This window comes from Thermobia domestica, chromosome 1 (assembly GCF_964235325.1).
Source record: "Thermobia domestica chromosome 1, izTheDome1.hap1.1, whole genome shotgun sequence".
NCBI lineage: Eukaryota > Metazoa > Arthropoda > Insecta > Zygentoma > Lepismatidae > Thermobia > Thermobia domestica.
In genome coordinates, this window is record NC_137454.1 from 244,429,250 (window position 1) to 244,573,428 (window position 144,179).

At 34.7% G+C, this 144,179-nt stretch overlaps 1 protein-coding gene across 1 annotated transcript; it reads left to right on the forward strand.

Annotated features, from left to right (window-relative positions):
- The first annotated feature begins 329 nt into the window (after positions 1-329).
- LOC145694940 (5-phosphohydroxy-L-lysine phospho-lyase) lies at positions 330-97,712 on the forward strand. Its single transcript, XM_081771727.1, has 11 exons — positions 330-711; positions 27,258-27,376; positions 56,312-56,546; positions 61,302-61,395; positions 68,646-68,854; positions 73,895-74,022; positions 79,006-79,103; positions 82,971-83,215; positions 87,233-87,380; positions 90,092-90,202; positions 94,169-97,712. The coding sequence occupies exons 1-11, from the start codon at positions 650-652 to the stop codon at positions 94,199-94,201; spliced, it is 1,482 nt and encodes a 493-aa protein (XP_081627853.1). The 5' UTR covers positions 330-649; the 3' UTR covers positions 94,202-97,712.
- Positions 97,713-144,179: the final 46,467 nt, after the last annotated feature.

The following is a 144,179-nucleotide window of genomic DNA, read 5'->3' on the forward strand; positions in this document are numbered from 1 at the left end:
TCCATCCCAATCGAACCTGAGACTCATGCATAAAAATGTGTAGCACGCGTGCTTACACATTACTAATTACATGATTAGTTCATGTACGTAATACAATGTAAGGGCTTTCAGATTGAATTATAGTTCGTAACATATGTATCATTTTTAGATTTTGTTTTCCTTTTCTTTTTTAGAAAAAAGAAACCATTATTAAATTAAATCCAAATTCTGATTAGGAGATACAGTAGTTAATTCCACTGACCAATAATTATGTTCACGTGGTGATAAGGAATAAGAGCGCAAGTCACGTGAGGTAATTTCATTGCCCCTCTACGTCCCTTGTCCTGCAACCCAAGATATGTAGGAGCTCGCCAAACGACATCGATCGAAAAACAACGCGAAGCTAGGCACTGAACCAGCTGGGAGGCGAAAAAAGCACTTTTCACTTGTATTGAGTCAGTCAGTCAGCAGAGTAGAGTCTAGCTGGACTGTGTGCTATTCCTGTGCGGGTCGCAGAACGTTTGTAGAAGAAACTACGTGTGTTTATGTGTGTGTGTATGTTTGACAGCTGTGCTTTTTTTTACGCATTTCGTTCGTCAATAGTTCATTGTACTCTACTGCATCTATTTTGTTCAAGTTCTGTATCTAAATCAACAACAACAACAACAACATGGACTCTCTGGAACGCATAAGCAAAAACGAGACAATTAGGCTTCGAAAACGACATATTGGGTAAGTCGTGGTTTTTAATCATGTTAGTAATGTTTCAGTTCCAAAATAATAATATTGTAAGAAATTATTCATATAATGTATTTACATAGAATGCTGTAAGTTTAGCTCAGCTTCCGAAGTTCAATATATCCTACTGAGTAAAACATAGTGTCATTACACACTGACATTTTAAATAACAAATGTTGACTCCATTTAATATAATACTAAATTTAATGAAGATATACTATTATAATCCATCTATCCTAGGAAGGTCCAAAACAGGCCTGTCTCCATGGGAGGGCACGGGGGTCCGAATACCCCCTTAAATTTTCACGGTAGGAATATGGTTGGCCCGCACCCCCTCACTTCTACTTGGTCCCCTGCATTTTTGGGGGCTTGCTACGGGACTGGTTCAGAATTAGGAAAATGGCAATGTTTCAGTAGAGCCGTACTCACTGAGGATAATTAAGGGTAGACTATTGTTGCTCATTGGCTGTTCTGTCTATTATTTGATCAGCGGTTTTAATAACAGAAGAATGTAAGCAAGAATAGCTACTCTAATGCTTTCGTAATATTTTCCGTTGTACAAGCTGTGCTTTTAACAGACTAAGATCTAACTAAAACTACTATCTCAGCAAAACAATACGTTTATTGTAAAAAAAAAAAAAAATAAATAAATAAAAAAATAAAAGTATATATGTATCTCAGATTATTGTGAAAATAGTTTAAATAATTGTATGTCACTATTAACTATCAGGGTGCGAAATCATAACAGTCGAGACAGGGGTGAAAAAGAAAAAGCACTGGAGTATTTCGACATAGTCTACATTTCGAATATTTCGACATTTGAACACCGTCCAAAATTATTGAATTATGTAAGATTAGGGACACCACTAATTAGACTTGCCAGATTTCTGAAGCTCCAAACCTGGACATTGTTAATGCCAATGTTTTATCAAAAATTCTCATGAGTAATTCTCATTGATGCACAATGAAAATTCATAGGCACGTTTTTCTAAATTCTAATATAAGATTTATTCTTACACATAACTTAGAATTCAAACAAATTTACACTACATAAATATTAGTATACATAAAGATAGTATTTTGATTTGTAGTACGGTACCAAATAATAATAATAATAGTAATAATGCAGACATCATTCTAAAGTGTTTTAGTCTCAAAATTCGGTGTTCTAATTTCTCAAGAAATTCAATTTCTCTCAAGGCTTGTTTCTGTTGAAATTATATATATATATATATATATATATATATATATATATATATATATATATATATATATATATATATATATATATATATATATATATACACTCTTTTCACTTGATTGAACCTTTCTCAAAAAGCCCGTATATTGTTTATTTTATCAAAAAAATCACTGAAGTCATTGCAAAGTTCACGTGGTAGAGCATTAGTCCTGTCACTGTTGACTTTTCCATTAAGCTCCTTTATGGAAAAAGCGCTAGAAGTTGGTAATAATTTTGCGACTAGAAATTAAATTTCTCCGTCTGACCGGGACGTCTGGCAATCCTACCACTACCCACTAGTTCATACATTAACTACAAATGAAATAGGCCTACATGTTAATTATATAACGTATGAATGATGAACTTTAATCAATTTGCTAACTTCTGATAATAATGTCAGTTTATTCATCTCCTAGTGGGGCAGGGCTGGCTATAGATTTTACGGGCCTCCTCTGTTGCCAAACTCCGTTTTCATGAAAGTAGCCAAGTAACAATTCAAAATTCTCTAAATTTCTGTATTGTCAATAGACTAAAGGTGTTTCACTAAATCCACTTTATTTGAAATCGAATTTTATTTAATCTAATCTGTACGAAACTTACGATTATTTTCTCGCTGTTGAGAATTCCAAATTCGAAAAGTTTTAATTGAATGAAGAAAACTTAAAAAGAAGAATTTTTTCACTAATCTCTCAAGTACCGGGCCCATTAAATTTCATGGGGTTGCCCTCCCTTATAATCACCCCTACTGGAGGGAATTTTCTTCCGAAAGTGAGAGGAGTTACCTTTCAACTCGTCCAAGATTTCGCATCCTCAAGGTGCAGCAAAATCTGTCATAGATCTACTATGTTACATAAAATACCGTACATATTTCTTGTTGGAAACAGAGTTTATGATGATGGTAGTTAAATTTACGAAGCTGGCCTTCTATTTGAACAGTACGTTCATAAATCATGTTCATGTCGCATTAGTTTGTCATATGGACAGTACTAAAGCAAGTGGTCAAACAAATCCCAGCATGAATTGCTTGCTTGTTGTCAAATGCAAGAACTAATTTCTCGAACAAAAGTGAATACCTGTTCCCTAGTTATTACAGTTTTGTTATGAAAACTAGTCTTACCGTTGTCACAAAGAAATTCCGTATCATTGAAGGTGGAAACAAATTTTGTTTTCTTTTTTCTACCTTTTAACAGATGTAGAAGGAAAGTGAAGATAAAAGAGCCAGTTGCACTGGAATTGCAAAACTGATATATTGAGAGATTGAAACTCGATATTGAATTCTATATAAAGGATTACAATCTTTCCTCTGCGGGTGTGTTTGCTTTTTCTTTCACTAACATATATTATTTTTTATATAATAATAATAATAAAAAGACAGACACAATGAGATTGCATTAGTAGTGTTTAGTCCTTTGAATGCGAATGCCCTTTTCCTCCCATTCGTTGTTCATGATGGGGTAACATACTTGAAATCATGGCTTTTAAGAATTTGTTCTTTCTGGAGAACGGGGAGGGGGAAGCGGCAAATGTCATTGCACGGGGCGGCAAATTGTCTAGGGCCATCGCTGACTGGACGAGTATGTCTGTCTCATGACCCCACTCAATCAATAGGAAAATACTTGTTTCAAGGATTGTGTGTGTATGGTGTTTCAGCAGTTACTACACTTATTTTTCTTCAGTGTGTTTGTTCTTTAGATATGGTACAGGTCGGAAGCCAATTTTTTAAAGATAGAACCTATAGTGGCTCGTGTATAATTTCCCGAACTGCTTGACTTAGTTCATGGTTTTCAAATTAGAAGTCCTAAATTGGTTTGTCGCACTTTCAGTATTTTATAGCTCTAAGAAGAAGAGCTTTGCGACCCATGCAACTTTACTTTTGCTTTTATTTCACATTCCCTGCGCTGAGTATCTTTCGGGCTCGCATTTTCCCCCCAACATTCGGTATATGTAATATCTGGAAGACCAAATTTTGGTCTGTGATCATTTAAAACTTTTATATAAATTGGCTAGGTTCATCATTAAAAAAATGTTTCTTCTAAATCAATTATTTACCAAAATCGCCCCCAAATTAGTTTTATGAGAATAGAGGCCTCGATAAATACTTGTTGGATTTCAAATCAGTAGGTTCGTCTTATTTCTTAAAATGTTTAGTTACCTCCCCCTAAAAAAGTTTTTAAATACCACCCTGTAATGATTTTCCAAAAATGAGATCTAATTAAAGATATACCCTACCATTTCATGCAAATATGTACCACCTCCTGGTCTGCAATGAAACGTCTGAGTGTTCAGCCTTACCTCTAAACGGAGGTAAACCACAATATTCGTATCCTTTCGTTGTTCAAAAAAGTGATTGGTTAGTGATGTGTCACTTCCACTCTTGCACAGGGAAGAAGCATATTATACACTTAGATTTCAATAATCCTTGTCATGCGACGCACTTGCAGCAGAAAAAGTAGAAAATGAAGAGAAATGTTTGTTTAATGTTCACCATAATGACCTTTAGGCAAAGGAAGAAGGATGATTAAGGCAAGTTAATATTATTATTATTATTAATAATAATAATAATAATTAGTCCCAGGATCTGCTGGACAAGATATAATATTTAATATTCCAGATCGTAGCTAAATAGCTTTCTCGTGTTGAGAATTAAATTCCATGAAAATTGAATTTATTTTCAAGGTATCTAGTAATTCAAGCATTCTTAATTTTGTCTCGAGAAGTTGAGACTTATCATCTATATATAAACTATTTCTAAATTAACTTTCACCAAATTTCATGAATATTGTAAGAGCAATTTATATGACAAAATTTACAACCAAGAATTGCTCGCTGTGAAGTATAGGATCTACTTTGTTGGTTTCTACAAGAATTAACTCCTTTATAAAAAGTTTTTTTTTTTTTAAAAAAAAGAACTAACTACTGAAAGAAAGAAAAGAAAAGAATCTTTGCGGGTTTCTAAGTTTAAAAATGATTTCTTTATTTTTCATGCATAAAATATTATCTACTTGGCATTACATCCATAGAAAGGCTAAAGAGGACCAGACAGCTTTTAATTAGATCAAACCTGTAACGAGCAGGAAGGGCTGTGCGGGGGGAGGGGGGGGGCAGAATTTTACAAAAAATTACAAGTTGAGACTACAAAATCTTATTTCTTGTCTCGTGGACAACACTATCCACCGAACAGTTTTCTGAAGAAAGCCTGGTGTGGCGTAAAATATTGGGACAAAGGCACCTTCTACGATCGGACAGACAGTAAATTTACTAAACTGGCCTTCTATTCAGTGGCGGATCTAGCGGGCGATCACCCCCCCCCCCAGAAGAGGAAAGTTTTTAAATATATATAAATAATACCCATCCCAGAGTTTGGAGCTCTTAAAAGTAGCTATAAGTAGCAGTATTACAACGCACCCCCCCAGAAGTCCGTCCTGGATCCTCCCCTGCTTCTATTTGAATACTACAGTCATAAATAATGTTTAGGTCGCATTAGTTTAAGGTCACATGGACAGTGCTAAAGCAAATGATTAATCAAATCCCAGCATGAATTGCTTAATTGATGTCAAATACAAGAACTCAATTCTGGAACAGTAGACAACACCTGTTATTTAGTTATCACAGTTTTGATATAGAAACTATATTGTCTTGTATTTGTCACAAAGAAGTTCCTTATCATTGAAGGTGAAAACAAGTTTTAAAAAATAATAGAAGTAAAATCAAGAAATAAAGATAAAAGAATTAGTTGCACTGCAATTGCAAACTGATATATTGAGATTGAAGGTCGATATTGAATTCTATAAACATGATTACCGTTTTTTCTCCTGCGTTTGTGTTTCTTTATTTATCACCAACGTAATAAATTTTATTTAAAGAAAAAAGACGAGATTGTATTTGTAGTGTTTAAGCCTTTCTGAGTGCGAGTGCACATCCACTCAGAAAGGGATCCCATTCCCTTCGTTGTTCATGATGGGGTAGCATACTTAAAATAGTGGGTTTTAAGATTTGTTCTTTTTGGAGAAAGGGTGGGGTGGCAAACTGCCTGGGGCCGGCCCTGCATGCCTGTAGTCAAGGAGTTTAATTTATGTTCTTACATTCGTTAGAAAATGTTTCAGTGTTATGGATGTGAACAATTCATATTAATAGATACGCGATATGTAACAAATTACTACAAAGATACAATTTGCTTCGGGTAACTGCTCTTGGCCGTGTTCACATCGCTATACAATTGTACGTACAAGTATGAGGCAGTAACACAAATCTTATATATAAAAGAGAACGTACAAATCCTTTGTTCCCTCATCACGCTAATACGGCTGAACCAATTTCTTTCATTTTTGGGGGGTTATTAGGATTTGGACCCTAGATGGTTTTTATCATATCACTTTAATTTTTAATTACCAGTGTCTTGAGATAATTGACCATTCAAGTGTCCATAACGTACAAATCCTTTGTTAGTTCATCATAGGTAAAAATAAACGTATTTATATGCAACCCGCATGACCGTGTCACTCGGCGGGTTAACATAAATGACAGGCGATATAATGTTAACATTTACTGATATCACTTGAAAGCGAAAAAGTAAAAATTATCTAAGTAACAAAGTTTATTGCGTTCCGGGGTGACCGCAGCGAAGCGGGGTGAACGCTGCTAGTTAAAAATAAAGTAGAATAACGATGACTCTTACATAGCAATATGAATTACATTTGTTTAATCTTATCGTAGGCCATCGGAATACCCACGATTATCACCACTCTTTCGATGACGTCATGAATAATAATTAATGGAGTAATAAAAGGCTTTGTTGTTGTCGTAGATGATTTAACCTTTCATTTTTCCTAACAGATGATAAGAGCTTGAATAATGACTTGAGCCAACGAAGCGTGTTGATCAGTCATTTAAGTACTAACTCAAGATGAGATGCTTTGATGATAATCAGTTGACAGTTGTTTGTAAATTTTGTGTAACGCTGTGGAAGTAAACAGTTTGAGTTTGCTGTGCGAGACATTGCCTGGCCTTATAGTTCTCAAATAGTAATAATAGTAATAATAATAAATTGCTATTCAAATATTTTAATTTCCATTCTAATATTTGAAGAGATCAGGAGAAGCATGTGTTATGATTCTTTTTTTATTATTTAACTTTTAGATCAGCGTTTCCCAGCCTTTTTAAACTTGCGGCACACTACAGGTGTTACTTGGATTCTTGCGGCACACTTATAGATATTATTATTTGTAAATATAAAACGCAGTGGTATATTTTCTGTGATTATTGATCTTCTCACAGAGAAGAAAGCTCTATCACTGGTTTTTCTCCGTTGTAAATCATTATGCTTATTTTTCATTCTAATTTAACAATAGAAAAAAATTGCAATGAAATATTGGACTTAGGTGTCTAAAAATACTCTTTTTTAAAAAACTGTATACAACCTTTTACTAAGAAGGAAGAACACTAAATAACGAACAAACAAACAAATCTCTTTTACTTTTAAAACACAAATGTAGGTAATTTGTCGAAAGGATTGAATGAGATTTTAAATTTTCAAGTTACGAAATAGTCTGCAACAATAAAGAAGCAATAATGGTCATAACAATGATAACAAATACTTTTTTCAACATTAGAAATGTACAGAACAGTAACCCGGTATGAAACTTAAAATTGTAGATTCATAGTAGAGGTTCATAGTAATGTGAAACACAAATACACATTCGTTCCCTACCTTTTGCAATTTGATTGCTATAAAATTAATAATTTTGTTTCGATTCCTCGCGGCACACCAACGGCCCATTCACGGCACACCAGTGTGCCGCGCCACACCGGTTGGGAAACGCTGTTTTAGATAATGGCATTGTAGCAAACTATAGATTTAAGATTGGAACTACTTGAAGCACCTTTCATAATACAAAGAAAATTGAAGAAAGAAGGAAAAGCAACACAAAGAAAGAGCATGAAACTACTTTTAAAAATTGTCCTTCCTTAAAAAGCTGAGAAATGTGATTTTAACCATTGTTTTCTTCTTTCTTAATTTTCACTGTAAAAATATTTTGCATCTAGAGATACGCAGCTTTAAAGAGTTGTTGTCGACCCACTGGCGGCTCCGGGAGGTCACATAGGCAATAAGAAACTCGCTTTCCCTCTCCTCACCGCAAGCTCCTCCAAGCTTTGGGAGCCTCTAGTTATTTTTCACTTTCAAGGCATTCCAATATTTTGCTCAACATAAAGAATACAAGTTACGAGGTGTGGTAATTAAATAACGAGACTGCGCATCTCCTGTCGCGCAGGATCGTGGTGGGGAGGTAGCTAATGATGTGTTGTTGATCTTGAACCTTCATGAGCAGCCACTGTTTATTTCATGATTCTGAAAGCTTTTCTTTTCTTTGCAGGCTTGCATAAAGAACAGTGTTTTGTAGTAGTGCCGGAATCATGATGAACAGTAAAGTTGAGCAGCGCATTAACATCAAATTTCTGGTGAAATTAAACAAAACACCGAAGGAATGTTGTGCAATGTTAAAAGAGGTGTATGGTGATAATGCTATGTCACATAGGCGAGTTTTCGAATAACACAAACGATTTTAAGAAGGTAGGGAGGAGGTTGAAGATGATGAACGACCCCGCCACCCTTTGAGTTCAAAAACGGACGAAAATGTTCAAAAAATTAAAGAACTTGTCCGAAAGACAGACGTCTGAGCATTCGGATGATCGCAGACTGACGAACATTAACAAAGAGAGGGTAAGACAAATTTTGCATGACAATTTAAACATGACTAAAGTTTGTGCAAAAATTGACTCGAGAAACCTCTCTCAGGAACAAAAGCACACTCGAAAGATCATTTGCTGTGACGTCATAGAACGACTCAAAGCAGAACCAGACTTGCTAACACGTGTCATCACATGTGATGAAACATGGATTTTCCAGTATGACCCCGAAACTAAGCGTCAATCCATGCACAGGAAGACTCCCACATCGCCAAGAATGAAAAAGGCATAAATGAGCAAGTTCAAAGTGAAGGCAATGCTCGTCGTTTTTTTCGATATCAGGGATATCATCATGACTGAATGGGTGCCTCAGGGTCAAACTGTGAACCAGACCTGCTACAAAGAAGTCCTAATCAAGCTGAGGGAAAGAATAAGGAAGAAGAGACCTGATTTGTGGAAGAACGATGCATGGATCCTCCACCAAGACAATGTGCCTGCCCATAATGCCCTTTCTGTGAAGCAGTTTTTAGCAGCCAAGCGCATTCCTGTGCTCGACTATCCTCATCAGTATTCTCCCCAGACCTGGCTCCCTGTGACTTTTATCAATTCCCAAAAGTGAAAAGTGCATTGAAGGGAACATATTTTCAGTCTGTGGAAGAGGTGAAACGAAAAACGGCAGAGTTGTTGTACAGTGTGACATCTGATGACCTACAGCATTGCTTTGAACAATGGAAGGCACATATGCAGCGGTGTATAGATAGTGGAGGGAAATATATTGGAGAGGATAACAGTCAATTGTAACTTTGTTTGCAATACATCACATTTATGATACCAGTCTCCTTATTTAATTACCACACTTCGTATTCAAGAAATGAAAAACTATTCATGTTGTGAACATTGCTCAATCTATTTCTTGAATTTTAATTTCTTAGTTGACTTTGGAAAAGTCACTCAGTTACATACCCATTAACATACGAAGAGTATGATTTGAAATTGATACAAACCTACGTACTCGTAAGTAATGGTAAAAAAGTTAATTAGCTTCATTTCTCATATATTTATTAACTTGCAATATAGGGACATGGTAATGCTTGGATGATACATTGAAATTTAAATATGTATTCAATTTCAATCATTTCTAAAGCAAATAGATAATTTATTCGACCATTCATTTTCAGCACCTACTATTTACGTAGGATCTGAACTACAGTGCTCTTACCGACAATTGAACTTCGGGATTCCTGCTGAAGACGCCTTTGCTAACCACATATCTACAAGGAACACCAAAATATGCATGCAATTCTGCAAGTCTACTCCGGACCGAATTTATCTAAACCTCCTTCAGTAGTCCCCGTCTTAAACATACGTTGCATGACAATTGACCCAAATCCTTGATAATTCTAGCCTTTAAAATAGTAAACACAATAGAAATTCATGTTTATGCAGCGTATTTCTGTGTAAAATTTGAAATTTTATTTTTCGAAATTTTCCTATTTTCTATTTATTGGTATTTTATAGTTACTTATTTCAATTACAAACATTGCATCTACATATTTGTCAGTGGCTTCCCATAGGCATTTTCACAGTCACATTGCAGATTAAATAAGTTTAAAATATACTTCAAGAATATTAATTCGTTTCTTAAATGTTCAAAACAGTTACACACTTACACTATATGTTAAATTCCGAAATCCTAAAGTGAATTAAGAAAGTATAATTTTCTTCGTAATAATAATTTATGTATGTGGGTCGTAAAGCAAACACAATCTTTAATCGAAAACCTATTGCGGAACATTCATTCGCCCTTGAGACAACATGACTCATTTTTTCTCCCGCGAGAAGCAGAACAAAAATACCTCCTTCGAATCTCTCCCTCGTTGCATGCAGTGACCCACAGATCTTAGACTGAGCCTCCGACCTACTCTCCTACCGTCAGTCTGGAGCAAGGAGGCAGGAAAATAAAAGAAATAATAATAATAATAATAAAACTGTCATGAAAATGGCATGATTACGTTGTACGTAAGGCCAGATATTTAAAGGGTTAATCTGTGACAGCAGCGTGCGCTAGAAAGAACCAAGCCAGAACACATGAACAGCAATTAACGTCAAGCCTTGTGACTTGCACTGTATTGCCATGTCTCTCATGTAGTGATCGAAGTGAGACAGTATGCAGTGGTATGTCATACCGCCTCTGGTTTTTCGGTTATCAAGACATACTGTTACTGGAGAATAGATGCTAAATATCTTTAATAAATCCACTTTTATACACAGTAATATGACGAATAGCTTTACAAGTAAAAATATTTTATTTCTTATGTAGAAATAATTTCTAAGTTGACAACATCCACATTTTTGTTATCTTTCTCCTACATTTTGTTTTTAAATTGAGATGTCTTCAAAGGAGTTAATCTAGTTTATATTTTGATGTGCCATATTTAATTGTTTCTTTCGTATGTATGTGTGTGTGTTTCCTTGTCTTAATGCACATAAATGTGTTTTGAGAATGAGCTGATTTAGGGGCGATTCTTCCGGGGATTTGGTGTATCCCTAAGTCAAGTGAGGGGTCCGAACTTTCCCACAAAATTGTTAATATAAAAATTAGGTTTTGAGCATTTTCATGTATAATTCTCTATAATACAACCTAAGGGGATATCTTGATTTTTTTCCCAGAAAGTTGTTGCCGAGGGATCAAAGCCTCTTCATTCCTCCCCTTCCCCCGTAACCGAAGAGAAGCTCTCCAGTGATTTTCAGTCATTATGTAAATAGATATGCAATCCTTTAGGCAACATATCCTCACTGTATTTCAACATTTAGATAGCCGGTATGTCGAGTTAAAATCGTAATAAAACATACCGCTTCTGCTTTTTTTTATCCACTTCGAACACTGCTCTCATGTACATAAATCAAAATCGCAATATAGCTAAAATTTTTACGAGTTTTTTTCCCCACTTGTATACAGGAATAGATGTTTGTAATTTTTTCTTTAAATCGTATTAGTTGGGAAGGCATGCGACTTTGTGACTTCGTCATATAGCCATCCTTATGTCAACCAGATGAACAGATCTAAGTGATGCGTGATGATCGTGGTGGTTGTAGACGTATATGGAAAGTGTTATGGTTTCTTAAGCTTCTGTTATGGAAACTTAACCATTGCGTTCTATCAGTAGTTGACCTCGTAATTCTCTTTAAACCCTTATTGGAATCCTAAATGCTGAAATATCGTTACTGCCTTTACACGTAGAATAGACGTAGCAGAGATAGACTTAAAAATTCTAAGTTGAAATTGCAATTATCCACTAAAATACAAAGAGATGCGATTTATGCATAACCATAGTTTTTAGTTTGTTACTGAAAAATCTTTTATTGGTTAGGCGGAGAGTGACCAGCAAAACAGCATTTGGTTTACAGTTTCCTTGATGTTTCGGCTTGATCATTTTAACAGCATCTGAGAACGCAAACATGTATTCTTCTCAGCTCCTTTTTGCACCTAGACGTGTTTCACAGGAATTGCATTGTTCTTTCTCAGTTTATTATACTAAAGTTATGATACTTCAGAGAAAACATAAAAATATTCCTGCCTCTAGAAATACATTATCTTATATATAAAAGAGAACGTACAAATCCTTTGTTCCCTCATCACGCTAATACGGCTGAACCAATTTCTTTCATTTTTGGGGGGTTATTAGGATTTGGACCCTAGATGGTTTTTATCATATCACTTTAATTTTCAATTACCAGTGTCTTGAGATAATTGACCATTCAAGTGTCCATAACGTACAAATCCTTTGTTAGTTCATCATAGGTAAAAATAAACGTATTTATATGCAACCCGCATGACCGTGTCACTCGGCGGGTTAACATAAATGACAGGCGATATAATGTTAACATTTACTGCAATGTACTATGGTTTTTATCATATCACTTGAAAGCGAAAAAGTAAAAATTTTCTAAGTAACAAAGTTTATTGCGTTCCGGGGTGACCGCAGCGAAGCGGGGTGAACGCTGCTAGTTTTATATAAAGAAAAGAAACTAAGTATTGAAATTTCATACAACACATAAAATATGTTAATTGGGCTATTGGAAACGTTAAATGACGCTCTTTATTGCTTAAAAATTTTTAATGCACATTATTGTATAGAGAATACTGCTTGATTTAATTCATTATTCTTTGAAGATACATTGTATTTATGTGCTTTTAACTCCCCAGTTATAAACCATTAAAAGTCTTTCTACTTTTTAGACATAATACTGTCCTTGTGGAACTTTACACACATTAGGACTTTCCTTCCACGACCAGCATAAGCACACTCCAATAACATACGAAGTTGCATGAAACCTTTCTCGTAATCGATGTGAAAATGTATTCAACTTACGCAGCCCGGTGATGAAGTCGCATTTTTAAAGCTCTTCGCCAGTGGCGAATCTATCCTAGCCCCCTCAGTTTTTTGAGTGTCAACAATAATTGAAACTACGATATAATTATCATAGTCTGGGTTCTGGCTAGCCTCCAGTTTTTACCTTCTATATCCGCCACTGCTCTTCGCTAAGCCCCCCCCCCCACCTGTTCAAATTTTAGTGGATAACTTAATGAAGAATGTCAAGTAGCAAGTGCAAGAATGTAACAAGTAAACAAGATAGTACTAGGGTAGGCCAGAATTATCTTACCCCTAGCATGTTAGAAATTAACTAGAGATTTGAAATTTAGAACACAGACACGTCCCTTTCTATATTTTCACTTTGCATTGCCTTATATTTCTTACATCTATGGATCAGTCCGTTAATACAATCTGCATTAAAATCTGCGATGTTAGAGGCAAACCAGGCTCCACCGCATTAATAACCACCTCATCATGAGCAAAACGTCTTTTCCGATAAGGTTTCTTCGTATACGGGAAGGGGGTGCGGTGGCTCAGTGGTAGAGCGTTCAGCTCCGGTGCTTGGGGTCCCTGGTTCGATCCCAGCTCGCGCCGTGTGTACTTTGTGGTGGACAAACACCGTGCTTGTGGATTTTCTCGGGGTTCTCCCGTTTCCTCCCACTTTTTTCATTCCACCATTTCACTCATCTCTCATCATCACCGTCTCCTTTAGTCTAACCGGCATAACCGTGAGACGTAAAACTTAAGGATTTCATTTCATTTTCGTATACGGGAAGAGGAAGTAATCGGACGTACCCAAATTCTCTGAGTATGGTGGGTGGGGCAGAGAAGTATAGCCATATTGGCTCACAAAAATGATATATCGTCCGGTAGCAGCAACACACTTTTCGAGAACAAAACTCACCTTTTTGCTTTGACAGCATTCCGTTTATTTCTGCAACAGGTTCCCGTCATATGCTCATGTGATTGTAACCTCTCTTTATAAGTAATCAATCAATATCACATCTTTATGGTCCCAAGACACGGGCATAATCTTGCTGAATGAGTATTGCACTTTAGTCCTTTCGGAGAAGGGAATCAAAGTATGTTTACAAGTGTTACTCACTTCTGTGGTTTCACTGTCAAATACATACACCCAACATTCATTCGTAGTCACTAATCTTACCAAAGCATTCTTGTCATAGATGCAGAAGGCATATATGAAGATTTTAAGACAAATTGCATTCAAATTTTGCCGAATATTGTATATTCTTAAATACAATAAGGGGGCCCACATGAGCTTTGGGGAGCCCGGGCCCTTTCAACCCCCAGGATCGGCGCCAATGAGTATAGGTCCAAAATGCTTTGTAGAACCAATATTGCACATTTCACGTGTTGCTATTTTTTGAAACTGCGTCAACAATCGAGAAATCTACTTTACCACTTTGCTCATACGCAGAATGTCACGTAATATGGTATGAATGGGCCCCCTACGAATGTTCACTTCCCTAGCTAAACAATTTAATAGTCACACATCTATCTTCAAGCACTAGCTACTCAACTTTTGTCGCCACGCATGGGTTCATAGCCGTTGAAGAACGACCTTCTCTTGGGTCAATCTGGCACATTTGAATTCAGTTTTCTAGCATTTCACTGGGTCATAAGATGGGCATTTTTAACCATACATAGTTTTCATCTCTTCAGTGTCATTTGTGCCGATCTCCCTTACATGGAGGAACCTCGATATTCGATTTTGTTCAATATGCTGCTGTCACCTAGTTTGCTGGCTGTAATATCAAATCAACAGGGCGTAAAAGTAGTGAGATGTCAATGTACATATTTTTACTTTACAAACAGTGGTGTCATTCACATCATTTAACAACCGGTTCTGTGATTAATTAACTTAGTATTAATATTATTACTATATTGCACTTTTAAAGTGCGATTTCATTCCCATCCGAAGATGGGCGGGCCGCAGAAGGTAACGCCTTCTCTGGGGCCATGAGTATTCATTTATTGGTAGTATCATTGGAAGATGAGTATCAGGATTTATTTATTTATTGATATATTTATCTGGTTAGGCATACAGAAGAAGCTGACCTGAGCATGGTATGTAATGTATATGATGAAATGAAGTGCAGGTAACAGAACATGATGCTAGTTGGGACGATGGTGTTAATCTTCTGCTCTAGGAATATTCAGAGCGGGTATAGGCATCTGGAGCCCTGTTAAAAAATAAAGGAGTGCATACTATATTATCATTATTATCTATCTATTAAAATGCTACAATAGCATTAAAAGCGCCCGACCTCCAACCTGTAAATTTGGCTTTCAAATCTTTCATTTACGGTTATGTGTGATTTCACGTTTAACAGAGACAAACGTAACATTTTGAGTATGTGTACTTTAAATAAATTAGTTTAATACATCTTTTTCATAAAGCTTATGCTTTAAAATTATTGTTCAGAGCCTTTGTATTTTGATAAGCCTTCTGTAAAACCAATGCACGTGAATTGTGCTTCCATCTTCTGAGTTCTTTTAAACTATACGTTTGTGGACGTTTATATGTTTGTGGTCAATCCTTTTGACAATGAGATCTCGGAAACTACAGGCTCTAGAAAGATGACATTTTCACTGATCGATTGGAAATTTTGCGTAGATTGTCCGTTCTAATTGAATGTTTAAAAAAAACACATGGCCATTATTTCTTTATTACAGTTTAAGCGTACACTGGAAGCGTTGAAATTAAAAAAAAAAAATCTAAAGCATATCCTATGCATTATACATTCCAACACCACAATGTTGTATATAGGGGTTGCATATGTCTCAGGCGTTTGTTTCATGGCCAAATAATGAAAAAGGAAGGATAACCATTTTTCCAGTGTAAGAAGAATCTTTATTTTTGTAGTGTTGTGCCCAATGAACACCATATATAACTACCATTATAATTAATTGTGTATGTAATGTATTTGCTTATTACGTACTGCATGCAAAAAGAAAGAAAACACTGGTAATGAATGACTTAGAAACTCCAACCGGAAGTAGGCTCAAATCTTGCAAATGGTGCGAGATGTTGAGAAAAAAATAAACGATAAAATCTTCCTTTTATGATACGCCTTACCGATTTTTTTTTAATCAAGATGTCTTTTGCTGGTGTCTGTACAGGGACATGTACAGATGTTGTGAGGAATGAGAAGGATATTTATGATCATATGCGAATGATGCGCTGTGTAGAGAGCGCAGGTTCAGCTAGTTTATTTAAATAATCCTAGCAATAGTGACTAGAATTCATTCATATAACATCTGTAAATTGATCTTTTGTACTGATTAAAAAATACTGCTAGAGAATTATTGTTGTTATTTATAAGTACTGAATCGAGGGATGAAGAGACATTTTTAACAACCGGTGCAAACTGGCTGAATAGCACCACTGATTACAAGCCCATCTTTTATTACAATGAGGGTAAGAACTTTCTGGCCTCTCTACTTACAGTATGCTATTAAATAAACTAATAAATGTTTCCAAATCTTTTCTAATATATTAGAAATTTGAATGCGTAGTTTATAACCTCATAGTAGTTGGGCTTCCAAATTAATACACTGTTTGAAAGGTCTTGAAAAAAAAAATATTGGTTCATGCTGTAGTAATTTGCAGATTCTATCTGGCTCAGGTTTTAAATCTAAAAGTGAATGTGAGTTTGTGTGTTACCTCATCACACAATAACTACGGAAGCAATTAAGATGAAGCTTGGCGTACTTATCAAACCTTAGGCCTCCCAAGAATCTTATGATATTACATTGATAATCTTCGATTTTCGGAGGTGAGGAAGGATGAACATGGGTGGCATGTAAAATTAATTTAAAACGAGAGAGGTTTGTTTCCAATAAATAGTTTTCGGGGTCGCTGAGATGAACAGTGACACTCCAGATGCTGCTCAAATCCAAATTCATACCCCATCAGATGGGGGTGGGAAGGGATGCTATGTAAAAATAGTTGAAAATCAGAGATAGTCTCCAATCTATAGTTTCCAGTATTGCTGAGGTGCATAGTAACACTTCCGATACCTTTTAAGTGTAACTTCAGCCCCATCAGCATAGCGGTGATAAGGTTCAGAATTGGGAGTGGAGTGACGTTATACTTTTATTGCAATGCGTATCTTATTTAAAGGGAGCTTTTTTTTAATTTTAAGTTTGTAATTCTGAATGTTAAATGCATTATTCTTAATATTATATGTTCATTACTGCGTCAGCTATTTCAGCGCATTATTCTATTTCAGGAGCGTCATTTCAGATTTTGCTTGGGGTGGGGGGTCAAAACCTCTTGATATAAGTACAATTTCGCGTTTTTCACTCATTTACTACTACTCTATTGATAAAATCTATATAAATCTCAAACTCAGGGGAGGGCAAATGCCCCTCCCTGCCCCCACCTAAATGACGCCCCTGTTCTATTTACTCAGGGAAGGCGGTGCTTCGACAACTTCCATGAACGATACGCCCCTGCTAGACTGGTACACAAAGAATATACTGGAAGAAAGTCATTTGTCGACGTATACTTTATGTGTTGACGTAAATCATTAATTGGCGTCCGCAGATTGATCTGTGTGCAGCTGTCTGTTTACTGTGTAGAGCGCATTGAAGATAAATATTTCGACCTAGAGGTTAAATACTGATTGAAAAAATGAAATGAAATCTTTCAGTTTTACGTCCCACGTTATGCTAAAGGAGACTGTTAGGCTAAACGAGACGGTGATTATGAGAAATGAATGAAATGGTGGAATGAAGAAAGTGGAAGGAAACGGGAGAACCCCGAGAAAACCCACGCACACGGTATTCGCCCACCACAAAGTTCACTTGGCGAGTGAGTGAGTGAGTTAGAGTGTGTGTGTGTAAAGATTGAGCCGAAGCACTTAATCATACACTGTCAGTCAATCTCCGGATGCACAACTACAAACAATTATTCGACTAATTATTGTGTCCAAATATGGGATTTTAAAAATTTTAATAACATTAATTCCAATTTCCTGGATATACTACACACTATCAAGGGCTATACTCAGTCACTGGTGATGCATGGCCAGCATTAGGTATGATCATTTTGCAACAGGAGCTTGCTCGGGCTTCGGTAGGCTCAGGCTCACTATCCTCAATGGGGTTTGCGCATAATAATCTTAATAAGGCTCATATTACCTCACATTAGCACTCTCTGGAGTTCGGACTCGTTATCCTCAATGAGCCTCTGGCCTATTTTCCTCACAGGGCTCGCTAAGGGCTCGAGTACTCTATCCTAAATGGAGTTCGCAATCGTTTGTTTTTGGACTCACTAACTCGATTGGGACTCTCACAGAGATATCTTGTGGCTGTATAGTTAAAAGTACGGTCTTTGAAAGGATACCCAGTGGGAGCTCATGTGGTTCGGAGATTCCACGTTAAATTGCAAGTCTACATCTAATATTGCCTCGTTATTGAAAGAGACGCTAAAATCTAATCCAACAAACCCATTGCGTCTTACGTTTACTTGGACTCAGGCTGGCTAGCTATACGCTTTATAGTTCTTGCGTTCACACATACTCGCGCTGTGACTTCGAGAACAGAGCTCGCAAATTTGGGTACCTGTCGACTTCCAACGGATTTTTGGTTGTCTAGAATAGAGTTGGCTATTCTTAATTCAGATGGTTTCTTAGTTGCCTCATAATTGTTGATGAATATCGAAAAAAAAAAATGCGTTCTTACCATGAATCGAATCCTGGACAACGCTGCGGGCTAATGTTTCTATTACATGAAAGAACCTTCGTTACATCAAACAAAGAACATGATAAGATGTTGTGGTGATAACATCCGTAGGGAATAGAATTCCGGTGAGAGAACATGTTGGGTTTGCGTTGCACTTCAAACTAGGCCTATGTCGCATCTAGTTTTAGCAATGCTTCCTATTGGTCTAGTGGCCATAGCGTATGCACGCTTTTAATTCACTTGGTCCTAGGTTTGATTCGCGGTGGGAGAGCATTAAACGCGTTATTCTGGTTTGGATTACACCTTGAACTGAAGTCCACGTCTCATATAGCCTAGCTGCTAAAGAGATGCTCAGCTTCAACAACCAACCAACCATTGTATATCTTAGTATGGAAAAGAGATGTTAAATTATTTGTAATCGCGGTAATATAGTACAAAACGAGGGAAAATAAAATAGAGGGTATCATTACAATAGACCTATCAAATAAACTAATTACAACACTGGTTTAGAACAATTTGTATTTTCCTTTTCTTCCATGGAAATACAAATTCATGGAAGAAAAGAAAAATATTGTAACCATACTAAAAGGAAGTTTCCTACGTTGAGATGATGTTATTGGGGACCGTACTGGACAGATTATGTACAGCAGGGCAACGTGGTGTTCTGCTTAGAGAAACCCGTTACTTTTAATGCATTATTGTTAATGGCTTGACCTGATTATTTAAAGCATTATGCTTAATATTCTGCATTATTCTTAAATCATTATTGTATGATTTGTTTTAGTGTATTATTCTGTTTACACAGGGGAAAGCAGTGCTTCCGTAGCTTTCAGGGTCACTACGCCCCTGATAATACACAGGAGTTATTAAAGTTGAGCGTCCTTATGACGTGCGCCTCCAGTTGAAGATGGAATCTAAAGTACCATGGTCAGTCGTCCTTATTGTGACGGGGACACATGGTCACAATGCTGACGTTCCCATTAGTCAACCAATCAACCACATTACCGTAATTGATTCAAGTTTTAATGCTCTGCCATAGGGAATCGAACCCAGAACTCCGCGCACCAAAAGTGCACGCACTAGCCAGTAGACCAACGAGGAAGGCTACATACACATAATGAGTATACGCGACAAGATTAAAATAGAAAATATTTTTGAAAAAGCATGGTCTGAAACAAACAGTTTTAATGCAAAGCGAGATCCTTGCATTAGCAGTTGGTTGGTACACAAGGTCATTAGTGTTAATTAAGCGCGAGGATAGTCTTAGAACTTACGTGTAGTCGGGTGTTACATGTTTATCAGAACATACATGAATGACGTCATTACGTTTCTTTAAATTGTATAAGTTATAGAGAGCATATCCAAAGAGAGGAAAAAGAAAACAAGTAATATTCATGAACTAGACGCTATAATTATGTAACAAAAGGAATAAACAAAAAAAATATCCTTAAGTACTTTTGAACAATTTAACATTCAGCAATTAGAATTCACATTATATATATACATTTCGCCGATAAACATAATTTTACAACTGTCACGTATTGCATTTAAGGTGCAGTTGCTTGTAATGTAAGATTAGAATAATTATGCAAAAGGAAACAAATAAAACGAAAGTACTATATAAAATTGTTTTTGAAGTACAGGTAGGTTTTCTTTTTTGGTGAGGTAAAAGGACTATTTAACGATCTGCAATTACAGAAGAAAAAGAAGTGAGAAACACGCTATTTAAGTCTGTGATCTGACGCACTTATAATTTTCTTCTTCTTTGCCATGAAATATATATATATATTAGAGAAAGTGAATATAACAGGTTTTCACATTTTAAATTAGAAATTTTTACAAATCACCTGTCTGGTTAGCTTGATTTCTGCTTATAATGACTTTTCTTTTTTCTTTTCTTTTCCTTTTTTTTAGTTCAAGTAAGTCAAAAGTTTAATGTAACAAGGTTATTGCCTTGCTTCAAAATATATTTTTGCATCATTCTTACCCGATTTTTTTTTTAAAAAAAAAGGGGATTCTAAGAATATTAGCTTTGGTTTATAGAGCATTTTTTTTCAACCGGCAAAAATACAGTATGATAGATTCAACCTGCGAATATTATAAATTTTTTAATTCACAATTCATCAATTTTACGTAAAAATGAATGTTCAAAGCAAATATTCAAAAGCACCTTTGTCTCTTCTGCTTTCAACTAACCTAATTATTTCTCGTACATGACTTCATTACATGACTTCATCTTGTACGTAATAGGCAACGTGCGAATGAAATGTTGCCTTCGTGTGCATCATTTCTAAAAGCCAGAAAAATGAAAATTACAATATCTAGTTAACCCTCGTAGCACCAAGGGGGAGAGGGTTCACATGCACCCCAGCTTCAATTTTTTATGCACTTTTCCCGTATTTTAGTGCATAAATTTATACAATACAAGCGCCTAAATACAATAAAAAATAGGCTAAAATATGTTAAATCCATTTATTTGTTAATTTCAAGCGTGATTATAAAGCATAAGCACAGTGTTACATAAGTATTAAACTATTTCCATATGGGATGTACCTGCACCCCTCCTTGGTGCTTACTTAGATGGTAGTTAGTGGGAGAGATATCGGGAACATAGGGTGGGTGAGGGAAGGTTTCATACTTCAACTCACAGAGAACCTGCAAGAGTGTTTTGTGTGACAGAATTGTTGGATCAAAAGATCCAATATATTTTAAACAGAAATTTTCTTGTATGCCTTATATCTGGAGAACTACATACAGTATAGCCAAATCCAAACTATCACTTAACTCAGTATGATGTGGTTATACCATAGAAAATACGAAAACTCGATTTAGGGACAATTAAAAATGTCCAAAAACTAATCCAAAAACTAATTATTAATTAATGGCCAAGATCGCAGTCTTTTGATGCATTTTTTTATTATTCCTGAAATTCTTGTTGGCTATTGCGGGATACTTGAGGATAACTTTATAGTACATTTCAAGGGGTTCAGTACTGTAACGATCTGCATTGATGGTCTCACCTCTCCTGAGAAAGACACGATTGGTCACTCCTACCACAGACTACTATATTAGTAACACATTCTCTGGGTGGAGAAGTGACTTAACAAACTTTCTTCGACGTTGATCACGATCCAACTACGTGTAGTCCTGACACAAAACACAAAAAATCAAGTGGGTAGCGCGTGGGTTTTCGGTACACGTGGAACCGGGTTCGATTCCCGGTGGGAGATCGCATAAGGTTTATTTTCAAAATCATTCACTTCCATTAATTCAAAACTTAACCTGTATTCCGAATCAAATTTCCCCATATAACAATAAAGATTCCATCAATTCATTTCCTTGGGGGCCGCGGTGGCTCAGTGGTAGAGCGTTCACTTCTGCTGCTTGGGGTCCCGGGTTCGATCCCAGCCCCCGCCAAGTGAACTTTGTAGTGGACAAACACCGTGTGCGTTGGTTTTCTCGGGGTTCTCCCGTTTCCGCCCACTTCCCTCATTCCATCATTTACTCATCATCACCGTCTCCTTTAGCTTAACCGGCATAACCGTGGGACGTAAAACTCAAAGATTTCATTTCATTTCATTTTTCAATTCATTTCCATACCCTAAAACTATTAATATAAAATTCATTAAGGTAATGAAATCTTTGAGTTTAACGTTCTACAATTATGACCTTTAGACTAAGGGAGACGATGATAAAACCAAGTGAGTGATGATTGAAGAATTGGTGGAATGAGAAAGTAGGAGGAAACAGGAGTACCCTGAGGAAGCGTATGGACACCATGTTGTCTACCTGAGGCTTACTTGGCCGGGGATCGAACCAGGAACTCCACAGAGGTAAGCATTCTACCGTTGAGCCACCGTGCCCTTATCATTAAGGTAATATTTTATGCAGAACATACGTAATTTTCCTTACCATAATAATGATAAATACAATGCCGTAACATAAATTATGGCAATGAAACACAGTGAAAAGTGCAATGTGATTTTTGGCCATTCTTGGGCCGCCTTTGGTGCACGAGGTTTGATTCCCGGTGGGAGAATGAGCCTAGAAATTGAAACGAATTATGGTGGTTCGGGTTCCGCTTTAAACTGTAGGTTCACGTCTCATAGATAAATAGCCTAAGTGCTGAACATAAACTTAAACTCCAACCAACCATTCTCCATCTTTTGTTGTTGTTATTATTGTTATTATTATTATTATTATTATTATTATTATTATTATTATTATTATTATTATTATTATTATTATTATTTACAAAACGATGTATAGAGCACTAGCAGCGTTCACCCCGCTTCGCTGCGGTCACCCCGGAACGCAATAAACTTTGTTACTTAGATAATTTTTACTTTTTCGCTTTCAAGTGATATCAGTAAATGTTAACATTATATCGCCTGTCATTTATGTTAACCCGCCGAGTGACACGGTCATGCGGGTTGCATATAAATACGTTTATTTTTACCTATGATGAACTAACAAAGGATTTGTACGTTATGGACACTTGAATGGTCAATTATCTCAAGACACTGGTAATTAAAAATTAAAGTGATATGATAAAAACCATCTAGGGTCCAAATCCTAATAACCCCCCAAAAATGAAAGAAATTGGTTCAGCCGTATTAGCGTGATGAGGGAACAAAGGATTTGTACGTTCTCTTTTATATATAAGATTGTTGCGACTGAAGGTGTTGGCATGCACTAATGAAAAAAAGGAGGGAAAAAGATTATACACGCACGCTTTAATATAAAGCAGTTTATTTTTTGAGGAAAAAGCTTTTGCATATGTTCACTGACGAAATTAAACATTTTGACACACGCACATACATATTAATATGCTTCTTTAGTATAAGATAATATGCACTTGTATTTTCAGAGAATACAGTAGATATCAGCTAATTCAGAATCACCGGTTAATAAAATCAGCTGCATTGTCCAATAGCTTTGCAAATCGAATCCATTATATTTTTCTTTCTCAACTTAAAAATATTCGTAAGAGGGAGAGAAAGGACACTTTTAGGTCATAGTCATGATATTTTCTTTGTTTTAGTGCTCTTTTGAGTATATATATATATATATATATATATATATATATATATATAAGTGATTTTAAAATCTTTATATATATTAATTATACCGGTACTTAGAGTTGTCCACGAGAGAAGAAGAGAAATAAGGTTTTTTTCGTCTGGTCTTGTAAGTTTTGTAGAAGTTTTTCTAAAATTTCATTTAGAAATTGTCACAATATTTTCGCGTCACAAGAAATTAAAGAAAGGTGTGATATAACACTGAAATCAAATTTATTATTGGACTATACTATTGTGTATTATCTTTAAACATTGATAAATGCTCATCATTATGCTCCTACAATCACTTTACCTGTTTATAGTACTTATACTCTGATTTATGTACTTTAAAGCAGTGTTTGAGTTCTAAGATTTGAGTGAACTAGTAGCTATTGCCCGTGCGACTTATGAAATTTCGAGTCTCGCCTTCAATTTTAAATCATGCTTCTCATCTCATTTTCGAAATGACAATCGATATCAGTACCGTGTCGTGGGAGAGAAGGGGAGGAAAGAGCGGGGCGACGGTCCCGGGCGCCGAAGTAAGGGGGTGCAAAATTCGGAAGGAAAAAAGAAAAGATATACATAAAATGAAAGAAAAAAATAATAAAGTGCTCAAAATTAAGGAAAAGCAGAGTTTATTTTTGAAAATTTTCTTGCGTTTCCCGCCAACCATGGTCTGTCGATCTCACTCGTAGAGGTATGTACGGGAGCGCCGTCGTATACTCTCGCCCCGGGCGCTGATTTTCCACGTCACGACACTGATCGATACGAGATAATACATTTTTCGTCTCATGTACAACACTAATTAATATGTTTTATTAAATCGTGTAAAACCAGATTTGAATTCGATTGTAGTCCTCTGCGAGTCATCTGAAAATTATTACAGAAGCAGAAGAGATTTGTGTACCCGTTATAGATATTCTGTATATCTATTAAATATACGAATAGAACATAGCCACAGTTCAGTTAACTTATTTGCGTTCTTACGAAATTGAGCAACAATAACCTTGAAGATGTTTTATTTATTGAATTACAAACGCAAACGTTTCATGAGCGTGTCTGCTATGCGTTTATCTTTGGAGAGAAAGCAAAGCTATAAGAAGTCAACCATAGTAACCTTAATTATGAAATGAAATGACCCGAGGTCTTTAAGCTTTCGAAATAAGTTCATATCGGGTAAAGTGTTACATGTTAAGTAATAGAGCAATATTCACTGTCCAGTGCATCTGCACTATGCCAACAATTTCTGTAAAGATAAAAACGTTGATAGGCATACGACCAAACTCTTCCAATGTAAATTGATTTCGAAAGAATTTCCTTCAAGTATCTCAGCTGACGATATATATATATTTTTTCTTACGGTTATTCAACGCTGAGCTTATGCAGAATATCACAAACAAGCTTTCTTCCAGTAAAAAATGTCCGGAGGGTATCAAAATGTGAGAGGGACAGTAAAAGAACGTACTTTGTACAAGAGTGTCATATGATGGAAATTTAATTTATTTTAGCTCGGGGAGGGGGAGGTTGGACGACTTGGGGGTCAAAGCTCTTTGCAAGTATGCCTGAAAGAAACTAGTCGCAAAAAATCATTTGCTACTCCTCCTTCCCCCAGCAATCGAACGATTAATACGATTTTGTTTGTGCATCGTCCCAGAGTTGAGTCCTGGAAGAATGAGATCTTCATTAGTCTGCAGTCCAGAACTGTTCTCTATTAAACTACTAATGCATGAAGCGTAATATATGTTGCAAATTAATTCATTTGAACTAACGTTCTTTGTCAGCAGTGAGGTCGTATAGGACGAGACTTACAGTTCAAAGTGTGATCTGAACCACTGTAGTGCGTTCGATGCTCTAACCGGAAATCGAACCTGGGATCTCATGGAACAGACATACGCGTGTCAGTTCATGTCAATTCTGATTACCCTTCTCCCCTTCCATATACTTAATGAACAAAAAAAAAATATATCTATGTCCATTGCTTTCCATTCTTCACATCAAATTCATTTTGCCGAAATCTAGAAACTTTTTCTCGCTTTTGCTTTCCTCTTCATCATCCACATTATGGGATCTATACTTAATTCTCATACAAGCTCTCAGCATATTCTTTTCAGTTGCCTAAAACTTCGTTCTGCTCGTTGATTATTTTTTTCTATTCTATTTTCTGTTACCGTCGTTGTATTCAGTTTCATACGAATTTCTGCTAATTTCATTTTCTGAATTTCCGCTTCCCTGTTATTTCTCACTCATCTGTTCTCAAATTTTTTCATTGTAGAATTCTGCATTTTCTCTGTTTATCTCTATTCAGATTCCACTATTTAATTTCCGATATATCTTTTTTTCATGTGTTGGTATTATCTTTTATACAGTCTTTTTATTTTCTTCAACATCTCCTGTAAACCCTTTCTAACCTGTGTTCGTAGTACCCAATTACTACTTGTGCGTCCTGATGTAGGAAGAGTTTAATGAGCACCCTTCGACCGTTAACATGTGCGTCTGTCCTTCCCGCGTTCGGATATTTCGAATGTTCGGAATAAAATCGATTTTTTTAGTTTGGGGTTCACCCAGCCTTCGTAGAATGGATACCTGAGAAAACCTCCGAGGTAAAGGCACCAGAGCGTGGTGCCGTCTAGATATGTGGGGCCTTACATCAATCCAACCAGCTCTTGGGGGTTCCAATTGCCTATTCTTCTTACATCTACTGCTTTTTAAAATATTTTTGTCTTTTTAAAAAGTCGGTTAATTCCCGAAAAAACGTCTCATAATAATCTTCTTCCCTTAATTCTTAAGTCCAATTTTGTAATTTTGCCCTAGTTTCAATCGGTGGTGCCCATCCCCCCAAACCACCCCAAAACGTACTGGTAGCCTGTGGCTCCTTTCTTAATCAGAATCAGTTTATATCTGCCTACGTCTTCCACTACAATTTTGTTCTTTTAATCAAAACAAATGTATCATTGGCTATGACAGTTATTTTACAATGTTATTTGTACTAAGTTCTCCTTCACAGCGTTCGTAAAAATATCATTATGATATAATTAAATTTCAATTATGTAATTTTCAATGAAAGGTTAAGTATCTCCTAAAAGATCTCATGTGCGCAACCTGTGCTCTAAAACTCGCTTGTGAGCACCCCTCTATTAAGTTGTAGTTTGACAATTTAATTTAAGCGTAGATCATGTTTTCTACTTACTTCTATTTACTGCAATATTTTCTAAACTGTAGCAAAGTATGAAACGATTTTAACTCACAGCGTATTTTATTATCTTCTAGATTTGTGATGGTTTCTTTTGTGAAAATGCGAGATACATTGCAAGCTTTTGGTCTTATATTTAAATATAAATATATACCATATATTACAAACAGAAATTTTGTAAGGCAGGAAATTTAGCTGAAGGTGCTGATTGTCAAATATTTTATATGTATTGTACATGAATTTCTGACTCAACATGTATATTTTTATTTCCTTTTTAGGGGATCCTGCAAGCTGTTTTTTAGAGACAACCCTTTAAAGATAGTTCGTGCTGAAGGCCAATACATGTACGATGAGAAAGGCGAACAATATTTAGATTGCATCAATAATGTGGCGCATGGTAAATTTATATTTCAGTTTTATACATTTTTTAGAATAGTAGTTTTGCAGATCTAGCAATCTTCTATTTGAACAATCTACATCCAATGTCACTTATTTGGTCTGTCTTGGTTATAAAGCATGTTGCCAATTTCTTACTTCGTGGGTAGATTGTAGCTGTTTTGGAAATACAAGAGCAACATGTTTGAAATATTGTATTTACGGTATTCTCGATATGATTTCCTCGTTATATATTTATATAAATACAGGAACACCTTGAGTAACGCAGTAAATTGAAAAAATGAAATGAAATCTTTCAGTTTTACGTCCCGTGGTTATGCCGGCTAGGCTAAAGGAGACGGTGATGATGATAAATGAATGAAATGGTGGAATGAAGAAAGTGGGAGGATACGGGAGAACCCAGAGGAAACCCACGCACACGGTGTTTGTATACCACAAAGTTCACTTGGCGCGAGCTGGGATCGAACCAGGGACCCCAAGCAACAGAGGTGAACGCTCTACCACTGATCCACCGCGGCCGCAGTAAATTGATTCCAAGGTTGTTCTTGAAGGTCTAGTGACAAGGGGTTTAATTCAATTTGTTCATTACAAAAAAAAGAAGAAGAAGAAGAATAAAGAAAGAAAAGAAAGAAAGAAAGAAAAAAAGAAAAATAAGAGGGTTTAAAAATATGTTAATTTGCATAAATTAGATAATATTGAAAATCCTTTTTTAAACATAAAAATGTAAAAAAAAATCTTCAATAGTAAATGAAATCTTTGAGTTTTACGTCCCATGTTTATGCCTTATGGGCTAAAGTATACATTACATGATTAATGAAAGTGAATGGTTATGAAATGAATTGGTGGATAAATAAATGTGGGAGGAAAGGGGAAAAATCCTGACGAAATCTACTTATGCGATGTTGTCTACCACAAACTCACATATCAAAGAATTGAACCAGACCCTTTGCACCAGATGTGTACGCTTTAGCACTCAGCCATTATGCTCCCTATTCAAATATACTTAATATAGTTATACTACTAGCTAATATACGACCTCGGATTGTACTGTTTCCATCTGTACTGGTGAACGTGCTATGTACTACTTTTATTTGGTATTGATTTATGGTTTTTAAAATTTGAGTTTTCAAACCAACTGTCAATTCGTAGATGTGTGTAATAATAAAAATCCGATGATTGTTATATGTAAGATATTCCTATTTAGAATTTGCAATGGTTGTGTATGCATGCATGTATCCATTTAATCCAAATCCGGGGTTGTAAACGCTCACTTTTGAAACGAGCTTAGCTCAGCTCAAACTCAGAGTGCAAAAAACGAGTTGCTCCAACCTCAACTTTTTAAAAGGAATACGCTCAGTTTTTTTTTTTTTTTTTGAGCTGACGTTCAACTCCACGTTCAACAAAAGAAAATATGCTCTGATCATTTAATAACAAAATATTTACAATGATGTAAATTGAGAACAGTCCGGATTGCAATTGGAAATAATGGGGTAAAATATATTACTTTACAAAGAAAAAAATAATATCACAGGAGCTCATTTATACAACCAGCAAATCTGTAATTACAGTAATAAGATACAGTAAGAATGACCTCCATATGTGCCTCCATAAGAGAAGCGCTCTATACATCTTATGTACCCTACACTTCCTAAGTACTTGTCTGAAGTATTGTAAAGCTGTGCGAATTCGATGCCTTTACATTATGCCACTTCTTGGTTGCCTTTACTCCTTCAGCCCTTGCACCTCCCTATGTATTATCAAACAACTATTTTTGTCCAACATGTCTAGCGAAATGGCAGTCTGCTAATAGAATAAATGTATTTAAAGCTTGAAGAGATTTATTTGACCAAAAACAAACAATATTTTGCAGTTATATTTTGTATTCTGGGCAATTAATTTGTACGAAAGGATTAAATCTATCTACATTATGCAAGTTTCAAGTACCATAATAAATGCTTTAAAAATCGGTCAATCTATATTGTTATTTGGTATCAATGAAGATTGCTTCACCATTTTTAATTTTAAAAAAATTTTTGAAATGCTATTACCATATACATTCGCGTATATATACTTAAAGTTTTATTCCCAGTCAGTTTGTGAGTGAGGGTTATTTTTGTTGAGCACTGCGTGCCAATAAGTAACTTTGCAGACGTTAGCCTAAACTTATATATCTTAGGACTGGGCTATTCAAAAACATTGCAACGAACACCATTTTCTTCAGCACTTCTTTAATTTTGACTCTCAGCATGAGAATCCTATTAGGTGAAAATTACTAGCTAAATTTAGTATTGAAATTTAACAAATTCTGCTATTTAGATCGAAAGTTTGTAATGAAGAGGTGAAATATCAAAGTTGATTTTTATTTCATGTGGCACTATAGTTACTATAACTAAAGTACACTGATAAAATTTTTCATACAATTTTTATGATTATTTCATTTGAAATTTTGTAATTTTTGCAATGTTTGAAGAAATTTCAACTATGATATTTGGCTTCGAACGAAGCTGTGAATTTTCAAAAGTTCTACGGAAAATATTTTTATGCTACACTCAGCCATTTGTTTCTGAACTAAATACTTAGCCAACTTGAACCATAGAACATATTGTTTAAATTTATTATTTCTATTTTAGTGTTGTATGAGTTTACAACATTCAAATAAAAGAATTTAATTTTGAAAATTAAATAAAATTGATCATCAACACCGAAATATATAAAGTATTAAAAGAAATAAAAATATTAATAGAGCATTGGAAAATATGAAACTGATTATTAGAATTGAATTAAGAATAAGTATAGTAGGTCTCTGCACTCTCATTATGAACTTTTCGGATGGAAGTGGCAGCCAAGAATAGATTTTTTTTCAACATCGAAACAGATTTTGAACTAGAAACGTTTGCCTATTTTCTATTACCTATTGTATTACGTATTTTTGTCCCACAAGAAAAAAATTATTACTCATATCGACCTTAAAACTCCAAAAATACAGCCTATTAGTTAAAAAAAAGTAATAAAGTAATGATATGATTACATAATCAGTGTTAATTTACGCAAATTGATCCAGTGTGTTAAGTTAAAATAAAATTTTAATAACCTACATTCATCGGCTTGTAAAACGACCAGTAAGCAAATGCATTACAAATCAGAAAAAACACTTAAAAAGTAAAAGATATGATACCGCACTAAACGTTCTCGCTCAAATTTCTTAAACTAAATCAATTTATGCTGTAATTATTACGGAGATATTGACTTATGAAACACGAACAAAATTACAAGACGTTTTCGGAAAACTTCGTTAGAAGAAAATTCACTCCTGGAATGTTTCGAGATAGTATTTATGCCATTTATTAGAATTATTATTGAAATATTTGTTTATGAACTACCAACAAAATTGCACGAGTCGTATTTGAAGAAATATCTGACAAATCGCCAAGAGTAAAGTACTTCTTTGAATATTTTCATGACAAGCGATTTATGCATTTTTATAGGGCTATTAATTTATTTGTGAAATATGAACAAAATCGCCTGATTCATTTTGAGAAAGTCAGTCTGGAAATACTCCCAAGAGTATTCTTTGTGGATTTTTTTTAAAATATAGTTATGCCATATTGTCAGGTTATTAGTGAATCATTGGGGGAATCCAATACAAAATCTCAATCTCCAACAAATCTTGATGTTTTTTCTTTTTCCAAACCAAACACAATACTAGAAAAACTATCTTTTAAACTAAATCTTTAAATTAGAGTATAAAATGTCCTAATTGGAATAAGATTCTTAAGCAGAAACAAGCTCTTCTCGCTCGTCGAGCCGCTAGAATACGTGTTTTGGTGCACGACGGCCGGGTTTAATTCTCGGTAAGAGAACACTGAACTCAGGTTCAGATCGCACTTTAAACTGTAATGAGTTTGGTGCTAAAAAAATCAATCAGAAATGAAATTCTTGTACTTTGTGTCGGCCTGTACCGTAGTGATCTTTACATTGGTATTATAGACTAAAATGAATACAAAAGGGATTTAATTTAAGATTAGAAACAGCGCTGTTTCCTTATATACTGTTTCCTTCTATATTATTATTATTATTATTATTATTATTATTATTATTATTTTGGTAACCTATTCACCTTCCTTTTTCCTCCCTGTATTCCACTACAGTATATTTTTGCGATAGAGAGTTGGTGTTTTCTTATTTTAAATGATCTGGTATTATGGTTAGTCTTTTGTCAATGTCATGTGATTGCTATACTTAAATTTGATTGGTTGTTTATCCTTCCGATGAAGGAGCTTTGAAATTAAGTGATTGGGCCCGTCACTTGTTCTCTTCGCTAGGTATGTGTTACACCATATGTAATATTGTGTACAGTATATTTTATTTTGTGAATTTAAAATTATTCTGGGTTTTTCCGTGAGTATATATATATATATATATAAAAAAACATGTAGATAGAAAATTGATAAATATTCTAATTGAACCATCAGTTCAAATATTGGTATTGAATTTCTATAATATAAATATGTGTATTTCAAATATGGTTTATGCTGAATATGTCTTGTGATAAGGCAGGAGCCATCTTGGACTTTTTACTTCATGCAACATGTGCCTGATAAATTTTTCAGTAATTATAAATTTCTTGTGGTTTTTGCATGAATCGAAATTGTTTAAATCTACTAGTAGTTGAAAATATTTTTCAAAATCGGACAAACTTTTACGAACTTTACAAATTCGTTGTTAGATTCAACATTACGTTTATATTTTTTTTTTAAATAATAATAAAATTTGTTAATGTTATCTGAAATTTTTGTGTTGTTTATCAAGTAGAGTTATGTTCCTGCAACCTTTGAAGACGTATTATTATTTGTTGAACTTTAGCATACCATTCTCTTTCAGTAGCTTACATTTTTACGTGCGTTAAGCGGCGTTGTAAACCACATACCTGGCCCGGGAAACTCTTCTCGGAGGGGCTACTTGTTTGAGTAGAGGGAAGGGAACGTAAAACTTTCTTTCCTGATTTTCAAAGATTTAGTTTTTCTGGGAAGGGACGGTAATGGCAACATTACCCACCTTGGCTGTTACAAAAGAAGAGAACAAGTCATTTATATTTTTTTAGGGTATGCTTTAAAAGTTTAAAGTCAGTTATAGTCTTCATTGGTACTATAAAGCAGGCGGGATTGAACCCAATTCTTGGCACATGTTAGTCAATATCCTTACTTACTTGTTTATATTCATCATGGCTTTTGGTGGTGATAGTTCCTTTTTTATGGATGAGATACCGCTTTTTAAGGAAAATGAAAATGTAGAACACGTAGAACAAAGAAAGGTCGAATCAATATTTTTGAAAGAAATTGCTACAATGAATCCAATTGACCAAAGACAGGTCGTAGAAACGTTATCAGAAGGAGAAGCAAAATCACTGCTCTATAGATTCCTTGCTAATAAAACAGCTGACCCACAGTCGTCTGTTGACCTTGATAAGCAGGAGGTAGTTATAGCACCTGTGAGTAATACAAACACGATGCCTGTTGTACCAAGTGTTCATTCACCTTTTGCTGGCTCGCTAGTTGATAAGAATGTGCAAGGTCAGGAATGTAACTTAACTTCTTCTTCGAATGCTTGTTTTTCAAAACTAGAACAGAATTCCGCAGCTTTGGTACTTCGATCTTTCTTTGATAATTTACCAAGTTGTGACGGATCTAACCCTATAGTATTATATGAATTTGTTAAACAAATAGACGAGTTTTATAATGTAGACCGTTTTCCTTTCCCGGCATTACTGTATTCTTTAAGAGGAAAAGTATCAGGTCCTTTAAAAAATGTATTACTGGAATTGCCTAGTCAGCTTCGTACCTGGGAGCTCACGCGAGATTATATTTTTCATAATTTATTATCGGAATGTGCTATACAATCCATAGTTGTTGAATATATGTATAAACCCCAAGGTCAGGCGGAGAACTTGAAAGACTTTGTTAAACGTTTAGTCACAGTGGACCGTTTGCTTAAATTAAATTGTGGTGATGAGAGATTAATAAGTTTCATTACCAGTGGCGTTCTGCCTCGAATTAAAGGGAGGTTATTTTATAATCAGAAACCTAAAACTATGAGTGAATTACACCGACTGGTTAACGATTACACCTTTCATGAACTCTATTCTAAACAATTTGAGTTTAAGGTGCGCTCTCAAGTAGGGTTGCCAGTTGTGAATAAAAACTTTACAAATAAACAAAAACAAAAAACTGTTGCGTGCTTTCTCTGTGGCGGTCCGCATTTAAAACGGAACTGTAGTTTAAATAAAAATTCGTCCTCAGCTATGTCGTTTGTTGGAAATAATGAAAAGAAAGTGTGCTCTGTAGAAGATAGTGGGGGCGTTGCCTTGGTGAACCTTAAAGTTGGGGATTTTTCAGTCGTCTCTGCCTTAGATTGTGGGTGCACGGCTAATTTAATTAGTTTGGACCTTTTTAATAAAGTTAAGAACTTAGATGAAGTCCGTGTTAATTATAAAGACTGTTTTCGTGGAAAAACTATTAACAGAGAAGCATTAGTGTTACGTCCTTCAGTGTTGCTATTCTTGGTTATAGATGGATATAAGTTTCAGTGCAAGTTTTATGTGATGAAAAATCTTGAATATCCAATTCTTTTGGGACTCGATTGTTTTCGTCGAGAGGGATTATGTATTGACTTTGATAAAAACACGTTATATTGGACCAAGTCAAAAATAGAAGTTCCCTTAGTAAAATCTTCTCCCCCCTCCCCTCTTACTTATAACAAAAAGAAGTCTGTTGCTGGTTTTTATCCTTCCAGGGAGGGGAGTGTGAGCGAAGCTGCCGCCAAACTTTTCTTGGGAGATTCTTCGCCTCATTCCCGTAGGCCCTGGACTTGTAAGAGAAATTTGTTTGGGGTCCCAGAGAGGACTCTTGTTTGGAGCAAATAAAGCGAGCTTTTGAAGAACAGATTATTTTGTCCATCCCCAATTTAAATAAAAGATTTTATTTGCATGTAGATTCTACGTTGAGATCTCAAGCCGCAATTTTGTCTCAGAAAACGGACGAGGGCTTGTTGAAACCAGTTTGGTTTTTCAGTAAGACTTTAAAACCCGCTGATTTTAATAGAACAATATATCAATTGGAATTACTTGCCATATATAATGCGGTGATGCGCTTTCGTTCATTCTTGAGTAACGAATTTACTATATTTACGGACAATAATGCTCTCGTACACATGTTACGTAATCCGAAGAATTTAGGTCGTTATGGAAATATAGTACAGAATTTATTTGAATTTAAATTCAAAATTGTGCACATTTCGAGCGCGAAGAATTTTCAAGTGGACTTTTTGACGCGGATTTATGAAATCAATCCCACGGATGTAGATGTTGATCCTTGTTCCATTAATTCCGCGGAGAATTGTATGTTTAGTCTATGGAGTTTACCATTGTCACATACAGATATTGTACAACATCAACGAACAGAAGCTGATACTAAAGATATTTATCGGGAGGTGGTTGAACATGGTGGGGAATACCAAGATTATAAGATTGTGAAAGATATCTTGTATCAACATACTAAGGCGAAATATTCACCTTATAAGGTTTTGGTTCCCCGTTTACTTGTCCCTATGTTATTAAGTTATTATCATTCGATGTTACCCAATGGGGCTCACCTTGGGATTTTGAAGAGTTACAAGAAACTTTCCAAGTATTTTACTTGGAAGAACATGTACGACGAAGTTCGAGAGTATGTGAGACGGTGCCATGAGTGCCAACTCTCGAAGGCTCGAAATTATCTTCCTCAAGGGCAGTTGATCTCAGAATATTGTTCTGAGGTGAATGGCCATAACTACGTAGATTTGGCTGGGCCTCTCCCGTGTAGTTATGGATACCGGTACATTCTACTTTGTCTCGATAATGCGTCTCGATTCCTTCATTTAGTTCCTTTACGTAATGCAACGAGCAAGCTTGTTATCAAAGCCCCGAATGATATTTTTTGTCGTTTCGGATTTTGTCGTTCTCTTACGAGCGATAAAGGTCCGTGTTTTTCTTCCGTAGAATTCAAGAATTTCCTTTTTGGAAATGGAATAAAACATATTAGGAGCTCTCCTTACTTTCCTGGTGGAAATGCAGTTGAGAAATACGTGAGATTAGTAAAAACTAGCCTGAAATCCTATTTGAATGGAAAACAGGAGAAATGGGCATATTTTATAAACCAACTGCAGTTTTCTCTAAATACTGCTGAACATTCAGAGTTGAAATTTTCTCCATTTAGATTGTTTCTTGGGAGAGATCCTATTGATACCTTGATGGTTAAGTGGAAAATTTCCTCTGAAGATATTGATGGCCCTAATAATGCCACTATATGGGAGCAAGCTTTAGAAAACATGCACAAAGCTTGGGAAGAGAGACGAAGGATATATAATAAGCGTACTGTTCCTGTCACCTTTGCTGTCGGTGATCGTGTTTTGATCAAATCACAGCAAAAGTCATTCCTACAGGATAAGGTTACAAAATCATTAGCCTTTAATTGGTGGGGTCCTGTTACTGTGATTGCTAAACCTACGGCAAATACATTAAAATGCAAAACAAACGGTAATAAAATAGTCGTGACGCATACTACTTTAGCTAAGCTCTACAGAGAGCCCAGAAATTTGTGTGGTGGAACTATGTAAGGTAAATTGTTGTTTCTTGAATTGTATATTTATTGTTCATGTTCATCATCATTCATTCGCTACTAACCCTTTTCATCATCATTTCATCTCATGCTCATTACGATATTGTATTGTACATATGTGTTTTGGTTTAAAATGAAAAATATTCTGAAGAATTTTTTTTTTTTTGGAGGGGGATGTTGTACCGTAGTGATCTTTACATTGGTATTATAGACTAAAATGAATACAAAAGGGATTTAATTTAAGATTAGAAACAGCGCTGTTTCCTTATATACTGTTTCCTTCTATATTATTATTATTATTATTATTATTATTATTATTATTTTGGTAACCTATTCACCTTCCTTTTTCCTCCCTGTATTCCACTACAGTATATTTTTGCGATAGAGAGTTGGTGTTTTCTTATTTTAAATGATCTGGTATTATGGTTAGTCTTTTGTCAATGTCATGTGATTGCTATACTTAAATTTGATTGGTTGTTTATCCTTCCGATGAAGGAGCTTTGAAATTAAGTGATTGGGCCCGTCACTTGTTCTCTTCGCTAGGTATGTGTTACACCATATGTAATATTGTGTACAGTATATTTTATTTTGTGAATTTAAAATTATTCTGGGTTTTTCCGTGAGTATATATATATATATATATAAAAAAACATGTAGATAGAAAATTGATAAATATTCTAATTGAACCATCAGTTCAAATATTGGTATTGAATTTCTATAATATAAATATGTGTATTTCAAATATGGTTTATGCTGAATATGTCTTGTGATAAGGCAGGAGCCATCTTGGACTTTTTACTTCATGCAACATGTGCCTGATAAATTTTTCAGTAATTATAAATTTCTTGTGGTTTTTGCATGAATCGAAATTGTTTAAATCTACTAGTAGTTGAAAATATTTTTCAAAATCGGACAAACTTTTACGAACTTTACAAATTCGTTGTTAGATTCAACATTACGTTTATATTTTTTTTTTAAATAATAATAAAATTTGTTAATGTTATCTGAAATTTTTGTGTTGTTTATCAAGTAGAGTTATGTTCCTGCAACCTTTGAAGACGTATTATTATTTGTTGAACTTTAGCATACCATTCTCTTTCAGTAGCTTACATTTTTACGTGCGTTAAGCGGCGTTGTAAACCACATACCTGGCCCGGGAAACTCTTCTCGGAGGGGCTACTTGTTTGAGTAGAGGGAAGGGAACGTAAAACTTTCTTTCCTGATTTTCAAAGATTTAGTTTTTCTGGGAAGGGACGGTAATGGCAACATTACCCACCTTGGCTGTTACAGGCCATAATAATAATAATAATAATAATAATAATAATAATAATAATAATAATAATAATAATAATAATAATAATAATAATAATAATAATAATTCACTTTTGTAAAATATAACCTCAATCTGTCCTTGTTATTACGATGTAAACTAATTAACGCAAAGATTCTGAAGTTAGATGGTGAGTTCAAAGAATAATACCAAAATATGATGAAACATAAAATAAAATTCAAAGAATTTACTATAAAAGAAGAAAAAGAAGAAATTGCTATAAAAGAACATGTTCGAAGCCCAAGCACATCTATGTTAGTTATTTCTATACAAAGTCTAGAAATTTAACATAACATAAAATACTTCCAAAATCGTATACAAGTCAGCCCCAAATAGAAGGAAGGCTTATTTTATTAAAAATCAAATTTTTAAAAAAGCAATAAACACGGACCAAAAGAAATAGCAGATATGGATTAAAAAAAACATATTGATGTGATATTGTCTTCAGCTGTGCTGAGTGTTCTTTTTTCTTCATTTGATACCCTGTAACAATATTGACATTTGACCCTGTAACAATATTGTACAGTATTTCTGCTGTATTTTCATTCTGTGTATTTCCAAGAATTATCCAGAGAATTATCTTGATTTATATGACTTTTCTTTGATATTTCCTCGTCTACTTTCCTTGTACACTTCACTTATTCCTCTTGTTACATAATGGCCACTTGACATATGATACAAATAGGAATTTCCCTATCTCAATACAAGTGAAATTTGTGCTTCATTTTTCCTTTAAGGACAATGGGTTGGCTTATTTGATATATTGTTTATAATATTCTTCCAACTACTTCTATTTGTAACATTGTTTTTTTTCATTCTTGTTCCTGGTTAGTAATGCGGAAAGTTGCAGTCGTTACAGTACATAATTCCAATGTTTATACAAAAGTTATTGTGTTTGAAGAATTTAATCTGCATGTACTTTTCTATTGAGGACATCTCATCTTACGCTAATGCTTTGTCAATAGCTCTTTCTTCATAAGCCATAATATTTTTATGATGTTTACTATTATGTAATGTTGTTTCTTTGCCTTTTAGGTAATCAACTATTATGCTTGCTGTAATAGTGCTTGTTTCGGTAATAGAGTAGTTAACTTAAATTTACAACAGTATGCTACGTAATAGGATTTCAAATATTGTAAAGTAACTATTTACTAACATTTATCGAAACGCAAATTTATCAATATGGAGAACAGACTATTAGTTTTGTTTTCAAGTTAGTATCAAATTAACGAATCTATACATTCGTGACAGAGCTATTATTTCTGAAAAAGGATCCTAATCTCGGATAATGTTTATGCTTATGTTCTTAAACGTGCGCCATTTACTTTACTGGTAATGGACTGTCTTCTAACAATGGAAACTTCCAATACTTGTTTTTAGTTTTTATTGTACCTTACTAATCGCTGGTTTTCAACTAACACTTAAAATAAACCACAAAGTACATATAATAACTTCACTGTGTTCATTGCACTTAAATAACAAACTTAACTTTACAATTCTGGAAGAAATGTTCGTGCCTCGTGCCTTATGCACCTTCTCTCTTCAACACTTTCCATCTTGAATAACAAATGAAATCTAAATTTCGTAAAAACAGTGTTTCCAGCTCTTAAAACAATATTACTACATAATATAAGACTTAACATGCCGCCCGCCAAAAAAGGGCTAATGACCTTTTTTTAAAAACAAAGAAAAGAAAACAAACTTTACATAACAACAAATAAAATAGACTAAAACAGGAAATAAATATACTTTAACATGAATGACATTGCGATTCATCATTATTTGGTAAAACACAAAGTCCTCTAATTGAGCGTTTATATAAACCATTGGAAGTTTTAACAGTAGCCACTCGAACCAAACCGTCAGGTCCAGAATGCACTTCAATGATAACTCCCAATTTCCACGATAGAGGAGGTAGCTTATCTTCTTTGAGAACCACCAATTGACCTGGCTGTATGTTGGCACAGCTTCTCTTCCACTTATTTCTTCCTTGTAGTTGTGACAAATATTCAATATACCATCTTCTCCAAAACTGTTGAAATTGTTGTTGGATCCTTTGCCATCTTTGAATTGAACTAATCTTCTCCTGATGTAAGTCACGTTCTGGTAGTGCTGTCAATGGTTGACCAATAAGAAAATGACCAGGAGTTAATGCTACTGGATCATTAGGATCATTGGATAATGCTACAAGAGGTCTCGAATTTAAACAAGCTTCTATTTGTGTGATTAATGTTGTTAATTCTTCAAACGTGAGATATGACATTCCCATGACTCTCCTTAAGTGGTATTTAAAGGACTTAACTGCAGCCTCCCAAAGACCACCGAAGTTGGGCGAATATGGCGGAATAAAATGCCATTGGATTCCTTCAGTAGTTGCAAAATTCTTAATCCTTTCTTGATGGTCAGCTGTATGCAACAACTTTGCGACTTCTTGAAGTTCCTTGTTGGCACCAATGAACGTAGTTCCATTGTCGCTATAGATATGCTTGCATTTACCTCGACGAGATATGAACCTTCTCAAAGCAGCTAAAAATGCCTGACTAGTAAGATCACTCACAACTTCGAGATGGATAGCCTTTGTTGCTAAACACACAAACACTGCAATGTAGCACTTCACCTTTGTTTTTGACCTTCTGGTACCAGTTTTAATGTAAATAGGACCGGCAAAGTCAATTCCAGAATTTGTGAAAGCTCTTGTTAGTTCTACTCTATGTTTTGGTAGTTGTCCCATTAATTGTTCTGGTCCAGACGCCTTTAATCTTTGACATGTAATACACCTTCTAATAACTTTCTTGATGGCATTTTTACCATTAGGTATCCAATACCTTTGCCTTAGTGATGCTAGCATTAACTGACATCCAGAATGTAGCAATCGCCTGTGTTCATGTTCTATAATTAGACTTGTTAGGTGATGATCTGGTGGTAGAATAATTTGATGTTTAACATCAAATTCAAGTTCAAACATCTTTAATCTTCCACCAACTCTTAGTAATTGTTGATCACATATGAAAGGATTGAGAGACAAGAGTTTGCTCTTATTGCTAACTCTTCCACTTTCTTTAAGATCAGCCATTTCCTTAGCATAAACTGAACTTTGAACTTCTCGTATTAGTCTGATTAAAACTTCTTCAATTTCTTCCAAAGTAAGAGCGTCTACATTTCTTCTTGATGTTTCTACTTTAGCATTCTTGGAAAACCGCATGCAATAAGCCAAGACTGTCTGAAGTTTGTTCAAAGTAGAGAATCTTTCGATCATACTATTATCTTGAGTTGTCACTAAGTAACTTGATTTTAATTTCTTCTGTTCAGGAATCTCTCTGAGTGGGACAGGCTCCGTTTTAGGCCAATCAAGTGAAGAACACTGTAACCATTGAGGACCGTTCCACCACAAATTATTATGTATTAACTTGTCAGGACTTGTTCCCCTTGATATAATATCTGCAGGATTTTCACTTGAAGCGACGTGTCTCCATTCTCCTTCCACTTCTTGTACCTCAGCAACTCGATTGCCAACAAATGTTTTCCATCTATTTGGAATTGCTCTTAACCATGCTAAGACCACCATAGAATCTGTCCACATATATACCTGGGATATTCGTTGTTTTAATGCCTTAGTTACCTTCTTGACAAGTTTTGATGACAACACTGCTGCACATAACTCTAAGCGAGGCAGGGAAATCTTCTTTATGGGCGCCACTTTGGACTTAGCACATAATAGCTTCGAAGTAACTTGACCATCCTTGTTGACGGATCTTAAATACACACATGTCCCATAAGCCTTTTCTGAAGCGTCTGAGAAAGCGTGAACTTGAATGTCTATCAAGGTACCTGACTGAAGAACCATTCTGTCTACACTGATATCTGATAATGAAGGAATAAATTCAAGTACTGTCTTGCATCTTTGCTGTAGTTCTTTAGGAAGTGTTTCATCCCACTCCAATCCTGCTTGCCACAGATCTTGAAGAATTATCTTACATACGATTGTTATTGGACTAACAATTCCCAACGGATCAAAGATTGAAGCAATAATACCCAACATCTTGCGTTTTGTTAAATTATTATTCGACCTTTGATTTAAAGTGAATCCATTCATCACTTGAAGTTGATCAGTTGCTGGATGCCAAAGTAATCCTAATGTTTTGACTTGACCCTTATCGTCTAAGCGTAATGGAAGTTGTGTTTCTCTCAATTCTTCAGAGATGGATTCTAATAATTCAGTACTGTTGGAACACCACTTTCTTAGCAAAAAACCACCCTTTTGTAGCATTTGTATTAATTCGTCCTTTATCTTTAAAGCTTCCTCCACACTTTCAGCCCCTGAAATACAATCGTCAATATAGAAGTCATTCTTGAGAATTTGAGCTGCCTTCGGATATTCACAAGCTTCTTCTGCACTTAATTGCTGGAGACACCGAGTAGCAAGGAAAGGCGCTGAGGCTGTTCCGTATGTAACAGTCTTTAATTCATATACCTTAATGGGTTCTTCTTCTGATCTTCTCCACAAGATCTTCTGGAATTTACAGTCACGCTCATCAATCAAAATCGGTCGATACATCTTCTCTATATCTGCAGTAAAAGCTATAGGGTAGGTGCGAAATCTTAATATAATTGACTGCAAATCGTCTTGCACAGTTGGACCAACTTTGAGAACATCGTTCAGTGAAATGCCACTAGTTGAGCATGCGGATGCATCAAATACTACTCTAGTCTTCGTAGTAGTACTAGCTTCCTTAATAACTGGATGATGAGGCAAGTAATATCCTTGAGTAATATTAGAGTTGCCTTCCACTTCCTTCATATGTTCCAAAGCTTCATACTCTTCAAGGAATGCTACATAATCTGTGCGTAACTTGGGGCATCTATTTAACCTTTTTTCTAATTGTTGTAAACGCTGAACAGCTGTCTTATAAGAATCACCTAACTGGATCACTTCTTGTTTGGATGGCAGTCTCACTATAAAGAGTCCTGTTGAATGTCTTCTAGTGTTTGCGATAAAATGTTCTTCGCACTCCTTTTCTTCTTTGGATAGAGGAGTTTCTTGAATATCTTCTATTTTCCAAAACTTCTGCAGCTGATGGCTTAAATCATCGTTGTTGTGCAAAAAGAATGTTCGATGTTCTGGCGTGAAGTTGTTGTGCTTTGGCATCTGATATTGTCCTGAAACTATCCATCCTAACTCTGTATTTTGGAGAACTGGAAACGCTCCTGGACGCACCTGTTGTCCTGCTTTGAGTAGACTAAAGAAAATTCCAGCACCTTACAACAAATCAATCTTACCAGACTTGTTGAAATTAGGATCCGCTAACTGTAAATTCGGTGGAAAGTTCCATTCTTTAATGTCAATATCAGCATCAGGTAAATTTCCCGCTATTTTGGGCAATACAAAACACTCAACATCTACACTAAAATCACTTACAGCAGAGAATACTTGTAACTTACTTCCGTATTTAACGTTGCAACTTACATTATTAATACCTTGTACAGGAACATTGATAGGAAATTTCTTTAATTTTAACCTTTGAATGAGAGATTCTGTTGCAAAATGAGATTGGGAACAACTATCAAGCAAAGCCCTAACCATATGTAATTTACCATTGCAATCTTTAACTTGAACAACTGCAGTTGAAAGTAAAACACGCACATTACTTTTAGGCTTCACAGAGCAATAAGTACTAGTATTAACAACTTCCTGTCCTTGAGACATTGACTTTTCCCCTACAGGTTCCGTAACAGAATCATTTTCAACACTTGCAGCATGATTAGGCTTTGATTTCTTAAAATCACTATGCAATAACGTGTGATGCTTGAGATTACATATTTTGCATGCATTTAGCGAACAATCTTTCGCTACATGGTTGACAACTTTCAAGCAATTAAAACAAAGCTTGTTCTGTTTCGCAAAACTTAATCTTTTAGATACACTTAATTTCTGAAACTCATTACACTTGTGCAACGCATGACTTTGTTGACAGAACGAACACAAAACATTAGTACTTACATAAGATTGTCTAGCATTTTTTACATCCTTAACAACATTGGATTTACTGAAATGCGACTTTGATTGCGTAGATTTTACCAATTCTAAGGCCTGGCATTTATTTTCTAAAAAGACATGAAGTTCTTCTAAACTAGCAAACTGTTCCCTATTTGTTTGATTTTCGAAGTCTTTACGTGTTTGTTCATCTAGCTTTTCCAAAACTAGGTGCGATAACAATATATCCTCCAAAGGATTATCTAACTGTAACGCCTTAAGTGCATTTACGTTACTTATAGTTTGATTTAATAATGTCCTTAAGTCCGCCACTGAATCTTTACTGACAGTTGGTAATGAAAACAATGCCTTTACATGAGCAGTTGCTATTAGCTTTGGATTATTATACCTTTTGCATATCATTTCCCAAGCAAGTTTGAAATTTTCACCTGTCACTGGTATATTCTCAACTAATTTGCTTGCTTCACCTGATAATGAGGACAACAAATAATGAAATCTTTGAATATCATCTAAACTCTGATTGTTTACAACCAAACTACTGAAAGTATCATGAAAATGTCTGAAATCTGTAACTTGACCTTTAAATGTTGGTAGCTTTATGACTGGTAATTTTAGACACCCTGTATTAGCGGTTGAATCACCTGACGAACTTGTATTGCTACTACTAGCCTTCTCAGCTGTTTCAACAATTGACGTCATTTTTGCAAGAGTATCGTAGTAAGTAGCTTCAAACAACTCTCTATCTTGTGTATATTCATTGTTTTCGTCCTTTAATTCAAGCTGTTTTTGCACTTCATCATATTCTTTGAATATATTAGGTAAACGTGCACACCTAACTTTAATTTGCATTACATCACCGTCTGCTCCAAATTGTTCAACAAATGTTTTCATTCTTGTAAGGGATGCTTTAGCTAGGCCTCTTGCCTTTATAAGAGAATTTGTATTTGAATCCATTGCTTGTGATATATCTACCTGAAGTCCTTATAACAACAGACCTTTACACAAGTAAAAGAAACAAAAAAATATACTTAGCTACGTGACTGCTACATTGCGCCTTTGTTTTTCTTCAGATTGCAATGCACAGCTGAATGCGTAGGCGCGTACGTGATAAGTCCACTAGGTCAATTTTGCTTCTGATTCGTAACACTCACTGTCTTTACACACACATAGTCAATATGAATGTTTAAATGATTCACTTATTATTTTTCTTGGCACAACACTTCCTCCATTCGGCACTGGAGGACCAAAAAAACTGTTTATGCTTATGTTCTTAAACGTGCGCCATTTACTTTACTGGTAATGGACTGTCTTCTAACAATGGAAACTTCCAATACTTGTTTTTAGTTTTTATTGTACCTTACTAATCGCTGGTTTTCAACTAACACTTAAAATAAACCACAAAGTACATATAATAACTTCACTGTGTTCATTGCACTTAAATAACAAACTTAACTTTACAATTCTGGAAGAAATGTTCGTGCCTCGTGCCTTATGCACCTTCTCTCTTCAACACTTTCCATCTTGAATAACAAATGAAATCTAAATTTCGTAAAAACAGTGTTTCCAGCTCTTAAAACAATATTACTACATAATATAAGACTTAACAGATAACATTATGTGAATTTGGACTATGTTGAATGCGTAAATTTCCTCAAAATACGTATTTTCAAATCTTTCATTTATTTTTTGCCAATCACAGAACAATAGAATTAGAATTTTATAAATCTCTATTTCTGTTAAAAGCAATAAGACCTTAAAAACATTAAATAATAATAATAATAATAATAATAATAATAATAATAATAATAATAATAATAATAATAATTAGAATTAGAATTAGAATTAGAATTAGAATTCAAAAAATTTTCTTTGAAGAGCCAGTTCTGAAAACCAGGCTCCATAACCATACAAATCCACTTTGATACATAGGCTTACATGTTTTCTTCTTAAATTACAGCTATAGGTGTGAAAAGTACAAGCTTATCTCATTATACAGGCTATTCCTCAAAGATAACATAAGTTGAAGGCAATATAAGTGAAGTTTTACAAAGCAGTAGGGTATGTGTTTTATGTCCATATACATACCTTGTAGTTTTAACACTGAAATACCAAAATGCCCACTTTCCTTGATAGATCAAAATCCTCTAATGATGGGATGCTTATGTTAAGTATGAAAGTAAATTGGAAACTTCTAAAGATTATAACAGGTTTATTACAATTTGCTTTTAATCCCTCCAAGCATATCAAAATCAGAACTACTACTGGCAGTATTACGACAGAGAGAAAACGAAAGTCTCGATTACAGATACACTGCTAATTAGTGCGGCAATTACTCTAGAATCTGGATTTTCCTATGTAATGTGAACCACAAAGTGTAAGTGATGGGGAATTCGAACATTAAAGAAAGTGCACCCTTTGTTCTTTTCCTTTTATGTGTTGAGTTTTCAGTTTTTGTTTGTTTGTTTGTTTGTTTTACAGTGGAAAGTTTATATGCCAAGTTTCATTTTACTAGCTTCAGATATTTACGATATACACTACTCTTTTAAAAAAAATCTTACCGCACCCTTTTTACGATACGTATTTAGAAAAAAATCTTTCTTATATCCTGCTTTCGTAAGAAAACGATTTTTTAAAATTAAAATTTAACAACTTTACTTGTAGTAGTATGCCCAGAAAGTCACTTATCTTAACTAAATAAACAGTTAAACTCATTGACTTTCATGAACAGTTTCTGATTTCTTTTGACTTGATTATTCGTATATTTCCCACAAGCTGTAGTTTTAAATTTACACACTGTCAAGACCCAGGTTTCAAAAAGGTAACCAACTGTAAATATAATAATAATAATATATGTGTTTATGTACGTGTGTAATATGTATATATTTATTGTCTTATTGAAGCTTTCGTAATTTGGAAATATACCTTTGGTTTGCTTTTAATATGTTAAAAAGCCTACTTTCCTAGAAAAGTTTGCAGGCTACACCCCTAAATGACTATGTGTTGGTTTATTCAAACGTATTGTATTGCATATTACATTAGTAATTTAGCGTTATTTGTTGATTTTTTCTGGCTTATACATATCAACTCTATCAAAACACACTCTGCAATATAGTAACTGTATGTATTCTTAATATATATAATCGGTATTTAGTGTTCACTTATGAAATATCTAGTGGGCTTTTGTCCTACTCTTAATAAAATACAATCCATAGAGTATATATATTACAATTCTGAATGCTTGCTTGGCTTCAAAAAAGTCTGGTACAATATGCTTTTTAAATTTTTTTTTAGGGATTTGTCATGGGATTCTCGTATCTCCATTAAAAAAAAACGATACGGTATTTCTTAATCAATTATATAATTAATTCTTAGAATGAAATAGATTATATCGTGTAATTCATGTATAACTGCAGAACAGATCATGATAATAATAATTTTAGTAGTACAAATATAGCTGTTACCGTTGGAATTAGCTACGTACGTGACATTATTGTCAACTAGTTACTGCATCGTGTGGTGGTGGCGAATTTCAGAACTAAATCAGGTGAATGAAAAAGTCACAAGTCCTAAACGGCATAAGACCTAAACGGCACAACACCTAAAAATCATTTCGCGGCACTAGTCCTAACGGCACAAGACCTAAAATTTAGTTCCAGTGCCTATATTTTTAGGTCTTGTGCCCATTGATGAAAATTTTCCGGAAAATTTTCTGACATAAAAACATACTCCACTTATTCCTACATCGTTGTTTAGCCGTGATGTGAGGTGGAAAATTTTCTTCTATATTTTTCCGGAAAATTTTCCGTACTAAACAAATTGTTAAAAAGTGTAAGATAGTTTAAAGAATCTGAAATGTTCATGGCTCAGACAAGTTTCAGTACTATGTATAATAGGAACAAGTGAACACAATTTTTCATGAATCGAAATATTTTCTGTCTTCTATGGAAAAATGGGAAAACTTCTTATGAGTCGAAAAACTTTCATCATTGTGAAGCAAAAAGAGAAACAACTTTTTGTGAATCGGAAAGTTTTATTGCTCTGTAGAAACAAGTGGAAGGAATTTTCATGGATCGGAAAATTTTCATTGCGATGTAGAAACAAGTGGAAAAACTTTCATAAGCCGGGCAGTTTTGGATATTATGTTTAGTGATGTTAGGAGGAAAATTTTCCACTATGTTTAACTGCACATTGAGATTTAAAATTCAATTCCTGTAGAGGAAAATTAGACAGCAACAAATTATAATTTTCCAATTAGCTTTCGGGAACCAGAAAATTTTCTAATATTTCAAGTTGGGAAGTAAAAATTTACATAGTGTTTCTCTCTCTCTCTCTCTTTCTGTGTGTGTTTGTTTGTTTGTTTGTTTGTTTGTTTGTTTGTTTGTTTGTGAGAAGTGCAGGGAACATACATCGAGTTCGTAGAGAACAAATATCCCATTCCAATATTTAAAATTTAACAAGAAATCGAAAACAAAGCTTTGTGAATTTATCAATTATTTGAAAAACAGAAAACTCCACTATTTCTTCACGTATAGGCCTGCATAAGAGTTCCTTATGAAGATTATTTTTGTAGCAGAAAATAAGAAAAAATGCTTTGATTTTATTGTGTTTAACACTCATAAATCATAATTTCAATATTGGAATTTTATATAATCAACATCTTAGAGCAGATATTTGTATTGTAAAACTACCATTATTATGTATAAAAATGTATTGGAAATAATGACGATTCGATAGAACAAGTACATACATATATAAAAAAGAATTTTTTTTAATTTTGTAAATTAAAATGAAATTACTTGTTGCTTTTAGAACGCAGCGCTAATAATGCACCTTTTTACGTTTCTTTTATTATTTTATTGGAAGAACAACTGCACAAATCAGCTTCCTTATTAGTTATATTTCACTTTCTCTTCTGAATGAATATATGAATAAATAAATGTTTATTTCCAGAAAATGGTCAGTATTTGTTTTCATGAGTTGCTTAAACTCGAATTTTGGATAGTCAAAAATGTAAAGTAGGCACTTTATATTATCTCTACTTATTTATAAATGTTGCAGTAAGTAAATCTAGAAAAGTAGTAAAGCTATGAGAAAACTTCGTCTTACGTGTATTAAACTGACGAAATATAATTTTGTGAGATCAAAGATGGATTCTGAGGGAAGAACGCATTGAAGTTTTTGAAACATTTTTGAAGAAATGAAGAATCGTTAAATTTTCACTTCATGAAATTTTTAAAGACAATATTTATTACCAATAAATTTTACGGCTAACCAACGATGTACGAATAAGTGAAGTATGTTTTTATGAATCGAAAATTCATCACTTTTAATAAATTTAAATTTTAAATAATAGAATGGGATATTTGTACTCTACGAACTCGATGTATGTTCTCGGCGCTTTACACACACACACACACACACACACACACACACACACACACACACACACACACACACACACACACACACACACACACACACACACACATACACACACACACACACACACACACATATATATATATATATATATATATATATATATATATATATATATATATATATATATATATAAACAGATGGTGATCAGAAAAATGGAAACACCTGTAGTTGGCAACACGTCAGATGTATGGGTTGGCAGTGGTGTCGTGGCGCCCGCAACGCCGAATCGCTGGTGGTGTGGTGGTGGTGTGTTAGGTCGGTCTCCATACTACGTCAGGTTCAGTGGAACAGCAGTGTCCAGTGGCGTCAGCAGACGTAGGTAGTGTAAAATGGGAGACCTCTAAGACTTTCAAAGAGGGCAAATTGTTGGTGCGCGGTTATGTGGAATGTGTGTGACGGCAGTGGCTACTGTGTTGGGTGTGTCGCGTGGGACAGTGTCGAAGGTGATGACAGCCTACACAACACACGGGAAAACCACATCGGGGAAGCGGAACAGTGGGCGGAAGAAAATCATGAGTGATATGTCACGCCGGGTATTAAAGAGCATTGTCACGCAGAACCGTCGTGCCACTGCGGAGCAAGTGACGGACCTCCCCCACCCTGTTTCGACAATCACAGTCAGCCGCAAATTACATGACATGAACTTACGGGGTCGTGTTGCACGGGCCAAACCGCTCACCAGGGACCATAACACTTTCGCACGCCGCAAATGGTGCCGCGACCATGCAACTTGGACCGTTGAGGACTGGAAACGTGTGATATGGTCGGATGATTCATCCTTCACCCTATTCCCAACCACGGGCCGTGTTTATGTGTGGAGAACGCCCAAAGAAGCTTATGATCTGCAGTGTCTCCGCCCAACTGTGAAACATGACGGCGGCTCGGTGATGCTGTGGGTCCTGTGGTCACACACTTAGCGGACGAATCACTGCCAACGATTATATCGCAAATTTAGGAGACCACTTGCATCCTATGGTCCGGATATTGTTCCCAGACAATGACGCTATCTTCCAGGATGATAATGCACCCATTCACACAGCTGGCGTTGTTGCAGCGTGGTTTGAGGAACATCGGGATGAAGTTCAAAACCTCCCCTGGCCCGCCCAATCCCTAGATCTCAACATAATTGAACATATGTGGTCCGTCTTGGAAACACGACTCCGGCGACGATTTCCACCTTCATCCTCTCTCAAAGAACTGGACGATGCCCTGCATGAGGAATGGTGTAAAATTCCACTTGCTACCATTCACAACCTCTATGCCTCCATCCCACGTCACATCAAGGCTGTTCTGAAGGTGAAAGGTGGCCCGATACCATATCAATCTGGTAAGTTGCAATTTCGTTCAGGTGTTTCCATTTTTCTGATCACCATCTGTATATACAGAGAGTTGGATTGAGTTGATTTTGAGTTTAACGTCCCTTTCAGCAGCGAGGCTATATGAGACGGGACCAACTGATTAACGTGGAATCCGAACTACATGAGCTTCCGCCTGGAATCGAAGCAAGTCTCCCATGGCAAAGGTGCATATGCTAACCGCTTAGCAACGAAGGAGTTTGTAGAGGGAGAGAGAGAGAAACACTATGTAAATTTTTACTTCCCAACTTGAAATATTAGAATTTTCCGGTTCCCGAAAGCTAATTGGAAAATTATAATTTGTTGCTAACTAACTTTCCGCTACAGAAATTCAATTTTGTAGCTCAATGTGCAGTTAAATATAGTGGAAAATTTTCCACCTAACATCACTATATATAATATCCAAAATTATCTGGCTTATAAAAAGTTTTTTCCACTTATTTCTACATCGTAATGAAAATTTTCCGATCTATGAATATTCATTTCACTTGTATCTACAGAGCAATAAAACTTTCCGATTCACAAAAAGTTGTTTCACTTTTTGCTTCAAAATGATGGAAATTTTCCGACTCATAAATAGTTCTTCAATTTTTCCGTAGAAGACAGAAAATATTTCGATTCATGAAAAATTGTTTCGCTTGTTCCTACATAGTACTGAAAATTGTCTGAGCCATGAAAATTCCAGATTCTTTAAACGATTTTTCACTTTTTAACATTTCTATACATGAATTCAATCAATTTTTTTGATTACTGAGGAATTGTCACTTGATTACTGACATTTTTTTAGAACGGAAAATTTTCCACCTCACATCACTACTTGTGCCGTTTAGGACTTATGAATGTTACCTTTCCAAACGATGCGAAACCAATACTCAAACTTGAAGTAGTACAGCTATAACTACTGGTTGGAATATTTTGATAAGACAAAGATAAAACCTGTTCCTTGGATGCTGAATCCGTATCAAGAAGCCATTACTCGCTATCTCTCACCATTTTTGTTCTATGGCGAAAAAGGTTGAAACCGGGAATGGTTAATGTAAACCATTTACGGCTTGAATAGAGGATTAATGTTACATATTTCTTGGAAGCTGAATCGATTGCAAGAAAACTCATCTCTATATCTCTCATCGCGTTTGCTTTATGGAAATTAGAATTGAAATCAGAAGTTGTAGTAAACTTCAACAATTTTCGCCTTTGTGGAGTGTTGCGGATTGTTATGGTATGTCCTCTTGAAACCCTGAATCGCTTGCAAGAGAAGCACTTGTCACTAGCTATTACCAGTTTTTTTCTATGGTGATAAGGGTTGAAACTCGTAATCGTTAATTTGAACCATTTCTAGTTCGAGTAGGGGATTAAGGGAGGAGATACAATCTATCCTTGGAACGCTTAATCATTGCGAAAACCCATCTCGATTTCTCAGTTTTTGCTCTATGAAAATCAGTATCGAAACCAGAAGTATTAGTAAATTCAACCACTTCCGGTTTTGATATAGAGAGTTAACGGGAAAGATTATACCTATTCTTGGGAAACTGAATCGATTGTAAGAAACCGCTTCTCAATATCTCTTACCGTTTTTGCTGTATGGAAATGAGTATTGAAACCGGACATAGTACTAAATTTCAACCACTTTCGGTTTTGATAAAGTGCTAGGAGTTGTAATAATATAGTTTCTTGAGACCCTGAATGGATTGCAGAAAACTATTTGTCGCTGTCTGTTACTATTTTTTTTCTATGACAATAAACGTTGAAACCGAAAATGGTTAATTTGAACAACTTCCGGTTTGAATAGAAGGTTGACAGAGGAGATGGAACCTATTCTTGCGACGCTAAATCAACTACAAGAAACCGCCTCTCGCTATCTGTTACCGTTTTTGCTCTGGTACCTGTCAACAGACGGACGGACAAAGACGTTCTAAAAGATTTCCAACACTTGTGCATAGCATAGGCTGGAAGTTTAATAAGAGTGAAAATTGAATATATTCTTGGGACACTGAATTGGTTCTGGAAAACCGCGTTTCGCTATGTATTACCGTTTGTGCTTTGTGGTGATGAAAGATGTAACCGGAAGCGATAGATTTCTACCACTTCCGGATTAAATAGAATATAAATAGATTAGATGAATGTATTTGTATTCCATAACTTCGCTTGTTGCTATTTCTTTTACCGCTTTTGCTCTGATGCCTGTCGATAGACGAACGGATGGATAGACAGACAGACGAACATGGCCGTTCTATAAGACTTCCTATACTTTTGCATAGCAGGCACGCAGTCAAGGGAGGCGGACCCCCCATTCGAAACCAGAAATGAAAAAAATTAAGGAAGGTTGAAACGAAAAGAAACGAGAAAAAGAAGATTCAGCGTTAAAAATAAAAAGTTACAGCAAGCTTTTGGTACTCTTTCTAATGAGGAGATTTGTATTCCGTACTTGTAATATATGGTGGCGAATGAGCAGGATATCCTGGAAAAGTCAGGGAATTTGAAATTTCTAGAAAAGTTATGGAATTCTCAGAATGTCTGTTAGTAGTCAGGGAAATTTCAAGCTTTTGAAAGCTTAGGACCGTTCTGTAATAGTGTGGACATTTTTTCTCGTCATCGTTTCTCTGGAGTATCAATCATGTTTTTTTCAGAAACAGTTTTCTACTGCTTCTTAGCCTGTCACTTGGAACGGACAGTAGTTGACAGAATAATGAAAACAAAAAAAAAGTTATGTGGAAAGAAAGTTCTGTTAACATTTGATTCAACAAAAAAAGGAACGCAGATATTGTAAAATATTCTACAAGACATTATGAATATGTACTTTAAGTGTATATATACTTTTTATAATAGTTGATTGATACTCTAGATCAGCCCTGGCCACGGCGAGCAGATAGTGGAAACTCTCCTCGTGAACGCTCACGAGCATTCTACGAGCAAATACCGTTGTTCGTGCTTCGTGAATCTTCGGGTTTTGTCCTTAGAGGAGCGGAAGTGTTGTCAACCTTGGCGGTAATCACTAGCTTACCAAATAAAAAAAAGTATGTATAGTAACTGATTGCCATTTAGTGTATAGTGTTTTTTACAATGTGGTAACCGTTAACTATAGACAACACAAACTGGTAACAGCAATCAAATGATAAAATATGTACGTTCCTTTTCTTCTTTTTTCTTTCCTTTTGTTAAAGAAGGATGTGGTGGAACCAAACCATCGCTTACATTTATAAAAATTTGCCAGTTTGCCCAATGGAAAACCAGTTTTCAATATATATATATATATATATATATATATATATATATATATATATATATATATATATATATATATATATATTATCAAATTCTTAATCCGAGTGTTACGCGCCTTTGGCGTGGGAGACCCGGGTTCGATTCCCGGCGGGAGCTCATGTGGTTCGGATTCCACGTTAATCAGTAGGTCCACGTCTCATATAGCCTCGCTGCTGAAAGGGACGCTAAACTAAAATCAACTCAATTAATCCGAGTGCGGGTATGTTGTTTCGCTTTTTAGGAAAACAGATAATCTGTTGATACGAAAAAAAAACACTGTAGCACTTGTTTGTAATTATCTAAGTATTATCTCCAGAAAATTAGCTTATGCATGTATGTGTGTACGAATAGGCTTAGCAAGGGGTTGGTTGTGGAGATTAGAAGCCACTATCAATAGGAAGAATAGTATTTCTTACTCCACTTTTCAAGTGGGGCCGCGGTGGCTCAGTGGTAGAACGTTCACATCTGGTGCTTGGGGTCCCGGGTTCGATCCCAGCCCCCGCCAAGTGAACTTTGCGGTGGACAAACACCGTGTGTGTGGGTTTTCTCGGGGTTCTCCCATTTCCTCCCACTTTCTTCATTCTATCATTTCATTCATTACTTATCTTCACCGTCTCCTTTAGCCTAACCGGTATAACCGTGGGACGTAAAACCCAAAGATTTCATTTCATTTTTTCCACTTTTAATGTTACTTTGATCGCAAAGAATCAAAAAATATTAAGAGAGCCAAAGAGATTTTCCATTTTTAAGAGTGACCATTAGTGGGTACCATTAGTTTTTTTTTAACAAAAAGTGTCTTTTTAATAAGGAAAAATATATTGTCCCTGGCTGGTTGCTTGCCGGTAGCTTGTTAAAAGTGAAAAAGAATGTTAAATCATATCAACGACTGAAGCTACACGCTTGTCTTTCTTCGATAGTTACTGACTGGTTTTGAAAGTCACGATGTTGTAGGCCTACTGTAACAGCGTAAACTTGGAAGGGAACGTTCCAACTGAATGATACGAACAATTATTCCCAATGTCTTGAACATGAAACGTGGATTGCACGGATAACGCTTAAAGTGGGCTGGACTGCACTGGAATTTCCTTCCAGCAAATTAGTGTTTGGTCGGAACTCAGTTCTTCTGTGTAATTGTCTCTTAACAACATTTGAACATTTCTTTTAGATAATAATATCTAACTAACTCTATGGCCTATGGAACCCGAAGGTTCAATGCGGCGTTTACAACATATTTCCACTAACTTCTGTCCTTAGCCAACTGGATCCAGTTTCTACTCTGTACTCTTATTTCTGCAAGATCCATCTTAATATTGTCTTCCCATCTACGTCTAGGTCTTCCTAGTGGTCTTCTTCCAATTGGGTTTTCAGTTAAAATTATGAAAGCGTTTCTAATTTCTTCCATTCTGGCTACACGGAATGGCCACCTGAGCCTTCTACACTTAATGACCCTAACAATGTTAAGTGAGCGGTATAAACTATGCAATTCCTCGTTATGAATTTCCTCCAATCCCCATTTACATCCGTCTTTGGTCCGAATACTACTACTACTACTACTACTACTACTACTACTACTACTACTACTACTACTACTACTAATAATAATAATAATAATAATAATAATAATAATGATACGCATTATTATTATTATTATTATTATTATTATTATTATTATTATTATTATTATTATTATTATTATTATTATTATTATTATTATTATTTTCAACCTCCCGTCGTTCTGCTATCAATCTAGCAACGAAAGGCGTTCACAACTTAGCAAACGTGAAGCGAGTGACAAGTTACAGACCGAGTGCTAATGTAATACAATGTCACGAATTGTGTAAGCAAGCTAAAAAAGGCCTGAAACAATTCGTTTTCGATTTTTGCAGTTGTTTTTACGTCTGTAAGCTGACATGTTTAATATTAGGTTCTTTCTTTCTTTCTTTCTTTTTCATTTGTTAGTTACTTCAACGCTAACTGTAACCTCTATCATGCGTCTTCCTGAATCAAAAAACGTACCAATATTATTTCCTGCAGTGTTTTCGCGTCACTGCTTTCGAAATGGGGAGGGGGAGAGCACACCTGCACATTTCACGCTTGCGTCTGCTCAATGCTTCAACATCGTGCGAATTTGTGACCAGGCTTGGCCGTAGGTTTTTTACCATCATGTGTGGTTGGCAACACTTATCGGATGCAGTGGAAGGGGCGGAGCTACCAACACCTGTGCTCACCTGTTCTTATCTCCGCTCGTTGTCGCTCATGCTTCGGCTCCGGGAGCCAATTCATGGGCAGGCCTGCTCTAGATATATACTTTTTATAATAGTTGAGATCATAATGGAAGGAAAATTCTTACATTTGAATGAACAAAGGAAGGAACGTAAATATTGCAAAATCTTTTTCAATACATTTTTTATATTCTTTTACTCAAGATTTCTTCATAGTTTGTAATTAAAATACTTATTAACTGATCCTCATTTTATTGTCCTAACAAACCAGTATACGTTTCCAGTAAAATAGTTTAGATTGATCGAGCTCCTGGTGTGATAACCACAGTATTTAATGTCACGCCCCCCCCCCCCAATTACGAAATCCTGGCTACGTGCCTGTGCATAGTTTAATTTGAAAGTTTTAACAACTGAAATGAATTCAGTTTCTTGTTTCACGTTTTCCGTTTTTCGAAAGATCTTTTCATTTATCGTTTCTCGGAAAATGTTTCGTTTTCCGTTTTTTCGAAAAATTTTTCGTTTTTCATTTTTCATTTTCAAAAAATCCATTTTCCGAAAAGGTATTTTTCGGAAAGAATGTGGCCATCTTCTAGTTTCTAGATTAAACAATTTGACATAAGCGTTGGTCAGTCAGTCAGTCAGGTAGGGCATCTTTTATATATTGATGTATTTCTTTTTTCCAGTTGGTCATTGTCAACCAGATGTCGTGAAGGCCGGATGTGAACAAATGGCTATTCTCAACACCAATAACCGCTTTCTTCATGATAACCTTGTGCTGTATGCCGAAAGACTTACGAAATTATTGCCAGATCCTCTCTCAGTCTGTTTCTTCGTAAATTCAGGATCAGAAGCCAACGACCTAGCAATTCGTTTAGCTAGAACGCACACGAAAAACTATGACGTCATCACATTGGATCAGTAAGTAGGAAAATTTCTTAACTTTTATTTTTTCTCGAATTATTTTAGTTGTTTTCCTTGCAACTTGTTTAACCATCAAATACATGACGTATGAAAACACTTAAAATATTTTACCTATGAAATGGCGACAAAGGAAGATTTTAGGTAAAAAGAAAGAACAAAAACTTCAAGTAAAACTACATATTTCATTTCCAAGTTTTTCGCAAAAATTGAAACTTGTTAGTACCTGTAAAACTTCGATATAACTTTGTTAGATGCTAATGTTTAGTTTGTTCTAAAGTGCTTGGTCATATTTTTGAATAAATTATTTCATTGAATTTTGTGTTCATAAAGTCCTGTCTATAATTACTTAAAATGTATATTTGAAAAACAAAACTATATAGATGCTTCTATTCAGTTATAACAATTCATAAACAAGCAGCATCGTGCTCAATATGTCTTCAGTTGGTTAAATTTATTCAGCAATCGCTGAACAAGGACAGACGTGTCTGCTATTGAAATTAAACACAACAATTTGGCTTGAAATCTTAATTTGGATTAATTTTGGTATACGTCAACCATATAATAATTACCGAAATTTTCGGTGGGTGCCATCTTCTTTAATGGCGTTTTCTTCAAGTATCAGCTGTAACTTCTAATCAAATCTCGTGGCATCAATTGTTATGATATAAATGTATCAAACAAAATCCCTTCTTCAAGAAATAAAACTACACACTTACCTCCCAGGGAACTGTAACAAATGTTTCACTTCTAAATATCTGAACTTTCACAGAATCAGACGGAACTTCACTTGAAATCACACAAAACGTTCCAGTTTAGTGTAGTTGTACTATACAACGACAACGCGGGGTTGGCAACACTGATGAAGTTGCAGGAGCATACCTTAGTATTCTGTGCTAACAACAGAGATAGAATCGTTCGTGTGGAATTCAATACGTGCGAGTAGCAGCAAGGTGAAATGGCTGCCGTAATACAAAATCCCGCCAAATGTGAAGTGAGATCTGTCATATGATTTCTGAACGGCAAATGACAGAATGTAGCTGACATCGATCGGAAATTGTGTGTCATTTACAGACTGACTGTAACGAGTAAAGGGAAGGTCAGGCAGTGGTGCAGAGAATTTAGGGAAAGAAGTTCAAATGTTCACGACGATGAACGTAGCGGACGGTGTTCATACGGACGATCTGGTGGAACGCGTTAACAAGAAAGTGCGATCCAATCTCCGGTTCACAATAACTGAACTCGCCAAAGAACTTGTAGAAGTGTCTGCGAAAGCACTACATCGAATTGTGACTGACAAGCTGGGTTATCAGAAACTGCGTGCGAAATGTGCTCCAAAAATGTTGACAGACGCTCACAAGAGCAAAAAATAAGTTACACGTGAATTTTTGGTCCACTGAGGAAAGAATGGGAGCGATCTCTTTTCTCACATAGTGACGGGGGATGAAACTTGGATATCATACGCCATTGTGAAGTCGAAGTAGCAGTCAATGCAATGGCATCACTCTGGTTCTTCTAGAGCAAAGAAATTCAAGCAAACTATCAGTTCACAAAATCACGCAACCATATTTGTGGATCAAAAGAGTGTGATGCTTGTGATCCTTGGAATTCTTGGAACCAGGACGAACAATCACAACAGAGTGTATAGCCAAACACTAAGTAATCTGCGAAGTATCATCCAAAATCGGCGAAGAGGAATGCTACGCTCCGGAATTCTTCTGATCCATGACAACGCGTGCCCAAACACAGCTGCTCATACTGTTGAGACAATTCAAAGATTTCGATGGGAATTATTCAGTCATCTCTCTTACAGTCCTGAGCTTGCTCCTACTGATTTCTTTGTTTTTCTTCACCTTACCGTGCTTGCATCGAAGCGTTTCAACGACAGTGAAGTGCTCAAGACATCAGTTCTGAACTGGCTGCACTTTCAGGTGGCAGATTTTTACACAGAGAGAATACGCAAGCTTGTGCCACGCTACCAGAAATGTCTGGAGGTTCAGGTGACTACGATGAAAAATAGCAAAGGTATGTACTTGTATATCAATCAGAATAAATTTCTTCTATCGTTTTCTTGTGTGTGTGCGTTTTTTTTTTTTAATTACTTGCGCCCCGTATTATGCTTATTAATAACGAAATACTGTCATTAGACTTTCTACTCCATTGGAATTCTCATAAGTACAATAAACTAAAATTACATTTTCCAATTCTGCGTATGGAAGCACTGATTGAAAACTTTTAGCATTAATTATGTGATTTATTTATACCAAGGTTAATCCGAGTTAATATTTTCAATCATGCATCAGTTTATTTCCTTAAATTAGCTTGGAATTGTTTGCAACAGTAGTGAATGAAGTTTAAATTTTAGTTGTATGAGAAGAATATAAAGTTTTATAAGCAAAACATTTTTTTTATTAACAATAGGCACAAAGACGACACCATTTCGAAGATTTTTTTGTATAACTCACGAAAACCACAGTTTGAAAAGGACTTTGTGAATACCTGAATTTATCGTTTGAATAATTCATCGTAGACAATTAATAATTTCCTTTTTTCAGGAAAAATATGTTTTAACCCGAAAGAAAAATATACTAATTTCATTATTAATTTCTCATTTCAGCCCAAATATTTTAGAAAAGCAAAGCCTACGAAGACACCGACTACACACAGAAAAAATGCCACTCAGAGATGCGGGTGAAAGGCACTTTTCTCCTGCATGTTGGCATCCTACTTCTCCCCTTTGATTTTTTCAGCTCTAAATTACTTGTGAAGATTTTTCAGAAGATTATACCATTACTATCTTATTTAGATCAGTGGTTACGACGAGAAAATACTAAAAAAAAGTTACTAATTTGTAGATATAAATTACAAAGAACGAACATTTGAAATATGTTGTGTTTCGTTATGTAAATCCAATATTTTTTGAGATACTTCAAATTATAGTTGTGATTGTTTCGAAAAACTTTTTGGTATATAACATATTTTGTATATGTGTTCGTATGTATGTATGTGTGTAAGTATATATAATTGCCCTGAATTGGAAGAGTTAAGAAAGAGCAAAAGGAGAAGGAAGTGAGGATGATGATGGTGATGATGTATTGGATCCAGAAAACAGTTAAACAAAACCAATTCGTATCAAAACTCATACCCTACAAACATGTAAGTTAATGAAATTCTTTTTGATAAATTTGAAAGAAATCTTTTGTTTAGTTTTGATATATGTACTGTTATTTATTTTATTTTTTTTAGTCTCGCTTGTGTATTTACGTTGTAGCATGTGAAGTACTTTTGACCAATCAATATTCTGTCTTACAGTAAAGTTATGATAAAGTGTAGACAAAGTATTATTTCCTATAGTAACAGTGTGTAAAAGCGTGACAGAATGACTGTTATAGGAATGGCAAATTATTGAGAACTCTTTATTTCATCCATAACTCGAAAGAATTTCTATTAAATAATATCTTAATTGAATGAATATAATTGTAGTAGCAAATAAATAACACTACAACAGTTGATTATGCCAACTGAATTATTACAGAAGTGTCTTTAGTTGCAGACAATCTAACCTAGAGTTTTTAATAAATGAACCATTTTAGTTAATCTTTTTCTGGCACAGATTTGTCTTTGGTTCGTTAGATACACAATACTTGACTCCTGTTAATTCACAATTATATTTATAGGATCTTTCTTTTCGTAAAACTATACGGTTCATTAGACAAACTTAAATTTTCGTAGAAAAAACTGAATAAAGTCAGCTTGTAGTTGAACTGGCAAACTACTCTAAATTTATTAAGTTTGATAATGGACATAATTGATAATCTGACGAAGCTGCGTGTGGTAATAGTACTTTCATATCTGGTTTTCCTTGACCTAGAATATTATTCTTCAAGGACATTAATCCATCAGTAAAAAAAAAGTTGAAAATGCCAATTGAAGGCAATAAATAAACAATGAAAACAAAAAACCAAATGTGGTTTACAAATTACAAATAATTATAACTATTTTATTAGACAGAAAAAATACATTTTATGCCCCATGATTGTATCCTGTAAATAGAAAAGAGACAGTATGTAATAAATAGTAAAATAATTATGAATACTCATGCTATAAAGCGGGATTCAGACCTACAAGTAGCACATCTTGTGTTTGCTAGCCTAACAAGCAGCACTTGATTACGCCACCCGGATTATTTCAGAAGTTTCTTCAGATACAGGTATTTTTGCCGTCAAAATGTATAGTTTCAAATCTTTAAGGATTGGTGATTCTCAGAACTTGCCATTTCTTACATTCGTATTTGACATATGTATATGTTTTGATTTTTGTAGTCAGTTCTAATTTGTACTTACAGGAAGGATTTATTATTATTAAATTATGTAATGGATCCTTATACAAGTCGTTGTAGAAATTTCAAAGCGGTGGTAAATAATTTATATAATGTTTGATTTTATTTTAATCTTATTCATTGGCTTTTATAATGATACAAATATTCCAATAACAAAATATATTCCGAGAAAACGAAAATAGAACTCAGAAAAGTTAATTTCAGTTTAAGGAAAATTTGTGTACACTGCTTTGTAATTTCAACGACGGATACATTGTGAAAGTCCACAATGAAATTTTATGTAAATATTTTCAGCTTCTAAACAAGTCAAAATTTCAGGTACTTAAAATTGTTTAATTTACAGCTACACGAAGATTAAACTATTTTTATACATTTAATATTCCATAAGTAATGGTTATAATGTTTCTTAATTGCAGTGCTTATCATGGACACCTTACAACTCTGATTGATATTTCTCCTTACAAATTTAATTTTCCTGGAGGAAATGGTAAACCAGAATGGGTTCACGTGGTAAGTATCATAATCTGTAGAGATATTTTTAAGTCTCTTAATATTTAATTGTATCTCATTTAGCTTATTATCAATAAATAAGTAAGTAAGAAAGGGGGTAAGTTTTCGATATTATAGTATAATTGGAGATTTCTCTGCAATGGTTCCGAATTTCACAAGTAATTATACGTTGATGTAGCTGCTGATGTGTGGGAGCTAAACCTATATTGTATAAGTCAATTGCGGCAGTAGGTTTGTAATAAATAGATGCTTTGTTTTCCTGATCGTAAGATGCTAATACACTGATATTCACATTGTAGTGGAGGTGTTTTGTTTTCTACATTTTACAATGTAATCTAAATATATTTTTTACGGATAGAAAGTTATCAATATTGTAAAATTTCTTGGATAGAGCAATTAATGTACTCGGGATTTGGACTTTCCCTTCACCTTTTATTATAAAAAGTCTTCTTAAATACAAAAATTATAATAAGTAGTTTCTCTAATATATTGGGTTAGATTAAGATACGAACCCGGTAACCAAGCGTCGTGGGCTTTTGGTGGTGAGGTTTCTCTCGGTGACCAAACGTCGTGAGAGGGGTTAAGATGAGGTCTCTCTCTCCGTGACCAGGCGTCGTGAGAGAGGGTAGGAACCCGGTGACCAAGCGTCGTGGGCTTAAGGAAAGGTACCTCTCGGTGACCAAGCGTCGTGAGAGGGGTTTCAGGTGGTTTGATCAACTTGGGCAGATTGATGCTAGTCGAGGCGTGCAGCTCCCTTTTATCCTGTAGTGTCGGCTTCCTTCGGTGAACCTCGTCCTTCCGACTGTTGGCGACTCCTCTTCAGGTCCGTCGTCTGCGTTGTTTTGTTTACCATTGGCACGTGTTAGTACACATGGTTATCGCATGTTATGGGGACATGCGGAACCTTACAATATTTTAGGGTTCAATTCCACATCAAAATGAAAAATTTCTTAAAGTATTATATTATCATTATTATCTTCAACTATTCTCATTTTCGTAAAATAGACCTAATATTAAATCTAAAAGATGTCGGTCCATTGCTGTGATGCGCACCAACATAATTAAAAGCATTGGTAATAACAGATGAAAAAAAATGTTTTGAATGATCGTACATCAGTTCAAATGCATTTTTAAGAAACATGTAGCAGAGAAAAGAAGTTAGATTAAGTTTTTCATTCGTCTAATCGAAGCTTAAACTGACTTTGGAGAGACAAGTTAAGGAAAAGTAGAGTAAAATACATTTATAAAATCTACTTATACTTCATATTTATGAAGGTATTAAAAGAAAAGACGTAAAATAATAATGATTCTGAAATAACTTGAAAAATATAATTAATTTGGCATATTCAATTTTCCTAATCACAAAATAGAAAGAAGCTGTTTTGTTTATGGGTCAACTCATGTCAAGTCGAAAATTTTGAGAACATTTTTTTTGCTCGTATGTTTTCTGACTTAAAAAAAAAAGAATTATGTATGTAAGTATATCAGAAGAGAAGACCGAGATTAAAATGTAGCCTATAAAGTAGAAAAGGAAATGTAACGACTAGATCAGGATAGAGAGGTAAGAAACGCTGCGTCAAATTAATCAAAAAGGTGCTGACCTGAGAGAAAGAGAGAGAAAGAGAGAGAGAGAGAGAGAGAGAGAGAGAGAGAGATTAATTTTGTAGATCTGTAAATTCATATCGGAAAATTACAAATTTCTTTTCTAATTTAAAGAGAAGGATACAATGGAATAAATTATTTCATCTGACAGTCATGTCTGTATTTTAACAATTTATAGGTATTCTTTGCTTAAAAAAATCGATTATTTTCAACTGCAATTCTCCCCAAATTATTGCTTGCTTGCAATCCTTTATTCAAAGAACCACAAATTAAATTGTTATTCTTCGTAAATATTTCTTACATTAATCTTATTCTTTACTTTTATTTTGCGTTTGCATTTCGCTTTCACAAATATTATCTAGGTACCAAATACTTATCACCTATTTACTTGGTCTCTTTTTATAGTTGACCAGTGGGCTTCATTCCAATCTCTATACTTGTTGTTTACTTGGTTTCTTTTATAGTTGACACAGCTCTGTTCGTTTCAATCTCCATTTATCATTTTGTTAACTTGATTTGCTTTATAGTTGACACAGTTACGGTGGTGACAAACCTGGAAAATCAGAAAATATTACGGATTTTCAGAGGACTGGGAAAAGTAAGAGAATTCTCCTAAACTCAGGGTATTTCGATTTGTTAAGAATGAGATTTAACAAACATTTAAAATCTTAATTTTAAGATGATTTCAGTTGTGATTGAGTGTGCTTTTAATAATTGCCAGCTTCAAACTTAGAAACTAATCTTTGTTTTCCACCAACTTTGTGTAATAGTTGTGCGCATTATTATTATTATTATTATTATTATTATTATTATTATTATTATTATTATTATTATTATTATTATTATTATTATTAATTTTATTTTATTTTATTTTATTTTATTTTATTTTATTTTATTTTATTTATTTATTTATTTTTTGGTTTGTGCAGTGGAATATCATATTGGTTAGTTAGAACCAATGCAGTTAGATCAACGATCCAATGACATATTCTTTTCGATGCACGCATAATTCCATCCTTTATCCTTTTTCGTTTCCCCTCGTGTATTAAGTGAAGGTAGCTAATCACGCAAGTGAAAGGATTTTGGAATACAGTTACTCGTATCTTAGCTTTCGTGTTTTCATTATAGTGATTTAATTCGCAAAGAGGTTTAATTTGGAGGAGCTTATGAGTTTACGAAAATTGCTGGTAAGGTTGCACATCGGCATATGTTTTGGGTTAAAACTCAGTGAATATCTGGACAATTTTTATTGGACTCTTGCCGCCTTATGCAGAGTCGTTTTGACGTATGATTAGCATCATACTAAAGGCCTGACTATTGTAGGAAAGATATTAGTCGAACTCTTTAGTATGGTGCTAATCATGCGTCAAAACGATTCTGCATAAGGCTCTTGTTCTTTAAATATGAAATATGTCTATAATACCACAGTCTACTTCTACTTTGTGTTTATAACGCAATATTTAATGCTATTCATTCTAGGTACACTCATGTCCAAAATGATTGTCGCATATCTATAACTGTCTTCTTGTAAGAATATAATTTGATAATAATTTTGTAGTATACTTTTAATACTGATGCTGGGTATATAATCAGGAAGTGTATATTTGTGGTAAATTTCATAGGACAAGAATTATAATTAAGAAAATTAGAATAAGTAAAACAAAATGTTGCTAAATGGACAAGAAAAAATTATTTTCGTTTTATTGTTCTTATTTATTGCTCTTTTGACATGAAATTTGCCACATACAGGTCTTTGCTGATTATACACAAACTAACATTATAAGAAATACCGGGCGAATTCGTTATCAAATTATATTCCTACAACAACATATTTAAAGACATGCGACAATAATTTTGGACATGAATGTACATATTTAATCATTTCCAGTCAGTAATTATACATTTGTAATGATTTAATTACGATGATTTGTATCATAAGTTTAAAATAAACATTGTTTATTCTTATTTTAAAATAATTTTGACAGAAATAATGCGGCAATTTGAGAACATCTGTGGTATTTGGGTTCAAATAAAGTTCAGTATCTCTCTCTTTAGTCATTTTTAAGTCAAATTTTTGTATGCTTTTTCAGTGCCAATACAAAATGTTCAAAGGTTTCTTAAACAAGATTTTTTCTGACAAAATTATAAAAAAAAAAAATTGTAACTGAAATGTAACATTTAAGAGTGGGAGCACAAGAACTATTCTTTGATGCGTTCCCATGGATACACTCAGTTAGCGCGCCTCGAAAGTACGTAACAAGGACTAGGTTTTTTTATTTAGCGATACGCAGTGAAATAAAAGATAAGAAAAAGGGACGGTCAGAATTTGCGATTCAAATTATCGTAAAATAATAATAGTAATTTGTTTTCAGAACACTGTGGAAGTAACGAAGTTTCATGGTCTGCAAATTCTGTTTTAACATTGATAATGTCATACCTATGCTATAGAAAAAAAATCGTAAATGGGATCTCCATCATGCTCAGATGTTGCTGTTTTAAATCTTATTTTCCGCCAAAATCGAAAAGGATTATTCATGTTTCAGATGTGATGCAAATTTGAAATATTTTTTATGTTCATACTAGCTTAAACACAAAGTCGGTGGCGTAGTCGGTAGAGCGTTTACTTCTGGAGCTAAAGTTTCTGCATTCAATCCATGGATGCGCAATTGGTTTCTGTGGTAAATAAACACCGAATTGGTGGATGGTTCTCGGAGTTCTCTCGCTTCCTCGACTATCCGCATTATTTTCGTTCTTACATCATTAACTCAGTTATTTCTATCTAGTTTGTGGGACGTTGAACTAATGATTTAATGTGATGTATAAATATTAAACAACATGCTTTCATCTATTAATAACCGTAAGGCGCATTCGGGAATTGTGAAACTACGAATTTGCAATGATCGACTCCTTTCGCACATGTAAATAACGTTCCGGGATGTCATCCGAACCATAAGGAAGCAAACATTCCACCATCATTAGTATTACTATGACCGTAACAAACAGCTTTTTTTATGAAGAGCATGTATATTTCTTTACTAGCTTAAATACTCATTCTTCGCATGGGATAAAATATCTATGTAAACAAACTAAACAACGAAAGAAAAGAAATATCGGTCATCTTGTACTACTTTTCCATATCCCGGTAAACACCCTCTGAGACTCCCTGGTTCGAATTAAAAAAAAAAAAAAACATACGCCTCTGGCTTTCAAGCGATGGGACTGTATTTGGAAGTCAACGCCTGTGGGAGTATCACCATTCATCTCAGCGACCGCGAAAACTATGGATTTGACACTAATATCGGTCATTTTGGATTATTTTTACTTGTCTCGGTATCCCTTTCCCCGGTGACCCCTGGCCCGCAACCGAATGGGGTGATGTGATCGGAGTTCCACCATTGATCTCAGCGACCGCTAAAGCTATGAATTTGACACTAATATCAGTCATTTTCTACTACTTTTATATGTCCCGGCAAACCGCCCCCCCCCCCCCGCTGAGACCTCCCTGGTTCGAATTTGAAAAAAAAATACCTAGTCTTGGTCTGGGATCTGGACCAAGGTATCCGTAACCAAAATTTGGTAACTCTCGGTCCACTTGTCTGGTCCCCAGGCCGAACACGAACAGACAGACAAACGCACAAACTAACTCTCTATTTTATTTACAAGTATATTAGATTAATTAATTCTTTATTATTTACTTAATCATATTATCCAATCTTAATGGTCAGATTTTACAGTTAGGTCATCTCTCTCCCTCTCTCTCTCTCTCTCTCTCTCTTTTTTTTTTTTTTTTTGTTAAGCGTAAAGATATAACAAGATACGAAATACTAGTGGTAAACATAATCATAAAAATTCTTTCCTTTCTTTAAATTATCTAACAAGCCAGCATTAAATTATGAACGCTTTCTACGCTATCCTACAACATTCTCCTGCTTTTATTATTATTATTATTATTATTATTATTATTATTATTATTATTATTATTATTATTATTATTATTATTATTATTATTATTATTATTATTATTATTCCGGAGAATAATGCTGAGCACATTTGCGTTCTCTGTTTGATCGTCTCAGGATGGTTTGACTGCTCTCATGTTGCCCTATAGTGATGACGCTGGTAATGTTTATAGCGTCACCAAGAATTATCCACGAATCTTCGTGAAAATTGCTGTCCTTATGCAGTGGTTATCATTTCGTTACAGATCTTGAGTCAAATTGAAGGGTGCCATTTTCATCCTTCCTTGACGTTTCCTTGGTGCTTTGACAACCCTCTGAAATTTTTGTAGCAACATTGCGTCGTAACTGGTGTTCATGATCCTATAATTCTGATTCTATAATTGACACTTACCTCATATAAACATCTTCCTAAACAATGGTTGATAGTCCTTTGTACGAATTTAGGAAAACGCCCAGGCTGATTCAATACTTATACACGTTGCCCTGTATAAAACTTTTCCTTGTCTGATTGTTTTTGGGGTAACAAAGATCGGTTATCCTTCAGTTCACTTGAGCATGTTTCTCTACGTTATAGCTATACCTTGGTTTGAAATTATACATTAAGCTGGCAGGTGAATTGTTGAGCTTATTTGATTGAGTAAATCTTAGACCACACAAAATTCCACCAAACATCTGATTTACTTGTTTGTTAGTCAAAGTCCGGTAATTTGACTAGAAACTTTTTCTTCATCAAGCTTTTAATTGTTTGCATCTTTCATCCAGCCAAGCCATTGCTTTGAGGGTGTTAGAGTGGTGAGTGCATCACCTTCACTCCTTTATGTTTCCAATATTCAATAACTTTTCCACTCAAGAAAGGAGACCCATTATCCGCGACCATCACTTTTGACCAACCAAATTTGTCACAGTAACTATTTAACTGGTGTAGTGGCTATCGCATGCGCGTTTAGTAGACATTGTCCTGGGTTCGATTCTCGGTGGAAGAGCACAAAATTTAATTTCACAATGATTCACTTTCATTAATTACCCGTTGTCTTTAGCCTAAAGGGCATAACCGAGGGATGTTAAACAACAACAACAACAACAAAAGTCCTTTCCGAATGAGGGAGTATATTAACTAGCAAATCTTTATAAGTGTAAAACGCGTTATGCATAGGTTCTAGTCTCTCCTTTTTGGGAGCTCTCCCCACTGGTCTAGTGCACGCCTTTAATACACGTGACTCGGGTTCAGAAGAACATTGAGATTTGAACGCATCACTGTGGTTCGGAATTCATCTCAAACTATAAGTCCACGTCTCATATAGTCTTGGTGCTAAAAAGAGACGTTAATCTTAAGCAATAAACAAATATCTTTTTTGACGAACTAATGGAAGATAATGTGATAATTCCATTTGTTTTTCACACCTCACTGACTCAACCGTTGAGCTGTTCTGACCAATTCTAGAATTAATCTTAAGTTGAGATACTAAAACCTAATTTCCTGGAGTGCGACAGAACACTCATTATCTGGCTATTTCATTTACACCAATTCAGGTTGACAGAAGAATTCTGAATAAAAAAGAGTGGAAAATTGAGAGGAAAGTGATCACTGACAAACTATCCCTCATTTTTTAAAATTTATTCCCATTTCTTCCTGTCAATATATATATGTATCTATCCTATCAATATATATCTGTTCTGTTCCATTTGTAGGCTCCACCTCCAGATACTTATAGGGGAAAGTTCCGTGATGTCACTCATCGTGGAGAAGATCTTGGCAAGAGGTATGCTGACGAAGTAAAGACTATCTGCAAGAAAGCGAGAGATGAAGGGAGAACCATTTGTGCGTTTATTGCTGAAAGTTTGCAGAGTTGTGGTGGACAAATTATTCCTCCTCCAAATTACCTTCGAAATGTTTACAAGTAAGATTTGTTTCACAGTGTTGCTTTAAACCAGTTCAACTAATGTTTTGTAATGTTTAATATGGATGCACAATACTATCATTGTTTAACTGTAATGTGATATATTTTTTTATTCAAAGAAATGTTGGAAAAGCATATTAGAGCAGAAATGAAAATAAACAATTTGAGATTGAATAATAGAGAAAAGGGATTATCAAACATATCTTTTGTATTATTATTATTATTATTATTATTATTATTATTATTATTATTACCATAAGGTTAGAAGAATTATTGTCTTTTTTCCTGCAAGATTGTACAGCATTCTAAAATACACAGTAGTCTGGTTGGGAATCTATAACACACAAAGAAATACAGACAGGGTCATAGTTAGACATTGTCTAATTAAATAGCGAAGTGAAATTGTAAATATATACATTATAATTATAATATTATGTATTAAATATTTATTATATGCATTTATGTTATCTCTTTCATACTTCATTCATATACAAGAAGTTTAAGCTATGGTGTTGTATATAGTGGACATGAAAATAATGATTTTACAGCTGATAATTATGCAGAACACTTAAGAGAATCATACACTTACCCTTGTACTCATTCTAGAATCTTAAATAAAGAATTTCTCTAAAGGATGTAGAGAATATCGAATAATCGACCCAGCAACAATACATTAATATGAAAAATTCCTTCCGCTGCGCTACCAATGTTCTGAATTGCATACAATAAGCTAGTCCAACATGACTTTCTACCTCTACTGTTTTTTTTCTCCGAATCCTTCTAGTGCTTATGTTCTTCAAGTTTCTTTATCTTTCTTTTAATAATTATAACACACACATGAAGCAGATTTGTACTTCTCGTTATGTAAATATGATGATTTATAAGAATAAATACTTTGCAAGCACTGTAGAAGAAATTCAGGAACAAACTGATACTGTATTTTAAAATGAATATCACAGCAACAGTTTTCTGACGGACTAGTAAATATTTTACTCTTAAATGTTGTGGTTATCATTTGCTTTACATACTCAAATAGATATAAGCGACTTTGTCGCGTTGTATTTTTGATTTACTTCTTACCAATTGAGAATTCAGCAGTAGATAACTGTATAAAGCACGTACCTACATAGAATTCATTTTTAGATGCACTATAACTGAATGAGAGCAACTTGCTTGTATTTCGTATTATGCATATAAAACTGTTTACTTAAGTACATTTGTATACACAGACCATTTTCAAAAGAAAGTTAAAAATAAACGGACAAAAGCAGCAGAACGAAGTAGTAAAAGATTGCAAAAGTTACATATATTTTTTTACAAATAACTAATCTTCAGTAATATGTAAGCCAGTGCCAGTAGTTTAAATTAACAATGAAATCAATGAAGTCTCATCATGTTTTTGATTTTTGTTTCATTCTCTGGCTAGCGATTGAAAAATACAAAATATGCCTTTAAAGCTTTTTCGCTGCAATACCGACAATTTCTTACATATATTTCTGGAGGTTAAATACTGTTCCCCTTCCAAGAATCAAAATTGTCTTAATTATTAAATGATGCAGAATACAATTTATGCATTTCTCTTACTTTCAAAACCACATAATGCCTAATTAGTGTTAAAGCTAATTTCTAACACAGGAATATTGATTTAGAAATAGTTAATTTTATTTTCCTATTTAAAATACGTTTAATGTATTAATTGTTTTTTTTTTTCAAAAATTTATTAAGAAAAACTTTTTTTGTCAGTTAAATTATCAAGATTTAGTTGCCCTTCGTTTGTTGTTGGTGTTCTAAACCAATATTTTAGAAGAAAAAAATCTATGTAGTTTCATCCGGTTCTAAACAAAATGGAGTGTGTTCATTTGTTCACAATTGAGTAAATAGTAATTGTTTGGCGTGAAGTGGTTTTTAGTGATATTCTCTTATGCTTTCAAATCTTATCTTGCATTTTGAACATCCATTGTTTTGTAGTTTTTCTTAAGTATGACACTATTCCAACTTCAGTATTTACTGAATGTTGTTTTAAGTCAACTGAATTGATGAACAAATACTTGTTATCACGTGCTTCATTGTTCTCTTCAAAATATTGACTAAAATTGATATTTAACTGTAATCGAAAACATGAATGAGATCACTTTATCTTTCAACTTACTTCTGAAAAACACTTGATGAAAGGTTACCACTCTTTAGTTGTCTTATTTGACTCATTAATAAATATGCGTTTATAAAATTTGGCGTCATATGTTGTGAATATGGTACATAATGATGTCAACAGCATTAATATAGAGTGTATATTACCGGTATGTTTGGAATGCGTAAAAAGATTGAAAATCAAATTGAAGCTTTCATGACTTAAATTGGTCAATAATTTTGGAAGGTTCTTTCTTAATTTAAGTACGGTACAGATTATTTGTTAAATTTACATCAACTGTGAAAGTTTCAAGGAGTGATATTACATATACTGTAATTTTAAATTTTATAAGAACTTGTAGCGTTCAGTTTTTCCCCTACAATATTTTAAATATTCTGTTTATGATGTTTTGTCTGTTTTCATTTGTTTATGTAATTCTGATTATGGTTCACTCTTTTGGTTTGGTGTGTTTTTAAAATTGTTTAACTAGTGTCTTTACAATTGTCAAAATAATCTTTATAATTTGTATACTGTGCTTTTAAAAAGAATTTCCGTAAAGAAAGAGGGCAAGTTAAACTGTTCATCGTCCAAAATTGTGCGGCAAAAAAAAAAAGAGATTGAAGCATGTTACTTATCTAATAATTAGTCTTAAAACTCATAAATGCATTAACAAAATAAATATATCTTTTAAAAAAATAAAACATTTAAAATACAACATTCCTTGTAAATTTTAATCTTCAAAGTTATAAATAAAAACTAACGGCAAATCAAAGTAAAAATAGCAAACGGGTATTAATATCATTATAGTGCTGCTAAAATGTGGTTTTTGCACTTATAAATAATAGTCTTATTTAAAAAAGTCAAAAAATATTTATACTAAAAACTTATCTGCATTCTTTAAGTATTACAGCACAGCTGCAAAGTATTACAGGTGTAAACTTACTACGGTAAAATTTTCGGCGTACAGTATAACCTGTACAGTAAGTGTTAATTAAACTAATATTTATTGTCCTTCAAAAATAACCGCTAATATTTTTTTTTTCAATAACTATGGTTCAAATTTAATATAAGGTGTCATGTAGCAACAAAATTATAATAGCACAAGTCTTAAAGCAACAAACCTAAATACGTAAAGTAAAAATTAGTTCTTTAATAAGTTTTTTCCCTTTTTTTTATAAAAAGTGGCAACCCATGCTAAAAATATAAATAGTATTTTATGTCTAAGCTAGTACGTTTATAAATAAAAAAAAAAAAAAAAAAACAACGCAAAAACAAAATATTGCCAAATGTTATCAAAATACAATTTCCGTCCCATTACAAACTATCACGACTTTTCCTCTTATATTTCTACTTGCAACAATGTTTCGACATTTCACCAACTATTGTAGAATATTCATAATAAGCGTTGTCCTTTCTTGAACATTGAAACCTATCAGCGGGAAGAATCGCTAGTTATTTCACTCGTTATGAATTTTGCTAATCGAAAGTAACAAAACATTGTCGGGATAATATGGTAGTAGAACCTGCTGAATGAGAATGAAACTACTACTGTACGTTTATTCACTTATACAAATATTATATCATATAGGCATAACAATCAAATATTTTAAATGTTATTTAGGTAAGCACTTTTTTACATTGCTTTATTGTTCATATAATGCTAATTTAGTGTAATGTACTATAATAGTGTAGTAGCACACAGAATGTAATAAATACTTATACAGTGTGTTACTAGAGATAGGAAAAAATTCGTCAAATCATAACAGTGAAAAGTGAGATATTAGTTTGTGTGGGGAGGAGGAGGGGGTGAGGTAATTTTTAACAACTCTTTTTTGTTATCGAATTACATGAATTTTAATGTTTTGAGCGAAGGTGATGTCTCCAAATATACATTTCTGGTAAACAGCCTTAAATTTCGAGTGCGATGCCATGCGATTTTATTCTAGCAATCATATTACAATAGCTAATGACTTGTATAGTTTATCCAATTGCTTTGGCTTTTTTTTTTTTTTTTTTTTTGAAATTTGTATTTTATTTGTAATTTATTTTCTCGTATAGAGAGCATTTGGGAATGTAGTTGTTGGTTTTGTCCGAGTGTTAGATCTTTTGTATCAGTGTTATTTTCTTCTTTCATGAGTGTATTTAATTTGCTTAATATTTGTATAGAAGCAGTTCAAGTGTTACCATGGAGTACAAAACGTAATTACGGAAAATAACGCGAGAAACTTTAAGATATAATAACTGGCTAGAAAATAATGCGATTCCTTTCTAACAAGTAATAATTGGCTAAAAGTAATATCACTTTTCTTTTTAAACTATGCTCAAGTTCATGACACAACTTCACGTAAGGGCCAATGCCTACCAGTCGTATTTTGCACTGGCACATGAATGACATCAACACATCGATGCCCATTCACCATTAATATTGGTTTTCCTGATTCGTATTCTCTACTTTCGTTCAAATAGCTTCCGAATTGTACTTGTCACTAAATAGGTAGCATAATGCTAATACCATCTGGAGAACCCAACGGTACATCGGTCTTAGCATTAACCAGACCTCAAATTTCCTTATTTCTGTAATTTCACAGGAACCAGTTGACCAATGCATCTAGGATGTTGGCGTACTACTTTTCTTATTGTCATATATTACTAGTTTGTCTATATTGTGAAAGTATTCCTTTCTTCTTAATTTGGAGCTCTTAAGGAATCACCATTAGATTTTTGATTAGAAATTAGATTTTTGTTACCATTTTAATTAAGATTTAGATTTAATATTATTTCGATCAGGTAGGGACCTTGATAGAAATGATTTTTCGAACTTGTACTCGTAATTTTAGTTTTTGAAATCTATAATTTGCAAATGGCCTATTATAGACACGTGGGTTTTTAAGTCACAAATTCCATTTTTACAGGTACGTGCGAGAAGCAGGAGGCGTATGTATAGCAGATGAAGTACAAGTAGGATTCGGAAGAGTTGGCAAACATTGGTGGGCTTTCCAGTTGCAGGGTGAAGATGTTATTCCAGATATAGTTACAGTTGGTAAGTTCATAACTATGAATGAATAGTATCCGTAATAAAGGTGACGATAGCGAATGTGTGTATATATAGGCCAGGTTTTGAGATCAATACTTATTCCATTGAACATTTCGAAAGAAAAGTGTTATGTTGCACTTGTATTCTGAATGCTACATGATTGTATTTTACCTTCCTTTGACAAAGATCAATCAAGCCGATGGAGATAGACATCTGCCCTAGAAAAATCTTGCTATCTCTTGTTGGTTTTACTCTTATGTAGATCAATATTGAAAACGGAAGTTGTGGTGACTTTCTACCTCTTCTGGTTTCAAGATAGAGATGAAATGTATTCTTTGAACGTTTAATCAATTGAGGAAACCGCTTCTCCCTATCTATTATCTTTTTTGCTCTATAGTAAGCATTAAAATTGGAAATGGTTGATTTCTATCGCTTCCAGTTGGAATATCAGCTCTATTAACGCATTCGATTCCTAACTTTTGATCGTCTACATCCTGGCCAAAATTCATTCCATGAAGCAGTTCTTTAAAATTTTTCTCTTCCAGATAGACACACGGGAACAGATTGATAAAACATATAAAGAATAGGGATGGCCTTTTTCGAAAAATCTGTTTTTCGATTTTCGGAAATTTCATTTTTCGTTTTTCGCTTTTTCAAAAAATTTTTCGTTTTTCGTTTTCCGTAAATATTTTTCGTTTTTCTTTTTACGAAAAATTTTCCGTTTTTCGTTTTTCGAAAAAATTTTCGTTTTTCGCTTTTCGAAAAAATTTTCGTTTTTCGAAAAATTTTTCATTTTTCGTTTTCGAAAAAGCCATTTTCCGAAAAAGTACTTTTCGAAAAATGTGGCCATCCCTAATAAAGAAGTTTTTTTTTAGTAAGCTAAGTTCTTTAAGAATTCATTAAAAAGCAATATACTGGCTCATAATGTATGGTATGTAATATTAGTGAGATGAATTTTCCACTTCTGCAAGATTAGTCTAAATCTATAAATATGAATATTAAATTATGAAAATTAGCTTTATGGAAATACCGATCTCAAAACTTAGCGAAGGTTCTATTGTAACTTATTACAAGGGTGAAATTGTGAGATTTTAGTGCAGAGGAAGGATGCTACAAGATAAAAGTAATGTTATCCTTAGCTTCGTCTTGACAAGCAGAAGCGAAAAATAACTTTTATAGTGGTTTTTGACTAAGCATTTTGCATCTTAAGAACTTTATTTTGAGAAAAATGAGTTGAAAGGAGACCAAAGCGAGAAACTAATGTAGAATAAAAATTTGTGCTACTTCTCTGTAAATTAAATATATATTAAATTGCTTTTCCTTCCAGGGCGAAAGCAGACATTTCAATTAGCTGTACATAATGTCAAATCCAAATAAGAATATCATGAAAGAAGTTTAATTAGTCCGTTTAAAAGTACTTTCTCTTAATGAGGAGAAAGAATGATAAATTCATTATTTCAACAATAAAATAGCGTAGAATGTACCGGTATCATACATATAGTTTCATACAGGCCATGCAAGATACAATGTGAACATGTTACGATTATTTCTAATTATTAATACTGGACTTGTGTTTCTAATTGGAGCTCCTTCTCAACTAATTTCATTTTAAAATAATATCTTCCAACTTCGTTGATGAAAATTACACCAACGCAACTGGAATCATCGAATGACAGAACTGAATTCGAAATGCAGTAAGATCAGTAGTAGTAATAATTACGGATAATGTGTTTCTTGCACTCAACATCTAACGCTATGATGATATTGATATAACTTCAGTTAAATGAGATATTCTTAAATTATACCATTAAATTTTAACTTTGTAAGAGGGCCAACAGGTTTATCAGTGTTATTTTAGGTATGTCTTGGTGCTTTCCTAGTTTCTATAAATTACTTAGGTATTATTGTTTGCTTAAATTAAGTGATTCATTGAATTTGTTGGCCATAATTCATTCTGGATGCACAAAACTAATGTTCCCTGCTAAATTATCATTCAACGAATAGATTTTGAGATTTTATTAGTAAAATAGTTTCAGAATTTTGTAAAGCATCCTGTCTTTAATTTTTGGTTTATACTTCACGATAATGTTCAAGGGGATGCAAGATGATGTTCAAGAATCAAGATAATTTAGTATTCACATATTTGATAAATTTAGCCACTTGCCAGGTTAATACTTATTTTTTTATTTTAATTTCTTCTTTGAAAGATAGTGATTCTCTCAATTGTGAAATAAATATATACCATATAATCAAGTGGAACTATATATTTTTCTGAATGTGTATTAACTTCCGCATTCATAAAAAATAATAATAATAAAACCATGTCAATCAACATAGATCGCTAATGTTTACATGTGTTCATAATGGTAATCCATTTGCTCATTCGTATTTGAAGTAACTATTATATATTCCACGTTGACTTTTCAGAGATTAGAGGAATATATATATATATATATATATATATATATATATATATATATATATATATATTACTTAAAATAGTACATGAAAGATTAGCTGGAAAATCGAGAACTTTTTTTTTGACCAACTTAGGATAATGTAAACTTCTTCATGACTCCTAAAGAGGGGATAATTACACGAAAATTAATCAAAGAAGGAATGAAAATGAACATGATTGCATTTTGTTGCCAATATGGAATCTCTATGTAACGAAAATATATTTTTCTTAAGGTTTTATGCCATCGAAATGTGAGAGTACTTTCAAATTGTAAATACGTAATACATAGTTTGTTAAAATATTTATTTTTAACGTGTTTGTTTCATTTAAGATAGAACATAATTACAAATATTTTGATAGAGACAAATAGCGGTTAAAGTCAAACGAAAGAAGATAGTCACATTTTTAGTGATACATGTATTTTCAAAAAAGTTCATAGGAATAGAGTATTTGAATTTAGTGTTTTAGCACCGAGGCTACATGAGCATAGGAATAAAATATAGGAATAATCTCGTTAATTGTATTACTGCCAATGAATGACGACGTTACTAATAAAATTAGCTTTGCGAATGTGAAATGAATATGGGCAGCAAAAATTTCTACAGAAATGATGAATTTCATAAATTTTAAGTCCGAAATAATCTTACATACGAACATATTGAGCTTGACAGACGTATTCGTTCGTTCGACACATTTGAAGTAAATTGAATGTACAGTATAAACTAATACACTAAGCTACTATGTGTAAAATCTGTTGCTTTATGTAAACTAACAGTGGCGGCTGGTACTATATGTTGCATGGTTGTGCAACCGGATATATTTTTTTTAATACTAAAAATATTTTTAAGTGTTAAAGTAGTGTATCAGTAAAAAAAAACCTTTGCTCTTGAGCGCAAAACAGTATTGATGCATTTCTGAAAAAAGTCAATTAAAAAACAGAAAGAAAAAAAGAGAGATTTACTTTTCCAGTGGCAGCGAACGTTGCCACTGGAAGCAGTAACATTGAGCATATGGCAGCGAGCTCCTATCTCTTAACATGGGGAAGTGGATTTATTCTTGCAACGCTCCTATCTTCCCGTATTGGTCCCTTGCGGTTGTATTTTCTCCGCAACTGGTCAGCTTCTGTGATAGTTACGAATTCCTCTGCTTAGCAGCGCTTGACTCAATTGATAGGGTGAGGAAGATAGAGACGCGTGGAAGAAAGAAGTTATTCACAAAACATAAACTCGCAAAGAACAAATGTAAGTCTGGTGGTAGCAGGGACGGATCCAGGCTGAAAGTTTGGGGGGCGGTCGTTCGAAGTCAATAGATTTTATTTAACATTTATAATACAAAGGTGAAAATTCTTGGGATAAGATTTATTTAAAAAAAAAAAAAAATCGTATTCTGGGGGGGGGGGGGTCAATCGAGTCTCCAAGAAGAAAATGTCTTACTACTGGTCTAATTCCTAGCTCTGTGTCTTTCGTGCACATGATTCCGTGTTCGATTTCTGGCGGAGAGCATAAATTAATATCAAATCATTCACTTCCAATACTCATCTGTCTTCTTTAGCCTAATTTGCTGGAATGTTAAACTATTTTTTTTTTTCATTTTCAAAGGAAAATATCTTAGATTTCATGTTTCTTTACAGACAAAAAAATACATGGTTCCTGAAAATGGACTTTTTTCCCGTATATTTATACAAAGAAATGCTAACAAAATGCATATTGTCGGAGGAGAGAGGTGTTTCTGGACCCTAAAGAAAATAAAGCGGAAAATATTTGCGGTAGCGATGCTTTCTATTCAGAGAAACTTGGCGAGCAGCATTTCCGATTTCAATAAAGTCATAGAAAAATTTGAAGCCCGAAAGATCGAAGAAAGACCTTCCATTCTAAAATAATGCATAGTTTATATAATTAAATAATTTTGTTTAACTGCGTGCATGCAATTTTCTTGCTTTTTTTTTTTCTTTTCGGATTAACGCCATCATTCATGGCTTACAGCACATACTATATATTCGATTTATCTCGTGTTCAATAACATGAGTGTAGAGGTTTTGTATATAAATAGTGTATAAACGTACATTGATAGTGGTTGGTTGAAAAAAAGGAAATAGCTTATATATTAAATGAATATTAGAGAAATAATTTAATCAATAATATACAAATAGAGCTTAAAAGACTTTCCTCTTCATATTTCCTGAATATTTCTTGGATAAGACTCAAGAATGCTGGGGGAGGGGAACACTTGCGCGTACGTACATACCTTTGATATTGCAGCGTTGCAACCGGTGCTTGTACAGACTACGAGCCGCTACTGTAAACTAATCAAACATTGTACTAAAACAGTCTGGAATTAACATTTATTTTTGTTTTATATACAGTATATACAATATATAACAAAACATGAGCCTGAATATTTTGTCACGCTGACATTTCTGAATTGTATATAAATATACCTTTTTAACTTTATACATTAAGTACAATAAGCTATTTCATTTTATCTTTTTTTTTCTCATAACTGAAGGCAAATATTTTTTTATGTAATTTCAGGAAAACCAATGGGAAATGGACATCCAGTAGCAGCAGTGATAACCACTCAAGAGATTGCTCAGAGCTTTCTCAGTACTGGAATGGAATATTTTAATACAGTGAGTATTTTTCTAAAATTTTATTTTATATCCTAATTAGTATGATTGGGATATTTAGATTTTTAAAATTCGGTATTTTTGGGAATATAGTTTTTAGAGAAGTATTTTACATTTAAATTAAGAGTTAGTGTTTTCTTCATATTGGTATCCGCTTCTACTATAAAGTTGTGGGTTTTTCTTGTGAAGATACATTTTTGAAAATATTGAAAATAAATTACTAAGATAATACTTTTGTCCTTTAGTGAATTTGTTTGCTGATAAGGTTAAATAAAATTTTATAAGATAGTATTTCATTCTGTATTTCAAATTCCTTAAAACGCATTTTTCAACTATACAGTATGGTAACACTTACTTTATACTGATACATTTGCAAATGCACTTTGCGCTCTGTGGCCCCATATAACGTAGTCGCTAACGCTCTCGTCCTTGATGCGAGCGGTCTTAGATTCAATTCCCGGTGAGAACACTCGGTCGAAAAGTTATAATAGCTTCTTCAGGCCAGCTATTCTGAGTTTTCCTGGGTCTTCCTCATTCACACTAGAAAAAAGCCGAGATAGTTTCTAACATTCAGGTCCTAGGCTTCTTCTTTCCCCGTTTCCCGGATAGTGTGCTCGCCGAGGGACGTCATCTCTCATAATGACGGACTTAAAACCATAGATGGCGGTAATGCCCAAAAATGTTTATAAATAAATAAATAAATAAATAATCTTTGTACGCTGTTGTAAAGTCATCGTTGTACACTGCTGATCTTAATTGTGTTAAGTTATTCTTTACTTGCGAAAAGGAGCTTCAAAATAAAATACTTGCGATTTAAGTACTTGCAACAGATTACGAATGGTTCAGAACAGTGATTGGTTATTTCCAAACTAGATAATGTTGTAAGAAACAAGAAAATTGTTTGGATTTATTTTCAGTAATCCAAGAAGAAGTCAAACATAAATAATTTGGATCAATAATAATCCAAAAGCCATCCATGATCAAACAGATCAGTATTTATATAAAACAGTCATATTAAATATTCCACAAACCTAATTTCAATGAAATATTAAGTACGAAGTACGAGTTGTTTACTTGAATAATGTAAAGCAAACGTATGGTATATCAGAACAGAAGAATGTGAGAAACCGATTGAAAGTATGTATAAAAGCAAGCGATACTTCAAATCCTATTTTCATGCCTACTACATAGGCTTTTCTTCTGTTTTATATTTTAATAAATCTCCTGTTTTTAATCTTTTTCTGCTACTTCATCTATAAATAGAACACGAAACACATATACTTCTCAATGCTCTACTGTTGGTGGTGATGTGTTAGGGCAAATTCCGTACTGTGTGAGATGAAGTAGAAGGGCAGTGTGCAGTAAACTGAATAGACGGCGATACTGTAAAATGGGTTACCTATGTTTCTAAAAGAGGGCAACTTGCCACTCGGCTATGTTAAGCGAGAGTGACGAAAGTGGCAAGTGTGTCGGATATGTCGCGAGGGACAGTGTGCAAGGTGATGACGACCTATAAAACGCACGGCGAAACCACATCGGCGAAGAGAAAGAGTGGTTGGAAAAAAAAATTCAATGACAGGTCTCGTCGAGCACTAAAGCGGACTGTCACTCAGAACCGTTGAGCAACTGTGGTGCAAGTGGCGGTGGATTCAAGCAGTACCCTTCACAGTCTATTCGACAATCACAGTTCACCACTAGTTACATGACATGGGACATGCGGGGTCGAATTGCACTGGTGAAACCAACCATAAACGAACCATAACACTTTAGCTCCAAATTGTTGATAACGGACCATAAAGTTTAGCACCAGATTGCGGATAACAGACGATAACGCTTTAGCAGGACATCAGTGGTGCCGCTGATATTGAACATGGATTGTTGATGAGAAACGTGTGATGTGGTCGAATGAGTAATCGTTCATCTTATCTCAAACCACAGACTGTGTTTGTGTGTGGTGGACGCCCAAAGAAACATATAATCAGCAGTGTCTCTGCCCAACTGTGAAACATGGCTGAAGCTCTGTGATGTGTGATGCTGTGGACCAAAATATCATGTTTTTTCAGTTCGTCCTGTGATATCACTTACTGGTCGCGTCACTGCCCGTGATAATGTCGCTGTTTTAGGGAATCATATGCATCCTATGGTTCAGATTTTTCTAGACAATGATGCCATATTTGATAATGATAATGCGCCCATTCATACACCTGTAATTGTTGCAGTATGGTTTGAGTGATTTGAGATCAAGTTAAACGTCCTCCTTGGCCCGTCCAATCCTGATACCCTATATTTGAACATCATTAATCATCTGTGGTCTTTTTCCGAGACGCAAATCTGGTGCAATTTTCTTCTCCATTCTCTCTCACGGAACTGGGTGATTCATTACACGCGGAATGGTGTAATATTCCACTTGTTACGATTCACGATTTCTATGACTCCATTCCAAAGTCAGAGCTGCTTTGAGAGCGAAAGGTTGGATAATGCTATATTAATCCAGTAAGTTGCATTTTTTCAAGTGTTTCCATTAAATTGCATATATCCTCTCGAATTTGTTTTGACCCAGCTAGCTGTACAGCTCGGATTTATTTTGGGATATACGCAGTACTTGAGTCGGCCAATACAAATACTCGTAGCCCCCATTTGGTTGGCTTCTGTGGGTTGTAGCACTTAAAAACTATTCTCCCTTTGAACCCCACTGTACTTTCATCAATGCTTACATTTTGTCCTGGCACAAAAAATTCCCTAAACTTGTTGTCAAGATGTTCCACAATGTTTTTTATCTTTGAACCCCTTGCACGAACACCTTGTTGCATCTGAGGTGCTGGGGGGCACAAGTGAAGCATCCAAAAAATTTGAAAAACCTATCGCGGTTGAAAATGTCCTTATAAAATGAACATTTGTCCAACCATTCCTCTGAAAAGTAATCTTGTATGTTTCGTTTAGGATTTAGTGCCATATTTAGTATTACACTCCAAAATGCCTTCACTTCAGGACCTGTCATGTCATGCCAAGTGCACCAAATAGACCTTTTTTGTAGTGGCATTTGTATCTTAGACTTAGCATACCTCTTTGTTTCAATTGTAATTTCCTCAACCAAAGTGTCACTAAAAAATAATTGGAAAAATTCAATTTCTGTAGTTGGCCTTCCAACAACTGGTGGTTCATACCCGGAATTTGCTGTGAAGGGTATTTTTGGAAAATCTGCATCATTATTACCATAGGGAGTCCTATGTCCCTTGTCAACACATCACCTGTCACTTGGTCATCATTTTCGTTGGAATCGGAAGATTTATCACCACTACTTTCTTCACTCAAACTATCATTATCTAAATATTCACTACCACTATCATTGAAATCGGCATCTGCAGCTTCCAAAACACCTTGTATATCTTCGTTTCTCACAAACTCAGCCATCTTTAGTGTTTGTTTACATTTGTATATCGCTTTTCATTTGTTGAAAACTGTAGCAGGAATAGCCGAGTAAGGAGTTGAATAGACTGCCAAAAGATGGCAGAAGTTGTCTACTAAATCATACAAGCGGGGCTCTGTCGACATGCGAGTAACTAAAGCGTCAAAATTAGTGCGGGGTAGCCCCGACATACGAGCGGAAAGGAAAATCTCGAATGTCGGGGCTCTCGCCGCATTCGAGAGGAAAGGGTTAAGGTAAGATAACGTCTTTTAATATTATGGTAATATCTTACCTTCACTTTAGACTTGAAGTTGTTTAAGATAGTCATAAACCTAAGTTCTGGCTTCCTGTAAAACAAAGAAACAAGCAAATATCTGCAAAAAATCCTTGAATATTTGGTTAGATATTTATTCATATATGCAACAAAGAATTGGTGTTAAAAGCAATGTGAATTAAATTTTCAGTACGGAGGCAATCCGGTATCTTGCGCCATTGGTAATGCAGTATTGGATGTGATAGAAAATCAAAGATTAAGAGAGCGTGCCACTCGAGTAGGCAACCATCTTGTCAATTCACTTCGTTGCTTAGCTGACAAATTCCCAATCATCGGAGATGTCCGTGGAACTGGATTCTTTATTGGAATTGATCTAGTGAAAGACAGGGAAAGTCGAGAGCCAGCTACATCAGAAGCACAACACATAGTTACCAGGTAAGTTAATCTTTTCCAAATTTGTTATAAATTATACCAATAGTAAATATAGAAAGAATAAGGCAATAATAAAATGAACTACTTTGCTAAGGAAAGTAAGGCATTTTATTATTGCCTTATTCTCATGTGTTGATATTCGATTATTTATTTTTTTTAACTAAGTTCCAGATGAAACTGTTACAGCCAGGGACAGCTCTTAAGGGAAGTCACATTACTAAACATAAGAATGTTGTTGCTTAAAATTCAGATAAAGAAGGTTATCTGATATATACAAGAAATAGTACAGCAGATAAATTTTCTTTCCTTATTTTGAAGAGATAAAACCTTATTTTAACCAATGTGACTTTCCCCAAAGTCGCCTCGTTGTTTTTCCTTGGTTATTTTGAAGCGATAAAACTTTTATTTTAACCAATGTGACTCCCTCCCACCCCCCAAAGTCGCCTCGTCGTTTTGCCTTCGAAACAGTAAATAATGAAACCTTTTATGAAGAAAGTTTTTAGAAGGGACATGCTAACACACTTAGGATTTTAAGAACCATTTAACTTACTTTAAATTCTAATTTCTAAAAATTCTTGCACTTTCAAGCTTTCAGCTCTCCTCCCTAATTTTGTTCACGGAGGATAAAAATAGAAGTAAAAGAAATAAAAATATCAAAGTAATATAAAGAAGTAAAAGAAATAAAAATATCAAAGTAATATAAAGGAATGGACTCACCGGAGAAGAGCAGTAAAAATACACCATGTTAATTTCTGCCTGTCACTTATCAAGTAGATGCTTTTATTTCTTTACTTCCACTGTCATCCTCCGTGAACAAGGCTCTTGAGAAGAACCGAAATCTTGGAAGTGCAAGGAACTTTCAGGAATCTGAATTTAAAGTAAATAAAATGATTTTCAGAAAGAAGTCTTATCATTATCTTGAATTTAAAGGTATTATCTAACATTCATTGTTTACTCAAACCCTATCGGTAACTAGGAATGAATAAGTACAGTTTTTAAAAAATCAAAAACATTGGTGTTGGAAATATATTGACATGTGTTTCATCTTAATTTAAATCTGAATTTAAATACATTTCCATCTCAATTTAAAACCGTAACAGATATAAGACTTTATTTATTTATTTATTTATTTACGAACATAATCTCAGATGTAGCTGAACGCCAGTTTAATGATAACATAGGACAATAATAATAATAATAATAATAATAATAATAATAATAATAATATAACATCTAAGTAATAACAAGAAAGGTAGACCATAGCTGACTAGAATTTATCCATTAAAATGACGTAGTGCAGAGTTATATGCAGTTTCAGAATTAAATAAATCTACGGGTGTATGTGACATTTCGTTGTATAATTTAGGGAGCCTATACAACAGAGAGCGTTGAAGTATTGAGAGTCTAGGTCGTACTATATGAAAAAGATGTGTGTAACCACGTCTTTGTCTGAATGGAATTCAGAAATACAATTCTGAGAGTAGCGTTTCGGACCTGAGTTGGTCATGTGTGAGGTTGTACAGATATTTGAGATCACTGATTTTATGACGAGTGTCAGATAGTTGAATATTTAGTGTTCGAAACAATTCAGGTTCTATTATCGCACGTGTGCGAGGTACTCTGAAACACACTATTGTCAGGAAGAAGTTTAGAACTGTGTTTACCCGAGATAGGTTTGTAGGAGCTGCCATTGTCCAGATAAGTGAACAATATTCCATTTTAGGAAAAATTATTGCCTTATAGAACGTTGCTAAGGAAGAGATGTTCCGTATTTCTGTTAATCTGTACAGAAGTCCTACAAGACGCATCAATTGCTTAGTAATAGTGTTAATATTTTCTGTAAAAGTTAGTTTTGTGTCAAAAATAACTCCGAGATCCTTATGACTATTGATTCTCGTGATAGGCGAACTATTTATGTTTTATGTTGTGTGTACAATATTTTTCTTTAGGGAAAATGTTATGGATCTGCTCTTATAGGGATTCACTTTTAGGAGCCATTTCTTACACCAAGAAGAAAAATTATCTGTGTCGTTTCGAAGTCCTTTTCAGGAAAGAATTAAAACGACACGACCATTTTTATTCCATTGACAAAATGAAATGAAATATTCTACTTAATGAAGAACGACTATGCTAAGCTCAAGGAGACTAATGATAAATGTAATGGAAATAGAGATTGTTTGGTATAGATGAAAGTTCTACATATGAATAATTTTGCTTCCCCTATTTTTCTATTGAAGAAGCAAAATGTAATTCATATGAGGCGTTCCGAGTAGTAAGAGCGAACTCTGCAAAGACATATTTCCTAAAAATCCATTTTGAACAGTAAGAATAATCGTCCAATTATTTTGAAATATTTTCTGGTACGAGAAAGAGGAACGACTTCTACGAACTACGCATAGAGGCACGGAAAGTATCTGCCACGAAGTAGTTTGATATTACTACTCGAACAGCTTTAAAAGTAATTTCCGAGCATTGAAAATACACATAAATTTTGTCGAGTGTCTATCTAGAATACCTCATATATTTGTATTTTTTCTTTGTATGTATCTATTTATATTAAGTGTTGTAACTTGTATGGAATATACACTTGCGCTTGATCTGTGCTAAATTAAGTTAATTCTTTTCGTTTAACGAAAATATTGTTAACAATATTATATTTGATTAATACAAGTACAGTATTCATGGTTACTTCCTTGAGACATATTTTCTCAAATGTATTTTCGTGAAAGCAAGCCTTAATTGCTGTTATTATAAAATAAATTGAAAGGCATTCTATCAATACATACTGCCAGTAAGAAGTAATGGTCTTTATTGGAAGAGGAGCCCCAGGTAGCTACTGCTTTTTGACGTATCGTATTCTTATTACTTACCTTTCTAATAAAATTCATTATATAATGATTATTGATTTGGTTGAGGGTCTACTTTTTTTCCCGTGAACTCTTAGAATCTCAGAATTAATTTTTGACCAACTTATATTTTTTACTAATTCACTGTGAAAGTAAAAATCTCAGTTATAGTTACGTAATGAGTTATGACAACTAAACATTGAAACTTTAACATTTACAAACAGGTCATTGTTGGACTGTTAAGAAGAAAGAAGAAAAAAACGATGTCACTCATCTGCCATTTTGAATTGATGGGGAGAATCACTAGTCAGATCAGTGTCTGAGTAAGGTTTTAGGGAAGAAAGGAGAAAATACTAGAGAGAGGAGAGTGCAATCGGAAGAAAATAACTATTTAGAAATCAACAGAAGTAGCAGCTGGAGGAATAGTAAAAACAAAGAAATGCAAAAATAACCAATAAATTATATACTTTTAATCTCCATTATTGTACATTAGACATTTGGTTAGTTAATCTTTGCGGGATTAGGGAGTAGTCATGAAACTCTCCTTCTTTCAAGCATTTTCTCTCTTTAAACATATTCCAACATTGACTTGCCTATTCATTCTCCAGTCAAACGGTCAAAATATCTGATAAGTGACACATAACAGGATGCATTGTGATGGATCATATCTTTTCTGAACTTTAATATTTTGATAATGAACCATTCGTGGATCGAAAGTATCTGTTTCCAATACTTTAAATATTTGATATTTATAGACGTGTATATTCTTTCAAACATCATCCACCTTCTTAAGTCAGAATAGGAACTAGAACTTTTTAAATCCTGTTTTCTCTTTCTCACTCTTTTCACCTACTTCCTTTTATTGCTATCCTGAGATATCTTCGTGTTATAACTCTAAAACACTTCCACTTCTTCCTTCCGTCTGTATTTCTTTTTGAACTCTAACTTTCGATCCAAAATTCTCACGTACTCTCACATTCACAATTATAAATGACTGGAAGAAATAATATTAAACAGCAGTATATATATTAGAGATGAAAACATATAGAAAATCCGTATGTGTTTGATTTTCGCAGAAGCCTTTTTCTAGTTGTAGATCATGTAGTACCACGTGAAACCATGTTTATGATTTCTAAAATACAGAAAATTAAATTCATTTTTCTTTTAATTGTAGAATGAAGGAAGAATTTATCTTAGTAAGTGCTGATGGCCCACATAGAAATGTTCTGAAATTGAAGCCTCCAATGGTGTTTAGCCATGAAAATGCGGACCATTTTGTAAAGATCTTAGAGGAAGTTTTAACAGAGATGACCGATACAGACGTAAGTGCATTATTATTTTGTTTTGTTTTGTTTAAGGAAAAGTGGAAAGTATTCGTAAGTGTTCGTTTACGTGAAGTTATTCTGTAATTATATCACATTTGTTTTCCGTATTCAGTTTTTTAATAGTTGATACCTTAGTGTACTTTCTGTTCATCAATAATGGCAAGCATCATCCTTGAAATGAACAACCTCTTTATGAAGTGTTCGCAACAAAATAATACGTCTTTGATTGGTATCGAGTTTATAGTTCACTTTACTTTCTGAGTCGAAACTATTTATTCCATGAAAATCAAACAAATGAATGCTTATAATAACATAATTCTATCTGTACAATAATAAAGTTCTGATGTAAGGACATACTGAAAGGGGTGTGGATGCGATCATTTATATATGGATAAGAAAAGTTTTTTAATTAAGTAGAAAGTTATTATAAAATAAAAATTATTAAATGCAACTTTGCATAAAGATAATATTTGTTCATCATACACCTTAAACAACAGATCTGAAATGCAAACAAATAAGAGTATGGTATGAACCTCCAAATTATAAAATTTAACGTTATTATATAAAGAAGTTGTGTCCATAAGTTAAGAAGGGATTCGCTAAGACACAGAAAATCCTGCTGTAACAGCGCATATTATTTTGGACGATGGCATCTTACTCTCTGCCCTCTGAGGAATAGAAGTTCCCTCAAGATCAGTCCTCAATTGTTCTACGAAAACAACATTGGTCAATGTGGAGCAATTGTAATCTTAAAGAGATGTAAGTCTTGGGCTTTTGACTATATGTTTATCATTCGAGGCTATATGTGGCCAATTTATGGCACAAAGAGCACAGATTTACGATTTTCTTTGCGGTAAGATAATTCGAAGATTGGATAGAGGCTAAAATCAGATAATAGTTATTAAAAATCTCAATACTTCTCTCGGCGGCTTGGTTCGACGCCTGTGACATACGATTCCACTCAACCAGAAAAGCAATTACAGTATTGAAGACGTCACGCAATATGTATAACAGTAATGATTTCTCCAGCATCATTGTGTCTGACTTTTCTGTAGTGCATTTGGATCTGGGCACGCTCCATAAAGCTTATCTCGATGCGGAGATATTAGAAGCTTAGGTCCTACAGTGTCCGAACTGGCCACTGCGCTGAACATAATTCAACTTTGTTGTGCATGGTTGGAAGTAGAATGCCTGGTTGTGACACATAATATTACACCACAGACCATTATCGAGCTTAGAAAGGCTTTGTTTAAGAATAGAATTCATTACCTCAGAAAATCCTGAACAACTTTTGCAACAGAGCGAGTCTCACTCGGTATGAAGCAATTCTATGTTCTGTATATGTAGGATGCAGTCTCAGATGGAGTCCGCCTTTCCATGTCTCGTAATGATATTTTACTAAGAATGTGAACTGACATACATCTGTCTAAGTATGTGTATATATGTTCCTTTCATCCTCTTGGACTCACTTTGCACTGTTGTATGAATTCCAATATAACATTCCTTGAACATGAATTACTTCATGCAACTTTGAGTAGTGTTGTGCTCAGAACACATAAGAGCTATTAAAATTACACGCATAGGAAATTAAACAATCATTTCACTTTAAATTACACAGCCCCCTTCCCCCCAGCCTCACACATAAAATAAAATAATAATAAATAAAAATAAATAAAAATTCTGTGCACCGGATCCCATGGTATGTATTCGATGTATTTTGTTACACAGAATCCAAATTTCGAATCCTTAGGACGATTGACCATGTCAATTTTATTTTATGTGCGTAAAATGTGTCTCTTCCCTATCCAAAATCGCTTAAATTTTTCGCCCATAAAAAATTGACACGCTCAATCGTCCTGGGGTTTCGAAAGTTGGATTCTGTATAACAAATGTATCAAATCCATACCCTGGAGTCTAGTGCACCAAACTTTTATTTATTTATTTATTTGTGTGTGTGTGTATGGGGGGGAAGCTGTGTTATTTTTCGGGTTTCCTCTGGAGCCTTGTTCACAAAGGATAAAAGTAGAAATAAAAGAAATAAACACATCATGGAAATACGAGTGTAGTGTCAGATTTTACCAGGGGTGATGTGAGCAAGATTGGCCACAGACATAAGAATTTCACGTTTTTTTTTAATTAGTATATTAGTATAACATTTATTAAAAAGCATGTGTTTCATGCCCCTGCTCTCTCCGAATGGCGCGCTGGAATGAACTTACAGTGGAAAGGCAATGAAGAAACGCCTTATTAAACACTGTCTGTCAGTCGTCAGGTAGATATGTTTATTTCTTTAACTTCTACCTTGGGGGCCGCGGTGGCTCAGTGGTAGAGCGTTCACCTCTGGTACATGGGGTCCCGGGTTCAAACCCTGCTCCCGCCAAGTGAACTTTGTGGTGGATAAACACCGTATGCATGGGTTTCCTCGGGGTTCATTCGTTTCCTCCCACTTTCTTCATTCCACCATTTCATTCATTTCTCATAATTACCGTCTCCTTTAGCCTAATCGACATAACCGTGGGACGTAAAACTCAAAAATTTCATTTCATTTTAACTTCTACCTTTATGCTCCATGAACAAGGATCCAGGGTAGAGTTAATAGCTTGGAAATTCAAGTATTTTTCAAGAATTAGGGTCTAAAGTGAGTAAGTAAGTTAGGTTATACGAGATTTTCTTTTTAAGTAATTAGAGTTTTTTGTTTCCTTATGTAGCTGCCAGATAAGCAGAGAAGCCTCAGAATAACAAGTCCACAAGATGAAAAGAAGATCGAAAAGTCTGATCTAAACGAAGAGCCCAATGAAAAGAAAATTAAAATGGACGAGGTAATAACAACATTTGGTGCTTTAGTATTAGTTACTCCTTTTATTTAAGTATTGAAAGTAAGATTAGATTTCATTGATATCTTTAAACGTCTGTGGATTTTTAATTGGCTATATCTTTCAAGTATTTATTTGTCTTTTTTGTCTTAAGAGGATTTACTTTGGTTAAAATTAATGTTGATTCAAATCTGGAATAGTCAACTATAAAAATTTATTCTCTTTCTTTTAAATTTAGTTTCCATGCTAAAAAGTTATAAATCTTAATTGATCTCTCTTATTTTTCTTTACTTCTCTCTTAAAAGATCTTTCATTAATGCGTTCCTTTTTCTTTTTTCGTTCCTTTTCTTCTTTTTGCGTTCTTTTTCTTCCGTTTAATACTTCATATTTATTTTGGCAACCATAATGTGCTTAAATAAATCTAGTTTATTCCGATTTTCTTTTACTTTTCATTTTATACCCATGTCGGTAGCATTATTCAAGGAAAAATACAAAATCTGACCACAGTAAAATTCTTATAGTAATCATTTGTGTTTCAGTTTCGGCAAAATGGCTTCAGGGCCCACCCTAGGCAATTTGCCGTCCCGCTTTCTTCAAAAATAACAAATTTTAAAAGCTAAGATTTTAAGTATACTACCTCATCATGAACAACAAAGAAGAGGGAAAGAGCACTCGCACTCGGAAAGGACTAAACTCTACAGATACAATCTCGTTATGTCTTTTTTAAAAATAATAATCTATTATGTTACTGAAAGATAAAGGAGACTCACCTGTAGAGGAAAGATGATAATCCTTTTAACTGAATTCAGCATCGAGCTTCAATTTCAATATGTCAGTATACAGTTACAGTACAACTAACTCTTTTATCTTTATTTCTTGATTTTCCTTCTACATCTGTTAAAAATTTTAAAAAAAAGTTTTCACCTTCAATGATAAGGAACTTGTTTGTGACGAAGATAAGACTAGTTTTCATGTCACTAAGTGGAACATGTGTTCGCTACTGTTCGAGAATTGAGTTCTTGTGTTTGACAATAATCAAGCAATTCATGCTGGGATTTGTTTGATTATTTCCTTTAGTACTGTCCATGTGACCTTAAACTAACGCGACCTAAACATGGTTTATGAAGGTAGTATTCAAATAGGTCAGATTAATAAACTTAACTACCATCATCATGAAGTTTGCTTCCAGCAAAAAATATTTATTTTAAATAATATAGTTATGACAGATTTTGCCGCTCCTCGAAACTTACCACCTCGTGCAAATGCACGTGTTGCACATATGATAGAGTCGGTCCTGAATGGCTTCCGAGAATTGCTTTATTATATCACCTTGCAAACTCTTGACTATTCAAGTAAATACTATTTCGTAAGAACTAGAAAATCATTTGTGGTATTTTGAAAAATGTAAATAATATGCTTCATTTAGTTATTTATTCTTTTTTACTTAAATTATCTGCTTTTTGTTAATGTATTAAGAAGTTACCAACTTCTTATGGTTGGTTTCATCCTTATTATACACCGTGATTCAAAAAGACTATATGTATTGCACACTTATGCTGTCGAAACTACTGACCACTAAACAGTACGGGACTCCTATGGCGGAAGATAACGTTGTCTAATTTCTATCAATTGTAGCTAGACCGATGGTGTAGCACTTTTTGACTTCACAATCTCCACTACCTCAGTTCGAGTGAAAATAGCGATTCAACAGCAGAAGGAGTTCTGTTTCGTCGAGTTAGTTAAGTAACAGTACAAAAGTTTCCGCGTGAAGAACCAAATCTATCCTTCTAATGAATAGAACATTTCCAGATAGTATAAACAGTTTATAGATACAGGTGTTATGTAAACAAAATAGCCCTGGCAGGTCGTCTTGTCTGAAGAAAATAATCCGAGTTGCTTTCTTAATATACCCTTCAAAATTAACTTGTTGTACAAGTCGGAAGTTGCAACCACCTCAGACAGTTTGGCAAGTGCTGAGACATCGCTTGGTTCTGAATAAGTACGTGAAGCTGTATAAGTAGCAACTAGTATATACGCTGATGGTTGATGACAAAGCAAAAAGAGTGCAGTTTATTGGCCAGATATACGATGCTGTTGAAGAGAGCAACAGTTTCACTGGACGAATTGTGTTCAGCGACAACGCAAATTTTTATCTTAGGGATAAAGTAAGTAAACATCAGTATAAACAGTATACAGATTATATAAATCGTGATGTTCGAATTTGGAACCTATTAAACCCACATCTAGGCTTACGTTGAACGGGAAAGCTATTCGTCAAACATCAATATGTTTTGTGCAATGTAACGTTCATCTGTATACAGCGCTTATTTTATTTGATGATAAAACTATTAGTGGTGAGAACTACGTTGCTATGTCACAAAAGTGGCTGTTTCCAAGACTAAATGAAGATCTTGGAATCTTCATTTTTCAACAAGGTTGGATTCCTTTGCCACAATTTCTTAATGAAAAATTTACCGAAACGTTGGATTGATCGTCAAGGAAATAACGACTTGACACTTTTTCAGGTGCGGGGGTATATTAAGAACATCATTTATATACCACTATTACCAAAAATTTGGAAAAGCTGAAAAATTGAGTTACTACTGCCCTAGAGTCCGTGAGGATGGACATGCGTGCCCGATTTTAGGAAGAACTTGAATGCAGCTGAAATGATGTTCCTGCCAGTGGCGAACATTGAATATGTATAACTATCTATAGATAAACGTTAGACATAAATTTGAAAAGTTCCAGTGTTGCACAGCTATTGTTTTTAAAATATACCTGTTTTAAATACTTATGTTCTTTTAAAATCATAATGCATTATAAACATTTATATCAGTGAGCATGTATAAGATACATTTGCTATGAGTGACAGAAGCACAATTTCATACTTTACAAAATAAGTAAAACAAATTATATTAAAAATAAAATGGAAGATGGTGATATAACTAACTATAAATTCGTTATTATTGTGTTCACAATTATTCAGAACAATAGTAGAAATAATGCATACTATTGCCGCTGTTATAATCTATTGAAAAATTTTGATCTTACCATTCACTCACTTCGAACCCACCATCCGGAACAATCTTATGTTTCCAAATACGTGAGTGCCAGAAATAAAGAGAAATATTTCAATTGAATGGTGAAAAGACGTAGCCTACACTTGATAATATAAAAACACAACATCTTTACTTAAAGTCGCGCCAATGTTCTGTTTATTGATGCAGTTATTGAAAAAGATATGAATTTAGTTAATTGAGTTTGAGTTTAGCGTTTCTTTTAGCACCGAGGCTATATGAGAAGTAGATCTTTAGTTAATATGAGATCCGAACCACATCAGCATCCACTGGGAATCTAACTCGGGTGTCTCGCCTAACAGACGCTACGCTGACTATATGACCACAAGAAAGCTCGAAAAAATTATCAAGTATAGACTGGATATATTTGCATTTTTAAAAAACGTTTCTGTAATGCTGTACCTCAAAGGTATAAGATAGGTTGTCACATATATAAAATTTTATATCTTCTTGAAGAACAGTAAACATAATCTGGGCGAAGGATAGAGGCTTTTAAAGCAGAATTCGAGTAGCGCTATGATTTTGTTCGTGAAAAAGGAAAAGAAGAGAAAACATGATCTTTTTTCCACGAGACTAATATAAGAACATTCGACCGTTTATCATTCACTATCTACTTAATTATGAGATTTTGAATTTCAGGTTTCATTCCACTGAAAAGAGCACATCGAATTATATATAGACCAATGAAAACATCATTTTTTAAAAGAAGTAAACCCGACCTTTTACTTCCGAGGTACAGAATATTTGTTTTAAATAACAATAGCCGCAAACATGCACTTCTTGTTGAATTTGTTAAGTTTAAATAACAGTAATACTCTACTTATGTAGGACCATTTAAACTGAAATGATGTATGTTTTGTAGACACGTTTTTTCCTTTCTTTCTAATTTCAGAGCACACAAGGAGAAACGAAGATAGCTTCTTGAAGAACAGGAAATATAATCTGGGCGAAGGATCGAGACTATTAAAAAGACCTACTTGTCACTCTTGAGAATTTCAAAAGTTGTTTCCTCTCTCAAAGAGAGAAAAAAGGCAACTGTTAGATTTGAGATGCTTAACAGATTGCTATTGTTAAACAGAAAAAAGCGTTACAGAGATAGATTGTCACGTACTTAGCTGAAAATAGATGTTTACTCAATTATTCCTCTTATGATTATGACAGGACAAGTTTTTCATAAAGCTCAGTTTTTCTTTTAGATATTTCTTGTATTTCAAATGTTGTATTTTGTAACATATTAAAGCGTTTAAGTTTATTTTTAAAAAAGTTCAGTTATGTTATGAATCACAATACTTTTATATATTTTGAGATTATTTATGAAAGAACATGTTCAGTACGTGGTAGAAATTTGAGGAATAGCACAAACTGTTATTTCCGAGGTCAAAGTGCTTAGATATATAGTATTATTGAATAAATTCTTGGTAATCTTTTAGAATGATTACTTCTTTATTACAAGATATATTAAGCCTTTACTTTATGCGAAATGGAAAAGAAATATATATATATATATCGAGAGAGAGAGAGAGAGAGAGAGAGAGAGAGAGAAAGTTCAGCAAGAAGTATTTTCTTAAAAGGAGTCTAACAGATTTGCGCTGACAACGAGTAAAAAATATAGAAGAAAAGTCAATGGTTGAATTCATCTAAAATTCATATATTTTAAATATCGTATCACTGAGGAGAGATTAAGTTAAAACTACTAAATAATTAATTTTGTGAAATTTCAAATGAATTTGTTGATAATATTTTCATAAATCAACGTCTGTGAGTTATTTTAGTACAAATGTTTTTTTTAAAAAATATGAAGAAATCGGTTATTTATAAAATTAGTCACCTTAAGAAGATAGTTTTCAATGCATGTTTAAAGTATCAACACATGATCTGTACTTTTAATTAGTTTCAAAACATTATAAAATAACGTACATGTTTAAATAATATTGAGTAATTATGGTTGGTATTAAATAATTCAGTGTGTTTTAAGATAATACTCATGCCGTATTTGAAATGTTCTATTAAAAAAATGTTCTTCTCTTCTTTTATTGCTTGTTGTCTTTTATCATAATGTTCGTGTAAAGAAATTTTAAGTCGATAGTTTATTTATAAAAAAAAGAAAGAAAAAGAAAGATGAATAAGAGAAAATTTTCATCGATTTCCAAACAACTGCTAAACAAATACAAAGTATAACATTGCAAAGTCTAGTTTTTATTAGATGGATTGTTTCTGTGCAATTACAAATAAAATAAACATTTTATAAGATGCTACTATAATCATTTTTTTTTTGTCAGAGCAAATGAGTAAGTTTCGTATTTCAGAAAATATGTTAATTTATTAATTGAACTTTATTGTATGTATGCATGTGTGTGTGTATAAGAGGAATGAATAGATACTCAATTTATGCTCGATTTCATCCATGCACGATAGGTCTGTAAGTAATGCTCCTCGGATATAAATGACCGATTGAATGTGAGATTGAAGGGGATTTCCAAGATTGCAGTTAATGAGGCAGTAGAAGCTGAATTTTATTAGAAAGTTTAACCTTTTATAAGTGACCACATTGTCCGCGTTAAGAAAACTAATTTAATTAGAAAGTTACTTGTTAAAGGAGATATGCCAAATATATTAAAAAAAAAAATACTTGGAAAAATTGGGTCGGCAAACAAAGGACACACTTTCACTGTACCGTACTAAATGAAAATTACTTTTTTTTTGTTTAAAAATTCATATCAGTTAATAAATTTGTAACTTACAGAACAGGGAAATTTAAATATTTTTATTTAATCTTGATATATATTTTCTTTGTTTTTGAAGTTAATGACATAGTATATATTTGAGAAGATATTGGTATATTACAAAGCAACACATTATATTGAATAATTAGAAAATTGAAGTGGAAAGTTCACAATAAACAATAAAATTAGAAATATTTGTATAACAAATTTCTGCTATATTGAGAGAAGTTCTCACTTAATTAGTTAGTTATCTTTTCACTTGTAGTAGTTGTTTCTACTTTCTGTTCTGATAATTCATGTTTGTGTTAGACATAGTTTCTATTAGTTATTTGTTGGTTCTTAAAGAAGAAATATACTGTATTTATTTTGAGAAGTTTGAAGTATATTATAGCTATACTCAGAATTTTTCTAATATATATATATATATATATATATATATATATATATATATTTCTTATTGGTAGCGTTAAATTAATCATATAAGTATACTTGTTTGTTAAAAAGACATACATTTATTATTTTAGAAATTGTTGTAGTTATAAATAAGAGTATTATGTATTTTATACAAATATTAATTGTGAAAAAAAAACTTTGTGTATGAGAGTAGCTATGAGTGCACTTGCGTATGTTGTAGAGTGAATGAACGGGTTACTCATGAGTGAGTTCGAAAATGTAATTTTATAAATACTTACTTGGGTCGCGCAAAACAGAGTAAAATTCAATATTTATTTTTTAATGTTAAAATATTAGATAGATAAAATAAGAATATCGAATGCCTTAAAGTAGCTTGTCATGCTTTCTGTTTCGAAAATGCAAACAGTCATTACTATGCTATAATAAACCATATTAGTGTTCATTTATGATAAACAATGTTATTCTATTCTCTGATATAGAAGACAAATCATAGACTATCATACAAACAAACAAAAGAGTAGAAAAAGAAAACTTTGTTGTAATCACTTTCGCTAACACTTCATTAGATTAGAATGGAAGGAATATGAAAAATAAACATTAACAAAATATGAATATCTTAGTAAGGGAAGGAAGGGGGAGACTTAGAGAATGGAAACATCATGACGAAAATCTGACATTACTCAGAAAATCTTTTTTGTCTTCTTCTTCTTCTTCTTCTTCTTCTTCTTGGAAACTTCCTTTTCTTCCACTAGTTTTCCCTGTAATGAACTGTCAGGGGAAGCAATTAAAATCTTCTTGTACTTGTTTGATAATATTTTGACTGATTTCTGGCAATTAATTTGTTTTCCTACGCACACTTCGGAATTAATTTATTTTCAACTATATCATTTGTTTGTATAGCATGCTCGAGAGTTTTTTTATATCAACATTTCATAAGCAGTCAGCCTAAAAATTTAACTTTTGTCTGGGATAAATAGTCATATAATTTTCTTTATACTCAATAAAATTTAAAAAACAGTGTATGTATTAATATTATCATACTAAGAAACAGTAGATTTTATATAATTTTCAGGTTCTGGCTTTCTGTAAAGGAGCTATTTTCGATCCTGGAAAACAACCAAAATTGTATATGCGACACAAACTTATAAATTAACTAAATATAGAAATACTCTTACATTGTTATATAATAGCTTGTTTCTTCAAAATATTATTTTGTGGTTTGTTTAAAATTGTAATGCACTGTGATTTGTGTGCCTCTGTAAATGAATAAGATTTTAAATATCACCAGATTAAAAATAATTAATCGCCCTTTCTTTTGTTACTTGAATAGAGTTAGGTTTTTATCTTACCTATCAACACAAAATGTAGGTTTAATCATATTAAACGTTATACAGGGTTCGACAGGAAAATCTGACGGTTTCTGAAATCATAGCCCATCAGGGGCGTCATTTAGGGGGGCAGAGAGGGGCAATTGCCCCTCCCCCTGAGTTTGAGATTTATATATATTTTATCAACAGAATAGTAGTAAATCAGTGAAAAACGTGAAATTTTACTTATATCAAAGGGTCTTGCTCCCTCAAGCAAAATCTGAAATGACACTCCTGTAGTCCATCCGTCCGAGATCGTAATAATAAAATAAATAAATAAATTAGAAAATAGAACCTGGATGAAGAAACTAAATTTTAAAAGTGACGTCACCAAAATCAGAACCATCACTACAAACCACTCTTACAATCTAACACTGAAATTCCAAGCGGGACGTCGGACCCTGCTTTGTAGAATTACCACTGTATCCTTACGAATTTAAGGTTTCAGTTCTTTTGTAGTGTCTGTTGTTCATGAAACTTCCATAAATGACACTCCTTGGTTAAAAAAAAAAAGAAGTTTGTTTCAAATTACAATATTGTACTGCGATTTGAAAACCATCAGATTCCCTGCTGGCTCCTGTATCTTCTCTTTTGTCTATATTTGTCATTTGCGATGGCATCAGAAAATTTTACATTTATTTTACCTTCATTCGATACGGTAGGTAGATTTTATGAACACAAATGGACAGAATTTATATTTTGTGTAGTTTGACTTTTACAATGTGAGTGATAGTATTAGCACTATCAGCATTGTAATATTCGGAGAAACCACGATAACATGATGATTTTTATTTGGTCTTCGGCAGCGTTTAACGCAAGAAGAGTACTATTTGTGGTATAGAAACAAGGTAAAATAGTAACTTGTGATTACTGAAAACGATCAGTATCTTGAACAAACTGGAACAGAAAAATTGAAAATACTGAATATGGAGTAACACCACCACCACCACCAACACCGACACCAACAACAACTACAACTATTACTACTACTACTACTACTTTTATTATTATTATTATTATTATTATTATTATTATTATTATTATTATTATTATTATTATTATTATTATTATTATTATTATTATTATTATTATTATAAGTAGTAGAAGAAGAAGAACGATAAAACATTCGTTGCGTAGTTTACAAAATAAATATTCATTGTGACTGGGCTCCAGTTTTTTAAACTAAAACAACTGGAACATTGTATGAAAATTTATACTAAAAACGGGATATCCTATGAAAAGTTACCGTACAGTCAAAGTTATACATGTACTTTTTGCTGAAATATCAGAATTAAGTCAACATTCACCAAAAGCGATATTTCTGAAAAATCACACTAATGTTACTTATTTATATTTTGGAGAAAAATCTGGACATTTGGAGGTTTGAACAACTTTTCTAGGGGACAGATGAGGGCAGATGATGCAAATAAGGATTCCTTCTTGAATCATTCATGAAGTTTCGGAAATGGCTACTCACTCTCTCTTTCTTTAAATAACGATATGTACTGTATCTACATAAGGAGGAGGTAAACACTAATGCCTTTGCATTGAGTGAAATATTTTCTAAAGTGATCTATTTTCATGTAACCTTAAAGTGAACTAATTACACTATTCTACAAATTTTACCAAGTTCTATGTAACAGACATACCTTACTAACGCACTCTATGGCCTATGACCAATGCCACATTCACGAAAGCTCCCTATTGACTTCTGTCCTTAGCCAACTGGATCCAGTTTTTGCTTTGCATTCGTGTTTATGAGAGATCAATATTAATATTTTAAAATGTCTTTTGTTGTCAGGATCGGTAGAGTCATGTACGCGAGATCTTTGAATTTCATCCCTTTTATTATGAGAACCACTAAGTACAATAATGTTAACAAAAAGAACAATTCCGGAGATGCAATAGTGTCTCTTATTTCTGTCTTCCAACTTCTAAGGTGTGGCTATACAGAGATTATTGTAGAGAGGCTCCAAGAGCCAGGCAACCGACCAGAGCAGGCTAACTAGATAGGAGGCTCTAGCCCAACGCAACTGGGTAGGATGTTCTCGGCCCAAGATAGCCAAGAAGGTAGGAGTACCGGTACGCTAACCACTTAGTCAGGAGAGAGATCTTTGTTTATTAGTGTCACATAATTAAAATATTTCTCTTTTTACTTTGCATTCCTATTTATGAGAGATCGATCTTAATATTGTCCTTCAATTGTTCAATTGACTAATCCCGACTGCGCCTATTTTTTTTTTTTTCCAATTGGAATTCTGGTTAAAATTTTGAAAATGTTTTTTCTCAGTTTCTCTCTTTCTGGCTACTTGACCTGTCCTCCTGAGTCTCCTAGATTTGATAATCCTAATAATTTTATGTAAACTGTACACAATATGTAGTTTCTCGTTATGAAGTTTCCGGCATTACCTATTCCATTCCCTCTTGGATCCGAATATTCATATCTCAGAATCGTATTTTCAAATACTTTCAGTCTGCATTCTTCCGCCAGAATAAGCGACCATGTTTTGCAACTGACAGTACTACAAGTCTAAGTATCGTTTACATATTTTAAACTTCAAATTTTTCGACAGAATTCGCAACGAGAAAAGAATTTGGACTGAATAACTACAAAATTCTCTGCTTTCGGCCAGTTTATTTCTTTGTAGGTACGGTTTTGCTCTATTAATATTAATCTTAGATATTTGAGGCGCCTAGTATCAAACCCCGTCACATCCATTTCACTTAGTTTCAAGTAATCTCACAAAACGTGCAGTGAAGCTCCATATACACGTGTACAAAGTTCCATAATTGAATTAGTTTTTTAGTATGAAATATTAAGCTTTTAAACAAAATTCTGTTTCCATGGAACTCCTTTAGATCAAACATGTAATAAGCGACATGTAACTCAATTTTGGTATTTAAAAAAAGGTGGCTTTTGATACTAGGTGCTTCAGTTGAAAGTGACTATTTTATTGGAAATATTACTTGATATTTTAACGTATCCATAATTTGCAGTATTACGCTCACGACGAATTTCCACGTATTTAGCTATCTCAGCGTTTGCTTCTAATTCAATGTCCCTGCAGACGTTTATAGAAACCTCTACATTTTTTCTATTGTCCTCATACCATCCCATATGAGATTGGCATCATCTGTATAAGCCAGTGGTCGCCAAACTTATGAAGTTTCTGAGGTGCCATACCGGTGAGTTACCAATCGAAAGAACTACTAACTTTTTTTTTTTTAATCCTACATTTGTTTATTGCCTATAAATTTACATTTTTAATAAATTCGAAATTAAACTATCCAAGTTAGCAAATGTCTAATATACACATGAAAAATATAACGTGCACAACCCCATCCGTATACAATCAACTGTGAGATGAGGCTTACAATGGCAGTTGCGCGGGAGAAACAAGCAATTATTATCGCCAGCGCCCCTGCTGTTAGCGTCAGCTCAGTGCAGTAATCAAGGTTAGCCAACTGGAGTGTTAACACGATTTACCGAAAATATCCCCGCGAGCTACTAGTAGCTCGCGATCGACGATTTGGCGATCACTGGTATAAGCCATAACCTAGTGAGTGTCATTTAAGTCTAGTATTTGGTATCTTTATTTTTTATAGTATGTCTCAGAACAAAATTGAATAATAATGGCGACAAATCCTCCTTGTTTCAGGCTAGTCCACACTCAAAAGTTTTTGAACAAGTATTTCCCTGCTTGGGATTTTCTTCTAGTTTCATTCTAACTTCTTGGTATTCCAAATTCGGTAAGAATGTTGCACAGTGTTTTCCTCTTAAGTTAGTTGTAGGCCTTTCTGAAATCAATCAATAATTGGTTAGCAGGGTGTTGTACTTTTATTTCGAGTATTTGGCAAATGACAAAAATCTGGTCGATAGTCGATCGATTTCACCTAAATCCGCACTGCTAATTTCCAATAATTTTATCTCCGTATGGTGTCAATATTGCTAACAATGTTTGACAAGATTTTATAGGATGTTCGCAAAAGACAAATTCATCGATAATAATTATTACTATAAGTTCTATCATCTTGTGAATTAGAACAATGATTCTTTTCATTCTTATGGCAAATCCTTCTTCTGGATGAGACGAATCCGTATATGTATCTCGTTCCATTATTTATTTCTCCAGCTCAAACTCAGCGAGAATTTTGTTTACATTTTGAGATTTGTGTTTAATATCTTTATAGCAAATTCAGTTTCTGTTCGTTTAGGCTCTGAAATACATTGTCCTACCTTATACATTTCACTTTCTCCACAAGCATGAATTTTTCGGCTGAGTGTTTAGCAAATTATCAAAGAAATCCATCCATGTATTCAAAATATTATCCGTATCTGTGAGAATTGTTCTGCCTGCTTTCTTTAATATATAAAAATGAGGTTGATAGCCGTATGGATGCTTTCATACTTGTCCCGATATTTTTATTTTTGCAGTTATTAATCTAACTTCAGCTTTGAAATTAAAATCTGTTCTAAAAGTTTTCTGCCAATATCAATTAAATTTTGTATAATTCTATGCGAATGTTGTAGCGAATACAAATTTGCCTTTTTTTCTCTTTCTGCTAGTTTAGTGCATTCCTGGTCGAATCGTTGTTCCTACATATTTCTGCCTGTAACTTTTATTTTCTGAAATCTTAGTGCTATTCCCAATTTCTAAACTCTTTAAAATGGATAATCTATTCGACATTTCACCAAATAGGAAAACAAAAATTGAAAAATTATGTTTTTTTCAGAGCGTCATGGGAATCGAGTTCTACGAGTTTTGTTTCATTATGACAAATTTTATGGAGTTCGGCCACTGTCTCCATTGTATATGTAAATAGGCAAAATTATCTTTTTACCTTTTAATTATAGGCCAAAATGCTATGGATACTGCAAGTTTGGCTCCAATCGTCCTGGTCCTTCCAGAATAGTAAATCGAAGAGCCGAAAACCTGACCGAAACCCACCGGCGCCAATCGGAAGGTGGTGCCCAAAAGAGATACGCCAAAATCTTACACTTCCTTTTGTACATAAATGAGATTTTTGTTGCACAAACGCACACAACGATGATGCACTGATGATTGGGACCAGTATGCATTAATGGGAAGGGGGGAGGTGATGTCTTAATTAGAAACGTCAATGTCTCACACTTCCGGTTATGCACAGACAAAAATTTTGCGTACACAAACTTGCACAAACGGTTGAAACTATTTTATAGCAAATCGGCTGGCGCTTGAACTAGATACGTCAATATCTCATACTTCCTGTTGTGCACAATCAAAAATTTTGCATGCACAGAGGTGCACAAACGATGCATTAACGATTGAGATCATTTTGGAATCAATTAGTGGGGGTAGAGAGCTGTAATTTACACAGCCCCCAATTAATTTTTGATATCTTTATATTGTTTTGTGCATAAACGCCAATATTGCGAACACAAACGTGCACAAATGATGCACGAATATTTGAGACTATTTCGTTGAAATTTGGAAGAGGCGGGAAGCTATCTAAAAGGATTGATTAACTTGTTATTCTAAGAGAAATGCTTCGGTCAATAGATAATATTTAGTTTTGTATTAAATTAATACTAATAATAGCAGCGTCCGGCATTAGTTCTAGAAACTATAGTTAAGTTTGTTCAATCATCGATCCTTACGCCATTAGCCACGTCAAGGGCTGTATGCACTCTAGATCGATTTCAGTATTTTAATTCTTCACAAATATCATACTATCACGTATTGTTAGAATACCGAAAATAGTTTGATTCTATAACAATAGTTCGTCTCGTTGGATACGTTAAGAATGTTTCTATTTTGTAATTAGCAAGTATGAAATAAACTCCATCATAATGGCTATTCAGTTAAATTCTACTTATACCTGATGTACTGCAGGAATTTGTAACTACATGAACTTAATCAAGAATACCAAAGGTAACAGTCTTTTAAATATTAATAGATACTTCAGTTGAAATTATACGAAATTAACTTAAGCATGCTTTCGAATTTGAATGTATTCCTTTAACACGATTTATTATTTACATTTTATTACTTATTTTCTACTCCAAAACTAAATATATAAATAAGATAATATATTAAGGAGATACAATGACTCAATGAAAGCGGTTGTTAAGGTCTTGTAGTAGCTGCCAAGGATGCAGAGATGAGCGGGGGCTAGTGGCCTCTGACTCCGCGTTGGGTTGCTGTGATAGGGATCAAATCCTGGTCTCTCTGCTTCGTGAATCAAAATGCAAATCAATCTCTTTATTTACTTAAGTATATCAAATTGTACTTAGTTCGGTCTGTGGGGCTGAGGCGTGCACAGCGTTGGCTGGTGTGGTTGTTAGTCGCATATCCAGGTTAACAGTTCTTTTGTTTGTTAATGTTATAAAATTTGTATAGGTGAGACCTTGAACAGCAGTCTCTTTTTATTACGCCTTTCGGTTATTTGCAAACCGTCTTAAGAAATGGTCAGTTTACTAGTAAATAACCATCAGAATTAATTTTCGCCTGTTGATAATCGTCCTGCGTCTATCAAAGTACATCAATGGATTGGTGATACTTTTAATTTATCGCCGGACAAGGTCATTTCTATCGAAATGGATTTCAATGGAAAATATTATATATTAAACTATTACGTCAAATTACTTACGAACAAATACTACATTATTCTCAAGATAAAGTGGTTTATAATGATCCAGACAGCAAATTTGTTTTACATCTTGATTCTGTTAGCTATACGTCTCAATTAGTTGAATCAGATGTGTGTCCTAGTGAGCTCGAGAATGCTAAAATTGTTAGCATGCTTTCCAAATGTGGGGAAATGCGAACTATAGAAGACGAATACTATGACGCAGGGCACTTTTATAAAACTCGTACCGACAGGAAAACAATTTGCATGAACATTAATATTCAATCCTTTCTATGTAACTGTTACTGGTTTGAAATCATGAGTTAGTTGTAATGCACAAATTACGACATACAGTTTTTGTGATAGTCCCTTCTATTTTTTCCCGGAATGTGATAAACGTAGTTCTACCGCCTCTTAAATTTACACTGGTTCCCATGTCAAACCTTCGACCTGTCCGCCACGGCTGCTCCGGAACTCCTTAATCACAATACTTTCCCAGTATTAAGTGCATCTCATGACAAGTTAACTGAGACCTTACACAATTTAATAGTGCTTCCTCTATGTCTATGTTAGATACCTCTGATACTGCTGCTTCTCACAGGACAGTAAATTCAGAAGAGACCATTCCAATTAGTAGTGCACTTTGTCTATCCAACACCGGAACACTCTACAGGGCCTAGTACCAATTTCGACCATAGTGATGAATCTCCTCTTTGCAACCCTCATTTGCTTCACAGCAAGGAACTACATTAACTTCTCTCTATGTGAATGGCGTACCTTCCTCACCCTTTGGTGCTAGTGCTTCGATCAGTAATGTGACTGTTCTACTGTAAGTAATAATAGAGCAAAGGAAATTCTTTTGTGCATAAGAAAAAAAGAAAACTGGTACAGTCAAGAATGATTATTCTCTTAAACTGATTAAATCTCAAGATAGTTGTGTTATAGTGCCAGATCTATTCCGTTCAAAATCCAGATCAAGGAAAGAGACTGATATCTCGACAGATCGTAATTTTTGGTTTTCCTACAATGTCACTTTTTCATTATTCTTTTTTCATTTCTTTGATGTATAGTTTCCGTTTACAATGCTCAATTTAAATGATTTTAATTCCTTGGTAAAGCAACGTGCTTTAAGTAATTTCTTGCATAAAGCGGAGATAAATATATTGTTTACACGGGAAGTAGCTCTAACTGAATTTTCCAATCTATTTAATCATTCCTGTTATCCTAATTTTAATACCCAAAGTTTGGGCACTGACATTTTATATAGAAGTGATATGGATTTTATTGCATATACTACTCCCTTCAATGACAGTCTTATTGTGGGAAACTCCAGCATATTCGATTCATGTAGACATAAAATGGTGACACGGTGTATACATCATTAAAAATATGTTTTATTTCAAATCCAATGAGGTATAAACCGTGCTTATATTGTAATTTTCAGTGGAAGTTATGTGTGATTTTATCTGCACTAATGAATATGGTAAAATGAACAGTACACATAGCATATTTTTATATAAATATGTTTATTTCTCTAGAAAGAATAATACAATTCTTATGAAACTTAGAGGGCTTACTAAGTATAAATCAAGCTAACACACAATATAATTTGTGTGTTCATATACCTAAGGGTACCCGAGCTACAGGTATGAAAATGGTTTTTAAAAAGGGAAATTTGAGGGGAAATTTCCCGAAAATCCCTCTGTCACGGAAAAACTGAGGGTGATGAAGAAAAACTGATTGCAGATTCGAATTCTACGTGAAAAGTTCTATTAGAATCAGGTATTTTCTTCCGTGTGCCAGAGAAAAAGTTTTTTTTTTTTTTTTTTTTTTTTTTGGTCGACTAGTGTAATTAACGCACTCACACTGATTACTGCTATGTTGGAAATATGTATTTTCTTAAATCGTTATATAAACGAGATTGCCTCTGTTACTGTTTTTTTTTTTTTTTTGTGTGTGTGTGTGTGTGTTTTATAACACGAGACGAAGATGAATCAGTGTCACTCATCGTCACCATGAACCTCTGCAATCTACAATTTCAAATGAGCGGCGTTGGTGCGTGAATGCTTACGCATGCGCAATAAATACCTTATGTCCAAGTACGGGTGAGGTTGAAATAAAGCTACATCTGTTGTTAAATATTATATATATTGCGTTTGTTATCACAAAGTGCAGGAAAATTTCAGACATCTTTATTTAAAATTAATATTTCAGCAGGAATTATATTGCGGTAGGATACTAGTGCAGTGAGACCAACAACCAATCACTGGTCATCGACCCACTGGTAGTCAGGTGGGTTTGTTTACATCTACTTTTTTCTAAGGCTGGAAAGAGATTAGCTACAGATTTGATATCAATAATAAGTGAAGTGTTAGTTGTGCGTACCTTGTGGGAAGAACAATGTATATATCACAGGAAATTGTAAAGTTATTTGGAACTTCCCAAAATGCTGAATCATGTATTTTTAATGATCATGTTGTGTGTCGAAGAACATACGGTACCTCCAACTTAAGAAAATCGCAATAAAGAAATAAAGGAACTGAAGCCTCACTATTTTAGATAAGTCCCCCTTTTATTCTTTACAGAGGTTTTTCCACAAAAAAAAAAAAAAAAAAAAAAACATACTTTTAATTAAGAATTTGTATACTAAATTTGACGCCTTCTTAGATTGGCCACTTTCTGAATGAAGAAAATTAAATTTGGATATTATAGAAACGATTCCTTACCACTTTTTTTTTTTGAGTGGAATTTGTAGAAACATTGAAACACATATTTACTTATTTTTAATTAATTTTATTTATCGAATTTCACACGGCATTTTAAAATACAGAAAAGGAACAAAAACTTAGATATAGAAATCACCTCTAACGAGAGGATATTTTTCTTAAACGTTGAAAATATATTTTATTACTTTCAATTAAATGCCTATATGACAAATTCTACACTTCTACTTAAACAAAACTATACATTCAGCAGTTTCTGAGTAAAGAAAGAGAAATTTGAATATTCAAGAAACGATACGGGAAAACGTAGCTGTGTATAATTGCACTCATGCCTGTTTACAAAAAAGCAGAAGGAGAAGGCCTGCATGGTGCTCAACCTTACTAACAACGTGTCCAACGAACCTCACTTGAGTGGGGGAGCGCTGCAGAGAACGTACTGCGGAGTATGACCATATATTGAAAATCTTTGTTTTTCTTCAAAAATTTCACGTTTTATTTAGTGGTTAAGTTCAAACTTACTTCTGGGGTACGGTATTTTTGTAGTCATTATGTATGAATAGTCAATTTAGAATAAATACAGGGTTAGTATTTTGTTATAATATTTGCGCATGGCAGTCAAGAACAAAAAAAAAAAAAAAAAAAAAAAAAAATCAAGATGGCCTGATTTGGGGTAATAGCACGCATGAACACAAGAGTGCGTATGATTAAAAATGTCTCATCAGGCTTTGAAAAATGTGCTACGTTCCCCATGAATCCAGAAGTTTTTTAAAAATGCTGATTTTGCTACAAGTGACCAGTGCTGAAGTCAAACTGAGGAGAATATGGAAGCAGACCTTTCTCATGATGCAATGGACTCGACGAAACAAAAATTTAGTGACGTTTCTGAACTGTCAGTCGCTGGACCATCAAGGGAAGTCACCAATTCCGGAAACTTCTCCGTAATAGTCCCGTTAACAGCAATTTCTCCAATTCCTAGGCAAAAAACCATCTTCAGTGAAGCAGAAGAGAAAGCACCAAAGCTCAGAAATTCTAACAGCAATGCGTCGTAAGGCTCTTCTGCAATAAAAAGAGCGAAGAAAGCAAATACGTTTAGGGAATATCATCATATGGAAGTTTAAAAAAAAACTTCAACTGCAGGGTAACCGCACGCAGTGTAAGGTTTCAAATTTCCGTCTGCTATCTTATAACGGAGAGTAATATCGCAATAATTCCGAGTTATTTCATAGTAAACACATGTATGTATGTACAGCACACTATTCATTAAATTCCATAGTGCTGTCTCATTGTTGTTCTGAGCAATTAAAAAAAAAAATGAGTCATTACCCCCTTTTCCCCTACCCTTTTTCCTCTTAGGATCTAACTTTCAAAACTGCTGAAACACGTATTTCCTTGCCTTTAACGTACGTGCCAATTTGCATTTCTCAAATTCAAAATTTCATGAGATATTGAATTTTAGGCAGCATCTTTATCCTTGCTCTTAAGCTCCCGTTGACATACATATTTCAATCAAACTTTTCTTACGTCTCTTGATTTAGTGAAAAGAAGTATTCTGTGCAAAGTTCAGCTTACAGTGTAAGAAATTCAGTGGCAGTCTAGGATATTTCGCTTCCTTCTACTTTCTTCATTCTAGCAGCATCATACATTTCATCGTCATCATTCCCCTTTCCATCGGGGCATAATTATGGGACATTAGATGAAAAAAATACTCCTAATTTAATTATAAACTAATTATTTGCTGAGCAAAACCATATATTTTCATTAAAATTCAATATCTAATTTAATTTAAAAGTGTTGATTTTTTTAAACACAACTACTATTGAAAGAAAAAAAGAAAAAGCTAAATCGTGGTTCTCGAATAATAATTTAGTGTAAGAGTTTAAGGAGCATGGTACTTCACAATCCTGAGCCTCTTTGAAAAGCCTTGGTATTTTATAGAATTTATATTGTGTATAGCCCGCTCCCCCAGTTCTTTGTCACCAGAACTAGAAGAGTCACTACCGGTACTACTACTACTACTACTACCGGTACTATTGTTACTACTACTACCGGTACTACTGCTACTGCTACTACTACTACTACTGCTACTACTACATATATCGAGAACAGAACCCAACCAACCCCTGCGGGGCTTCTAACCCGTTCCTACTACTACTACTATTAGTACTACTGTTACTTACTACTGCAACTGCTACTACTACTACTACTACTACTACTTACTACTTATATTGAGAACAGAACCCAACAAACCCCTGCGGGACTTCTAACCCGTTCCTCCTCCTCCTCCTCCTCCTACTACTACTACTACTACTACTACTACTACTACCGCTACTACTACTACTACTACTTATACTAAAGCTTCCTTACAAGATTTACATCTTAAATCTTTATAACATGCGATTCCGATTCATCATGAACTAAAATGAGTCGCTAGAATCACTATGATTCGTTAAAAATCACTGGGGGGAGCGGGCTATACTCAATCCGTAGCTACTATTCTATAAAGAATAGAGAATAATTTAAGTTTTAATGCATCAACTTAAGGCACAGGTATACTTCACGATTACGTGCCTCTCTAAAAAAGATATTTTGGATCGCGTAAAATTTTCAATTAGGGTACACTACATATTAGCAATAAGAATTTACTACAAGTCAACGGAAACTTGATGGAGAAAGAAATTTCAGATACTTGTGTTAACAATCCAACAATTTAACGTGAAGCAGAGACCTCATAAAATATGTTGTTTCCTGTATATATTCTTTTAAAATATATTGAAACACATTGTAACGAAAACTACGGCAGTGTGTAATAGTAACTTGTCTCCCTCTATTGATCTTAAATACATACATAATTCTATGAATTACTGACAGCTACATATTTCAAATTTTATATTTATTCTCCCAGAATGATTTCGTCACAGTGTAAATGATTTTCTCTCTTTCCAGTTTTAAATCTTCTAACACGTTACTTTATTAAAATTTTGTAAAATTCTATATTTAAATATGGTAGTTATAAAGAATTGTATTTGCTTTGCTTTTATTTCTTGATTATTAAGTTGAGGCAGCGAGACATTCCGCACTATAACTCTTGATTAGTTTATCAAAGTAGTTGATGAGTGATATTGTTCCATTGCAAATTACATGCACTGCTTTATTCTTCTTACTTGACTCAATCATGTTTGGATCTATCCAAGTCTCGGTTGGTTCCCGCATTTATACCATGCGTCCTCGCTGTGTAGAACACATTCGAGAACCGCAGAAAGTACTACTATCTTCCAGACAGGCAATCATGGAACAGTTTCGAGAATATACTTCAGTTCTGCTACTTGCTAAAAGATGGCGCTGTATACCTTGACCAATCAAACATAATTGACGTTTAGAGTACTTCGGCTGCTCATCACAAGACAGCGCTGGCGATACGGTATACTAATATTATGAGCTACCTCGGTTTTAGCTCTTGGGACTTACTGAAGAAAAGAATGTGACCCTTACGTTAAAAGTTTGCAGTCCCCTCGTCTAGTTGATAACGTAACGGATTCGTGTACCACTATTGATTTTATCACGAAATCGAATCCTAGCTAGATAAGTTTTTTTTCTCAATTGGCCTTCACACTGTGAGTCGAATGCGAATGGAGATAAAGCGAAGGTCAGTTGTTGGTATGGGCATCCAACATATAACCTGGTTGTGGCAGTTTAGCTACACCGTGAACTTGCGTTAAGGACAGAGTGAACATGGAAACTCCATAGAACGTCATACGGGCGTGTATGCTGTAGAGTTGAAGCAGGGGTCAAACGCCGCTGCAGCGGCGTGAAAGATATGCTAAGCTTTTGGTGAGGGTGTCGTGACTATGGGGACAGTGCAGCGGTGGTTTAACAAGTTTAAGAACTCTGACGAAACGCACCATGTGCAGGAAGACCAACACATGTACAAAATGAAAATCTTCAGGCAGCAATTGAGGAAAACATTGGCTAGACATGTGAGGAACTCAGACTACAATCCAGTATGAGTGGAGAAACCAATCGGCAGCACCACCATCAACTTGGGAAGCACTACATGTTGGGCCTATGGGCCCCACATAATTTGACTCCCGCCAGAAGGGAACGAGAGCAGACAACTTCATTTCTTTGCTGTCTCGTCTGAGGAAGGAGCCATTTCTGGACAGCGTGTTGACATGTCATAAGAAGTGAGTCCTGTATTAAGATCCATGGCGCCGTCATGATTGGCTAGTACCCCATGAATCGGTTCCAAAACAACCGAAAGCAGCACTGCACCAGAAGAAGGTTCTGCTGTCTGTTTGGTGGACTGCTCGCTGCATTGTGCATGGGGAACTGCTACCAACTGGTCAGAGCATCAATGCATACTGTCAGCAGTTGAGCCGTGGTCAAGAAAAACTCAAAACTCTGGAGAGAGCAATTCTGAATCGCAAAGGGATCCTCCTGTTACAGGACAAGACTAAGCTCCACGTGGCTAGGATGACCCGGGACACTATTCTACGCCTTGGATGGGAAACACTGTTGCATCCACCACACTCCCCGGACATTTCACCGTCTGATTATCACCTGTTCCATTCCTTGGACAATCAATTTAGAGGACGCCAGTTCAAATCTCACGTAGAGGTGCAAAACGCACTTGATAACTTCTTCGCTTCACGGCGCACCATGTTCTACCGCAATGGAATCCATGGCCTTCCAGAACGTTGGGAGAAGGTCGTTGATGTTGATGGGGACTATTTTTTGTCCTCCGGGTATGTCTTAGGTGACATATCAATGTTTGAAGGTGGTAAGTGATAAAACAACAGAAATTTCGTGGTTACTTTTATAATTAAAGAACCTGTATTTTACTGACAAAGAGAATTCATGTTTGAAAGCGAGATAATATAAATATAAAAACACTCATATATCATATAGTACATTAGAACGTATGTATTAACACTTTCGGACCCAGGTCATTTTTGGTATTTTCTTACATTTTCATATAGAGAGTAATTGCTCAAAAATTATCTACCCGTGGAAATGGTTGCCAACAGGAGAGAAATTAATGAGGGAAATGTAGAGGTGAAAATTTACAAAAAAAAAAAAAAAAAAAAATCCAGCGTGTGCTCAAATAAGTCTATAATTTATGTGTCGTTGCAAAGATTCTAAACCAAAACGATAATAGCACGAAAAATACATTGACGTAGTTGCCGATTTACCGGTCTAAATTGTTTACTAGTGATGCTATATTGACGAATATAAAGACTTCTTCGATTTGGACTATTGGAAGAGGGGGAAGCAGTGTTCTAAAACTTTACCTCTCTTAGTTTCGTGTTATAGAGCCATGTATTACACTATTACACTGACATAAAATAATGAATTCAGCCCTTTTTGTTTCAATTTTGTACTATTTTTCAGCCCACTCTAGAGCTAGGACTGTGGCAACACTGATCGTCAATAAGTAGCTTCATTTTCTCTGAAGGGCGTTATTTGTGACTCCAGGGAGGGTCAATTTCCGCCCCTAAGTTTGACATTTATATACATTTTTAATCCAGAAGATAATAATATAGCAATAAAACACCTGAAAATTTCCTACATGTATGGTCCCCCCAAGCAAAATCTGAAATGACGCTGCTGATTCCCTCCCTTCCTTCAATCTATCATACCGGTACCTAATTATATGTCCATAACAGTGGCGTATTTAGGGGGAGCTTCCGGGCTCAAGCTCCCCCTCCCGAAATTTTATATTGAAGTAAATGAATTATTTTGCAGAATTTTTATATTTCCAGAAATAAAGTTAGCAAAGATCCCCCGAAACAAAATCGTAAATACGCCACTGGTCTATAACAACCCAATCTCTTATTAAACAATGCTAACAGCATCTTTCAACTTCTTAACGATCTCCTTATGATTTTCCTTTCCTTAACTTTTCTTTGCGCTGATTCCTCTTCAACAACTTAATTTCTCCATTCTTTGCAAAACCCTACATCTGAAACGCTTTGAGTTCTTTTTAATTTTAAGCCCTCTTTCATATCTCTGTGTTTAGGAGTTTGGTTTACCAAAACTCTTTTAAGTATTAACTCCTGTCTGTCCGTCCGTCCGGAAGACCAAGATACCTCAAGAGCTACTTGATGAAATATAATCAAGTTTGGGCAGAATGTAGAGGGTCAAAAGTTAGGAACAGAATTCGTTGCTGGAGGTGATCCATCCACCGGAAGTGATAGAAAACAACCATTTCCGGTTTTAACGTTAATGCCTATTGAGTAAATATGGTACTAGTAGCGAAAGATGGTTTCCTTCGATCAATTAAGCGTTAAAACAGGAAGTGATAGGAATCTACTCCTACTTCTGGTTTCAATATTAGTTGAGAAAATATCACGTCATGCAAACCAAACTTACTCACGTGATGTTCACGTGTCAATAATACTATTAAAATAATGCAATACTCCAGACACATTATTTTGTGGCTCTTTGTTGTAATTATTTGTTTACTAATTTACAAAATACATTACCAGACATTGCAAATTTAATACCAAGAACGAGGCATCGGATTGACCCCATATTAACAAAATGTGTAGACGATGTATGAACAGTAAAGAATTATAGCAGCATGGAAACAGCAACCGGAGGCAAGTCAGTGATTTATATCTCAGTAGAGGTCATGCGTTGTTGTGATAAAAGTGTTTCTAAATTAAAGATTACTCGTCGTCAGATGCACTAATAATCCCACCATATTTCGACAGAAGAGTTGTGGCATATCGCACAGAGTTATCTTTGCTTGACATAGATAGAATGAACATGTTTGGAACGAACCAAAAATGTTCCTCTAATGATATTTCCACCAAAGTGCATGCCGTAGTTAATTTATTCGTTGATCTGGAGACAATTTAGTGCCCATTAATAAACTAAATAACATATAATGGAGTAACATTACAGAAATGATATCGTAATATACAGTAATTTCGCCGTGCAAGTTAAATAGTATAATAATAATAATAATAATATAATAATAATAATAATAATAATAAAAAATATTACTAGCTAACTCGTGTATGTATTTCGACAATATAATTTTATATTATTATGTGGAAATAAGTACGGCTGGCTGGCGCCCGCCCCCCAAATTTTTTCGATGCGCCTTATGGGTCCACGGTGTCCAACGTTGGTCCCATCCCACTATCACCTCCTGTTCTCTCTATATAAGTTATCGACATTTTGCCTCTGTTCTCTGCCGTGCCCCATGACTCCCCATGACAATGACTCTTCGTTCATTTTGCATTGAAATCGCTTATTTTTCTGAGTACTATGAGTGCATACTGTCCAACGTTGCTCCCATCACTCAACAGTCTCCCGTTCTCTCGATATAAATTGCTAATATTTTGTTTGTAAGGGAGATATGGCGTTACAATCATTACGTTTGAAGAAGAATTGAGGAAGATATTGCCTTGCCACAAACAACACCTATTATTATTATTATTATTATTATTATTATTATTATTATTATTATTATTATTATTATTATTATTATTATTATTATTTTACTTACCACTAATGTTGCCTACCTTTATTTGCAATGCAATGTGTTACTAAAAAGCAAATCAAATAACACTCCTCGCCATTCACGCTCCCGAACTCGAAATACATGATTAACAGTTCGGTGTGTTAGAAGAAAGCACATTTATAATTATTCTTTCAAATATCACGTTTCAAAAGTTACTTCACTTTCAATGTGTAATTTCATATCATCACTAGCAATCATCTTCTTCTGATACGAAAATAACCCCCTCCTGCTAAAAAAAAAAATTGCCTGACCGTAGCGGAAGGACGTGAACCTTCTTTAGGCGATTAATCGGGTCCAATATTTCAATAAGTCCCTGCAAACAAATATTTCAGTAAAAGAGGAAAAGTTATTCAAACTTTCTGAATACCTATTTATGGGCGAAATTTGGTTCCCTTGGAAGTTTTTAAGAGTTTGAAGGGCCGCCATTTTGAACATTTTCATCTAATTATTCTGGTTAACGAACTCATCAAGATATTTCAACAATTAATGTTTGTGCCAAGTTTTGTCTCAATCCGCTGAAAATTAGGGTGGTTATGGCATTCACAAATAGCGTTATATATATATATATATATATATATATATATATATATATATATATATATATATATAGAGAGAGAGAGAGAGAGAGAGAGAGAGAGAGATAAATAGACACACAGAGGGAGAGAGAAAAAGTGTTTTGCTCCTTTCTCGCACCTGTGGTACGTCAGAGCTAAACCGGGCCCCTTTGCAAAACGTATTGACCAGCCTAACCTAAACACAAACCTCTTTCTTGCTAACGTAGAAACGTGGTCGGGAGGTGTAAGGCATGTAGAAATTGTATTTTTAATAACCATGAGTATGGATTCGAACACTCCACTTCCATGTTTTTCTTTTTACTTTTTGCAGCTACATCGGAACGTTCAATTTTTATTCTTCACTAATTGCAAATCGCGTTTACATTCAAAATAAGCGAAATTTTGGTGGCATTTGTTCGGATATTCTTCTCTTTTGAAATGAAGAAAAGAATAAAAGCAATACGCAAAGACACAAAGTATTATCAGTACTAAACATTACCAATAATAATTGCTACGAAAAACTAAATACGACCTCTTTTACCATCTCTCATGAGCTGTATGTATTATTAACAAAAATGTTTTAAAATGTACATGCCGAGGATTCGAACTGGTGACCTTTGCATTTGTAAGCCAGCACCTTAACCACTACACAAAAGATCATGGCATGGTGAATGTTCAGTTGTCGGCCTATTTGTTGTATTTGTGTTTTATGTTCCCACTTCGACAATTTTTACTCTTTTTTCTAAGTTTAACAGCTGTTTCTGGCTTTCTCTTTCGGTGTCGCCCTTTATTTACACTATGCACTATTCGTATTCACAGCTTGTGCCCCTCTTCAATGTCTTATTCAGATTAAACTTTTCTTTTACCCTTCAGTTAACATTTGATTGATTTAATTCTCATACTCTTCACGGATGGAGCGCAGGAATGCCAGGCTCGAAAAATATACTTTCCTGACATAATACATTTACAGACAGCTCAAATAAACATGTATTTCCTTATTGTTATTACAAAAGATACCAATAAATGCCAGACTAGTTTCCCTTGCTTCCTGAAATGCATTCCCTTCCGCTTATCCTGGTGCTTCCTAGTTCATCATGCGCAAGAGTCATCGCTTTCTGTTTAACAAAACCATGGAGGACCCGTACACAAGGGGTATTCAACATGAAGATTCGACAGAGATTGCATCGAGTGAAGAATAGGCCATTCCATTGGAGGCGTCTAGCTCCATTTTCTTTTGAATACCATTCTTAAGGTTCATCGCCGCAGAAACTCTTTAGCAGAACACCTGTTTTGTAAAGCAGAAATGAAGGACAACATACATCACAGATTCATCGCAGGATAACCTTCAACGCTCCTATCAGTTTCTCAGGATTTGGTTCCAGATGTCAGCCAGCTCCATTTCTCCAACTTCCATCCAGAGAGTAGAAGACGCCAGAAAGAACATTCCAGACGAGGGCGATGACAGCCATCTAAGAATTTTCCTTTATTCTCATAACCTTACTCTTTTCCCCTCATCTTTCAGACTAGTCACGTTTCTAGAAAATAGAATCATTTGAATTTTATTTAAATTCAAACATAAACTTTTACAGTTAAGTTCCATGTAGGATATTAGTTTTCACCCCATATTTTACATCCCTTAGTTTAGTATTTAGTAAACATAATCTGAGCTATTAACTGATGTTCCCACCACGGCACACTATAGACTTACGGAATACACTTTGTTTATGCATGGCCCATGAATTAAGGGTTGTTGCTTAGCGACAAATGTCAATCCGAAATCTTCCATGCTATCTGGTGGAACAGAGCATAACTTCACCTGGCGTTGCAGTATGATGGTGGCGCGAATATGACTTACGGAGAGCCGAATGAAACAGTATGATCTTTCCTGGATGATTCCTGTTTCTGTCTTCAGAAACAATGTGACCGTAGCTCAGTTCTCTACCAATAGGAAATGGAGATAGCGTATACATTCTCTCTATACCATGTCTTTATTAGAATCCTGATAATGTTACTTCTACCTTGGATTCATACACTTATGAATCATCGTTGGGATTCATAGAGAACGGGCGTGTTGTAGTATTGCTCCTGAAAATATCTTTTCCAAGACTAGCGCAGACCAATACCCCGATCCCTGGCTTTTGGAAAGCAATACAAGTGGAAGAACTCACTACAGACACGTTACATCTCGCCTATCGAAAGGCTTATGAAATGAACGATGCAAAAACGATGGTGGGAATAGTGAACATTACATTCCAACGCAATATTCCTATCGATGAAGTAGTGTGTGATGTTCCGTTACTACCGAATTTCATGGAATACCTCAGACAATATAATTCATCGATTAGTGCTTTTCTTCAGGGAGCCGTAAAAATGGCAATGCTGCCGCCGATTTTGCACGCAGTACTTTCAAGGATCAGGAACACACAAATTCATCGATATCCAGCAAGCGTTTCTGCGCCGAGACCATGAATCAGGAAATGAGGGCAAACCATTTCAAAAAACAAAGAAAACATTTAAAGGCAGACTGGACTCTACTAGTCCACCTGTCTTTCTTGAAGTTCTCTCTCAGGAGGGGGAGGATAACCCCACTCAACCCCCTCCGAGTACTTCACAGGAGACGTGAATCAGGAGTATGTTCCTATATGGGTTCCGCCCTCACCAAATCAGTAAGATCACAGATCTTGTCTGCAATTCCTACCAGAAGATGCCGGACTACATAATTAACCGGTACAGTGTCAAAGTCTATTGTCATTCAACGAAGGACTACACCACTACTGAAGCCCTACCTGAAACAGAAGCAAATAGAAAACATCACTAAAATGAAGAAGAAACCTACCACTCTCAAGATGGTGATAAAGAACTTGCCCATTGACACCGGTATCAAACTGACGCTTGAAGAGATGGGTTTCCTTGTCATCTCTGTTCACCAGATGAAAGGGATAAATAATAAGGAATAAACAAATTACTGTATAGGGCTAAATTACTAATTGTGCTTTGCCAGCCTCAACTTACGCCACATGCCTTCGAGATCACCATCATCACATGAGTTATCACTCACTCAACAAGGGAACCTCGTCACAAATTTGAGAGAGTTTATGGTAATTTTCCAAGGTCTTAAATTGTCTTCATCCTCGCTAAAATACGCAAGAGGTTACCGCAACTGAAACAGAAATAAAACAACATGCCCAAACTTGCGCTTTGAATTGAAATGCTGGTCGATATTCTCGATGACGGGACAGATTAATTGCCCTCTAGTAGGACACAAATTCAGTTCAAGTAGTCCCTTCTTCGGTCAGCTTTCCGATGGCTGATATTTTCACCACCAACAGCAGTAAACTTTGTGGTGGACAAACACCGTTTTGGGGATTCTCCCGATTCCTTCCACTTTCTTCATTCCACTAATTCATTCATTTCTCATCATCACCGTCTCCTTTAGCCTAGCCAGCATAAGCGTGGGACGTAAAATTGAAAGATTTCATTTTTTAATTGTAGGTTGAAGATGTACTCTTACAAATACTCAAGCCGTTGATTAACCTGATCTACTAAGATGAGAACGTCTAACATTATGGTATTTGTCTCCTGCTGGGATTGGAGACATAGGAAAAAACAGATGACGTTGCCAGTGTTCACAACTTGAAGTCGGCGAATTGGTCAGCTTGAGCCCTCGTGGTTTGGGGCCAGGAAATTTAATTTTAAAATATAAGTTGAGTGGCTTTTATTTATTCTTCACCAGCATACTTTTAACTAGGAATAATCTAGATAACTAGCAATATCTTACAAATAATCTAGGTTACTTCTTTCATAGGTATAAGAAACACCCTGTCTGCGTCTAGCGTATAATCTAGATTTACTTTCTGATAGGTATAAAAAACACCCGTCTGCCTCTGGCCTAGTTTTTATCAAAATATTAGCAATAATAACTAGCAATATATAAAAATAATCTAGGTTTACCTTTTTGATAGTTATAAAAAACCCTGTCTGCATCTAGCCTAGTTTTTATCAAAATAGCACAAAAATGTGCTATATTAAATGAATGGTTGAGTGAGCAGAAAGGGAGATGGCTATCTCAACTCGCGGCGGAAACTACGGTGATTTTATTTTATTGGTGTATTCTGACATGTTTATCATTTGCAGAAGTGTTATATTGGAGTGGTTATTTTTTTGTTGATATAGTACTAAAGACCATTGGTTAAATACTAGAATTTCCACTTATCGGAGTTTTCCCTTCTGATAAAAGAGAGGAAATGGCTGATTTGGCTCTCAACCTTTCATGTTGGAAGGCATCAAGGAATGATTTATTACCTGCCTATAAAGAAAGGAAGACTTTATTTAATTTTCGAGAACTCTAATCATTTAGTGAATTCTGAAGAGATACTGTGACGTAGTCGGTGAGGATTTTACCGTGAGACAGCCAGTATTCAATACCTGGTGGGGACAACTTTATTTATCGTTTTACCGTCATTGCACTCAGAGATTCACCTATTGGCTGTTAATTGAGCATTGGGGAAGCTGGGAGGTAAAGGCGCCGGAGCGTGATGATGACTGCATTATTTTCAGTGTGTGTCAGTTCAAAAACAGTTTGGAGCTTTAGCTCCATATCATTCGAAAGTCATTGGAATATCCAGAAAAAAGGCGACGCTATGTTTGCTTAGCTCATCTTATGCTTTAAGAATTCCAAATGTTAGTCGTCTCAAAAACGTATTCTCGTTAATTCCTTTTAAGTTGTGGAAGTCAATTATTACCATTTTACTAATGAGCCATCTGATCCGTTTCATTCATTGCGTCTTTCTCAGTCGTTATTAATTTGAATTGCATGAAATCTACATGTATTTTCTATGTGAAGAATGGTCAACTCTCGTCTTAAATTATGGAATTTTATTATGGGTCCATTGTCAAGTTCAACATTATGACCAGGCTTCATAAAATTTTTGTATGTGAGATGGCTGCAGTGACATTCTAATGAAGTACTATCACAAGAGTGATATGTAATAGCAATATACTTTATCTTAACTCAGGGAGGGGAAGCAAGAAGCCCGAAGAAACAGTGGTTGTGACACTTCATAATTTTATCCGTTAAGTTTGTCTATTATTGCATCGGTACTGTTGAATTTATATTCTTGTAACTAGACTACAGTAGTAGGGGTCCGCGTATATCTAGTCGAGTCAGCAAAAATTTTCGTGACGTCATAGGTCAAAGGTCAATGACCTTGGCCCGGGGTCAATGACCTAGGGGTACCTAGGACCACCCCCTCTAAATTTTGGCAGGGGTACCTTGGCCCACCCCCTAAATTTTGGCAGGGGTACATAGGACCACCCCCCTTAAATTTTGGAAATTGCCAAATTTAAAAATTTGGTGTGGTAGCCTAGGACCACAGTATGTACCTCTATTAGTATTGGATGTCTATGTTGTTCCCTTTCATGGGTAAAAAATTGCCAAAAATTCAAATTTCGGGGGTTTTTGACCTAATTTATCCCCTTTGATGAGGTATTATTACCCTATATAGTTATAGGGGCGTATACAGGGGTCCATTACCTTTCATAAGACATGGGTATATTAATGCACCCCTTGAAAAATTTGGGAGGGGTACCTTGGCCCACCCCTTAAATTTTGGAAATTGCCCAATTTAAACATTTGGTATTATAGTACAGGACCCTAATATGTATCATGATAAATTTGGGTGGTCCACCTCGTTCCCTTCTAGGGGTACACAATTGCCAAAATATAAACGTAAGCAATACGTTGTACCACGTGTTTGGTTCCGACCTAAGTTATCCCTTTGATGAGGTGTTATTACCCTATATGGTTATATGGGCGTATACAGGAGTCCATTACCTTTCATAAGACATGGGAATATTAATGCACCCCTTTAAAAATTTGGGAGGGGTACCTTGGCCCACCCCTTCATTTTTAGAAATTGCCCAATTTAAACATTTGGTATTATAGTATAGGACGCTAATATGGATCACTATAAATTTGGGTGGTCCACCTCGTTCCCTTTTAGGGGTACAAAATTGCCAAATTTTAGTACAACCACGTGTTTGGTTTTTAACCTAATTTATCTCCTTGGATGAGGTCCTATTACCTTATATGGTTATATGGTCATGTATAGGTGTTCATTCCCTATCATAAGACATAGGTACATTGGTGCACCCCTTTAAATTTTTAGAAGGGGTACCCTGGCCCACCCCCTTCAATTTCAGAAATTCTCCAATTTAAGCATTTGGTATTATAGTACAGGACCTCATTATGTATCATGATAAATTTGGATGGTCCATCTCGTTCCCTTTCATGGGTACGAAATTGCCAAATTTAGGTACAACCACGTGTTTGGTTTTTGATTTAATTTATTCCCTTGGATGAGGTCCTATTACCTTATATGGTTATATGGTCATGTATAGGGGTCCATTTCCTATCATAAGACATAGGTACATTTTTGCACGCCTTTAAATTTTTGGGAGAGGTACCTTCGCCCACCCCTTTAATTTTGGAAATTGTTCAATTTAAACATTTGGTATTACAGTATAGGACCCTAATATGGATCACTATAAATTTGGGTGGTCCACCTCGTTCCCTTTTTAGGGGTACAAAATTGCCAAAATATAAACGTAAGCAATACGTTGTACCACGTGTTTGGTTTTTGACCTAATTTATCTCCTTGGATGAGGTCCTATTACCTTATATGGTTATATTGTAATGTATAGGTGTTCATTTCCTATCATAAGACATAGGTACATTGGTGCATCCCTTTCAATTTTAGGAGAGGTACGTACCTTGGCCCGCCCCTTAAATTTTGGAATTTTTTTGATTTTAGCATTCGGTATTATAGTACAGGACCTTAATATGTATCATGATAAATTTGGATGGTCCACATCGTCCACTTTCATGGGTACGAAATTGCCAAAATATAAACGTAAGCAATACGTTGTACCACGTGTTTGACATTTTGACCCAATTTATCTCTTGGATGAGGTCCTATTACCTTATATGTTTATATGGTTATGTATAGGGGTCTATTCCCTATCATAAGACATAGGTACATTTGTGCACCCCTTTAAAATTTGTTAGGGGTACCTTGGCCCATCCCTTAAATTTTAGAAATTGCTCGTTTTATATATTTGGTATTATAGTACTGGACCCTAACATGTATTATGATAAATTTGGGTGGTTTACCTCGTTTCTCTTTCATGGGTACATGTTATATGGGTATGTACAGAGGTTTATTACCTTTATATGTTTATGTTCCCTTTTAAATTTGGGGAATTATCAAATAACAAAATTCGGTAAACCTTTTTCTAGGACCCATTGTAGATGTTGGTGTTCCTCTTATGGCCAAATATTCAAAATTTAAAGGTTATTGACCGGCTTTATTATTGAATAAGTACAGGATTTATTACTTTTTTCATAACACACAGGTGTATTTGTGTACCAATCTTAAATTTTGGGAGGGGTACGTTTCTTATTGTCATATCAATAATTGGTAATGGTTCTTAAAATTGGATAGTATCTCATTCATTGGGTAAATCATTGTGATCACGTAGTCAGTTATTGACCTATGATGGAATTAGGAGTCCAGGACATTGGAACATTGAAACTTTGTAGGATAATTTGAGAATTGCGTCATTGGTTTTGATTATTCCCGCCAAATATAAACGTAAGCAAGACGTTGTACCACGTGATTGACCTTGATGAGGTAGTGTACAGGGATTCATTTCCTTTGTTGTGGTACTTCTTAAGTTTGAGTACACACACACTTCTAGAAAACAGTTGGTTCTACTCAGGTAAACATTTGACGGACATTATTGACATTATTGAGCATATAATGATATGATTAACTCTAAGACTTAGGTATATCAAGAGAAGTATTCTTTAAATTTGGGAATGGTGATAAACAGAATTTTAACATAAGGTGCGAAATTTGAAACAATACATTGAACTTTAGTCACAGCTCATAGTCTAAGATCATTGGTGGTGATTGATTTGAAATCTGATAGCTAACCTTATTGAATCTTATGACTCATAGACGAAAGGCAATACATGCTACAACACTGGCAAAGTTATTGTTAATGCAATTTGATTGGTTGATCACTATCTTTCCTGCAATCTGATTGGTTGATCACTATCTTTCGTGCAATCTGATTGGTTGATGATTTTCAAATCTTTGCTGTATTCAGTTTAAGTTTTGTTTAACATTTAAAAATCTTGGTTTCGTTCAACATTTTGCACTCACTGATAAATATGATCAAAACCGTTTATTTGTTAATCGAATAGTTAAAAACCGGATAAAGTTTGACGGTTAACCGTGAAACGTAAATTTTTTTAGTTTGAAATTTTTTTGCTTGAAATTTTTTGTTTGAAAATTTTTCGTTTCCAAATTTTTTTGTTTCAAAATTTTGTTTGGGATATTTTCGTTTGAAATTTTTGTTTGAAAATTTTTTCGTTTGAAATTTTTTGTTTGAAAATTTTTGTTCGAAAATTTTGTTTAAAATTTTTCGTTTCCAAATTTTTTGTTTGAAATTTTTTGTTTCAAAATTTTGTTTGAAATTTTTTCGCTTCAAAATTTTGTTTGAATTTTTTTCGTTTGAAATTTTTTGTTTGAATTTTTTTTCGTTTCAAAATTTTGTTTCAAAGATTTTTGTTCTAAATTTTTGTTTCAAAGTTTGGTTTGACATTTTTTTAAAAGTTTGTGCACTTATTAGTAAAGAACTGGAACTGTTTAGAACAAAAACCTTTGACAACATTGTGGTGCAATAGTACACGTCAGAACCTGGGGGTTGTACTTGAAATGAAAGAACTGGAACTGTTTAGAACAAAAACCTTTGACAACATTGTGGTGCAATAGTACACGTCAGAACATGATTATGCAACGTCATCAGTTTTTCATCATCGTTCGAGTTAGTATTCATGATAACATCATCATGGCTACTTGTCTGCAGTTTCTAAACACGCGTGATGTGATGAAATCATTTACCAAGATTACTGATTTACAACAGAATGTACCTTATAGAATCTTAGCTAGCCAAATGATCCCTACAAAGTTTGGATTAAGAATCGTAGTGAAGCTTGAAAATGATAAGAATATAATTTTACCAGCAAGATATTTACCCATGGAAGCATCAAAACAAGAAGAACTGCTGCGTGCAGTTTCTAAACACGCGTGATGTGATGAAATCATTTACCAAGATTACTGATTTACAACAGAATGTACCTTATAGAATCTTAGCTAGCCAAATGATCCCTACAAAGTTTGGATTAAGAATCGTAGTGAAGCTTGAAAATGATAAGAATATAATTTTACCAGCAAGATATTTACCCATGGAAGCATCAAAACAAGAAGAACTGCTGCGTTTCTTAAATACTGGATCTGTATCTTTATGTTACAAAGGATTCTTGGGTCGAAGTCATCAACTTGAATTTAGTACACAGCCGGATTCGTCAGCCATTGTGATGAAATCATGAATCAGCACATTTCTTTCCAATGACGTCAGCCGTAGTTGTATGAATTTGGTTGGTCGGCATGACGTCAGCAACTGTGATGAAATCATGAATTCAAACGTCAGCACATTCCTTACCAATGACGTCAGCAATAACTATAAACCAGCAAGTACAGTGTCATCCCACGAAATCATTTGAGCAAGTGCTTTTCAGGAGGAAAGATGTGTACTTCTAACGATAAAGAGTTCATCTTCGCAAGCTATTATCCAATAAATATATTTCAAACAAAACATGTGATGATTGGTATCAGTGCTAGAACATTTGAACCTGTGATTCGATTGGGCAAAGCAGAACAATTTGGTGTACAACTGACCTGTGAAGAATGGCAAATATTATGTTCACGAATCGACCAAATGAACGATTATTTTCATGATGAGCTAAATGTGACCATAGTCAAATCATTAGGCTCAAATCATGAAGTGGTGCTGCGTACAGTCCTCGAAGAGAAGATGGTGCTGTTACGTAAAAAGAGTACATTTCATGTCCCTCGCAACATGGTGTATCTAACGGAAACAGAATGGAACAAATTAATCAGCGTATTTCAGTGTGTTAAACATGCAGTGGAAGTGTGCAACAAAACTAGTATATTCCTGAAAAAGTACTATTTTGAAAAATGTGTTATGCATATTGTACAACATGTATCTAGATATTGTGACGGTTGTCAACATCGTTCGTGGGTGCATACCTGTATTGATAAACAGTTTATTTGTGATCAAATGGACATTGAGTTTCCACCAATTGATATTGCATTAGACCTTAAAAGACTTCAATTGGAATTAAAATTATATGCTAAAGACAAACTAGTGCAAGAAGTTCAAAATACAATGTATCGACAATATCCAGATCATATATCTGGTATGGATGTATGTGGAGTGTAATAAAATGATCCATTTCAATGAATTGTGTTTTTTCATTTCAAGTACAACCCCAGGTTCTGACGTGTACTATTGCACCACAATGTTGTCAAAGGTTTTTGTTCTAAACAGTTCCAGTTCTTTCATTTCAAGTACAACCCCCAGGTTCTGACGTGTACTATTGCACCACAATGTTGTCAAAGGTTTTTGTTCTAAACAGTTCCAGTTCTTTACTAATAAGTGCACAAACTTTTAAAAAAATGTCAAACCAAACTTTGAAACAAAAATTTAGAACAAAAATCTTTGAAACAAAATTTTGAAACGAAAAAAAATTCAAACAAAAAATTTCAAACGAAAAAAATTCAAACAAAATTTTGAAGCGAAAAAATTTCAAACAAAATTTTGAAACAAAAAATTTCAAACAAAAAATTTGGAAACGAAAAATTTTAAACAAAAAATTTTAAACAAAATTTTCGAACAAAAATTTTCAAACAAAAAATTTCAAACGAAAAAATTTTCAAACAAAAATTTCAAACGAAAATATCCCAAACAAAATTTTGAAACAAAAAAATTTGGAAACGAAAAATTTTCAAACAAAAAATTTCAAGCAAAAAAATTTCAAACTAAAAAAAATTTACGTTTCACGGTTAACCGTCAAACTTTATCCGGTTTTTAACTATTCGATTAACAAATAAACGGTTTTGATCATATTTATCAGTGAGTGCAAAATGTTGAACGAAACCAAGATTTTTAAATGTTAAACAAAACTTAAACTGAATACAGCAAAGATTTGAAAATCATCAACCAATCAGATTGCACGAAAGATAGTGATCAACCAATCAGATTGCAGGAAAGATAGTGATCAACCAATCAAATTGCATTAACAATAACTTTGCCAGTGTTGTAGCATGTATTGCCTTTCGTCTATGAGTCATAAGATTCAATAAGGTTAGCTATCAGATTTCAAATCAATCACCACCAATGATCTTAGACTATGAGCTGTGACTAAAGTTCAATGTATTGTTTCAAATTTCGCACCTTATGTTAAAATTCTGTTTATCACCATTCCCAAATTTAAAGAATACTTCTCTTGATATACCTAAGTCTTAGAGTTAATCATATCATTATATGCTCAATAATGTCAATAATGTCCGTCAAATGTTTACCTGAGTAGAACCAACTGTTTTCTAGAAGTGTGTGTGTACTCAAACTTAAGAAGTACCACAACAAAGGAAATGAATCCCTGTACACTACCTCATCAAGGTCAATCACGTGGTACAACGTCTTGCTTACGTTTATATTTGGCGGGAATAATCAAAACCAATGACGCAATTCTCAAATTATCCTACAAAGTTTCAATGTTCCAATGTCCTGGACTCCTAATTCCATCATAGGTCAATAACTGACTACGTGATCACAATGATTTACCCAATGAATGAGATACTATCCAATTTTAAGAACCATTACCAATTATTGATATGACAATAAGAAACGTACCCCTCCCAAAATTTAAGATTGGTACACAAATACACCTGTGTGTTATGAAAAAAGTAATAAATCCTGTACTTATTCAATAATAAAGCCGGTCAATAACCTTTAAATTTTGAATATTTGGCCATAAGAGGAACACCAACATCTACAATGGGTCCTAGAAAAAGGTTTACCGAATTTTGTTATTTGATAATTCCCCAAATTTAAAAGGGAACATAAACATATAAAGGTAATAAACCTCTGTACATACCCATATAACATGTACCCATGAAAGAGAAACGAGGTAAACCACCCAAATTTATCATAATACATGTTAGGGTCCAGTACTATAATACCAAATATATAAAATGAGCAATTTCTAAAATTTAAGGGATGGGCCAAGGTACCCCTAACAAATTTTAAAGGGGTGCACAAATGTACCTATGTCTTATGATAGGGAATAGACCCCTATACATAACCATATAAACATATAAGGTAATAGGACCTCATCCAAGAGATAAATTGGGTCAAAATGTCAAACACGTGGTACAACGTATTGCTTACGTTTATATTTTGGCAATTTCGTACCCATGAAAGTGGACGATGTGGACCATCCAAATTTATCATGATACATATTAAGGTCCTGTACTATAATACCGAATGCTTAAATCAAAAAAATTCCAAAATTTAAGGGGCGGGCCAAGGTACGTACCTCTCCTAAAATTGAAAGGGATGCACCAATGTACCCATGTCTTATGATAGGAAATGAACACCTATACATTACAATATAACCATATAAGGTAATAGGACCTCATCCAAGGAGATAAATTAGGTCAAAAACCAAACACGTGGTACAACGTATTGCTTACGTTTATATTTTGGCAATTTTGTACCCCTAAAAAGGGAACGAGGTGGACCACCCAAATTTATAGTGATCCATATTAGGGTCCTATACTGTAATACCAAATGTTTAAATTGAACAATTTCCAAAATTAAAGGGGTGGGCGAAGGTACCTCTCCCAAAAATTTAAAGGCGTGCAAAAATGTACCTATGTCTTATGATAGGAAATGGACCCCTATACATGACCATATAACCATATAAGGTAATAGGACCTCATCCAAGGGAATAAATTAAATCAAAAACCAAACACGTGGTTGTACCTAAATTTGGCAATTTCGTACCCATGAAAGGGAACGAGATGGACCATCCAAATTTATCATGATACATAATGAGGTCCTGTACTATAATACCAAATGCTTAAATTGGAGAATTTCTGAAATTGAAGGGGGTGGGCCAGGGTACCCCCTCCTAAAAATTTAAAGGGGTGCACCAATGTACCTATGTCTTATGATAGGGAATGAACACCTATACATGACCATATAACCATATAAGGTAATAGGACCTCATCCAAGGAGATAAATTAGGTTAAAAACCAAACACGTGGTTGTACTAAAATTTGGCAATTTTGTACCCCTAAAAGGGAACGAGGTGGACCACCCAAATTTATAGTGATCCATATTAGCGTCCTATACTATAATACCAAATGTTTAAATTGGGCAATTTCTAAAAATGAAGGGGTGGGCCAAGGTACCCCTCCCAAATTTTTAAAGGGGTGCATTAATATACCCATATCTTATGAAAGGTAATGGACCCCTGTATACGCCCATATAACCATATAGGGTAATAACACCTCATCAAAAGGATAACTTAGGTCAAAACAAAACACGTGGTATAACGTATTGCTTACGTTTATATTTTGGCAATTTTGTACCCCTAAAAGGGAACGAGGTGGACCACCCAAATTTATAGTGATCCATATTAGCGTTCTATACTATAATACCAAATGTTTAAATTGGGCAATTTCTAAAAATGAAGGGGTGGGCCAAGGTACCCCTCCCAAATTTTTAAAGGGATGCATTAATATTCCCATGTCTTATGAAAGGTAATGGACTCCTGTATACGCCCATATAACCATATAGGGTAATAACACCTCATCAAAGGGATAACTTAGGTCGAAACCAAACACGTGGTACAACGTATTGCTTACGTTTATATTTTGGCAATTGTGTACCCCTAGAAGGGAACGAGGTGGACCACCCAAATTTATCATGATACATATTAGGGTCCTATACTATAATACCAAATGTTTAAATTGGGCAATTTCCAAAATTTAAGGGGTGGGCCAAGGTACCCCTCCCAAATTTTTCAAGGGGTGCATTAATATACCCATGTCTTATGAAAGGTAATGGACCCCTGTATACGCCCCTATAACTATATAGGGTAATAATACCTCATCAAAGGGGATAAATTAGGTCAAAAACCCCCGAAATTTGAATTTTTGGCAATTTTTTACCCATGAAAGGGAACGACATAGACATCCAATACTAATAGAGGTACATACTGTGGTCCTAGGCTACCATACCAAATTTTTAAATTTGGCAATTTCCAAAATTTAAGGGGGTGGTCCTATGTACCCCTGCCAAAATTTAGGGGGTGGGCCAAGGTACCCCTGCCAAAATTTAGAGGGGGTGGTCCTAGGTACCCCTAGGTCATTGACCCCGGGCCAAGGTCATTGACCTTTGACCTATGACGTCACGAAAATTTTTGCTGACTCGACTAGATATACGCGGACCCCTACTACTACTACATAATACATTACGATATACGTCGGTCATACACGAAGTGATCTGTCTCAGTAGATTACGTGACTAACAGAGTTGTAATCCACTCACTATGTATTATTCACAACAAAGGCACCAATATTATAGAATTTTAATTATGAACTCGTTATTGGAAGTTTACTTCAATGCATATTGCCTTGTAGTAGTCTTAACACTAATTAGCTGACATTATTATTCTAGTGGACAAACACCGTGTGCAGAGGTTTTCTTAGGATCCTCCCGTTTTCTCCTATTTTCTTCATAAAACCATTACTATCCACTTTACCACAGGGGCGGATCAAGGGGGGGCGATCGGAAACCAGAAGAGGAAACTTTCTTATTTTATATATATAAATAAAACCCATCCCCAAGTTTGAAGCCCTTAAAAGTAGCAGTATGACAACCCACCGCCCCCCCAAAAAGTTGGTCCTGGATCCACCCCTGCTTTAACATCACCGTTTTCCACAACTTCGCTGCATAATCATTGGAACATTAAACTAATATATATATATATATATATATATATATATATATATATATATATATATATATAGATATAGATATAGATATAGATAGATAGATAGATAGATAGATAGATAGATAGATATAATATTTTCACTAGAATATAGAAGTATCCCGAAAACAAGATTACTGACGAGTTCAAAACATGTTTTCCTTTTAAAAAAAATATAATGTTCACTAAAATGCTTTATTGGAGGTGGCGCTTGTGCTTACCTAAAGGAAATATCAACTTACAAAGAAAATATTGGCGTATTGTGTGTATTCTTCAGACTGATGATTCTTTGAAATTGAACTGCTAATATCATAGATTCATCTCCCATTATGTTTCTCCCTAAAGTCACGTTCTTGTTTAATTATATAATTGAGTCAATACACTGTCTTCATTTGAATGTTGCAAAAGGAAGTCCCATAATAGAATTGGCAGAAGGTGACCGTGTGTGGAACAAAGGTATTGACGAGAGGAGTTATTCGAGTGTGTCCTTTGTCTGCCACTTCTAAAGTAAACTAATGTATGTAATTTCACCACATCCACTTAATTAAAGTATTAAAAAAGAAGTTTCTTTTACATATCACTATAGGCAGGGCATAAATCACCCTGTCTGCCTTCCAAAAAGAAATAACTAAAATGGAAGACGTAAGTTGTTTCTCGCTTAATGTATTAAGATTCAACATTTATTTATATGTGTTTTGTATCAATATATGGATTCTTTGAGATATAAATTATCACCTAAATCTTTATAGCATTAAATTAAAACCAATGTGTTAGAAGAAGTATAATTAGCTCAAATTACTTTAATTTAGGTGCAATTTGTAATAAAAATTGTTATCAATATGTTTCCAAATTTAAGCTGACATCTAGTAGCTTTGTTGCGATTGAACTTAGACTCAAATATACCTAGTTTATTATAATATATACGTACATAGAGTGTTGGACATTAAAACTTAAAAATTAAGAAAACATCGGATTGGTCCTACATTTGTAGAATGTGTCGAGAATGGAAATGTCAATACAATGAGTAGCAGCACATAACCATGGAGCACTGCGTGAACCGTCCTAGCCTCCTCAATACAGAAACGTTGACCAGGGTTACAGTCACAGCTTGCAGTGACCTACTGACGGTGTGGCGTAGTTATATCTGGACGATCTAGTATCAATAGACAAATACAGAAGCAATTCAAGTACATTTCCATCTTTGATCGATGAAGTATTGTGGGATATCTTTGTCGCGACATTGGCGTCCATGTTGTTGGGAATGCAATTGCAATAGGGTTCCTAAGTGCAGGTTGACCCATTCCGGGATATTTGACAATAGGCCCATGCATACTCATTTATATCGGGATGAGTACATACTAGTTAACGGACAGATTTGTAATAAAAAAAATTAAAGCTAGATTTCTAAGCTAAGCATTGCATTATTAGTTTTATTGCTATTGATATTAATTTATATTTTTGTAACTCCCAGTTTCTGATTTCCACTTTCATAGCATACAACTCCATAGGATACATGCACTTAAGAAAAAACAAATTTCGCAAAAGTATCATTATCACATCATCACAAACAGGAAAAACAAAAATTTTAGATATGGAATATTCCACTCAAAAAACACATCACGCAACTGCGACAGGGTAGTAGTTACTGGGACAGAAAATTAACAAAATGTTGGTTCTGCTGCAAAAGTCAAATCAACTCTAACATTATTTTTTAAATGTCTTTTTTTAAAAATGGTTTTTACTAGAGAAGGAACTCCACGAATATCACGGACAAGACAGGAGCACCAACTGTTTGTCTTACACTTTAGCGGTATTTTCCCTCACACTTGCGATTCTGATAGTTGCAAATTTGCATTATTTATATAAATTAAAATATAATTAATTAATTAATTATTATTATTTGTAATTAACGTACCGTATATTCATTATCCAAGAAAGGGAAGATTGAATTTGGGGATTTTAACCTTTCCGGTGAACAACGGAATTCCTTCGGGACAAGATGTGGAATTCCTTGTCAATCCCGACCAAACCGGGACAGTTGGGAACTTGAAATTGCGTGGGACAAACCTCTCTTCTCCTATAACTGGTGAACTAAGAAAGTTACACCTGCTATCTCTTCTTCTTTTGATGTTGCATTTTTATTGACGAATAGTGTATTTACCGACAATGCCACTTTAACAAAATTACTAAAAGCTTTTATTCGTTATATCAGTATATATGTGCTCGTATCATATGACAAACTAGAAAATTAAGACAATTTTTGGCTTCAGATTTCACTACCCCGATTCTCAGAGGGAAGGAAAAAAAGAAATGAACTCTCGATTCACGTTCCACGTTATGCCGACTAGCCTAAAGCAGACGGTGATGAAGAGGAATAAATGAAATGGTGCAATAAAGAAAGTAGTATGTTAGATATACCCATACCAACTACTGAACTTTGCTCTATCTTCATTCACATTCAACTCACGATGTGAGAACCAATTGAACACAGACCTCCACAAAAAGCGACAGAATTAACTTGTTTACCTTTATATTATGTATCTAAAGTTAAAATTATAATGTGATAAGTTTACCTTATTATGACGCTAGTAATACGACTACAGTAGATACATTTTAATGTATATAGGTTTGAACTAGCGTTACTATTATTTCAAAATGCAAAATCACAGTAATGATTTTAGGGGATAGTCCGGTGGAAAATTTATCCAGAAAGTTACCAAATTCACTCCGATAATGCTTGACTTTGGTCGTTAGTATATTCGTATTGCTACTTTCATTCTCCGCGTGTTGAAAGTCAACAAGTGGAAATTTCTTGAAACATCACTTCGCATGAACGCTTCCCAAAAAGCCCGCTACAATGAGCGCCTTTGGCAAGCGTGAAACCCCTACCATCGAGTAGATAATACATAATCAGACATGGTGAACACAGATATTTTTTAAAAACTAATTTTAGTATTCTTAAGGTCTACTTGAATGTTAGTCAATAATTTAATTTGGTAGAAGTAGCAGTATTTTATTTCATTCAGATGTCATATTAGGTAAATGTTTAAAAAATAGTCTATGTGTATATTACCATGTCTGATTATGGGGGACGGGTAGCCAAACTGATTCTCATTCATGTGTTTCAACGGAGAAATAAATGCTTTAATCGAATGGCTTATATTCTTTCTTACGTAAAATGGTCTTTTCTATAGTTTAGTTAAATAAAAATGTCGTTTTCTGTGTTTTGATCTGTTTTCTTAGCATTTAATACACGTTAACTAAGCCTAGACATCCACAGCTTAACATGAGATCCGAAGCACATCCACTTAGACTAGGAATCCAGTGAACTTGTGCGCAAGTGGTTAACGTGTTAGCTTTAAATGTATATAATCTCAGGTTCGATCCTCATTAGAAGTGTTTGCCTCGGTTACAAATCCATATAGTAGTTCGGATTCAAGTTTAAGCACTAGGTCTCGTCTCATATATGTTTGGTGCCGACAAGGGACATTCCCAATTCCAATGAATCAGTCCAACCAGGAATAGAAGCCGTGCTCTCAACAGATAACAGATTGTGAACATTAATCATTCAACCACGAAGGATTTAGGTAAATATACAATAACATCACATAATTATCTAATTGCGCAATTAATATAATTCTGGCGTATTGTTCAAATGACCCATCAATCTTCTACAAAACTAACAGTTATTAGCAGCTTCTGGGTCGAATTTCTATAGCTTTACAGTAATGTTACCGAGAGATGAGACGAGCCACAATTTTCATCATAAGATACGAGACGAGACAAGAGTCTTCAGACAGAAACAAATATATTTTCCGAGACAAGAAACAATTTTCACTACAGCTTTTTGCGACAAGACAATCCCAAATCCAGTGATAAACACTATTCTATACCATGGCATCCGTCCGTGCAAATACGGATCTAAATTGATTTGTAGGCATTAGTGCCGACTACTTCAGTGAATTCGGAATTCGAAGAATTCGTTGCTATGAACATATGCGTAGGGCCGACTCTGCCATATGTGCAACACGTACATTTGCACGGGGAGGCAAGATTCGAAAAATGACAAAATCTGTCATAATTATATTATAGTACTAGTTGTTATAGTACTGCATTATAGTACTAGTCATAATTATAATATAACATATTTTACAGCCTTTTTATGAATAAATTATATATCATACATAATTCTATTATCGATGGAGTTTGGAAATACCATGTACTTTCACTTTGTTGTCAGTAAAATGATAATTGTCGTCAATATAAAGGCTGTTCAGAAAGTAACTATGCAGTTCATAACTATATATTAGGGTGTATCGAAAAAACTTTTTTTTCGAAATCCGGTTACGGCTAGTGCGGATTTTTGGCCAAATGGCATCAATAAAACGTATAAAAAATCCCAACTCGATCAGACAACTCCTTCTGCTGCCGAGTAGAACCCAAATATTAGAAAAATCAACAAAAGATTCACTTTTCAACTGATTTTCGAAAAAATATTTTTTAAATATTTCCTATATTTTTCGGTCTTTTAAATTATTGAAATAGCATTGGAAAGGAGAAATAAATACATAAAACAAATTTATTACGGTTATTTCTGTACACCACAAGCATAAAAACCTAGTTAATTATTTGTAAAAATGCACTGATTTTCTGGCGTATCGTACAATTAAATTTTAATATAAAATTATTGAAGTATCTTGAATAACGAAGAAAGCGCTTTAGTGCTAAATTCTAAGAGCAGTAATAGTATAAATAATTTGCTCCCAATGCCGTATGCATCTGCTTAACACACTAGATCACCTGCCGCCCACCTCTCCCCGAACGCCTCTTCTCTTGTACTTGCCCAGCTGAAAGGATCGGTCTTATCAGTCGCCAGTAGTCAACCAGCTGCGTCGAACGTGATTCTCGCTGCTTGAGTTATTTATTAGTGCTGTAGGAAATTTTAACTAAATAATTTGTTTTCGTGTGAAGTGCAGTATGTAGAAGGGAGACCAATGTTTCAGTTGTGTTAAGTACTTTTTATTAGGAAGAGAGTGACAGATACGCTGACGTTATTGCATCGACAAGTTTGTTACGGTCTGACGTTAGGAATAGCATTATTGGGACACCCAAGGAATTGGGTAGAACACAGCTACCAACCGTTAAAATGTATTGAGACAATACCTATGGGAGCGAGAAGAAAAAATGAGAATTTCGGGATCCCGGAAAGAGCCTTCAACAAAGGTTTATCTTCTATCGTCGCCAGAAAGATTGTAGAAAATTAAGATTACGCCTCAATCTTTAGTTCTTTGATCTAGAAGAAAAGGTACCTCTACCACTGGCACTTTTCTTCGTTTTTCGCAGTTGCAGGCAAGAGGGTCGGAACACTTACAAAAGGCTATATCAAATGAAATATTTTTGGCAGACTGTTGAAAATCAGGAATTTGTTTCGCACAAGTTTGGAAACCGGACTTTGCTAAGTTTTGCAAGTCACGGACAATATTATGGTACTTCAATATCATTGCAACAATCCTTCTGACACTGAAAATTGCTTCGCCGCTAATTGAGGCGTAATCTTAATTTTCTACAATCTTCCTGGCGACGATAGAAGATAAATCCTTTGTTGAAGGCTCTTTCCGGGATCCCGAAATTCTCATTTTTTCTTCTCGCTCCCATAGGTATTGTCTCAATACATTTTAACGGTTGGTAGCTGTGTTCTACCCAATTCCTTGGGTGTCCCAATAATGCTATTCCTAACGTCAGACCGTAACAAACTTGTCGATGCAATAACGTCAGCTTATCTGTCACTTTCTTCCTAATAAAGAGTACTTAACACAACTGAAACACTGTTCTCCCTTCTACACTGCACTTTACACGAAAAAAAATTATTTATTTAAAATTTCCTACAGCACTAATAAATAACTCAAGCAGCGACAATCACGTTCGACGCAGCTGGTTGACTACTGGTGACTGATAAGACCGATCCTTTCAGCTGGGCAAGTACAAGAGAAGAGGCGTTCGGGGAGAGGTGGGCGGCAGGTGATCTAGTGTGTTAAGCAGATGCATACGGCATTGGGAGCAAATTATTTATACTATTACTGCTCTTAGAATTTAGCACTAAAGTGTTTTCTTCGTTATTCAAGAGACTTCAATAATTTTATATTAAAATTTAATTGTACGATACGCCAGAAAATCAGTGCATTTTTACAAATAATTAACTAGGTTTTTATGCTTGTGGTGTACAGAAATAACCGTAATAAATTTGTTTTATGTATTTATTTCTCCTTTCCAATGCTATTTCAATAATTTAAAAGACCGAAATATATAGGAAATATTTAAAAAATATTTTTTGGAAAATCAGTTGAAAAGTGAATCTTTTGTTGATTTTTCTAATATTTGGGCTCTACTCGGCAGCAGAAGGAGTTGTCGGATCGAGTTGAGATTTTTTATACGTTTTATTGATGCCATTTGGCCAAAAATCCGCACTAGCCGTAACCGGATTTCGAAAAAAGGTTTTTTTTCGATACACCCTACATATCGGGTGTTGCAAAATAAGTGTTACAACTCTTGGGAGGTGACTCCTGCCACTGAGACAAGAAAAAAAGTTCTCTTGAACTTTCGGCTATCTGACATTGTTTCGGATCAACAAGGTGCCGAAAGCGTGGGAAAATGACTTTCGGACGCCAATAGTTCGGAAACTATCCAACGTAAAGAGGGCATTAAAAATTTCACTGAAGAAGTCATACTTGCTCAACTGAATTTTGCATGTTTCATAATCCTACCATGCACGCGCAAAGGATTCTCGAAAGGAACGTAGGGAGTCCAGGATAATCTAGCAAATGAAAATTGGTCTAAATGGATATGAATTGATAGGGTTTCTACCAGGTAACAACAATTCGTTTGTATCAAGTCGATATCTGGAACAAATATAAAAGGGCGGACAACTTCATGCCAATTGGGTGTGGTTGCATAATCGCCAGGGGTGACGTGCATTTTCTCACGGTGCAATCTCGCACGGTGCTCATTATCGAGCAATTTCACACGGTCCTGGTTATCGCATTAATCAGTCAGCAGGTGTGGTGCATTTTCACACGGTCCATCTGCAATCACGTGATTCACCCTGAAACTTCTTTCACTACAAGGGGAGGGGGGACAGAACAACTATGAACTAAGTAAGAACAGAGAAAGAGCAAATACAAGTTAAATACGAACAATTAATATTACGAGCAATTAATATTAGAGAAGGAGAGCTTAGAAAATGTTTCACTTTCACAAAAAGAATAATGAAGAAAGTAAGCAGAAATTAAAATAACAAAGAACAAGATAGAACAAAGAAATCAGCAAATAAAAACAATAGTAAAGAAGAAGAGAAAAATAGCATATACAATAAGAAATTGAAATAAATGAAAAAAAAATAACAGAAACTATCGGAAATTGATATTAATACATAAAGAACAGCAAATGAAAATAAGAACAAATAAAGAATAATCAAAAATTAAAATAATTAGGGACAGAAGATAGAATAATCACATATTAAAATAAATAAAGAATAAAATAAGCAGCACATCAGAGAATTCAGACAGGTAGTTCAACAATCGAAGAAAAATGTGCCCGCCCTAGAGCATAGAAAAACGTTGTGATTTGTAAAACACACAATATTAGCTCCATACTCCAAGGCGGTTCTAAGAAGAACCTTGTCATCTTGTTATTTTCCGAGCGAACAGCACGTCGTTAAGATGGAACCTTCTACTTTTGTACGTCGTCAACCCATTTTTACAGTTCATAGCCCATTATCTTAGCTTTTGGAGATAGCTCAAGCTTCTCAAGCAATTTTTAAGGTCTATGCCATTTTCTAGCTTCTCCAGGACTAATTGCAATCGTTCGTCAAGACGGATGTAAGTGAATTTTCTACGCTTCTCCGAATTGCAGTCTAAGCTCTGTCTCGCGAAAGCATGAAAACTAGCTGTCGCATCTGCTTTTAATACACTCACAAGCTCAAAGATATGTGGTGTACTCTTAGATATGGTGCGATTTAACTTATTGTGCCAACCCTCCACTGGGTTGTTTGTTCTGTGCCTTTGACCGTTGCAGTTCCATATTTCTCTTGGAACATTTGGATTATCCATCCATTGTTCAATGAAATAATCGTTGAACATTTCGATTTTCTGGCCAGATGGACAGTCCTCCATGACGGTGAGCCAACCTTCATCGATCCTGCTTGTTGGTATTAATGCCAATGCACTACACATGCGAACATGATGGCGTACATCTTCATTGTGGAGGTATTCTTCGACGAGACCTATACTCTGAATCTTCCGCCAGATACTCTGGTTGAAATGGTAATGGCAGCCGGAAACCTGTGAATTGGGAAACACTGCACGCAACGCATTGATTGCAGCAAGTTCAAAATCTATTTTTAACACTCGAGGTTCGTTCTGGCCAGACCACGTTTTAAGAAATGTAAACAGTTGTTCGTATGTTCGCTCTGTTTTATCTGGCAACAATGCATACAAGACCGGTACAACCAGTGTCTTATCATGTGTGCTTCCTATGTCTGCATGTGTGGTGTATAACTGGGAAAAATACTTACAGGAACTCTTGAACGTTCCGTCAAAAAACCATTGTTCGCTTTCCTTCAGTGCTGGTTTCAAACCCTCGTAACCAAAACACAGAATTCGTCCGTCTCCTTCCAGTGCGTCGTACTGTAAAAACGAGGTACCATCTTCAAACCGAATCATATAATCGGGAAAGCAGATATTTCTATGAGTCGGTGCACCTTGATGTATGCCGAGTGATTTCCTTCTAACACCATTTAAACCCCCTTTCTTCTGATCATACGATGGTATGGAGGTTACTAGGTCCAGACCTTGATTAATTGGAACAGCCATTTCTTCTTTGAAGATAACAGACACTGGTGTAAGGATCTCGTCTCTTGCTCTCTTCTTGCAATTTGAAAGTCGCTTTCGTATCTCGCAAACTGCAACATCAGGTACACACTGATGATCTCTTTCCACAACTGCTATTTTATCTTCTGTCTTGGGCAGATTGAGCCTGCCATGGCAATTTACCTTCTGTCTGTTGATGCATAGCTAAAATAATAATAATAAAAAAAACACCAGCTTCTGAAATAAACAATTGAAATGTGTTTTCGCATATACGTACACACACATAAAAAAGCGTTTGCTCGGTTACAAATGTACAAAATAAATTATTATTCATAAGTATCTTTTGTTTAAAAAATGAAACATAAAAACATGCGAATTTGTGTTATTACTTCCTTTTACGCAATTATATATGTGTAGATATTTGTTTAGGCAAAATATCACATGAAAGAAAGTTAATTTTTAAACATAGTAAAGCTCCGATTATCCGCGAGTACTTTTTTTTTTTTTTAAGCCCTGCTGCAGCCGCCTACTATTATTTTTCATAAGTACTCGAGTCGCTGCGGGATGACAATCCGTACGCAGATATGTACTGTATGTTCTAATACATAAAAATAAATTGCATTGTAAAAATCAATATTTCCAATTTTCTGCTGTATTGTACATATTTTAAAAGTTTTATTATGTCTTGTTCGTACAATAAAACAGTGTTTATGCTGAAATATTTTTGGGTTATCGGAGATTTTCGCCATCTCTGGTGCCCTTGCTACCAAATTCCGCGGATAATTGGGGCTTTACTATATTAGAAGTACTAAAACAACGTGAAAAAATATTTATGCTTTAGAGAAGCAAGTATACTGTCCTCTCAGATAAAGATTAAAAGTAATACAGATACTGTTCTTGTAATTCAGATAAAGATTAAAAGTTACGAAATTTTCAAAATACCATCATACATGTAAGATATCATAAAGTAAGATATCATACATTATTGCATATTTTCGAGTGCCTTAGACGATCGGTGCCTTAGATAATACGAGTCTACACGTTTCCATTGTACAAATAATAATAATAATAATAATAATAATAATAATAATAATAATAATAATAATAATAATAATAATAATAATAATAATAATAATAATAATCGTTTTCAAGGGTTTACTCTTCCCGCAATTAGCCTTACAGTGTATCACAAGATGCTTCTCTTCATTTTTTGGTATCCGTTTATGACATTTGTAGCCAGAAAATGAACTATTAACATCAATAGATGTTACTATACAATATTTACGCAGAGGAGCAAGTGTAGTATATATATATATTCTGGCAAATTGAAATTTAACCCTTGGAGATATTTTCCCATGGCTTCAATTATTGGAGTTTCTCCCAATAAGATCCGTCATTTTTTTTTCAAGGAGTGCCCGAATTTACCAGAAAATGACCGGAGCTCGTGTCGAACTTCACCAACTAGAGCTAAGCATTCACTGAGTAGCAATACTCGTATCTCTTGTTTCTGAATTGATGTCGACACGATATTACAATGTCATTATTATTATCAGATTTCTCTTAACGTTTTGGTAATTGTGGGCATTTCTGCTCTGGTGATCGGTTTCTAACATTATTGGTCGTCTATAAATTAGGAATTCTTCCATCTTCTCATGCAAAAAGCCCTTCCGTTGCATAGGCATGTAAATGTATTGAAAATATAAACTAAAACTGGATTTATTCCATGTTGTAAGCATACATCTGAAATAAAAACTTATAAAATGTGCTGAATATGCTCTTGAGTACTAATATATGCTCTAACCTTTGAAATATGCATTTATATGCACTACAAAGCTTCAAATTCGGACTATATTATTATTTCTAGAAACCCCTACCAAATTTAACAGAGATGCATACGAGCAAACAATGCATTTGCATAAAAATCCGATGTCTAGTCATATTATATGAAGCCTTCGCGCCCCCCCCCAAAAAAAAGAAAAGAAATTAAGAACATAAAAAAGGAAACATGAATTTTTACAGAAAATCCTAATTCTATTAATACGATACTTACCCATACTGTATGATCCCTGTTTTCTCTCTGCATGTAGTACTGGAACCCTGCATGAACTAAGAGACGATTACCTCTGCTAGTTGTTATAAACTCCATTTCTACGTTGAATCACTATGTTCACCCAACAACGAAAACACTAAAATTAAGGAATTAGACATCAAGGGCGATTCTTTTATACCCTATTTATCCCCCACCCTCCAATGACATGATTCACAGGTGTACCATGGCCATACGCACCTGCAGAGATAACTAAGCAGTAACAGGAAAAGAATAATCACAAAATAAAAGTTTATTTAACTCATCTTTCTATTTTTAAACAATGGGTTCCGACTTCATTAACAAAGTGCTTATTTTATTCTTTGCTGTGGAGAATGACTTTATTGTCCATACATTATTTCCGAAAATAGAGATCTTGATCAACTTAGCCGCAGAATGCCTTGAAAGTCGACCTGCAGAGACGATATCAATTTGGAGTGGAAACCAGTAACACATTTTAGTCTGTTTTCGCAAGATTATTTGTTTTTCTGAATTTTTATTTTCATGTACTTTAATTTGCTATTATTTTCGTTATTAGTTTTATTTTTGTAATTATTTTCCTCTTCTTTATTATAACGTGTGTTTGTTAATTTTTTCTTTTTTCTAGCTTCTCTAGTATTAATTGCAATTGTTCATATTTAACTTGTATTTGCTCTTTCTCTGTTCTTACTTAGTTCATAGTTGTTCTGTCCCCCCTCCCCTTGTAGTGAAAGGAGTTTCAGGGTGAATCACGTGATTGCAGATGGACCGTGTGAAAATGCACCACACCTGCTGACTGATTAATGCGATAACCAGGACCGTGTGAAATTGCTCGATAATGAGCACCGTGCGAGATTGCACCGTGTGAAAATGCACGGAATCTCGCCAGGTACGGATGCTGGCCAGCACTGACGCTCTGAGTATTAAGTGTGGCGAATTTGTACTCAAATACTCTAGAAAGACATCTGGAGTGTCGGTAGAGCACAACAGATGAAGCAGGAAATTCACATGTGTGGAAACACTTAACGAAAAATGCCCAGAAATTCACTCATACTCAGCAAACGGGAGTTCAATGCGTCGAAAATGTAAGGATTAACGTCAAGAACATGAAAGCCATTACCAATTCACCAATAATATTGAATCAATCCGATGCAATATGATCTGCACGGTTGCATACCAATAAGGATGCAACAACTGAGACCAAGTTAAAATTGTGCAAGGGAACTCACTAAGAAACTGGGTAAAATAAATGAATGTCACTAGTGGGATCGCATGATCGATATTGAAATGTGGCCAATGTGTGTGTTGATATCGACATGTGACTAATGTCAACATGTCCTACTATTGCTGGCACACCGTCCTACGTATGAAAAATAGGAAAATAACTACTCGGGTCTTGAATCTCAGGCCGTGGACTCCCAGTAGGATTGGAAACTGCGACCACGTGAGCGAAAGCAATCGTTCTAGCCCTGAGGCTTCGGGGAAGCCTAATTTTCTCTGTATTCATTTCTTTGAGGAGTAAACACTCTGTTTTGCAAGCGCTCTTGTACAGCCTCCCGACATGCTTATGTGTTTCATTTTGTTGCTCCTACTGCACAGTTGTAAACAATCAGAGCTTTCAGACGTTTCTTGCTATTTCTCATGTCGTTTTATTTTCCACATGTATGGTGTTCCAGCAGTAGTGTTACACGTACCAAATTGGTTCATTTTCGTCTTTTCTTCGCACTGCACTGTGTGTAAGATACGGATTTCTGGAGGTATTTTCCTATATTTCCAGTACGTCATATGTTCCAGAAGACATGGGACATGACACAAGTTTGTTATTTTCACGCTTTATCAGAATTTGAGCCATGGATTAAGATATTTCTTTTCATATGTGTCGACTGTGGGACAATGATCCAAACAAAGAGGGACATTGATACAATCGTGTTCTAGTTTCGTTCTACCAAAAAGTGCACCAGATGTAATAGCAAAATGTACAACGTTATTTTCCTAGTTTTCGCACGCGGGACATGTTGACATTTATCTGTTAGCTACATGTTGATATCAACACACACATTGGCCACATTTCAATATCGATCATGCGATCCCACTAGTGACATTCATTTACTTTACCCAGTTTCTTAGTGAGTCCCCTTGCACAATTTTAACTTGGCCTCAGTTGTTGCATCCTTATTGGTATGCAACCATGCAGATCATATTGCATCGCATTGATTCAATATTATTGGTGAATTGGCAATGACTTTCATGTTCTTGATGCTATTCCTTACATTTCCGACGCTTTGAACTCTCGTTTACTTAGTATGAGTGCATTTCTGGGCATTTTTCGTTAAGTGTTTCCACATATGTGATTTACCCTGCTTCATCTGTTGTGCTCTATCGACACTCCAGATGTCTTTCTAGAGTATTTGAGTACAAATTCGCCACACTTAATACTCAGAACGTCAGTGTTGGCCAGCATCCGTACCTGGCGATTATGCAACCACACACAACGGGCATGAAGTTTTCCACCATTTTGTATTTGTTCCAGATATCGACTTAATACAAACGAATTGTTGTTACCTGGTAGAAACCCTATCAATTCATATCCATTTAGACCAATTTTCATTTGTTAGATTATCCTGGACTCACTACGTTCTTTAGGGGAATCACTTGCGTGTGTATGGTAGGATTATGAAACATACAAAATTCAATAGAGGAGGTATCACTTCTTCAGTGAATTTTTTATCCGCACTCTTTACGTTGAATATTTTTCGAACTATTGGCGTCCGAAAGTCATTTTCCCACGCTTTCGGCACCTTGTAGATCCGAAACTATGTCAGATAGCCGAAAGTGCAAGAGAACTCTTTTTCTTGTCTAAGTGGCAGGAGTCACCTTCCAAGAGTTTTTGTAACACTTATTTTGCATCACCCGATATATACAGTGCGTTTCACGAATAACACTAAGGTCCATCTCCTGAAGAAACGAAGGCAGATAGAAACATTAAACCTTTTGGAACCTTCAAGGGACATAAAAGGCAACATTATGCTGAGAAGGAGGATCCCCCACAAGGAGAGCTAAA

Coding starts and splice junctions, on each gene's coding strand:
- LOC145694940 (XM_081771727.1), top strand. CDS start 650: ATGGACTCTCTGGAACGCATAAGCAAAAACGAGACAATTAGGCTTCGA. Junction 712..27,257: donor CTTCGAAAACGACATATTGG/GTAAGTCGTGGT, acceptor TTTCCTTTTTAG/GGGATCCTGCAAGCTGTTTT. Junction 61,396..68,645: donor AACCAGAATGGGTTCACGTG/GTAAGTATCATA, acceptor TTCCATTTGTAG/GCTCCACCTCCAGATACTTA.